The sequence below is a fragment of the Zootoca vivipara genome, chromosome 5 (assembly GCF_963506605.1).
Source record: "Zootoca vivipara chromosome 5, rZooViv1.1, whole genome shotgun sequence".
NCBI lineage: Eukaryota > Metazoa > Chordata > Lepidosauria > Squamata > Lacertidae > Zootoca > Zootoca vivipara.
The window spans coordinates 21565964-21682523 of record NC_083280.1 but is presented as its reverse complement, the minus strand read 5'-3'; the positions used below and the strand labels follow the sequence as shown (position 1 = coordinate 21682523).

Genomic DNA, 116560 nt, shown 5'->3' with positions numbered 1-116560 from the left:
TTTCCCACTTCCAGGTTGACTGCTATTCTGCCGTCACAGAAATTAGGGTGTAGGGGGAAGGAGAGTGTCATTTTGATGAAGAGGGAAATGATCCTTTAGAAGAGGCCCATTCCTTGGCTAACCAACTGATACCCTCTCACCAGAGAAATGTGGTAAGGATCTAGTTTGTGGTAGTCAGTAATTTGAGCATTAGGAATACGGGGAGATGGGTTTGGGGTCAGTGGGACAGGTGGAACATGGCAATGAGCGATTGTACATAAATGATTGCCAGTCAAAGATGTCAAAGGAATGTAGTGTACCATATAGGAGAAGGTCACAATGTAAAGGCATATGCTAATTTATCCAAGCCGAATAAAGGTAAGTTGGAGCAGCTACGGTTTTCCCTGGATAGAAACCCTGTGCAGACAAAAACAAAAAAAGTAAAAGGAGCAGCAGCCTTCTCTACAGAATTATCTCTACATAAATACCAGGCCTCAAAAGTAATTTAGTGATCAAGGTAAATTATAGCGCACCAGACCAAGACGCTGAGGTTGATGGATTATTTGTTTTAAAAAATTGTACACTGCCCTTTTCTCATAGTTCAAGGAAGCCATAAGCAATTAATAAGTCAATATCATCGAACCGCAAAGACAAGCCAGCAATAAAGCAAACAAACAGCAGGAGTGAAAACATCATAAAAACTAGATGGATTGCAAAACACTTTAGACAAAGCATCTTGAGGTCTGGCAAGTGTATTCGTGGATTGTCAAAAAGTTTTTGACAAAATGTCTCACCCATAAGGCTTCTAAGTGAACCTAGCAATCATAGGATATGCGGAAGCATTCATGAATCAGAGTCCATATGTGAAATGAACTTCCCCCAAGTGTGAACTCTTGAGGGTTACAACACAACTTGAGGGTTGATAACACAAATTTCTTTGGCTTTGTTACTGAAAGTAAAGATGATCAACCTCTGTATTGGAAGGCAGTCTGTTCTACAGGGATCCAGGAGCCAAAAAAATGCTCAATCCCATACTTCAGCCCCTCCCCAAAAAATTGAAATTTCTGTGGCCACACCTAAATTTTGGAACTCTTCATCCCAAGAGGCTTGGTTGGCTCCATCCATTATGATGTTTTGCTGCAGGGCAAGAATCTTGGAGTTTAGGCAGGTGGTTGACAGGTAAGTTTTTGACCAAGGCTTTTGTTTTAATCTGCTTTGTGTCTCTCTCTTTTTTTATTTTGTGTATGTGTGTGTGTGTGTGTGTGTAGGTTGGTTTTAATTGTTAGCCAGCCTGAATGGTGTGCAGGCACCAGAAAAAGTGGAGATACAAATTTGTATATACAGTATGAATAAATAAACCTGAGTAGTTACTAAGCAGAGCAACAACAACCAAAAGAAAGAGGTATACATTACTGTATAGGGTATTTAACTATCGCTGTCACAGTTTCTGAGTACAAGTTTATTTACAAAGAGAGAATGCTTGCCACACCTGTGATGTTTCTGAGGTCCATCGGTGGGTCATTATGCTGTCACCCTGTCGAGTGGAGGCATCGCTAGATTAGCCCCACTTTTTCTTTTTAATAATAATTTTTATTTATTTTATTTTATCATAACAACTATTCAGTATCATCATTTATCATCCATTTTCTAGTTTCCCCCTCCCTGTTGACTTCCCCAACTTCCATTTCTGGTTTCTTACGCCAAGTGTTACATTCCGCTGTTTATACATAATGTTCTGTTATCACTAATTATATTTCTTGTTCTCTGTAAATAAAGTTGTAAATGTTTATTTAAATCCTGCCACCGAGTCCATGTTTTTTTTTTGTTTCTGCAAGTATGTTGTAAAAGGTTCCCATTCTTTTCCAAAGTCGCTATTGTTTCTGCAAGTATGTTGTAAAAGGTTCCCATTCTTTTCCAAGTCGCTATTGTCCTTTTCATGCAGTTTATCCGTTAGCTTTGCCAATTCTGCATAGTTCATCAATTTTTCTTGCCATTGTTCTTTAGATGGTATTTCTCCAGTCTTCCAATTTTGTGCTATTAGAATTCTTGCTGCTGTAGTAGCGTACATAAATAATGTCTGATTTTTCTTCTGCATTTCTTGTCCTAAAATACATAACAAGAAGGCTTCTGTTTTTTCACAAAGGTTATTTTAAACATTTTTTTCCAATTCATATCCTTTCCCATTTTTTAAAATAATCTTACAATCCCACCACATATGATAAAATGTACCTTCCTCTTCTTTACATCTCCAACAATTCTTTTTTGTTTTGTACATTTTGTTCTGGGGGTGCGCCGTGCGCAGGGGCAGGACGTGCCTTTTGGGGTGGGGCAGGCAGTGGCAATGGCGCCCCTGGGATCGCGTCGCTCGGGGAGATCCGCCCCCACCGCCCCTATCTTCCTATGCCCCTGGGAACAGCATTTTTGGCAATTAGTCCCACTTTTTCCACTGGCATGCAGTTAATTAAATAAAATGTTAGTTAAGACTTGTAAGGCTTATGCTAACTACTGTAAGAGACAAAGAAGCCACATTACTGTGTACTGTAGAGAAGCAGGAGTTGGGGAACCAGTTGGAGTCCAGAATATTAGGTTGTGTTTTTTCACAGGACCTGTTTCTGAATATTTGGTAGTGGCCAAACCTGGATAAAACAATGAAAGGTCAGCTGCAGGTTTACAAATTGTCTAAAATGTCTACAGTTTTGGACCCCAACTTCTGTGACAATACATTATTTAAAATCCCATCGGGCCTCCAGGAACGGATAAACAAAAGTATCCACCAGGGATGGGAACCTGCAGTCCTCCTGGTATTGTTGGACCACAATTGCCATTATCCCTGACCATTGGCCATGCTTGCTGGGGAACACTTTGAGATGTAACTTCAAGAGACTCCCAGCAGAGGGAGCTGAGCTTTGAAGAATTACTACTCTAGCAACTCAGTATGTTGGCATCTGTCTGTGGGAGAGGCATGTTTTGTTGCAGCTGGGGCAGATGAAGGCATCCGGTTGTGCTGCTTCAGATGCACCATGGCATTTCTTCTCTCTGATCTCCCAGCAGTCATTTCTCCTCTGGTCACTGCTACAGATACACAGCTTGACTGCCTGTCTCCAGGCACTGTGGTCAACTGCAAGGGATTTCCATGTGACAACATTCTAACATGGCACCCCCAGAAGGCCAAAACAAGGACAAATCAGGAATAATTATTTTCTGGGTACAGACAGGCAGCAGAAAACAGAGCCCGTCCTTTGTAAATAAGTGTGAGAGTTTTACGCATATTCATTCATTTGCTTGCTGCTGCTGCAAATGAAGAATTTAGGCATTTTTTCAGGACACAGCAAGTTCACTTTTATGTCACCAGATGGGGCCAGAGCTACAGGTACAACTTCAATTATACTAGCAATTTTGCTTTCTTTTTCCTTATGTGGCTCTCAGTACAATGGTCAATAATCTCACCGCTTGGTTGCTATTGTGTAAGCAATGACTGGGAAGATGGCAATCTGGAGCATTGACATGACAGATCCAAGAGGCATTTCAAGAAACGCATCTAAAGGAAGGGAAATTCCAGAACCTGCTCATAAACTTTGCAGTGGTGTCTTAAGAACATAAGAGGAACTGCTGGATCAGGTAATGTCCCGTCTAGTCCAGCATCTTGTTTTCAAAGTGGCTGACCAGGTGCCTGTGGGAAACCTTCAAGCTGGAATTGAAAGCCGGGCAGCGTGTTTTCAACACTTGTCTCTTTACCCAGGAGCTGGCTTTGAGAAGGGGAAGGATCATTTCCACCAGGAGCAGAGACTGATCCCCTTATCTCAAACCAGTCCCTTACCCAGAATGCGGAGCTGCAGTGTTTAGTTCATTGTTTTTGGAGTGGGAGGAGAGGGGGGGGGAAGTAGAGCAGGGAAATAGGGAGGGGAGAAGGGAGAATAATGGTGAGTGATAAGGCAGTTGGAGGGTGAAGAAATGCATTTTCCCCAGATCAAATCTTGCATGACATTACCTAGCATATAAACGTAACAACTTCGCTATTGAAGTTGATGTTCCCTTCAAAGAAGCTGAGCAAACACCGCTCCTCTCACCAATTTCAAATACTGATGGACCTAATTGTTTGATGTCTGCATCGTTAACATTCCTTTACCCTAAGAATTTATATAGTTTCCCTAGTTCCTGGCACATATGTCACAGCTGGACAGATAAAAGCTTTGTAAAAGACACACGTATTTTAGATCTTCCTTACAGAATTTGTTTTTTAAGATTGTTACGGTTGCAATCCTATGTGCCTATTCAACCTGGGAATAAGCCCCACTGCAAACAGGACTTCCTTCTGAGTAGACACACAAAGGATTCTACTGTAAGGCCTCGATTCTGTAAACACTTTTCTGAGAGTTGGCCTCACTGAACACTCTTATTTGCTTCAGAATAAGCATGCATTGGATAGACTCAGAGGTTGCCAGCAGAAGGAGCAGCTGGAAGGTCTGGATTAACTGGTATGCTAAAAAAAATAGCTTCAGAGAGGGGATCCAGCCAGCTTCACAGCCATACCTTCCCATAATTATCTGGGAGTTTTGCAAAGTGAGGGAAATAGCCACCAATACCCTGTAAAAGCTTAGCATTTCCCGTGTTGCATGGAACGTACCCAGTTACAGGAAACGTGAGAGTTCTGGAAGCCTGGCCAGCATGAGGAATTAGCCTATTTCCTCCTTGAAATGGTGATTTGTACAAATAAATGTTGCATTGCACAACCAGACGTCTTCATCTGCCCCAGCTGCAACAAAACATGTCTCTCCCGCATCGGTCTCTACAGCCACAGCGGCAGGTGCTGCAACCTTCCAACCGTTTGACGCCTCACCCGAGACAGATGGATGCCAGCCAACAAAGAAGTAGGGTAGAAAAAACAAGGCTGGCTTTTGTAGAACTACATGGAGAAGAATTTCCAGTTCACACGTTGTAGTTCCTGCTTTTGCTTCATATGTTCCTTCGCAGCGCTAAACTGATTTCTTTTTGCTTTATATCAAGTCCAATTTGCAAGTCTTTTCTTGAGTTGTAGTTCCTCATTTGTTGTAAATGACCTTCCTTGCGGTGTTTTCCCTCTTAGATTTGGGTTCCCATGTGAAGATAATGCACTTTGCTTGCCTTAATTCAAAACCACCCTGTTTTGTACCTTTTTAGCAGATGATAAGGAGTCAATGCTGTGCAAAATGTGTCTCTACAAATGTAACAGGAACTTTATGGATATTTTGGGTGATACTGCATGTGGGTTTCCAGATGGGAACTTGTTGTGGAACACGTACTGTTCGTGCTCAGATGCTTTTCACATCGTCCACATTACGTCATCATCATCATCAAATTGCCCATACTTTTTTCTTCATTTAATCCAGATTTACTCACTTTGCAGACAATTCAATAAGTAAAAATAACTTGTTATACATCCACAAACACCACCAGTGTCTCATTATCACACAGAAATGGTTCTTGTGGGTGAGTAGAGCTGGTATATTAGCTTCCTGGCAGGTAGGTTTTACCAAGAGGGCAAGACAACATGGAGGTCAGCATGGTGCAGATGGACCAGCTAAGTGTAATGGAATGGCTGGACACAGATGAATGGTGGGAGAAAAGAGCTGGGGAACCCCCAAGGGAAGAATTTCGGGTTTTGAATAATAATAAAGGTGTGCATACACAGGTCCAGCAATCCCTGTGTGCATGCAAAGTACAGAAAAGGGTATCGGAGGAAGGAGGGGTGTGTGATAAAAAACAGGCCACATTCTGTCAAGTTTGCCCACCAGTGTGAACAGTAACAGCGATGACTATCGAAACAAAATGTGTGGAAGCTAACATGCCAACCATAGACACACATTAAAGCAGGGTCTGGACCAGGGTTTATTCTAAGTTTTTTCCTCTTCTGCATAAGCAGCCAGCCCCTTGACCACCCCTGGCAAGGGCGTACCCACCATTCGGCAAGTTAGGGCAGCTGCCCTACTCTAGAAGCAGGGCTGGTGGGCAGAGGCGGAGCACAGCCCGGCGGAGCGCGAGTTCGCCATTCCCGCCGCACCGCGCCGCACCCTCCCTCCAGCTCCCCGGCGCGCCCTCAGGCAAGGCCAAGCGCGGCGGGGAACCAGGGAGCGCGGCGCGGCGTGCGGGAACGCAGAACTCGCGCTCCGCTGGGCTGGGCTCCGCCTCCGCCCACCAGCCCTGCTTCTAGGGAGGGGCACAGCCCGGCGGAGCGCGAGTTCGCTGTTCCCGCCTACTTTGTGGCCCCTCCCCTTCCGTGCCTTGGCCCCTCCCCTTGCCCCCCCCTAGTTTTGATCCTGGGTACGCCCATGACCCCTGGACTTTTCGTAACTGAAAGGAAGAACTTAAATGAATGGAGAAGTAAGGGGGTGCCCCCCTCCCATTATTTGGGGGAAGAGATTATCTCCCTTTCTTAACCTACAGTTGGGTACCAGACTTCCTTCCTTCCCCAGGATGGGCCCCCATCCTGAAACAAAAGAAAAGTTAACACGCTCAGCATAATGTGAAAGGAATCACCGTGGCACAACTGTGTGGTCCTCTGTGTGTAAACGATTGTATAGTAAGTAGAGTTCAGTGTGAGTCAATGAATGCCTTTGACTGGTCAATTAATACACTATTCTCATAGTCTCATAATAAACTATTAATGTAAGGTTATGAAGATTTGTAAGGAACCAATATTAATCTTTATTTCCTAATTCTCTTTTCTCCACTATTTCTTTTTCAGAAACGACCTACCTCCTTGTTAAATAACATATGCCCAACCACACAAACACATAGATTTTTTTTGACAATGCAAAAAATTCATCATGTTTCATGTTAGACTAAACCCTGGTCTGAGCAACCCCTGGGTGATATAAAGTCCCCGTTTAAGGGGGGGAGGTATTTGGGAGAAACCTGTCCATTTCACAATTTAATACAGTACTAATCTGCCTAATTCGCAAACGGAAGGGCATCTGTCCTACTCCGCACATCATGTGCATGTGTGATCAATAATTGCTTGGAAAGGGGGAATTTGCAACTCTTAAAACACTAAAAATGGGATGGGACATGCTTTGAATTATCATGCCAAAAGGGCCTTTGTCTCATCTGGAGGTTTCCAGGGAGATGCAGGGTGATCAGAGCACAGTGTGACATCAGTGAGAGGGGGGAGGGCCTGGAGGGCTAATCTTGGGGGGGGGATTCCATGAGTTTGGAAGAGAACAAAGGAACTGCAGGAACTCCTTTGAGGCCAGCATGAGGGTGGGGAGTTATCCTTAGGGAAGCCCATAAAAAAAAAACGGGTAGCAATATTTTTTACTTTTGGCTTGGGGGAGAAAGTTTCACAGCTAAAGTTTGCACTTTTGATAAGGAGAGCCCAAGAGGCCATACTTCATGTCCTGGCTGCTTAACTGGAAAAGACTAAACGGCATAGGATATATATATTATGCTTTTAACTTGCATCAGTTTCGGTATCATGACTCCACAACACCACCACCACCAAGAAGCCTGGGAGCTGTAGAGTTCCCTAGAGGTGGCAAACGTAGTTGTGGTTAGAGCAAACACTTTCAGCAGGGGGCCAGTCCACTGTCCCTCAGACCTTGTGGGGGGCCGGACTATGTTTTTTTGGGGGGGGGTGAACTAATTCCTATGCCCCACAAATAACCCAGAGATGCATTTTAAATAAAAGGACACATTCTACTCATGTAAAAACACACTGATTCCCGGACCGTCACAGGCCAGATTTAGAAGGCAATTGGGCTGCATCCAGCCCCTGGGCCTTAGTTTGCCTATCCATGAGTTAGAGTGTCGGACTAGGACCTAGTGGTAAAGGTAAAGGACCCCTGACAGTTAAGTCCATTCGTGAATGACTCTGGGGTTGCGGCGCTCATCTTGCTTTACTGGCCAAGGGAGCCGACATTTGTCCGCAGACAGTTTTTCTGGGTCACGTGGCCAGCATGACTAAGCCGCTTCTGGCAAAACCAGAGCAGCGAATGGAAACACCTTTTACCTTCCTGCTGGAGTGGTACCTATTTATCTACTTGCACTTGGACATGCTTTCGAACTGCTAGGTTGGCAGGAGCTGGGACCAAGCAACGGGAGCTCACCCTGTTGCGGGGATTTGAACTGCCAACCTTCTGATCGGCAAACCCTAGGCTCAGTGGTTTAGACCCCAGCGCCACCCGCGTCCCCAGGACCTAGGGGACCAGAGTCCAAATCCCAACTCTCTGGGTGACCTTGGTCCAGCCACACACTCACTCAGCCTAGCCTATCTCGCAGGGTTGTTGTGGGAATAAAATCAAGAGGGTGAGAACCATTTGCACCACCTTGAGCTCCTTGGAGGAAATGTGAGATGTACACAATGAACAATGCTATATACACTTGAAACTGGAATTTTTCAAAAGCAGCAGTAGCATCATGCCCAGGCAAGCTGGGGTAGTTTATTTTTCTGGGTTCTAAAGTTTTAGAAAGTCAATTTCTTTTTTTGTGCAGTTGAGGATCATCTAGTCCAATCCCCTGCAGTTGTGGGGGGGGGGGGGTATTGTTGCAAGCCGGCTTGAGTGGTGTAAGAGCATTGGAGTAAGCCAAAAATTATGTCGAGCCATTAATTCTGTTGTTTACAGGACATCTGGGAGTGAGAGGATCCTGACTACAGTACTCTATCAAATGCCAATATTCTTTTATTCTCCCTTTGCTTATGACAAGTAAATGGAGTGCTTTGAATCTCTCCCAGGGTTAATAGGTGATGCAGTTTCACATCTGGACTGAGCCATTGTTACCATTGTTTGGGACAGAGTAGCCTACAAGAATAAAGAATGTAACAAACACCATGTGTCTACCTTCATGAAGTGTTGTCCCCATGGGCATAGCAAATAGTTGGAATCTTCTAGTCCCCGGTAGAACAAGGTGGTAGAATTATGAAATGGTAGAATCCACGGTACCAGTTATGGCTGCAGGAGAGGGAAGTAAAAGGAAGAAGTAAACCACAGAGAGAGGTTCTAGCCCAACTCGCTCTCTGTTGTGTACGTCTTCTACTTGTAGGAGTAGAGGAGCATTCATAAACATTGCAGAATCACAAGAATGCGAAGCAAACCTAGAGGTCATTGACTCCAGCCTCCTGACCAATGCAGGATGCAACTACAGCATCCTTAGTGTTAGGGAATTTTATAGGGGGAGGCACCCAAACGAGGCTTCATTTGGGAATCAAGATTGGCACAAATGCCCTCAAGGGGACCCCGTCTAATCCTACAACACCACTCTAGTATCGCACCAACACGAACCCCTCAAGATCAAGCCCTGTCTAATAAAGGCTCCCTTTCCTACCCTTTCTCTGTTGCCTGAGACTCTATGTAACCATATTTCTTTATGAATGAATACCGTGTATCTGTATTTCTAAATGAAACCCCCTTTTGCGACTCTGGCCAAGGGCTCTCAGGGATGCAGGGAACAGCCATAATCCTTTAAGCGAGAGGTCACGTAGCCAGGGTGGTGCTCCTCTGCATATCCATAATGCATTCAGGTACCATCTCCTGCCATTCCCGACCCTCCGAAGCCAGGGGCAAGACACACACCTGGACCCATTGTTTTTTCCCGCCAGGTACTCAAGGATCCCCTCCCAGATACTTACTGGTACTTGCTTATCATTGTCCTGGGACATCGTGCATTGTTACCTTATGTTAATCCTGTTTACCTGTATGCTAATGCCCCTTGCACCTTCCCCTTTTCTGACGTTTTACCCTGTCACAAGTGATGTATGTATGATGCTTCCGATGTGCATTGTGGGATGGTGGTGGGAACTTTTAAAAGTTCTTGCAGCCCTGTTCACGGGGTTCAGTCTGGCATTGAACCTGCTGTGCAGTAATAAACCTTGTTGTTTGCTCCGGATCGTGGCTGGACTCCTTCCTTTTATACTCCGCAACGAACACAGGCCCTTGCCTGATGAGCTGGGTGGCTGAGCATTCTCGCACCCAGAATTTTGCCCTAACACTTGGCAAGTGGTCATCCAACCTCTATTTCAATACCTTTGGCAAAGCAGAGCCCACGGTTCCCCAATGCAGTCGGTTCCACAGTCAAAAAGCTCTCCCCATCAGGTTTCTTCCAGTGTATCTGCTTCCTTGCAATGTCCACACATTGGTTCTAGTCCTGCCCTCAGAAACACAAAGAGCAAGTCTGCTCCATCTTTTCCAATGGAGGGATGCAAAAAGAAGAAGAGTTTGGATTTGATATCCTGCTTTATCACTACCTGAAGGAGTCTCAAAGCGGCTAACATTCTCCTTTCCCTTCCTCTCCCACAACAAACACTCTGTGAGGTGAATGGGGCTGAGAGACTTCAAAGAAGTGTGATTAGCCCAAGGTCACCAGCAGCTGCATGTGGAGGAGCGGAGACGCAAACCCAGTTACCCAGATTACAAGTCTACTGCTCTTAACCACTACACCATACTAAGGATTGGTATTGGAACCATGACTTGCCCATAAATGATCTAGAGTTAGGGGTGAGGAAGCCAAGTTTGCTGATGATACTAAATTATTTCAGGGTGGTTAAAACAAAAAGGGATTGTGAAGAGCTCCAAGAGGATATTTCCAAAGTGGCTGAACGGGCAGTAAAATGGAAGCAAGTGAGGTTCAATGCAAGCAAGTGAAAAACGATGCACATTGAGGCAGAAAGTCCAATTTTCACTTATATGCTCCTGGCGTCTGAACTGGCAGTGACTTACCAGGAAAGAGACCTTGGGGTCGCGGTGGGTAGCTTGGTGAAGATGTTGACCCAGTATGGAGCAGTTGCTAGGGATCACTAGGGAAGGAATTGAAAACAAAACTGCCAGTGCCATCATGGTGACGTACAAACCTATGTTGTGGCTGCACTTGATAAGAGGAAAGCTGCATAATATTATACAGTACATGGTGTGGATAAAATGGATAAGGATACATTTTAGTCCTGCTTTCCTACTGCAACCTCTTCATGTTCTGCATGTCAGCCCTTCAGATATTGGAAGACTGCTATCACATCTCGCCTTACTCTTTCCCAGGTTAGCTATTCCCAGCTCTTTCGACCATTCCTCATAGGGCATAATCTACTCTATATATTCTGAACTGGTACAGTCCATTTGGACAATCTCAATAACTCTACTGCTTCATTTTCCTGCATCAGATTTAGCAATAGAATGTAGGGACATAGGAATCACAAACTTTTTCTAATCTTTTCTGTTGTCCGACAGCAGAAATATGGGCGAGTTACATAACTGATATGCATCCAGGGACAACTGGCATTATCAGGTGTGCAACCCAACCTATGCCACATTGACTTGGAAGGAAATACCAAAGAGTTAAGTGAGACTTACACCCAAGTTAGTGCGAGTGCATAAGATTTCAGACATAATTCCACTTCTCTTCCTGGTTACCTCTGTGCTCCACAAACTAGGGCATATTTTGGGTTGGGCTTTTCAATCTTTATGTCTAGTGATTAAGGTTTCTAGTTCTCACCTGTTCAGGCCAAGTTTCATTCACAGTAAAGGAATTTACAATACCTTTGGGCAGTGGAGTCTGATTTCCATTGGGACAGGGTGCAAGGAGGCCAACGGTAAATGGAACCAGAGTCAATGAGAGGGGGAGCTCTCTAATATTCTGGTTTTGTCCCCATCCTTCTCCCTGCTGAATTGTACGACGGCAACACTGGCTTGAACAAAGGCAACATCCCTGTTGCTACTACCTATGTTTCTTGAGCTAGGAAGGCAAGCAGAGGCACCCCAGGTTCTGTGAGTACAGAGGGGGGTCTTGGCAATACAACTTGCGGAGGACTCCTTCCTTGACCCTGCTAGAGGCATCTACTTTGAGCTTCTTCTCCAGTCTGTTTCCTGGAATGAGAGAGCAGGTGACAGCTGCTCCTTGTACCTGGCAGCTGTCAAGCGGTAAGAGCAGCAAGCAGCCTGTTCTCCCCCTCTGGGCAGTGATGCAGATTTCCAATCCTCACCACTGCCCAGAGGGACAGGGCAGGTGTGAACAGCTTCTCCTGTTCCTTGTAGGCCCTCCCGGGGCCTTTTCACCCACAGACGCTGCCTTCCAACACCAACCCTAAAGGCAAGGGAATGGCTCCCGCTATCACTGCTCCCGCCCATCCTTTTTCTCTTGCAAAACAGGCAGCCATTGTGGCTAGTTTTCCTCCGGTTCCGATAACTAATCTCTCGAAGTAACTTAACAACTGTGCTTAGCCCCCTTTCCCAGTCACACCAAGGTTTCAGAAGGGGCGGTGGCCTTCCTGTACAAACTGGTTTGCAGAGTGGCGGCCGGGCTTTGCTGCACCTTTTATCTGAAAGAGGACCTGGCTCTGGAGACTTGCAAGCAAGATCTATACCACACAACGCCCTGAGTCATTCAGAGCCTTTCCTTTTAGTTGTCTCAAAGTTCAGCTATCTGTGTTTGAGAAAATGAAAATGCAAACACACTTAAGTTTCAGGCAGCTGACTACAGAGGCTGATGCAGCTGGACACAGCCTTGATTTCATTGGAATGTCCTCCTTTGTAAGTATGCTTATAAACACAGCCTTAATGAGAGAAGGGCCTCTTCACCTTCCAGAGTTATTTTTCTCTGAGCTGTTAAGAAACCAGAAGGTAGAAAACAAAGTTATTTCAAAGGCGCTGGTCCCACAATATCCCCCAAACTTGAATGGCTCATAGACAATTAAAAAAAAAACAACCCTACGAGCCAGGATAATTAAAATAGCGTTTAGAGACAGTATAGCTGTACTTACCACACCATTCAGTCCCATTTAGAGAATGTGCAAAGGCATGAGGTATTCAGGGCACATTTCCACGGGGCAGATTAAGAGGTCTGATGGGCTGTAGTTGGCCCCTCGGCTGGAGGCTCCCCCCTGCCACGATACCCTGCAGCTTGAAAGAAATGGTGATTTGACTCACCCCACCAGGCATCCCCAAACTGCGGCCCTCCAGATGTTTTGGCCTACAACTCCCATGATCCCTAGCTAACAGGACCAGTGGTCGGGGAAGGTGGGAATTGTAGTCCAAAACATCTGGAGGGCAGAAGTTTGGGGATGCCTCCCCTGGACTCACTTGTTCGAGCGTGGGACTGAATCAGCTTTGGTCATCTCAATGGATGGCCTTTATCGGGAATATATATGGGGCTGAAGTTGACCCAGAAAATGTCACTGGTGCAGAAAGGTGGCAGCCGAGCTGCTCGTTGGAAAGAATATCACCACTGTATTAAACCTTGGCTGAAAGAATTACAATGCCCTGTACAGCTTGGGAACTCAGATACTTAAAAAGAGCCTATCGTCCTTTATATTCCCAGCCAATCACTGTGCTCTGCCGGAGAGGGCATCCTGCAGATTCCATCTCACCAGGAAGTCATTTCCACACAATGTCAGAATCAGGCCTTTATAGTGGTAGAACCTACCCTTTAGAACTAGTCCCTCCTGTTACAGGTTAGACAATTGCCTTCTCTGCTGTTGTTCAGCATCTGCTGAAGACTTCTCTCTTTCAACAGCATTCTAAGAGGAGATTATTTTCTCCTAGCCAGTATCTGTATTGGTTTTGAAATGGGGTTTGTTTGTTTTTGATACTCGTGATTGTTTTATCTGTTTTTATGTATATACAATTGCTTTATACATGTTTTTATTGTATGATGAAATCCCTTTGAGAGGCTTCGTAAGTACCAATTCATAAATGAAATTATTGTTATTATTGTTATAATCATCACAGGGTTTGGCAGAAGATAGATCAGGATCTACTGGTAGATTTCTGAGTGGTTTGAAGTAGATCAGCAAGGTTTCTGGTTCCCGGTTGCATCACAACAAAAAGGGGTTTTCCCCTCTTCTAAATTTGGCTGCTGATATGAAGAAAACCTGGCAGGTGGGGGGAAGCAGATTCTAGTGTGACTGGAATCGGACTCTTTAATTAAGTTCTGGTACCGAAAATGAATTCCTGGGTTGAGCGTGTGCTCAGAGGCACGCTTTTTATTAAATCTAATTGTACAGTATACCCACCCACTTCCAGCCACATTTTTGCACCTGGCTCCAGGTCCTGGGTCCTAGAAGTCTTGCCATTTTTCTACATTCATTTTTTTAAAAAAATATTTTTTCCTAGCAAACTGTATTACAAAAATAATATTGATTAAAATATAAATATAAATTAAGCCCTCCTCCCCCACTAGGAGAGTGTATTTTTTTAGTCTTCAAATTACATTTCTTTAAAACACTATATAGTCTACAAGCAGGATTAAGAATCTTCTGTGTAATGTAATAATCGATCTATAATATATAACACTAATTTTTTCCCTTACAGCATTCATTTTTTATAACCTACAATCAAAACAAATGACTCCATTAATTAGATCCACATTTCATTTTTCTTAATTCCTGTAACCCTTCTTAAAATGATCCTATTTTTCCTTTTTTTAAAAACCCAAACCATTTCATATGCAGTTGGAACTGTTCTACCAGATTCCTGGCTATTTATAAAATCAATAAACAAAAACCAGTCTGCCAAAAACTTGTCCGTCTCTCTTTGACCTCTCATTACTTGAAGTTTGTGAGACAATCTTTCAGTCCAGCTAATTGCCAAACTTCTTGTAAAAACACCGAGCAGATCCCACAAACTCAGTGTTGCCCATCTGTCATTTATCACACATATAGGATTTATCCCCACCACCAAGATTCTCACAACAACCCCGTGAAGTAAGTTAGGATGAGAACTGGTCCAACACGATCTTCAAGGGTAAACAGAGATTTGTACCAAACCCTCTGTCCACTTCCCTGTACTGACTCTTAGTCAAAACCTCCCATGTGTTCATACATAATTAACTTCTCTCTTTCATTTCTATTGATTTACGTTCCATATAGCCATCATTCTGTAGCTTGGCAGAAGTAGTTTTCCATGTATACTAGTGGCCAAAATTGTAGAAACCTTTTTTTGGAAAAAGTGTATTTCTGAGGTTTGATGGCTCATAACACCACTTTTCTCTGGAGTAATACCATAAAATTATATATCAATGGAAAGATAACTTAATGAAGAATGTAATGCAGCAAAGTTTGTTCAATTATCCGTATTCTATCAAAAGTTATACTCAGGGTAACCAGAAAAAGGAAGGGACAACTTGCTTAGGTTGATATGCAGTAGCTTCCTTCATTTGAATGTAGCCAATGAGCACAAGTGTTTCGAGAGCCAGTCAGGTATTATGAGCCATCAAACCCACTAGTGTACCTGGCCCCTGCCCCCTGCTCTGGCTGTTTCAACAATTTTTAGCATCCAGCAGGGAGAATGAGAACAAGACCCCTTCCATTAACCCGTTTGTATCATCTGCCACATGGGGTCCTCCGTGTTGTTGTTGTTGTTGTTGTTGTTGTTGTTGTTGTTGTTGTTGTTGTTGTTGTTGTTTATCCACCCTTCACCCTAAGGTCCCAAGGCAAGTTACAATTAAGGCACAATCTTAATAACAGTTTAAGACAACTTGCATCCACAGAGGTAAGGCTGAAACCTAACAATATACATCTCAAGTGTCAAAGCCAAGATGTAAAGAAGTGTGCCTTCAGCACTTGCAGAAAGCTGTGTAGAGTGAAGGCGCCAGCCGTCAGGTGCAGCTCTGTGGGGAGAGAAATCCTCAGGTTAGGGGCCCATCAAAGAGTAGGCCCTCTCCTGGGCCGCCACAGAACCTCGGAGGGTGATGGAGTCATCAGGAGGGTCACCTCTGCACCTAAGAGGTTCTGTAGGGAAGGAGGCAGTCGTTTGCCTGTCTGTGAACCACCACTCTGCAGCTTCACAATAGAGAAGTGGCCATGTATGTCCTACTTTACAGATGATGGCCCTCTAGCTGAAGGAAGCTTCTGCTTGATGATGGGCTGCCTGGTCCAAGTCGGGCTTAAGGATGAAGATTTGACCATCAACACGCAGCAGGTAGGCAGCAGGCGTATTTCTATTAAATTTATCTGAATGTTTCAAAATTTGCACCTAAACATATCGTCGACAGTATATTTAAAATTATTTTAAATCATATTTAAAATAACAGAATCTCTACGGTTTGATGGTAGCATTTTTAATTTTCAATGAAAAAATAATGTATTTTTAAAAAGGTGGGCTTCCAATATAATGAATGAATAAACACAGTAAATTCATCTCCAATGACACGTTTTCTGGGTCAATAAATGTTGGGTGTTAATTCAAGAAGGAAGGAAGGAAGGAAGGAAGGAAGGAAGGAAGGAAGGAAGGAAGGAAGGAAACTCTATTACCGCAGCGGCAGGAATCCAGCAACCCAAAATACAAACAAGGCTGCAAGAGCTCTGGAATTTTTATTATCAGAATCTAAAGACTTCTGTGTTTTGAGCTGTATCTTGTCCTCAAGGGCCATTTCTGAAATAAATGTATAATATTTTACTCTCAAACCAATATAAAGACATCATGTACAATAATAGGAAAATAAAGTACAACTCCAACCCCCGCTCGCCCAACAATCCATTAGCAGAGCCATGAACTTTAAAAGAACAACACTTCTTTATCCGGAACTCTCTTCCGAAGGGAGAGAGCAAGAGAGAAATGTTTTAGAGGAAGAACTCACAAAATATCAAGTACCAGTATCATAAAAACAATGAACAAATCAATTTGTATTTAGTATACAGCCTCTTGTGTTTTGTACCACAGATAGGGAAGTTATGGCCCTCCAGATATTGTTGGACTCTAGCTTTCATCATAGAATTGTATAGTTGAAAGGGATCCCAAGTGGCATCTAGTCCAAACCTCTGCCATTCAGGAATCTCAACTAAAGCATCCATGACAGATGGTTATTCAACTTCTGCTTAAAAACCTCCAGTGAAGGAGAGTCCACAGTCTCCCGAAGGAGACTGTTTTACTGTTGAACAGCTCTTACTATGAGAAAGTTCTTCCGGATGTTTAGCCGAAATCTCCTTTTTTGTAATTTGAAGCCATTGGTTCAGGCCCTACCCTCCGGGGCAGGAGAAAACAAGCTTTCCCCATCCTCCATGTGACAGCCCTTGAGATGTGTGAAGATAGCTCAACCCCAGCCAACATGATGATTGGTTAGGAATTATGGGAAGTGGAGTCCAGCAAGGTCTGTAGAGCTACAGGTTCCTTATCCCTTGCTTTCGACATGTGTAGCTTGGCTTAATAAGCCAAAATATGAATGGGGCCTGCACATTGCTGCTTCCCTTCTTTCTTGGTGTAAGCGGATAACCAGTTTCTGGTTACAACCAAACTAGAAAACTATAGTTACTTGTTTTGGAATAATAATAATAATAATAATAATAATAATAATAATAATTTATTTATACCCCGCCCATCTGGCCGGGTTCCCCCAGCCACTCTGGGCGGCTTCCAACAAAAACATTAAAATACAGAAATCCATCAAACATTAAAAGCTTCCCTAAACAGGGCTGCCTTAAGATGCCTTCTAAAGATCTGGTAATTGTTATTCTCTTTGACCTCTGGTGGGAGGGCATTCCACAGGGTGGGCGCCACTACCGAGAAGGCCCTCTGCCTGGTTCCCTGTAACTTGGCTTCTTGTAGCGAGGGAACCGCCAGAAGGCCCTCAGCGCTAGATCTCAGTGTCCGGGCAGAACGATGGGGGAGGAGACGCTCCTTCAGGTATACTGGACCGAGGCCGTTTAGGGCTTTAAAGGTCAGCACCAACACTTTGAATTGTGCTCGGAAACATACTGGATCTTAAAAGAAGCCAGGATCTTAAAAGAATTTCAAAACGTATTGTGGATCCTGACTTGTTTCAATCCCAATAACCATAGTTTCCCATGATGGATCCCATAGATCCAGGAAACTATGGTTAATTGAAGACCCCCTATGTTAATCATACAATGCTGAGAATGTATGATCCAGACCAATGTAAAACTTGCTTTTTAGCGTAATTCAGTGGCCTTGGCTGTGTGCACAGCAGCGATTGTGGGCTGCACAGTTCCATGTTTTCTGTGTGTGCTTTTGTCCACTCATTAACGCTTTCAAATGAACTCTGCCTCAGTGTTCCCCGTCCAGAATAGAGGACACTGCTTAATGGGATGCATTCACACAGTGTGGTGTTTTCTCTTCTCCTCAGTTAGTACTACCCCACGTAACCTGAGTTCCAGAAACCTGAGGTCCATTTTGAGCATGTTCACGGTCACACACACACACAGCCTATTAAGGAGGCCTTGCCAATGGAAGTAGGGTGTGTGGTGAAAAATGGCACCCAGCAAAATATCAACACACACATCCAAAGAAACCCACATAATGCATTTTAGTATACCCACAATTGGACAACATGTGCTTTTATGTGATTTTCTTCCTTGTTCCATTATCCATGGATCAGGAAAATCCACATTAAAAGGGGGGAATGCGAGCTGTCACTTGGATCTGGACGTTTGTGTGGATAATGGGGGGGGGAGGGAAGCACACATGGGATGTTTTTTTAAATTGCGTGGAATCCCATTAAACAACCTTGGTTTGGGCATAATGCTAAGCCACAGTTTAGCATAATAAGCATGAGTTATTGCACTTGTCCTCCTCCAGCACATCTGCAAGGAGAGTTCAGAAACTTTCACTTCAGTTTTGGATTAACCGCAACTTGCCATGTCGTCTATACCCAGATGAACTGTGTTTAACCTGTTGAAACAGGCCAAATTCGTAGCACAGCTTGCAAAGCTTGTTTGTTTCAAGTAACTGTAGTTAAGATTAACCAGTGTTTATGATCCCTCTTGAGAGTCCCATGGACTGCAAGAAGATCAAACTTATCCATTCTACAGGAAATCAGCCCTGGGTGCTCACTGGAAGGACAGATCATGAAGCTGAGGCTCCAATACTTTGGCCACCTCATGAGAAGAGAAGACTCCCTGGAAAAGACCCTGATGTTGGGAAAGATTGAGGGCACTAGGAGAAGGGGACGACAGAGGATGAGATGGTTGGACAGTGTTCTCGAAGCTATGAACATGGGTTTGACCAAACTGTGGGAGGCAGTGCAAGACAGGAGTGCCTGGCGTGGTCCATGGGGTCACGAAGAGTTGGACACGACTAAATGACTAAACAACAACAACATGGTCTGAACAACATACCCTAAACTGCAGTTAATCTTCTGCCCCTTCTTGCAGAGGGAAACACACCAGCCCAAGCTCATGGAAGGTTATTCTGATAACTCTAAAATGGGATTTGGGTTTATTTTATTTTATTACGCTGACTTCATTTGGTGTGAAGCCTCACCAAGGTTTTCTGTTACATCTAAACACAGCTGGCATTTTAAAAATAGAACCTAGGTGTAAAAGGTGGCTCTCTTTGATTTTTGTCTAAGATCAGGAAATATGCTGGAGCCAGGATTTGTTTTTCTTAAAAAGTACAAAAAGCTCAGGGAGAAAACCACCTTGTGTGATCCATTATGGAAAGGAAGGGTACATACTGAGTAACTGCGTGGAAGTCTGAATTATAAACTAATGCACACATTCTGAGTGCAATTTGCCAGTGGAAAAGAATTAATTAAAGCTTGTGCTCTATTGCTGAGGGCAGAGAAACGTGTATTTAGAAATGAGATCATGCTTTCATGGTGGTCACTGCCGCTGCCTCTATGTGTGGCATAGCCTCAGAAATCACTTTGTAATCCTTCGGCTTGTGTCATGACATATCATCTTAAATTACATAGCTGCCTAATGAAAATACAAACACTCACATTTCGCATCTACACAACTACGGTATATATAGCCACTTTGAATTGGGTTTGTCTGCATGAGTGCAGTAATTTGGTGTAATTACCTCTGTCCTCAGAAGTGTTGGTTTCTTCGTAAGTAAGCCCCATTCTTTGCCCAAACAGAGTAGCTGAGGATCAGGCCTCTTTAGGTTTAATCACCTGCATGATATGTAAGTAATGTTAAAATTTAGACTGTGTGCCTTCTTCATAATTAACAATTAACATATACAGTTCATTCCCCGTTTGATTTTGCTGTGACTGCTAGATAGGATATTTAGGCTACAGTTCAATTTACACACACTTACTTGAGAGTAAGTCCCATTGAACTCAAATGGGGCTTACTTCTGAGTAGACATGGATAAGCTTGCGTTACTACCGGTATTTAGCTATAGCACAATCCTATGCAGAGGTTGCATCCAGTTAAGTCCTATCCACAGTGGAGCCATTGAAATTAATTGGACCAAAGTTAGCCATGCCCATTAATTTCAATGGGTCTACTGTGAGTAAGGTGTGGTACAACCCCATGTTTACACAGAAGCAACCCCCAGTGAATTAAATGGGACTTAATCCCAGATAAGCACACAATGGATTGTTACTCTAACATTTGCAGAAATTCTTGGAATGATTTATAGCACAGGTCATGGGTGTAGGCAGCTTGGGGGGCAGACCTTTTGTTGGGGGGGAGAACCTCAGTTTGCTATGTGTTTTTATTGATTTAGGGGGGCAGCTGTCCCTCCCTGCCCTCCCCTTGGTTGCGCCCATGGCACAGATTAAAAACACAGCAGTAAAATGAAAAACAAATGTAATATCAAGAAATCTGTGAGTAACATCTGCAGCTGCAAAATCAGATAAAAAGCAGCATTCAAAGTACCAAGCTAAATGGCCCGGGAAATAAAAAGGGGGTTAGCCTAGCACAAAAATGATAAAAAGTCAACTTTGTCATGGAGTTTGGAGCGCCACCGCAGAGAAGACTCTGTCCTCGGTTATCAGTCTCCACCCACCTCTCCTCCATTAGTGAGAGATCTGGAGAAGGTCCTCTGCAGAAGATCTTCTTGATTAACGTGGGAGAAGGCTGGTTTAGAACGTGGATTTACGTTCGTGCAGCAGGAGGCAGATAGGATCTGGCTAGATTTCAAGCAAGAATTAGGTGGCAACCTCTACATACACTCATCTGGGCATGTGTCCTGTTGAACTTAAAGGGCCTTCTTCCAAGTAGACACGTGTAGGATTGCCCTGGTAATGCAGCACTGTAGGCTAGAGACAGTTATGACTCAGGTAAGACCTGAGTCCTATTCTCATCTCTGCTATAACCTGTTCTGATGGCCTTAGGGAAGCCACAATCTGTCTCAAATCTCCCACTTGCAATGTGTGTGTGTGCGGGGTTCATGCATAATACTGCCCTATGTTATGGATTTAGCCCGATAATGTGTGTGAAGTAACCCTAAAAAATAAAAAGCACTGTGTGAAGTTTTTGTTTTTTAAAAAAGGAATTAGACAAATGGGGGAGGCAATATTTCAGTGATTTAGAGTGGAACCTCCAAGCTAAAGGGCAATATATCTAGAGGTATCAGAGACTGTGGAAGATCAGCTGCAGTTAGTTGTGTGAGTGATTCAGGGACATTTGACCAGCCATTGCTGGAGACTGGATTAGGTAAATTGGACTCCAGTTCCCATCAATTCCAGTTTGGCTGGTCAAGGGTCAATGATGATTGCAGTTGTTCCCAACCCACTGTACTCGATGAGCCTATGACCTTATCCAGGAAGGCCGTTCTGATGATCTAGTGAAGCAATGCTATGCATTTTTACCCAGGAGTAGGTTCCATTAAGCACAGTGAAACTTCTGAGTAGACTGCATCACATGCCACCTCTGTGCCCAGTACGATGTGTAACCCAGCATTAGCATTGAATGCAACTATTTTGAGATAACTAACTAGTAAGTCTAATCCTTTCTAACGTAACCCCATTCGTTTCAAAGTAGGCTGTACTGTATATTATTTCCATTGCCTGTGTGGAATGTCAGGGTTTGTTGTAGAACAATCCACACTCCTGTTTGCATTCTCACTGTTTGCATGTTTTAAAACAGGCATCCCCAAACTTTGGCCCTCCAGATGTTCTGGGACTACAATTCCCATCTTCCCCGACCACTGATCCTGTTAGCTAGGGATCATGGGAGTTGTAGGCCAAAACATCTGGAGGGCCGCCGTTTGGGGGTGCCTGTTTTAAAAGATCTTACACTGATTCAGGTTACAATCCTATTACATACACTTCCCTGTCGGAGTAGATCCCATTTAACTCAAGGGGGTTTCCCTTCCAAGTAGACATGGTTAAGTTTGCACTGTAAGTCTCGGAAGGCTTTTGTGGCGTGTTCAGTGCTGTGCATTTGTTCCCACTGCCTCAATTTCTGCAGCTCCTACCGGTAGTATTACTTACCAGCGCATGTCCTTGCAAATGTGGGGGCAGGAAAGGGAAAAGTGCAATCCCACCCATCTAATTCAAATGGCAACATGAAATATTTGGCTTCAGGCACTGGGGCAATCCAAGAGCAGGAAGAATTATGAAGCACCCGTGTGAAATTTTGCTGGGTTCAGACTTAAGGCTCCAATTAATAATTATGAAGAACATTTTGCTGCGATGTGATTTCGTAAATGTGCTTCTCGCCTCTCCTAGTTTTCATGTGGTTGTTTTGCACATTCAGACCTCATATTGCTCTAGGGAGATTCTTTTATAAAGTACGCTTCATACCATCACTGGAATTCCATTATCTTAGTCTTGCAAGGCAAGGAAGGAATCCAAGGATTCCGACGCCAGTATCAAACTCTCCTCATCTCATTCTGGAGGCACTGATGAGAGAGTGAACCATACAACTCCTTAATAAGTGATCCTTACAAAGTACAGTATGTCTGAATATACTTAACTGGGAATATACTTAATATGGAAAGGGATTGCTCCTTAGTTGGCTCATGCTCCTATTTCCCATGAGAATGTGTGCTCAGATTGTCTACTGGAACTGGCTATGTGTGCATGCCCATAGAATTAGCATCTCACAGCTGACCCCAGGCTGGTGCCTTCGATTATTCCAAGGCTGGGAGTTCCTAGGAGGCTTAATCAGCAAATGTTTCTTCTTCTCCCAGGCAGTCATCAGACAGAACGTCTCTGCACCTGCATCACCCCTTTTATCTGTGGTTTGGGGGCCTCCTTACACATTTCTAGGTGCACACCTAACTTGAAATGTATACTTAAAGATGCAAAGTGTGAACATCAATGAACAAAAGATTTTAGCAGCAGCCGTATGTTGGCTTTCTACTCCATGGCAAACCTGGATTCCTCCTGATAATAGCATAACCTTGAGCACACTTAGACTTAAGTTCCACTAATGTTCAATGGGGTGACTTTCAGATAAGCTGCAGTGACACCAGCAGCTCCATAACTCAGCCCCACCACACCTGCCATAGCTGTATGTTCATAGAATCATAGAACTGTAGAGTTGGAAGGGACCCCAAAGCATCATCTAGTCCAACCCCCTGCAATGCAGGAAACTCAACTAAAGCATCCACGACAGACGGCCATCCAACCTCTGCTTGGAAACCTCCAAGGAAGGAGAGCCTTCCCAGGGAGACCGTTCCACTGTTGAACAGCTCCATCAGAAAGTTCTTCCAGATGCTTCATCAGAATCTCCTTTCTTGTAACTTGAAGTCATTGGTATGGGTCTTACATTCCACAGCAGGAGAAAACAAGCTTGTTCCCTCTGCCATGTGACAGCCCTTGAGATATATCTCCTCTCATACCTCGGAACCTTTTTCAGCTCAAGGGTTCCCTTCTGGGCTCCCTTCCAAGGATCACATATCAGTGTTAAACAGGACCAGAGGCAAAAGAGAGCAAAGCAATGAATGTTAGTTTCTACAGAAGACTCGTTTCTGCGCACATTGCACATCCTCTCTGTATCTTCCATCCAGGCTAGCACAAGAGTCAGGGTTCAATTACAGATTCCAGCCTTGGGGGGGAAACACTTGGGGTGTGAGAAGCAGGTTTGGGGAGATGTGTGGCCGGGTGAGAGTTCTGAGGGCCAGATGGCTAGATCTGGAGGGCCACATGCCTGAAGTTCCCCACCTCTGATGTAACTGATAGCCAGTGTGTTACAGATCTCAGGGAAGGACGAGCCAGGTTGAAATCCCCACTCAGTCCTGAAGCTCCCTAACTTAGCGTAACTTGGGCCTGTCACTATCTCCCGATCTTAAAAACCTTACCAGGGTTGTTGTGAGCATAAAATCAGGCGGTGGAAACCCTGGAGGAAGGGTGGGATAAAATTGTAATAAATTTTAACAATAATCGTAAGGATTCAAGCTTCTTCTTTTTTTCCATTTCCATTTATTTCTCATCAGCACCCTCAGTTTTCTAGATCAGTGTTTCTCAACCTTTTTTGGGCCACGGCACACTTGTTCTATGAAAAAAAATCCCGCGGCACACCAACTCTGTGCCGCCCTATATTTAGTTTAGTTTAAAGGGGAGACGTAAAGCATGCCACTGAAGAACTGCTGCGCAGTAGCCAGGCGGACCCACCAGGCGCAGAGCCTGCGGAGCGAGCGGGGACACGTTAGACGGCACGCACAGACCCCAGGCGGACAGACACGGGCACGCAGCTGCCGCCGCCTCCCTCCCAGCCGCCCCAGGCAGCCGCCGCCGCTCTGGCCCGGCGAAGGGAAGCCCTGCGCAGCCTTCCCCGCCTGCCTCCTCCTCCCCAGGCGGCGGCGCCCTCTCTGGCCTCCGGCTGGATGCCGACTCTAAATTTTGCCGCGACGTGCAGCGACGAGAAGGGCGATTTGCAGTGTCAGATTTGCAGGGCTTCCTTTCCGGCGGGTCAGCGACGTGACAATGCAAATCGCCCTTCTCGTCGCGGCACACCAGCCAGCGTCTCGTGGCACAGTAGTGTGCCGCGGAACACCGGTTGAGAAACGCTGTTCTAGATGCCATCTTTCTAAGGTACGCAATGCCCGAAGTAATTCTCATAAACATCAAAGTAAAGCACAACAATAAGATAATCTTAAGGCTTCAAGTTTGTTTGCTTTGCTGCATAAGCAACACTTGTAACAGTCCTGTTTCAGTTTATTTAGTATCATCATATAAATATATATATTTGGGGGGGTGCCACCTTTCCAAAGTAAACCATGCCCAAATCACCTCTCATAAACATCAGAGTAAGGCCCAGTAATAAGATGATTATGCATTACAAAACATATTAGTAACCTTCCAAGCCAATTAATTAACAATTCCATCCAGATCTATCTGCAAAAAAAGGGGGGAATGTTGACTCAACATTTCAAATAGGCCCATCTCGTTCTAAGAGATTCAACATTATACAGTATATTAATTATATTCTGTTCTTACCCAGGGGCTGCATGTATCCTCTTATCCAAGGATCCAGCCCTGCTTTGCTTCAGCCTCAGAAACTTGCAGACGGTTCACCAGGCCCTAATGGTTCAAAGAATCTGTTGCTGTTTATAAACGGCCATATTTTATGTACAAGTTTTGCTATCTTAAGCATGCACGAGAACTTTTTGCATTTTGGTGCACAACCCCATATTTTCTTACATCCAAATTTCCTGCCAAAGGAACTGGCAAGCTGGGTGTGTCATGTGACCAATGGTCTTGACTTTATTAGTCAGCTCCGCACAATTGACTCATTCAAGGGTGTTAATTACCAAGATGTGCAGAATTATGCTAACTCTCGGCTCACTTAAAATTGACAGGACAAGGAACCTCACCTTCCGCTGAAGACTACTAATCAAATGCAAGTGTGTGACTCACACACAGAAGCATCTTTGCCAATGGCACCGCCATGTTTAATTAACCCACCATGTTCTGGCATGCACACGCAAAGCACACATGCACACACACAGCGTACTGAGGCAAAGATGACAGCGTGATTAGCAAGCAGCTGCTGTAGCAAAGCAAAATTAATAACAGTTTCTTTAAAAACCACACACATACACACAGATCTATGCACAGTCTGTGGGAAAAACCTCTGACTGAAACATGCCCAAAACAGAATAAATTGCCATGTGCACTGGAATAAATGCAACATTGCTTTGAGAGTACTTTACAGGCATGAGCCCATGTTCAAAGGCTGCATATTCCTTAGCAGCAAATAGTGGAGGCTGGTTGTTCGAAGTGCTACTCAGCTTGCACCGTAGGCTGGCATATTTTCAAGCGAAGGGTAGACAAAGAGGAACCTCTGATCTTCCCAGGCTGTCCTTGCGCTGACCTATTGATCTTCTTTCACTGTTGGGCTGATACTCTCATAAAAAGAGCCTGCTGAAATCAGGCCAGGGGTCCATCTAGTCCAGCATCCTGTTCTCACAACAGCCAAAGGAGATGCCTGTGGGAAACCTGCAAGCGAGACTCGAGTGTGAGAGCACTCTCCCCTCCTGCAGTTTCCAGCAACCGGTATTCACAAGCATATGGTCTCTTGACAGAAGATAGCCATCATGCCCAGTAGCCGTTGAGAAGCCTTATCCTCCAAGAATTTCCTCTTTTAAAGCCATTCAGGTTGCTGGCCATCACTGCCTCTTGTGGCAGGGAGTTCCATAGTTTAACCATTTTGCTTGCTCTTTTCCTGCCTCATTTTCTACTTCCTTCTTCTTCATCCTCACCTTGAGGGAGGAGACCTCTGTGTTGTCTGTAAGAGCAAGCATGTCTCAAATGCCTTAGTCAGATAGAACTAGGATCCTTTTTTCTATGAAAGATCTACTTCCTGCAGTAAACAAAAAGCTTTGTTAGTCTCCTAAACTTGGGAGCCTGAGTGAGATTATATGCAAGGTAAAAGGTGCTCCTTCAACAGAGATCCAGTGTGGACACACAGGGGAATGTTGCTCCAGCCAGGAGGACTTCCTGACACATCTGGTCTGGCGCATCCTCCCCCTGGATGTGACCAGGTAGATGGGTGTGACCCTGGCAGACCCTACAAAAGGGCCAGTCATGCAGCCATCTCTCTCTCTTGATCCCTTCTCTCCATTTTGCCTTTTGCTGTCTGCTGGCTCTCAGCCAGCAGCACATGGGCTCATCGCTCACAGGGGATGAACCCACACTTTTCTCTGTAACTATAACTCCAAGATAAAGTCTGCCTTCAGGATCATACGATGAATTGAATGTAAGTAAACCTTATCATTACTTTTAAAAGAAGACTGTTGTGTCATTGTTGTTTTTAAGAGGGAACTAAAGGGGATTTACCAGGAACAATCCAATCTGGACAAGCCAGACTAGATTGCTTAACAACTCAAATGATTCTCACGAATCCATCAACTAGCTTCCTGCAATGTACAAGGGAATGTGCTCTGCTACTAGCTCACTAGCTTGAGTGAGGAAGGATAGTATTTAATCAATATATCCTCTCCTACTATTGTTAACATTCCCACAGGCTGAATATGGGGTATGTCCCAGGTTTGATCTCCAGCATATCAGAAAGACCCCCTTCCAGAACTGTGGAGACCTAAGCCAGTGCAGATAATGCTGAACTATATGACCCAGTGGTCCGATTCAGTATCATTTCCTTTATTCTGTTTACAGGAGAGTACATCCCTGCATTTGGGCAGCACCTGCTCAGATCAGAAGGCTGAAAGGTATGGAAGCACTATATAGATGTTACCCTGCATGAATACTGTATTTAGATATGGGTGTCAGCTCAGCCCCAGGTTCCACCATAGCTGCCAAGTTATCCCCTTTTTTAAGGCAAATTCCCTTATGCTGAATAGGCTTCCTCGTGAGAAAAGGGAAAACTTGGCAGCTATGGGTTCCACCCTTGCGAGAATCTTGCAAGGATCTTGGAAGCCTCTCTCTGTTTCATTCTTCTCGTTAATTTTGTTTCTGTGCTTTGGTGGTAGAAAACCACATCAGTGCGCGGCACCTGCATGTTCTCAGGCAGACAGGAGCGGCTGCTAATGTTTTGCGGGGGAGGAGGAAGCTTGCTTTCTGATATACAGTTTGGATGACTGTCTCTTGTGAATCATGGCCGGTGTATTATTTTCCTTCTGAAGTCATTCCCTAGCTGAAGGTCGTCTCCAAGTGCACGTCTGCCCATACACAGAACCGCTGCCTTGCATGGCGGGAGAGACAGGCGGATCTTGAGGGCTGCAATACGAGGCCTCTACTGCAATGCAGGAACGGATGTGGGTCTTATCTCCCCGGTTCCATTTCCAGAGGCTTGCTCTGCCACCAAAGCTTCCAACTGATTAGGTCAAGATGATGAATAAGCCTGCAAAACATAACATTGAACTCCCCTGAGATGCCTCGCTGTTTCCAGCCAGGACAAAAGCATCTGTGTTTTTAAACAGTGAGACCGATGGTGCAGGAAGTTTTGAAACATGCTTCTTCCTCTTAGTGGTTCACAGGACATGCACACAGAAGCTTTCGCTCTCCCCCCTCCAGATATAAATTACACAGGTGATTTCCATCCCAAATGAGAGGCACTTCTAAAATACCTTTTGCAAATTCTGATATGTTAGCCAACTGCCACCAATCTCTCAGCTGATGGGTTTTTAATCTGCAGTGCATGGTTTTCCTTCTCATGCAGGTATTCTTCAAATGATATGTGCGTAGGAAGTTTCTCATGGTCTCCTATTAGATGTGGTCAGGACTGACCACACAAATGCTGTACCCATCGAGTTTCAGGTTGTTGGCTCTCATCCAGCCCTTTACCGAGGCAAGACAACAGTCCAGAACATCTGCTGCCACACCCGCAGGTATAAAGAAGCAGAGCTATGCCAAAAAGCAGTTTAAGACCCTAAGAGCAGCCTGCTGGATCAAGCCAATTGCACATCTAGTCAGGCATCATGTTCTCACAGAGGCTAACCAGATGCTTGTGGAAAACTCACAACCAGGACAGGAACACAGGAGACCTCTCTTGTGGTTTCCAGCAACTAGAATTCAGCAGCAGGTGGTTCTCTGGTGGTGGAGCACAGCCACCCAGCCAGTAATTGTTTGATGTTACCCTCCATGAATTTGACTACTCTTCTTTTACACCCATCCAAGTTGGTGCCTCTTGTGGGAGCGAGTTCCACAGTTTAACTATGGACTGTGTGAATACGGTAAGTACTTTCTCTTATCTGTCCCGAGTCTTCCAACGTTCAGCTTGGTTGGATGTCCACGAGTTCTGGCATTACAAGAGAGAGAAACATTTCCCTGTCTGCTTTCTCCACGGAGAATTGTAAACGCTTCTTTTGTGCCCCTCCTTTTCTCTAAACAGAAAATTCCAAAATGCTGCAACCTTTCCTCCAAGGGAAGTTGTTGGTCCATCCCCTGTATCAGTTTCCTGAACCTTTTCCCAGCTCTACAATATCCTTTCAAGAATACTTGGCTAAGTATTCTGCCTGTAAGTCATAGAGAGAGAGAGGGAGGGAGGGAGGGAGGGAGGGAGGGAGGGAGGGAGGGAGGGAGGGAGAGAATGGATAATAATAAGGCCACAAATTCTTAACAGCCCCCTTGACAGACAGTAGCAGAAATGTTTTTCCACCTCCCTCCCGCCCAGCTTGTAGCTGAATAGCTGCCTTTCCCCAGAAGCTTACAGGTGAATTGCCTTTTTTCAAAGCCTGACAGCTACCTTTCTGCCAAGTCCTCAGCAGCGTTCTTGACAGGGCCATGTGAACAAATGTGTCACATCTCTCCTTCCAGCCTGACAGTTCATAAGGGTAAAATGCCAGGTAGACCTGACATATTTGCTCAAATGTCACTGTTGAGCATAATGTTCAGTACAGAGGATGCTAGAAGCATGCAGGAGGGAGGGACAACAAGCTGGTCACAGCACGCAAAAGGAGCATGATGGAAAGGTGGCAGTTAAAGGGGAAAGAGAACACACCATTTGCCTTCCTCAGTCATAAAAGCAGGGGAAATATGTACACCGTGTGTGTGTGTGTGTGTGTGTGTTTTAAAAAAACCCAAAACTGAGGAAGGGCCTCATGGTGGCGAAAGCGAGCAAACACAAGTGTTGCATAGACTGGCATGGTAAAAATGCTAACTTCATTGTTCTTAATAAATGCAATCAAAATGTTGACTTCGAAATGTGGCCTCCCCCCCCCCCTTTTTTCATTTTACCACCCAGAATCAACAGACATTGTTTGCAGGTAAAAATTTAATGTGCAAATTAAATAGACAGTAGAGCAAAGCCTGTAAGGAATTGTAAAGGGGGCAGCAGAGGTATTCAACCTATTCAGTTGTAGGGTTGCCATTTTCCGTTTGTCTAGGGTGCCTTTGCCTTTAAAAGCTGCCTTAGGAGTAGCAGCAGGAGTCAGAGGCATAGCACCTCCACCAGCGCCCAGGGTGAGTGTGCGTGCATGTGCGCCAGGCAGGGGAGGAGCATGTTCGCCAGGCCCTCATCCCCAGGAGGGACATGAGCTTCACCCTCCACTAGCCCAGATCTCTGCAGGGGGGGCGCCTGTTTTACCCCCCCCCCCAAGTGCACCCAGGGCAACAGCCCACCTGACACCCCCACGCCGCATATGTTTGCAACAGGAGCGGGAAACCTGATTTTATGAAATTGTATTCAATTAAAGTAATTCGGTCGTGAAGCTGAGGCTCCAATACTTTGGCCACCTCATGAGAAGAGAATAATCCTTGGGAAAGACCCTGATGTTGGGAAAGATTGAGGGCACTAGGAGAAGGGGACGACAGAGGACGAGATGGTTGGACAGTGTTCTCGAAGCTACGAACATGAGTCTGACCAAACTGCGGGAGGCAGTGCAAGACAGGAGTGCCTGGCGTGCTATGGTCCATGGGGTCACGAAGAGTCGGACACGACTAAACGACTAAACAACAACAAAGTAATTCGGTTTGATCTGTAATAATTTGGAAAATTAATAAAAAATAATTTGGAAAATATAGTATTTTAAATAATATACTGTAGTGTATGTGTGTGATATTGGTTTGTGGGGGTTGTTCTCATTTTTATGAGGTATTTTGAACCATCCCGAGATCTACGGATGAATTTAATTCATACAAATTTGATTATTTATTTAATAATTAACAATAATTTATACTGTAACTCATGCAGAAGGCTATCCTCGAATGTTGGGTCTTACTCCCAAGTACTGTACTCCCTTACAGTGTAAACCTATATATATTTACTTGGAAGTAAACCCCACCGGGTCCAATAGAATTTACAGGAAAATACACCTGCAGACCTCTAGAGTTTCTCTTTCTGTAAAATGGGGATTCTATAATAGGCCACCAGCTCAGGGATTTTGCTGCGAGGGGAATTCAATAGCAGTCCGAGAGATACTTTGCCGATTAATGCAATAGCAACCCCGCAGCTTTCTCTATGCAAATAGTACGAGATGCATGAGACGGGAAGGTGCGTTGAGTAAATAGAGATTAAATAACCCCTTTCGTATTTGCACCTCGATACTTCCCAACAGGACAAGGCAACTAGTCATCAGTGCTCGGGGGGTTCTCGTGTGCGTTTGTGTGCCAAAAGCGAATATGAAATCTGCTCATTCATTTCTCACGAACAACTTTCCTTGCACGGAATCGCTCTTCTTGAAGCCGTTTCTCAGCTTCGACTTTCGTCCCCACCCTCTTTGGCCCGGCTCCTTGCTTTATTGGGATGACAATACAGTACAAATAAGATTTAACTTGGGGGGTGTGATTAGGTGGGGAGATAGCTTTCTGCTAAGCCAGCTCTCAATGTGACAGCAACAGCCCGTCGCTCCATTTCCCATTTCCCCCTCGCCAGCTCGAAGACAGAAACTAACGTACTTCACTCTCGTTTCCCCCGAAATCCGACCCGGGGCTGTTGCTCGGCAAGTTCAGATTGCCCAATCGCGGCGCAGGACGACGCGCCCTCCTCCCGTTCCCACGCCCCGTTTCCTCGCAGTGCTCGGTTAAAAGGCACCTCTCGGGTTACCGCAGGGTGTGTGTGTGCGGGGGGGGGGTTAGGAAGAAGAGGGGCGGGTGCTTGGGGGTGGGCGACGACGGGGTGTGTGTTTGCACGTGTCTGCGCAGCGCCTCTTGCCGTGCAACAACTTCGCTCTGCCTGGAACAAAGTGCCCCTTTTTGCAAAGCAAGCGGTCCGGGTGTGCCTGAGAGCGCGCACATGTGCACGCGCCTCGCTCGCTCGCTCGCTCGCTTCCTTCCCTCTCCCCACCCACAGAGTTTAGAATCCCAGCTATGCAAATGAGCGAACAGGGAAGCTTACACTGTCCCACCTCCGCGCCCGCCCTGATTGAGTGGGCTTGGCTTAGGCGAGGCAGCAGCGAAGGGAAAGAGGAGGAGGCGGAGCCCGGCTTGGAATGCGAGCCCGGACTGACGGCGCGGCTGGGCGAGTCAGAGAGAGCTTTGCAAATAAAAGCAGGGGGGAGGGGAAGGGGAAGGAAGAAGGCAGGCGAGGCTTCGCTTCGCATGCAAAGCTCCACCCCCCCCATGGTGCAGCTGCCCGGCCAGGGCTTTTCAGGAAGCGGTACTTAAAACGGCTCCAGAGGAACATGTGAGAAGCAGTCGCCGCTGGAATCAGAAGGGCGAGGAGGAGGAGAGGAGCTGCAAAAGGAATGGGCGCCGCTGGGTCACATGCGGGAAGAGGCAGATCGGGCTGAACGCGGGGAAGGAGAGAAGCCGGGGCTCCGGGCTTCTGCCGCCGCCGCCGCCGCCGCCGCCTCCTCCTCCTCCTCCTCTGTTCTTCTGCCGGCTTTCCTTGCTCCGTCGCCGCAGATCAGAGGACCAGCAGCAGCCCTTAGGCTCGGGCTGGGCTTCTTCGCCTTGGGGTCGCCTTTGCTGCAGTCGGCCCGCCGAGAGGTTAAGCGAAGCGTCGGTGGGCGCCGCGGTTGCCAGAACAGACTCCGGTAACTTCCCTCGAGGCTTTTGCTTGCTTGCTTGCTTGCTTTAAAAAAAATGAAATGAAGAGGCTACTTGTCGAGGGGCGCTGAATTAAAGAGAGGATTTGGTGCTCCTTCGCGTGTTAATTTTTTTTTTAAAAGGGGAAAAGTCCTTTCTTGCTGAGATGGTTTTTTTTTCCTGTTTATGCGCATTTAACTTGGAAGCGAGCGCTCTTGTATGAAAGTGCGGCTGAGCTTCAGAACAAGGACCGGGTTGCAGAGCAAACGGGGGAGCAAGGTGAAAAGTGCTCCCCCCAAAAAAGAAAAAAAGACCTCGCAAATTCCAAAATTAAGAACTGGGTTGCGATTGCTCGGCGCACCCACTCCTAAAAAAACACACACCAAAAAACCGGATACTGCGGGTCCTTCTTCCAAAGAAAGAGGGGCTTTTGGATTGCACCCTTGAAGGGCGATCCTAGACGTGTTTTTCCTCCGAAGTGGAAGTCCCGCGGACTTCCAAGGGACGTGCTTCGGCGTTGCTGTGCATTGCAGTCCCCTGGGGGCTTCTCTGTCCGGGGAGGTGGGGTGAGTGCATCGGGATGGGGGAGGGGAGGACTTAAAGGGCTTGGCCGAAGCAGACGGAGTGGGGGTGCGATCCTAGCCGTAGAGTCAACTCTTCAAAAAAAAAGAAGAGAAAGAACTGTCGACTCCCCCTCCGGGCTTCCCGGCCAGTGAATGAAACCAAAGCGCCTTGCGCAGGAATTGGAGCGGAGCCTTTGGCTCATTGCAGGCTTGCCAAGAGTTTTTCCACGCTTTCAGTAGTGTGCATTCATTAATCTGGAAGGGTCGCCCACTGCTCTGCTGCCAGGATTAGGCCCTCTACCACTGCCACATTGCAAAATCCAGATCGCCACTGTTGCACCACTCGGGGCAATTGTGTGCGGGGGTGACTAATCTGCGTCTAGTTTCTATCCTCTGCAAACAGTAAAGCTTCTCGGAAGGTGCCCCTCCTATCGCTTGGGCAAAAAACCTCTCGATGACCTTCCTCGATCCTGGTGTTGCAAAGCAGCTAAGGGAAGGGAAGTGAGTGACCGTTGAGCTCAAGGAACTGGTAGACAGCGTCTTTTCTGCACTTCCTTTTTTACTGGATTCATCCTTGGCTTTAAGCGCCACACGGACTGCCAGGCTGTGGGATTTGCATGGAAGGGGGATGGGGAGGTAGTCCTAATTTGAATTCAGTAGGACCTACTTCTGAGTAGACAAATAATGGAGAAAGATTTAACTTGGCCGTAAATGGCTTGAGAACATTCTTGTATGACAGACACATTTACCTAGCGCAGAGTAAGGTTCTCATGGAAAAAATGCTTGGCAGAATTTCAAGTAAATAAAGGCTGGCTTGTTCCACGATGAAAACGGAATAATAGACAGACCTTCACCCTGATGCTTAGGGAAGTTTTTAATGTTTGATATATTATTGTGCTTTTAATATATTGTTGGGGGCTGCTCAGAGTGGCAGGGGCAACCCAGTCAGAGGGGCGGCATATACCTAATAAAATCATTATTTATTATACAATTTTATTAGCTGTGTATAAAGCAAACCTTGGCTTCACGAGCAGTAAGAAGTCCCGATTCTGAATATTGCACCAGTTTAATAGATGTTCCTTTGTAGAAGCCAGAGTTTAAATCCAATACTGTAAATGTTTTAAATATATATCCACATACTTTTCTCTATCCCCCAACCCTCAGTGCACACATTATATAACGGTCCTTTCTAGCGGTGTAGATATCCCAAACCTGGAAATGCGGCTCTTGATCTTCTAATTAAAATATTCCCAGGCACTGGAGCATCGTGGCTTTTGTGTATGTATGCCTAACCCCATACAAAAAAACTTTTTTGCCTGCAATGCCGGAGAAAGTCCTGCAGGTGGCAGGGCAGCTTGTCCGCTCCGCCGCTGCTTAGTCAGAAGCGGCTGGTACGTGTGATTCAGGCAGGATGACTGGCTGTTTGTGGGAATGCGAAACTACCTCAAAGGCTCGGGAGAGGGAATGACGAGGCAGTTCTCGACCCGCAAGTGGGGCGGCGGCGCGCAGGGCCACCCGAGGGGGAGCTGCGTTCCTCCTGACGTCTCTCTCTCGAGCAACTCTCCCTTCTGGGGAGGAGCCGCTGCAAGGGCAGTTTCGCATTCTCACATGCTCTTCTTACCCATTCGGTTCCGAGCCGCACACGGAATCTGGGCAACTTCCAATGACTTGGCGTGCCGGGAGGGGGAGAGATCACCCTGCGTTTCCGTGAGGGAGAGTCTTTGTGTATGTATCTGTGGAAACAGGGTTTCGGAAGTCAGTTGGCATAGGTGTGGGTTGTGTGTATGTGTCATAGGAACCAAGTCCTAGGGGCAGAGGTCCCTTTGCCCCTGCCCCAGTAAAATATTTCAGGCGTCCAGCCTCCCCCCAAAAGTTGATGGGCATTGCCAGTCAAATGGTGTTCGTGGGTTGCATCTTGTGATCAATTATGTGGGGCAGAGCTTACCTGGGGACCCCTCCCCAATATTTTATTCCAAGTTTGCACTCCTGTGTGTGTGTAGATGGGTAGATAGATATAAAGATATAGAGAGAAGTCTGTCTGTGTGGGTCTTTGGGAGACAGAAAGGAGAGGCATGTTTTGCATCTGTGTGAATAGGAAGAAGCCACAGCCTTGTGCCAATAAACGAGAAAAGGTAGATCCCACCCTGTTCCAAGGATGTATGTGAGGGAGGGCGAAACAAATGTTTGTGTTTTTAGATAATGGCGTTTAGTTGGCTTCACTCTTTGTATTTGCTAAGGACTGCTCACATGCTGTAAATAGGTGTGTTGCGTTTTTTGGGGTGTGTGTGGGAGATGTGATTTTTGTGTCAACCCTGGAAGGGAAACGTTAACCCCTTTCTTTCCCACCCACCCTTCTTCTGCTCCAGGCGCCTGTGTGACTCGGAAGGAGACCCTACAAAGCGATGGAGACCGAACTGGGACCTCCCTGCGCAGTTCAGCCGGCCTGCTGCCAGGAGGTGCCGGGCTCCGCTCCTTCGGAGGCCTTTGCTCCGCCGGCGAGGATCTCTGGAAAGATGCCGCCGGTCAGGCCTTGCTTCAAGAAGAAGCAAGTGCAGAAGCTGCTGGGCCCAGGGACGCTGAGGGCTCTGCGGCCCATCTTCACCACCTTGCTGGGGTCTGGCGCCCTGGATGCCTTCTTCCTGCGCAGAGGGCAGAACGGCAACCGTAGCAACTTGTGCGAACCTGTCGCGAAGAAGGTCTTGGGGATCGCGGCTCCCTGCGCTCAGCCGGACAGCAGCATGGCGGTGCTGGTGGCAGGGACTTCGGACGTTCAAGGACAAATATCAGACGGGTCTCCTGACCAGGAGGCCCAGCCCGGGGAGCAGGGTTTCCCCTCCGTTACCTCTCCTGCAAGCGAGCCATTCCAGGACCACTCCTTGCATGCTGCCTCCAGCGATGCTGCTGCCTTTCTTTCCTGCCCTGACAAGATACTTGAAGGTTATCCTGGGGTGCTCCAGGACAACAGCAACAACAGCAACGGCTTCATGGTCCAGTGCCGCTTGAACCCGGCGGAGAAGTTTGGAGCTGGGCTTTTCCAGGACAAAAGCGAGGAGGCGTCCCTCGACCTTGTGTTTGAACTCTTGAACCAGCTGCAATATCACACCCACCAGAAGGACGGGGTGGACATCTGCGTGGATTTTCTACAGGGGGTCTGCCTCCTCGGCAGCGATTGTCCCAGGCACCACACGGTCTTGCCCTACCACTGGCAGGTCAGGAGGACAGCCACACAGGTGTGGCAGAGTGTGACCACTGACTCTCAGGAGCAAATGGAAAGGCTCTACTGCAACCCGGACAACGACAAAGTCAAAATGAGATACCGGTGAGTGATAAGATTCCCTCCTTGTCTTAACTGTCATTGTGTTAAACATAAAGGAATCTTAGCCAACTCTGGGGAACCCTTTTCTCAAAAGTGCATTCTTGCATATTACCTTGAATTATTGACCTACTAAAATTCCTTTGTCTGACTTTTAATCAGTAGCTGTTTAGGTGGCACGCCCTTAATCTCCTCAAAAGTATCCATGTAATCTCAGGTGAGCTGATAACTGAACAGCCCAATTTTAACAGGCTTTCATTTAAAACAGGGCTGGGGGGCCCTGTGGCCATCTATGTTTTGGGATCTCCAACTCTCAGCAGCCCTACCCAGCATGACCAAAGTTCAAGAATGCTTGGAGTTGTAGGCCAAACAGCATACGGTAGTTGGAGGGTTTTCATTGTGTCCAGCACCCAGCATTCATGGACTTCAATGGAAACTGCCCAGCTAGATTTGAAAGGGTGCATCTAAACCACAGCATGTGGAGGGTTATTGGCCTATGTGCTTGAACTGTAAGAAGGCTGACTAGACAGTAGGAAATAGAAGAACAAGTAAGTGGTGTGTTTTTTCTGCATTACGATCTTGCAAAAACTTAGGGGCAGTAGAAGTGAGCTTTTGATGCGTGTAAACAGCCATGGCATTTGGACTTTCATCTTGGGCATTAACTAATCCAGATTAACTACAGACCCTTGGTATCCACACTTGCCACAAGAGAAGTGGACTAAATTTAAGGCACTGGAAGAGTAGTCTACAGGGGAGGGGGAGAATGCACGCATTGCTCTTGAGTGAATCCTGTCCCGTATGAACAAAAGGGAGAGCCCACTGGATCGGCGAAGTGGCTCATCCCAATTCCAGTATCCCACTTTCACAATGGCCAAACAGATGTCTATGGTAAGCCCCAAAGCAGAAGCTGAAGCCAACAGCACTCTCTTTGCCTTTGATACCTGGAAACTTGGTGGAGATAGAACCTAGTCACCATCACTAGTAACTACTGAGAGTGTTATTCCTCATGAATTTCTCTAATCCTAATTCAAATTTGCTTTAAAGACAGTCGGTGGCTCTCATTGGGAGCAAATTCCATAGTTCATATGTTGTGTAAAAAGAAAAAAAAACAGGTATTTTGTCAGCTGTGCATCTTCCAACATTCAGCTTCATTGGGTGTTCCTGACTTCTAGTGTTAGGAGAGAAACTCAACGAGGCCGATTAAAGAGAGCTGGCCCATGTACATGTTTTTAAAAGAGTAGTGCATCTGTTCCCTTGATTCCAAAGGATATATGGCTATTTTCAAACCCAGCCGAGTTGGTGATTGACACAAAAAGCTCCATGTAAATGAAGGGCATCCTTGAGAGCCAAGTGGGAGGAGGTTGCACCATATTTTCAAGGTTGTCCCATAACATCTGTAAAGCGTGCTCAACCACCTCAGCCAACCCAACCCAAACGATGTGTGTTTGAAAAACCACCACCACCCCTAGGAGCACTCACTCCAACATTTGGGGCTGGCTGGCACGGTTGTGTTTTGGAAACAGAATAATAAACATTGCTTGGATTTCTTCCTTTTTTCGTGCCACTTGCTGCTGCACACAGGATGGAAGTAAATGTCAACAGAGCAGTTGTTCCTTTTATCTTGCACAGCTGAAAGAAATGTGGAATGTCTTCTTTTTAGCCAGCCTGCAAAGGAACAACTGTGGAAGCCCCCGGAAGCTAAACCTTTGCTTATGCCGTTTCTCTCTCCCTCTCCTGCTCCCTTTCTGTCAAGGTGGCATTGCTGCATCTCTTCGAGTATTGCACATGCCGGGGCTCTTGCGAAGGAAGACACAGTGTTCCGGATTCAGTCTGTGTACCTGCATTGTTCCAAAGGAACTGTGCCAATTAGGGTGTTCTGGCACTTTTGAAATATGAACCAATTCCTTGTCACGCAAATTAGTTGCAACTAGAGCAAATGGGTGGGGTGGAGGGGTAAGGCAGGTTCTACAAGCATTCAGCCCTAGCCCTGGGCTCCTTGCCATTCAAAGTAGCTCCACTGCCGTGACTCGAGAGCGGACGCCCTGGTATCCTTTGTGACATCACAAGGGCTCCTGGGGCATCCTGCTCGGATTGCCTCATCTGTAAAGAAACTACTGTTGCCCCAAGCAACTGGCTGAGTTGCTTGTGCTGTCAGGCTGGTCCTTCAGGCGCTGCCTGCAAATTCCAGACTCTGGCATGTGCGGCTGAACTGAGGCAGCAAGGGAACTCCTACAGGACTTGTGCTAACAAGGGAGGGAGGAAGCAGTGGGTTTTAAGTTGCAACCAGTGCAGAGTTTAGAATTGGGAGGTGAGTTGAGCAGGGAGGCCTGTCTAATAGCAGGAACAGCTGTGTGGTTGAACAGTTGCCTGAGGATGTTGTGGAATTTCTCAATCTGGCATCAAGGAGAAGCTGCATGATCTTCTGTTGGGGATGGCTTGGGTCTGAGGAATAATAATGTACATGTTGTAAATAATGAGCCTGATAATCTCCCCATCTCTCTTCAGACTGTGCAGTACTAAACCTGAATAAGTGGTTCAAGTAGCATTTTTGTTTGTGTGCCAAAAGCATTCTGAATGCTTCAGAGCTGTTTGTGTTTCATTGTGGTTATCCAGAGTTTGGAACTTTTGCTTTGAAATCTGGAAGGAGGAGGACGAGGAGTAGATCTAAAAACCTGCATTCTTGTTTTGTCACAACCTAGATAAAACGCTGCTCTTTCTTGCAAGTCAGCATCTGGTGCTAATCTTCCCTAGGCCCGTATCTGAACACAAGGGCTCGTTCTGCAGCAAAGTGGAGTCACTGTGGATTTATTACTTTTCCAAGTTGTGTAAATCATTACTTTTGCTATTGCTGAAATTGTAGCCAGAACATTGCTTCAACAGTTGCTGTTTCCCTATGTGGAAAGACCTTCCATGTAAAGACCATCATGAAAGCTACAGGCAGTGCCCAACATTAGTCATACAGTATTTGGAATGGGCTCATTGAAATCAGTGGACTGAAGTTCATTGATTGCGGCTTCCCATCCATCCATTCATTCATTCATTGATAGACACCCTCGGAGATCTGCCTCCAAAGAAAGAACTTGTGCCTGTGATGTTTTATATTCACAAGTTGCAAGTCAGCATCAAGGCCATGTGTGAGGTACTGTAGGAACACCCACATGATTTTACACTTAACTGTGGCAACGTCCTAATTAGCTTCTTTCCAGCCCAACATTTACCATCATTTGCAAGGAAGACAAAATGTCACAGAAGTTCCCTTTTAAGAAGATTCCATCATACCAATGAATATTGCATTGCATCAACAAATTTTCTTCTCAATTTCCTATGTGTAAGATGGCAAAGCTTCAGTGACTGTTTCTGCTGCTATGCTTTCTTTCAAGAAAAATCCCATTTCCTACATACTCCTTGCATTTGTAGTATTCGTCGTCATTAGGGATTTTTAAAACATAATTCGGACTTGGTGTTCAAGACTGCCTTTAACAGGCACAGGCAATCTCTGCCCTCCAGCTGTTTTGGGACTACAACTCCCATCATCCCTGACCACTGGTTCTGTTAGCTAGGGATGATGGGATGGCCAAGTTTGCCTATACCTGGCCTTTAACCTCTTTTACAGGGTTGTATGGTTTCCTGGGGTGAGGCAAAAGAACTTCAGCTCCTTAGGTGATTCTTTGGTATCTAGATCAAGGGTTGGGAACTTTATAATAAAGTTGTACATATACCCACAGATCCCAGGGTGGTTCACAACATAAAACTACAACACAAATAACTTTGGGTCTTTGGCTCCACCAGACTTTCCTGTTTGGAGCAAGTCAGTTACCCGTCCTACACCTGATGTCATACAGGTAATGTGTGGAGAGCATGATCAAAGGGATGGGCAGCAAGATTCGGCTTTAAAAGGATGCTAAGTAATGCAAGTAGATAAATAGGAACCGCTACAGCGGGAAGGTAAACGGCGTTTCCATGTGCTGCTCTGGTTTGCCAGAAGCGGCTTTGTCATGCTGGCCACATGACCTGGAAGCTGTACGCCGGCTCCCTCGGCCAATAATGCGAGATGAGCGTGCAACCCCAGAGTCGGTCACGACTGGACCTAATGGTCAGGGGTCCCTTTACCTTTACCTAAGTAATGCAAACCTGACCCAAGTGAGGCCGTTATGCACAATGGCTCACTAGTCATTAAAGCAAAACCTGAAAGGAGAGAACTATCAGCACTTAGGGGGAAAAACCAAATACTGTAATAAAAAACCACACCCTGGGTGATGAATCAGAATGGTTTTCTGTTTCTTCAGAGGGTAGTAGGTTGTGAATCAGTCAAATGAAAAAGGATGTAAGCTAAACATTAGGAGGAACAGTAGAGCAGACAAGTCTTTGGTTTGAGGTTGTTTAAGCAAAGTCTGTTGCAGATGTTTCATAATGCCCTGCTTTAGCAGATGCTTAGGCTGGGCTACTCCTGAGATCCTTTGCGAACTCTGGATGTTTGATCAATCCAGACAGCCCGGCTACTTCTGACTTAAAATGACTTGGGAATCTTGTAACTTTCAGAGGCCCCTGCAAGTCTTTGCCCTGTGGTCAATGCAACTTTTCTTTCCCTTCTCCTCCTCAGATGCTGTGTCTCCTGGCAACTGGGTGCAGATAGTGTGGCCTGTCGCACCTGGCCACCTTGAGCACCTGAGTTTGTTTTGCCAGAGCCTCCTGGTTCACATGGTTACCACCCCTGTTGTGCTAAAGCTATTAATCTCTCTTGGTCAGCCTAGCTTTAGAAGCTGAGCGATAAAGCTTGCATGCAACAAGGAAATGTCTGTTTCAGCAGTTCCAGGAGAGGACAAGCTGCAGCCAGTCTTGGATAGTAACCAGCAGGGGGGTAGGGGGGGTTCTTTCTTTTTTTTAAATCCCTTCCTTTGTTTTGAATACAGCTTACATGGCACAGTGACCCATCATTATGCTCTGTGTCCATAATATTGTCATTGTTTTGTGCTCCTAAGTAAGTTCGCAGTTCCTGAGCCATTGGCTCCCCTGAGGACTAAAGTACTTCTCTGTGGCTGGCAATTGCCCCCCTGCTTGTTTTAAAATGCGCATTTATTTATAAAGTGTTTGTGCCCTGCCCTTCAGCCAAAAAGGGCTCCCTTGAATAGCTTATGTACAGTCAGTTAAAAAGCGGGAGAGTCCCTTGCCCTGCTGCTTTACACTCTGGAAAACACGACACACAAGGTAAAAGGGAAAGGGAGGGGAGCAAACTCTTAAACTCTTAAACTCTTAAATACAGTAGTAGTTCTTAAAATGACCAATTGGCATAGAAACAGTTCAGGGTAGATTGTGTGATACCTGTGCCCCCTCCCCCTTAATTTCAGGATTCCATCCATGTTATTTTGCTGTCTTCTATGGCAGTGCTCCCCAACCTTTTTATCACCGCGGACCAGCCAACGTTTGATAATTTTACTGTGGCCCACTGAGGGGGGGGGGGTGCGTTTATTGTTTATATTTTATTTAGATTGTTTTGATTTAATAATTTTAATTTAATTGTATTTAATGATCCTTAGGCGGCCCGGTACCAATTGATCCACGGACCGCTACCGGTCCGTGGCCCGGGGGGTTGAAGACCACTGTTCTATGGGGTAAAGATGGAATACTGCGCTGTGGTGGAATGCAGGCATGTGGGCCCCTATTGCTACTTAGCACCTCGTTCATTTCCATGGGGCTCTTACAAAAGAAGTTCCTGTTTTGATAAATCTGTGTACTCTTATTATCCTGCTGCAGCATATTAAAACAGAAATGCCTTCCCATGGTGGCTTTTGACCAGATACGTTCTGACATTCTTTCATTTGTATCTCTGTAGCTCATTGCCAAACCCCAGGGTAAAGAACCTTCAGGCTGTAATCCACTTACCTGGACGTAAGACCCTGCAAACAAAGTGGGGCTTGCTTTTGCGTAAAACCCTTATAGTTTGCACTGTGATGGGGTTCTAAAACACCCGCCATATTGAAGGACCTGAGGAAAATACCTAGGGTAGATACTGTTCTTCAAATGCAGAGTGCCATTGTTCTATTTCTTCCTTTCTTTTCTTATAAATTTAGTTTTCAGAAATTCAGAGTTAATTTTTGGGGACCAACACTTGGCTGTAGTGCTGTTTGGTCCCCATGCTCATCTCAAGACAGATACTCATCTCATGCAGCAGAATGAGATTTCCTGAGTTGGTAGGACAGAAAGCTCTCGTCTGCAGGTAGAAAGTTAGCACATAGTGAACCCCCCTGTCCTTGCTGCACTAATTCTCTGCTTAACTGGACTTCTCATATTCTTATATTTATTCTGTTATAAACAAAATCTGCCCTTATTCCCTTAAGGGGGTATACAAGAGCCCTTGTAGAGTCCTTTGGAGGTTCTCCATCAGTAGGGTAAAATAACAGAGGCCAACCAAAGAATATTGAGAAGCAAAGCAGCTTAATAAGCTTGATCTTGACTGTTGCAACAGGGTGTTCTCTCTCACACCCAGGAGGAAAGAAAAGACGCAGAACAAAAGCACGCCTGCCCCTATATAGACATTTTAAATCCCCCCCTCCAATCAGAGCCACCCCTAGAAGCGTCATGCGTACATCACAGAAGGGGTGTAGCCCAAGACCACCACCCCCAGACACGTCACACCTACATCATAGAAAACGGGCATTCTATGACAGGAATAGAATAGAATAGATCTTGTCATTGTCCCCTTGCGGGAACAACAAAATTTCTCGATTGCTGTATCAACTCAATTAAAACACTCCACATGAATTAAAATACTAAGCACAATTCAATACAGAATGGAGCGCGGGTGGCGCTGTGGGTTAAACCACAGAGCCTAGGGCTTGCCGATCAGAAGGTTGTTGGTTTGAATCCCCGCGACGGGGTGAGCTCCCGTTGCTCACTCGCTGCTCCTGCCAAACAAGCAGTTTGAAAGCACGCCAAAGTGCAAGCAGATAAATAGGTACCGCTCCGGCGGGAAGGTAAACGGCAGTTCCATATGCTGGTCTGGTTCGCCAGAAGCGGCTTTGTCATGCTGGCCACATGACCTGGAAGCTTTACGCCGGCTCCCTCGGCCAATAAAGCGAGATGAGTGCCGCAACCCAGAGTCAGACACGACTGGACCTAATGGTCAGGGGTCCCTTTCCCCTTGTGACAGAAATCTGAGTCCTGCCAGCTCCCTGTTTAAAAAAAAACCCTCCCCATTTTCTGTGTTCACAAATCCTGCCTTGGGCACATTTGAGGTGTGAATAGGGTGAGCCTGTGGATAAATAAACACAGAAGAAAACAGGATTTCACACTAACACAGTAGCTTCCCAAGCAAACTAACAATGCATTATCTGCATATTGATAAGCCAGGAACTTCAAAGGTCCTTTCCTGCTGAGGAAGAGACATGGTCCAAAGTCTCAAACCTGGGAAACCACACCTTTTGTTATAATCAAAACCATACCTTTACAGGGAGGTGTAAGCCCCTACAGTCCAAAGACAATTGTAAGGATCTTCCCATTTCCTCCCTCTCTGCAGAGAAATATCTGAGGTCAATTTGGGAGAGTCAAAATGGCTACAGGACTGCCCTCCTGCACATGTTTGCTTGGCACATCTATGAACATTTAATAAGACCTTAAAATTCTTACAACAGTACAGAAGAACATTTTTTTAAAATGTGCCTGGAGTGATAGTCCATTTTCTACAACCTTAAGGTTTTTTCACCTGTAGGTCCACTTCCCTTCTTGGTTTCGTTTTCCTGCATTGGAAGAAGTTCAAACCGGTTTCGTTTTATTCCATTCTGCTAATCAGCTTTTCCAAACGGAATGCATTGCTGTTCTAGCAACATAAGGTACATATAACTGCTGTCGAGGTCATGAGTTTGAGGTGTCCTCAAAACTTCCATGAAAAGAAGTGGGTAATAATATTGCCCAATATTATCAAGTTCGTGCACTATGAATCTCTCCCCCCCACCCCACTTCCAACACAGAGTACATTCTACGTGGGAGGATTGCATTTTGCATTCTTTCTATTAAAAAGATTTCTTAAATCTAGCTTCTTGTTTTAAGTCTGCATGTTTTTCCGCTCCAAACACACTTCTTGGAGATGGGAGTTTGGCTTTGCTTTTGAAAGTTGTAACGGAGCGATCTGCACAGCTGTTGAAATGAAGGAGAATAAGCCCTTATGAATAAGAACAGATGAATTTTGTGGTGTTTTCTCTATCCTCTCAGCTGTGTACTTTTGCCGGGTGTGTGTATGTAGGGGGGTGGAAGCAAAATATCTAAACAAGAAAGAGGTGAATGACTGCTGATTTCCGGTGTTCAGAGTTCCAGCGAATTCTTGGTATCCTCCCCCCACCCCCCCTTTCAAAGCCTGTATTTACATATGAAGCAAATATCTTGTGTGGATCTGGGGAAGCTGGAAAAGGCACTTGTAGAAGAGGAGTTTCAGGGGAATTGTCAGCAGACTCCTGTTTACTCCTGTTACTATGCAGATAAGATTGAGGGGGGAAGCAGCTGTCACCTGGCTCCAGGTCTAGGTCATCCTGTTCCTTGGGCAACATACCGTGCCATGCTCACAGGAAAGGAAACTGCACATACCTGTAGGTAAAAACAGCAGCAGCAGCAGTCAATCAGGCTTATTAACCCTTGATTAATAATACTCTGAAGCAGTCTATGCAGTTTATGATAATTGCTGCCCCCCCCCAAAAGGTGGGATGGCAGGCAGTTTCCCCCCAGGTCTGTTTCTTTACACACAAATCTACCCCGGTTGCTGCAGAACCATCATCACCCCTTCCCACAACTGCTTCTCATCCAGGGCAAGTGTCTCCTTGCTACTGCTGTTGTTGAACAGGGGTCTGCAGCCTTTTTCAGCCGTGGGCCGGTCCACCGTCCCTCAGACCATGTGGTGGGCCAGACTATATTTTTCGGGGGGGGGGGGGGATGAATGAATTCCTATGCCCCACAAATATCCCAGAGATGCATTTTAAATAAAAGGACACATTCTACTCATGTAAAAACATGCTGATTCCCGGGCCGGATTGAGAAGGCGGTTGGGCCGCATCCGGCCCCCGGGCCTTAGTTTGCCTACCCCTGTTGTTGAAGCTTAGCTGTGAAGAAAAGTGCTTGGAAAAATAAGCAGTTCTGTGCTCCTCAACCTTTTGGGGGTAAAACGGGAGTTCCTGCCCGCTCCCTTTCTATGTGATCGGGGTGGTTTTCCATTGTGTTTATTTAAAGCACCTAGAGACTGTCATTGCAGCGAGTTCAGTGCAGAAGCAAGGGGTAGTTATGTTCAGATGCTTAAAAAAAAAACATACTTTCCATTATTGCAAGACTGTGTCCTTGTGGTAAATAGGTTTCCTAGGGTTGTTGTTATTAAATTTGTATACCACCCTATACCCGCAGGTCTCGGTACAGATGAGGTGAGATTAAGGGTGAGAAAAATCAGACAAGTATTTGCAAAGTTATTTGTGCTAACAGTTCTTGTCAGCCTCTGGTAGCTTTTGGATGGAAAGGTCAAAGGCACATGTGGACCAAGAATATACACATTCTGTGCCAGTTGCATTGAGGTTTCTGGAAATTGAGATGGTTAAGAGGGGTGACTGTGGAGAGCGGGCAAGGAGGAAGAAACTGGAAGAGTGCTCTGTAAGGCAGAGGAGTGCAGGCTTTTGATCCCCGAAAAAAGCCAAGTTTACACTGGCCATGGGTAAAAAGGTATGGCGCTTCTGCCTTTGCCGGAATGGCCAGCTGTGCCAAGTGACTTATTCAGTAGTCTGTCACCACTCCTCTTTCCCCTTAGGCTCTGGCTGGGAGGGAAAAGCTAGGGCTATGAAAATCCAGTTATTGAGAATAAGAAACCAAAGGGGAAAGATGGAACTGTACTTCAGGGATGGCCCTCCAGATGTTTTATGGGTCCAGCCAACAACGCCTATAAGCGCCAACCAACGTTGGAGTTGCAGTTCAATCATGTATGGAGTGTAGCCCACTGGCTACCTGTTTTAGGAAGCTGAGCGAGTGTTGAAAGATCCCACCCAGGCTAGGTAGGATCAGCTTGCTCAGGTTGTAGACTCAGCACGTAGCATTTGTCAATGGTCAAAGGTAAGGGACACAGCAATAAAGGCAGCACTGTTCTGTATTTATGGTATTTGCAGCCAGGTGGCTTTGACTGACAGGTTGGGTGCCTGGCACAGCTCAAGGGCTTGGCTGTGCACATGTGGGGAAGATAGACTAGACACAGTTTGAGAAGTTAAGAGATAAGTGACCAGCATGTTGATTAACACAGAAGTTGCCCAGCTTTGGCAATAGACATACCGTAATCTTAAAGAAGGTGTGGGAGGTTGTGGAATGGGGGAAGGCTGGATAATTTGTATGTCTTAGAACGCGATCCCCAAGCAGGACAAATCCAAGTCACCAGGGAGAGTTGGGAGCCTAGGGAAGGCTTCTCTTGCCTTCTGTATGAGGTTCTATAGCAGATCCTGCATCACACAAAAAGTGCATCGTTACTGATATGGTGATGTCTGTGAAGCTTGGGCAGAATTCTGTATCAAGATGCACATGAAGATCAACATAGCAGCCTAAATCTGGGCATGAGCTTGTAATGTGAGGAACCAGCTCCATCTTTATTCTAATACAAGTGTGTTCCTGCCATTATGAATTCCTTGGGCAGATAAATAGTTTGTATATTTCTTTCAGCTTGACTAACCAGCCTGTTGGATAATGCTTAGAATAAATCATTTTATTATTGGATTGGAGACTACTTGAAAAGTGACTTTATATTATAGAGAGGCTATAAAACCAAAGTTGTCAGTGTTTGCCAGATTCGGATTCGAACGAACGAAATGTATTAACACCTTCCTGTTCCTTTTGTGTTTCTGATTTGGGGAATCCTTCAATTCTTTAAAACAAAAGCTTTTTAGGCACACTCTTCATTTTGAAGAGCACAAGTTGGGTTTGGGAAGCCAGAAACTCTGGGAAACTGCCTTTTCAGTACCCTGTGATCAGGACTGCACTGTGGCTTAAATCTTATGCCAAGCAAAGATGGATTCTGTGTCCTATAGAAATACCGTAATGTACATTTCCACAAATGGAAGGCCTTCTCCTTTTGCTCAAAGGCAGCAAGCAATTCTGTGATCTTTGAGCAGAAACAAGCTCATGCCATTTGAAATCTTCCTGAGCTCTCCCCTGGATATGAAGCCATTGTCAGGTACTGCCCAGTCTCTCAAGTTTATCTGTGCAAATGCATACACCATGAAGACTAAAAAAGATAAAATTAAAGTGCTGTGCCTAGTATCATATTCTGTTTTTCTGTGGCTTTGTGTAAACTATGCTACCCTGCCCAATGAAGCATTCTTTTCTGGAAATCGCTGCATGACCATGAAAACCAACTTCGTTTCAGTTAGGCCCAACTCTCTTTTTGGAATGATGAGTATCGACGACAACCTATTATAGCAAAGAAGAGTTTTGACTTTGCTGTTATTCAAGGAACTCGGTTTTGTGCACTCTGGTTGTAAAACCTAGTTCTCCACTGGCCCACTCCTGCTGGAGCAGGAACTTTTATAGAAAGCTCATTTGCTAGCGCATTATTTCGACAGATAACGTTGAGCAACAAAGCATGCATGTCACTTCATGCAGAGAGGCGCTAGCCCCCTGCCCAGTGTTTGCCAGTGCCCTGGGAGCTAAAACTGACTCTAGCCTACGGGAGATGCTCACAGCCAGGAGTTGCACTAGAGGTGGGGGACTTCTTTGGCTTGTATTTTTGCTGCATATAAATAGTTACTGTTGCTAGGCGAAAAGGGGAACAAAGGGCTTTGTGAACCCTTTTCCAAGAGTGATTAAGCAAAACTTCACACTGTGTGTTGTGTATGGGGTGTTTTCTCCCCCCCCCCTTCCTTCGGAACTGCAGTGTGTTTACTCCAGGCACACAACCGCTTGACCAATGTTGATGAATCAATGCACAGTCACCAGAGTAAGGGAACAGTTGTTCGACTGCAGCTGATGAGGCATGGTGCCCTCTCGTCCCACGTCAGGAGCGTTCTGACCGGGAGACTGCAGTTAAACATTCTGTGCACCCAAGACATCCATGTGACGGTGGCCTGACTTTCTGTCTTCATTGACTTGGCAAAGCCTGTAATGAGTTCAAACTTTAATGAAAGTTCAAACACGCTTTCTCCTCCTCTGTTCCCCCCTCCCCGCCCAGAATTTGCAGATTAGGAGTCATCTTGGTCACATTCATACCACATTTTAAGCACTATGATTCCAGCAGCCATAACCCCCCCCCAATTAAATAATTCTGGGAGCTGTAGGGACTCCTCCCTGTTCACCCACCTCACAGTGATACAATTCTTCTTTCCCATGGAACTCTGGGAAAGATAGGTCTGCTAAGCGGAATGGGAGACTCCCGACAACTCTCAGCACCCATTGCAAACTGCAGCTCCCAGAATCCTTTGGGAGAAGCCATTGCTGTTTAAAGTGGAACCATAGTGCTTTAAAGGTATGCACCTTACTTAATGGGAGGTTCTGTATATGGAAAAGTCAGATAGATCCGGTCTTGTTGCAGGCAGGGGTCACAAATACAGTTGAATAAATGAATGGCGTAAGCAGACATACATGGCTAAAAGAACTTGGATGCCCCTCTATAAATCGGTTTATATTTTTATGACTCCTACGGCATTGAGCTCTTAGAATGCTGCCAAAAAAATGCCTTTTTTTCTTCCTTTCTGAAATCATTCTTCCCTCCCAGAAGCTGCTGATTGTTTCTCCATTAATTTTGATGTTGGCTGGCGAGCGTTTTTCGTTAACTGTATAATAACTGGCGATGAGCGCAAACTCTACATGCCATAATTCTATGGGGAAAATGGGATTGGTTGTTAAGGCACTCTAGGAAATGCAGCTGTGTGAGGCGAGGAGGTGGTCTCCCTAACAACTACCAGCACCAGGAACAAACTCCAGCTCCCAGGATTCTTTGTGGAGAAGCCATGACTGTTCAAAGTGGTATCGCAGTGCTTTGAATGTACAGTATAATGCAGATGAGGCCTTTGTTGACTTCCTCCAGCCCCTTGAGTTTGGGCTACTTGCTGGCAGAAAGGGAATTCCCTACCAGCTGGAGGAGTTACAGTGAAGGCATCTCTCGCCTGCCAACAACATTTCACAGCCCAGGTGAAACCAAGTGGGTGTTCTTGGTTGATCTTTGAAAATCGTGAGGCATGAGGAAGGAAGTAGCTTCCTTAAGTATGCTAGGTAGGGCTTCAGAAGCCAAAGCCACTTATTTCAAATGTGGCTACTCCCGGATGAGTTGTTTCTCGCTTCCCAGAACTTGCAGCCGTATTGAATATTTTCTGCTACGACACACTATGGCAGGGAGAACATTTCCCTCCACAGCCAACCTTGTTTCCAAGTGGGTTGAATCCCTCTTCTCTCCTGTTTTGCTTTTAATTTCCAGTTGGGAAGAAACAGGCTCTCCTGAGCACTAGTGTGCCTGCTGACTAACCTGTATTGACACAATGCTATTTCCTGACCTTAGTGTTTTCCATTTTTCGCTTGTTCCTCGGCTTCTATTTTCAACCCCCCCCCCCTTTCCCCATCCAAGCAAACATCCATAGTGTCAGCGGAAGCTCATTCCAAAACACTGGGGCAGCTTTGGCTATTTTAAAACAGCAAACTATGCTGGTAATATTTGTACCACAAATCTTAGCACCCCTTTGGTTCAAGTCAGGTACAGATATGTCATGGGATGGGGGCCAAGAGGAATGCATTTTTAGCACTGTGCCAGAGTTATTTACATGTGTCTAAAATTAGATGAGCATAAAACATGTGGCAACCTCTTCTGGAGGTTTTTTTTTTAAGTGAGTGGGTGAACTTCAGTACAAAATACAAGTACTGTAAGCAAAATTCTTTGCCAACAGCTAATGTGAGATTTTCTTGGGTGTCATTTCCTTACCGCAGCTGCTCTGACAAACCCATGGCTTTGTGACTCTTTCCAAACCAGATATTCAGTGGGGCACAGCACTGCTAGACTTCTGGGGCATTTCCGCCCCATAGCCCACTGCAGACCTTTGCACTTGTGGCGTTCAAGAGTTCTGACTAAAGCTATGCAAGCAAATGCTTAAGAACTGAGGTGGCAACACAAAGTTCATCTTCTCAACTAGTCAAGTTCATCCTGTCTACTAATCTCTTCTACTTAATAAGGCGTATGGAAACAGCCTTCCTTCAGAAGTGTTTGTGTGTCCTAGGTAGCACCACTGACAATTCCATTTTGTTAGGACAGGCATCCCTAAACTTGGCCCTCCAGTTGTTTTGGGACTACAATTCCCGTCATCCCTGACCACTGGTCCTGTTAGCTATGGATGGTGGGAGTTGTAGTCCCAAAACAGCTGGTGGGTCGAGTTTGGGGGTTCCTGTGTTAGGACATTTGAGGTGTATTCATGCAGCCCATGCCCCCAGCATGCCTCTGTGTGCTTCCCTCTCCACCTTACCCCGAACTTGCCCATGCTCCATATACACGTGTAGAAACTCCCATGACCAGGAAATTTGGGAAACCAATGTCAGCTTGCTCAGGATTCGCACAATGCACCTCCTTGAGAAGGCATCACATCATTGCAGTGTACTGAGGATGGGGGGTGGGGGGGTGGGATCCTTGCAGTCACACAAGGAACTTCCCGGGCAGAACGGCACCCCCATGGCAAGTCTTCTCCAGCTGATCTCAATTGTGCTGAAAGGTGAGCACACAATTTTAAATAAAGCTGACATCTACTCTCATGCAGTTAGGCTTCCTTGTTCATCCTCCTCTGTCTAAAACAAGTTCTTACTTGCAAAAGAAAAAGAAAAAGTCTTAATCTTACATGTTTCTGCTCTCTTCTAAAATCCCTTGCCTATCTAGAAAGTACTTAATAAATTTTGCTACGGGCACACATGAAAAACAACAGTCCGAGCTCCCAAAGGTTGGAATTGTAGGTGAGTTTCCAAAGAGGCTGTTGCGTAGGCTGTAATATTAAGAGATGATAAACCTGGACTCAAACCCCCTGAGGATCCGAAGCATAAATTGCAAGAGTACAATATAAACCTGAGTTGTTCCCTTGGAATGTGCAAGCAAATCAATATTTATCAAGTCTCACTAATGCACTTGTCAGATTAAATTCTCAAATATCCCATTGAACATGCAGTGGGCTTATAAAATATGTAGACTTCGGCTATTTCTCCATCTCAACCGGCTGCCAACAAATGAGACAATAACATCCCAGTATGCTTTCTGTTTTAATATTCCGAACAGCTTTATTGAGGTTGTGAGAGCTTCATATTGAAGCAAGCATAGGAATAATTTTATTACTGTAAATCAGAAATATAATACTCTAAGAGGAGCTGGTGGAATAGGCTCCTCCTGGTGATTTTCAATAATAATAATAAATTATTTATGAATTGGGTGGCTTGGTAATGTGGAGGTACCTCTGTAAAGTCACTAGGGAATTTATTAATCTTTGGCCCCAACCTTTCTTTGAAGGACCTTATATCATGACCCTTTTATCCATCCAACAACCCTATCTCTGCTGCCCTATCTCTTCTGGAACCTTTGGGGAATATTGATCTCCCATACCTGTATTTATTGAATAAAATCATGCAGGCTTGTAAATAACTACTCATCCGGCTGCCTACGATTAAGGGTGACCCTCGGGCAGAGAGGGTGGCATTGCTAATTGTTTTCATTCTGACACTCAAATGTTAGCTGTGTTCAAGTTTAAAACTTAAACTGCTGCTACTGGTTTTTAGGAGCACTTGAGCTTGTCTCACACTCACGACTCAAGGCAGTGTGAGTGGAAGAAAACTGCGGAGCAATTTTGCAGCACATTTGATGGGCACAGGTGTGCATGATGGAGGAACGTGATGCCAATTATACTTGGAGAATTCATTGTGGTGTAATCCTTAAGACATTGGTCTAGATTCCCACTTAGCCATGCAAGTTACCGGGTGACCTTTGGCCAATTACACCCTTCTAGCCTAACCTACATTGCAGGCTGATTTTTTAAGTGAGATGAAAAGATAAAATGGACAAGAAAGAACCATCTGTGCACTCTCTGGCGGTAGGATAGGATAGGATCAAAACGTAATCAAATAGCAGCGTGCAGGGCAAGCTGTCCGCAGAACACCAATGTGCTTGTTGCTTTTTAAACTCTCAGTAGCATTGTGTAAACAAATCGGGTTGTTGAGTAGCTAGCATGAACCCTGTACCGATCTACATTTTGTAGGTACAGATTTAATGATACACTTGCACGGTGCTTTGTTTATCAGAGCTGAGTAGAAATGCATGTTGCTGAAATATGTAAAGGCTCCCAGATCTATCCAGTGTCGACTGCTTCTAGCCACAAAGCTTTGCAACCGGTGCTTGTAAAAGAAGACATGGCACTTTCCATTCCCCTAGCGTGGGAACGGGATGCTCCCATAGGGTTAATACTCAGCAAGCCTAAACAGAGCAAAGGTTTTCTGCGAAGCTAAAATAAGGCTTGGAAATGTAGTAGTAGCCTGAAAATGGATAATGGGACCCTCACTTCTTAAAGGCCTTGTTTGTTTGCAAATTCTCAAAGGTGATTCCAACATGTTTTGTATCCTCGGGGGTGCTCTTTGAAACTGCATCTGTGTAAACGGGCACATGCAAAACTGCACTTGCTTATGTACATTTTTTGCCGAAAGCTTTTCTGTAACACGGACCTGGGTGCAGAAGGTTAAAGGTGAAAGAGGTCCGTTGCTGTTGGTTCCGTGTTTGTAGCTGACTTTCCATCGCCAGTGTTCTATGTGCCTTGGAAAAGTTTTGCTTGACTTTCCATACCGGTAGTTCCAGTGCAAAAAATCAGTGTGAAACTATTTATAACCAGTCAGGTGACATTTGTTCTGCGACCTGAATTTGGCCTGATTTGACTTGTGTTTCTCGACACTCGAGACTAAATGAAAACTATGTCGGGAATGCTGTTTTCACCTAAGCTATGCTGAACCCTGTTCCAAAACTTAACTACCAAGTAAGAACATAAAATGGAAGTTTCCGTAGTGTAGTGGTTATCACGTTCGCCTAACACGCGAAAGGTCCCCGGTTTGAAACCGGGCGGAAACATAAAAGTTTATGGGGACCCAGGTGGTGCTGTGGTTAAACCACTGAGCCTAGGGCTTGCTGATCAGAAGGTCGGCGGTTCGAATCCCTGTGACGGGGTGAGCTCCCGTTGCTTGGTCCCAGCTCCTGCCAACCTAGCAGTTCGAAAGCACGTCAAAATGCAAGTAGATAAATAGGAACCACTACAGCGGGAAGGTAAACGGCGTTTCTGTGTGCTGCTCTGGTTTGCCAGAAGCGGCTTTGTCATGCTGGCCACATGACCTGGAAGCTGTACGCCGGCTCCCTCGGCCAATAATGCGAGATGAGCGCGCAACCCCAGAGTCGGTCACGACTGGACCTAATGGTCAGGGGTCCCTTTACCTTTTAAGAACATAAAAGCACCTGTTGGATCAGGCCCATCTACTCCAGCATCTTGTTTTTCTCACTGAGGAACCATATGCCCCTGGAAAACCCACAAGCAGAACCTGAGCAATCTTAGCACTCTTCCCCATTTACATTTGCAGACATCAACAGCTAAGCTTTCTGCTCACCTGTGATTCCTAGCGACAGGTCTTCAGAGGCATCTTGCCTTAGACTGTGGTTGTGGTAGAAGAAAGCAACTGTGACTGACAGCCACTGATAACTGTTTGTCTAATACTCTTTCGAAGCCATCCAAGTTGGTGACCATCACTACCTCTTGTAGGAGCAAATTCCATAGTTTATTTTTGTTTTAATTAAGGATTTTCCCATAGTTAACTATGTGCCATGTGAAGAGATGCACTTCTTTTCCCATTCCTTGAATCTTCCAAAATTCAGCATCATTCATTTAAATTTATATACCGTCCTATACCTGGGGGTCTCAGAATAAAAGCAAGATATAAAACCACATCATGCCTAATAGAAATAAAAACAGTAACCCAATACCCCCCCCCCAAAAAAAAACCTTTTTTAAAAAAAGGACATAGGATGTAAATCGGATCAACCAAAGGCCTGGTTAAAGAGGAACGTTTTTGCCTGGCGCTTAAAGGTGTATAATGAAGGTGCCTGGCGAACTTCCCTGGGGAGAACATTCCACAGACTTGTTCTAGGATTATTGTGAGAGAGGTGTCTGCTCTTGTTGCACCGTGGCATCAAGAACTACGTACTTAATACCCATTCCAGCATATGATTCTGGACTTCTCTCTGCCACTGCCTCCCCATCAGCTGTAGGGCAGTTGTAAGTGCCCCCCATGGTGTGGCACCCAGTGTGCACCCCCCCCCAAACTACGCCTCTGACCCATTCAAAAACCCTACAAATAGCATCCCTAAAGTTGCATGCTTATAGGGAATGCAGCTGGGGAAGTTGTCTTGCCAAATCAACCGCAGTTTACATCTTGTAACTGGGGAAAAGTCAATAGCTTTTGCTTATCTCTTCATCTTATCTTTTCACCTCCCTTCTTCCTGCACAGGTGACTGAAAGAGAAGTATTAGCAGGTGACTTGGCAACAGGTGCGCGACACCTAATCGAGCTTGCACTTCCCCATTTGCAAAAAGGTTTCCTTGATAGCAGAGCTAAGTTGCCGCAAAGAAGTAAAGTCCACCAGTAATTGCGGGTTATACATTAACATGTGGGTGATCTGGAGCACGATGATCTCTGCTTGCCTGTGTGTGGAGTGCTCTCCCTCTCATTAAATCTCATGGCACAAATGGATCTGTTTTAACTTTAGGAAACTTTAGGAAAAGCAGCTTCTTTGCTGGTTTTTATGCATCTGATGACGTAGGCTGTTGAATAGAAAGGTTTGTGCCACAGCTAGCATGTTAATTACTCATAGGTGCCAGATCCCTTCTTCCTCCTCACATATTGTAAGCATTCCCCCTCTCCCCCCAATACAGCAGCCTGTCTCTCTTCTTCCAAAACGCAAACAATATTGGCTTTCTTCTCTGTCAGCAATTGAACACTTTTTCTTAATAGAGCTCCCCGCTGGGTTATTGCAGAAGGAAGTGCAGCAAGGAATGTGGCGCTCTGCCCTATTTGTCCTTTACAAACCACCTGCTTTTTTTTGGAGAAAATATGTAGCAGTTGAGGGGATGTGGCAATCTCATTTACTGCTGTTTCTGGTTTTTTTGAGGGGTGGGTATTGTTTTTATTGTTAAGCTTGGTGGTGCTTTTCTTCAGTTGCGTGTGCAAGTCACCTCGGGATGTCTTGCATCGGACGGCAAGCGTATGATCATAAATTTGGGGGGAGAGCGTTGGCTGCTGCCCTGATCTAGAGAACAACACTAGTGCAGTGCAAGGAACCTAGCATGCTTCCTTTGCCCCCGTTTCTCTTGCGCAACGGACCACATGCCCTGTTTAACTTTGGCAGCAGGGAAGAAGCACTAAATGGTGGTGTTGTGAATGAATTGGAGCATTTGACTCACAAGGGTTTTTGGTTGCACCTGGTTCCTGTCTGATTAGCATTTAGCATCCAACTGATAACTTGAGTAGGTGTGTAGCTTTCCAGCAAAAATTATGCATGATTGCAGAGTGAGGGGGAGGAAGGTGTTGTCCCAGAACTGATGCAAGGAAAATCCATCTTGCCCAAGAATGTTCTCCCTGATGTGTGGGGCAAGGGCATGCAAATTCTACAAAGTCTGCATCCTGTTTTGTATTCATTTTTCTGGCTTGTATTCCTTGCTCCTAATAGTTCGCTGCTACACACACACACACACACACACACACATATTTGTCTCTCTCCCTGCACAAAACCCAGTCGGTCAGTTCTGGGAGCCAAATGAAAGGATATGCAATTGACATACATGCTCTTAATGTAAATAACTGCTGCTATGGTGTGCAGGGAGGTGTTTGACCCCATTTCTACACACACACACACACACACACACACACACACACACACCGTGGTCCCAGATTTGAAACACCCGTCCTCCCAAAAAAGCAGCAGCAGCCGCTGCTGGAGGAGAGGGTAATTATTTGCGACGGTGCTGTGGAATGAAAGGATGGTGCCCAGCTGGTTTTGTCCTGATCTTCCACAAGGCACTTTAAAAAAGTGGACGATTAATTTATTAATAAATTGCTTATATGCCCCCGGCTTTTTGTATCATTCTCCTCTTCCTCCTATTACATCATCACAAGAACCCTGTGAGGTAAGTTAGGCTGAGAGGTTGGTTTTGCGGAACCGTGGGTCGCATTTGGTTTGCCTCCCAATCTGTAGAAGGAAGAATGGGCAAAGCTTTGCAACTGTTGAAATATCATAACTTCCAGTCGCTTCTTGAATGGATAGGGAATACTGAGTTGTTACCCTTTTCTCTTCTCCCTCCCCACAGGGGCCATGAGTTTTTAGTCGACTTGAATGGTTTGGCGCTCTATGACACGACTGAATTTGACCAGCTGAGGAGGCTGTCTACGCCTGTGTGTACAAGTTCCAGCTCCAACTACTACACCATCTGGAAGTATTTCTGCAGGGATCATTTTGGCTGGAGAGAATATTCAGAGGTATTTCCCCCCCACCGTTGCCCTTAAGTTTCAGGAATTATGTTGGGGTGTGTGGATGTGGGAAGCCTTGGTTCATGATGCCCCCCCACTGCGTGGTCTTGGTTATAAATCACCGTTAACAAGCCTAACCTGCTTTGCAAGATGCTCAAGGATAAACGAAAAAGGTTGTGCGTAAATTGGTAGCTTTTTCTGTATCCAGAAAAATAGCTACGTGTGGAAAGTTTTGGAAGCTCAGTGGGACTTCCCAAATCTGCTTAGCCCCCAAAACTGCTCTTGGGTTTTTCCAGACTTTCCGGGGCAGATTTGGCAGCAGGGCACAGGTGGGTGAGGAAGAGGAGAGGAAGTATCCATTGACTAGTTCAGGGCTCGTCAATGTTATGCACTCCAGATGTGGCTGGACTCCCAACTCGCACCAGCAGCTCCAACCAGTATAGCCAATGGTCAGGGATGATGGGAGTTGCAATCTAGCAACTGTCAGATCTTAAGGGAGTGCTGGGTCGATAGGAAAACACTTGTCATGTTCGCAGAAACAAGACCTTGTGCAACTGCTTACCATAGCTGCCAAGTTATCCCTTTTTTAAAGGGATTTTCCCTTATGCTGAATAGGCTTCCTCACGAGAAAAGGGAAAACTTGGCAGCTATGCTGCTTACCAGGGTCCCTTCAAGGAACACCCAATTGATGCTTAACACCCTTAACTTTCACAAGAGAGGTTTAAATACACATGTATCCTCTCCTTCCAGAAGTTCTCCAGAAGCTGGAAGGAGAAGCTGGAAGGAGTTTAAATATGCATGTGTCCTCTTCTTCTGGAAGGTCCCCACCTTCCAGAAGCTGAAGACTGGAAAGGCCATTCAATCTAATCAGCTTCTGCTCAGTTTTTCCAACTTCCATTTCAGTGTGGCGGGGAGGGGAGGGGGAGGGGGGTTGTCAACCGTAATCCTTCAGGATAATGCATATAGTCGTACCTAGCACTATCTTTAATGATAGCAGAACTGGAAAACCCTGCCAAAAAACAACAACAGTGGAGCGAAACCAAAAGTATTTGCACCGGTGGCGTGGGATTATTAAATTTTTACTTGGTTTTTTTTTTTAATCAAAACAAAACAGCCTGTCGTGCGATTGATAGAAGAAGCCAACTACCGAGGGCTGGCAGAGGTCCGGTTTGTTACATGGCACAACCGTTACGTCCTGAACATTAAAGATGGCTTCCAGCAGAATTCGTGCATTCGGAGAGAAATCAAGAAGAGACCTTTTTTCCGCTCCTGTGTGATCCTCATGCCATACTTGCAGTAAGTGATGGGAATCCTTTTCAGCAGTGACCATTATTTCGGGGCAAATGGACGTGGGTCAACCCCCCCCCAACCCCCTTGCTAACGCTGAAGTGCCCGTGTTTCTTTATTGAGAGCTCTTGACTTACTACCCAAATGTTAATGAATGGCCACCTTCTGATTTTTCCGGTGGGCTTAGCTGCATAGCATCATGCTTTAGATGCATCTGATTTATCCAACTTCTGTGTATGACCTCTGTGCTTACCATACTCTCTTCTGGGTCCCTCGGCTGTATTAAGGGAATTTCTGTTCTGATATTCCTTGCATTATTTCCCCGGCACTGTACAGGAGATGGGGAGCAGCTCTGGAAATTTTGCATCAGTGGGCAATTACAGCAGTTGCTGCCTGAACCAATCAATATGACAGGTCATCGGGCCTTTTGGGATTGGATAATAATTCCCAGGAGCTGGTGCCTGACCCTGCTGAAGCTCCTGTCCTTTTCAAAATCTGCTTGCTGATGCTCTGTGGGTCAGAGGAACGGCATTGGGTGGAGTTTTGCCTTCGCCCCACATTATAGAGGCTTAGGAGCCCTGTTGGTGGTGGGCTGGGCTATCTGGTCAGCAGCTATGTAAATTTGTTCTTAGGAATCACAAGGTCTTATAGCACCTTTAAGGACCAGCTGTTACTGCAGCCTTTTGGAATATAACCCTTGGTCATATGCATCCCTTGGGTTCTGCTCCACAAGACTTTTAGGTCACAAGAGTTGCATGTGGTTTGAAACTACCAGAAATTCAGCAGGGATAAAACTGATCTAGGGTGATTCCCCGCAGCTGGAAGTAGAATGGCAACTTGGCTTCAAGGCTTCTAACTATTCTGTAGCCAAGTGGGCATTGCCCCTTCCCCAAATATTGGAAGGAGGTGTAGTTCCCCCCCCCCCTCCATTGGGCCATTATGTGTTTGGGAGAGGATTAAATACTCCCATTCCCCTCACTGTACTTCTGGTTGTCCTCTGCGGTTTAGGGGAAACAGAATGGAAGGAGATGCTATAAAGGCAATGCCGTTTGGAAATTGAAAAAGTTAGTTGTGGACAGAGTTTCTTCCTAGAGAGGAGAGACAGACCACAGAGAGGAAAGTGGCTAAGATTGGTCAGAACATCAACACGGTGGGCCTTTTACACGTGGGGAAATTGTGCAGAAATTCCATTGAGCCCCAGTGTAGTATGTAGTAGCAGCCTTGATGAAGTCCATTGCTGCTGTTAGCCAACCAGCTTTGAACACCTGGTGTTCAGGTTTTAAATACACAGAAGTGTGTTCCGTGGTCTGTGCTCGTGGGACCTCCTTGACGGCAGGTTAATGTTCCGGGAACTGTGTCTCCTTGTAGGAGGGGTGGGATTCCTCACCTGGGACCAGCTTGAGCAGATGCAGGAGCAATCACTAGGACAGGCCATACGCATCGAAAACATGCTGTGTTTCTACAGCACGGCGTTGCAAGCCCAGTGAAAAATCCCAAGACGACTCTGTGTCCGTGGATCCCAGTAATATTATCATACGAGCTGCTGCTATTTATCCTGGTGGTCGGTCCTTTTTGCCCCTAGCTTTCTAAATTAAAAACTTAGGCTTGAAGGTATAATGGTATATCATGTGATTGTTCCCAAGTACAACCCACAACCTAGATAACTGACCATGATGTTCCTCCTCCAGTCTCAGAGGCTAAGCGATTTAGCGTATGATTAAGCCAATAAATTGTATCAAACGGCAGTAAACGCATCAATACTTTGAGACTAGACTACTGAAGAAGCCCTGAAAACATAGGGAGCGTGCTATCTGAATATCCATCGGCTGGAAACCACAGGAGGGGAGAGTGCTGTTGCTTTATTTATTTTATTTTTATTCGTTGAATTTATATCTCCCCTCACAGTGGGCACCTGGTTGGCCACTGAGAACAGGATGCTGAACTAGATGGGTCGTTGGGTCGATCCAGGAGGGTGGTTCTTATAGTGAACAGTTGCCCTGCTCCAAACAAAAGAAATCTTGTTTCCAAATACTTCTAAAAGTACATATTCAGATTACTGTTTTTTCGTTGTTGTTGTACTGATCCAATATCCAAATTTCTCCCCACGTCAGGACTCTCGGTGGCAGTCCCACAGTACCCGTGGTGCCGACAGCCGACTCGCAAGTCTTATCCCCGACTGCCGTTCCTTCTCCAAACTTCTACCCTGAAACGTGGGTCAGCATGGATCCAGCTCAGGACTTCGTCCAAGTGCCTGTGTCAAAGGAAGACAAAAGCTACAGAACCATTTACAATCTCTTTCATAAGACTGTGCCAGAGACCAAATACAAAATTTTGAAAATACTGCGAGTTCAGAACCAGTTTTTGTGGGAGAAGTATAAGAGGTGAGCCCAACGCATATATTAACAATTCTCCTCCTCCTTATTAATTGGGGGAAACCCTCCCCGCTTTCGTCGGGGGAGGATCGTTGAGTTGGAAGGGGGTCCTCAAACGTCGTCTGGTCCAACCAGCTGCATATTGCAGGAAATCCAGTACTGCAACTACCATGTAAAATGAATTGGCCCAGTTGTGAAGGGCAGTTTTATTGTTAATACAAAGTGTAAGCATTTTGTTAAAAATGAGTCGCTGTTTTGTGTACCCAGTCAAAAACACCAGAGTCGTGGGAGCGTGTTTGATTCTGGCTCTCATTGTTAGGAATGCTAGCAAAAGCCTAGAAATTGCTCTGAATTTTCTACCGTTGTCACTTCCTCTTCTACCATTTTTGGTTGGGGTTTTTTTGTTTAGTTTTTTTTTTTTAGAAATGAGAAGTCCTTTTGTTGAACCTGGCAGCTCAGGACTTTGAGGAGTAATTGTTCCTTTTGGAGAGGTCTTAAAAGTGAGCAGCTTGAATTAAAGTTTGCTGGCCTCTTTCTACATTTGCTAAACCGGGGACACATTTTGCTGCAAGGGACACTGAAGCAAAACTATGCAGGGTGGGGAGGTGACCCATTTTCCAGTCTAGGTGGAGGGTTTTTTACCTGTGCATCAGAAAACCAGAAATCCCTGTGGTCCTTGTTGCTGTAGCTGTGGGAGAATCAGAGCCCTGAATGCTCTCCCATGTAAAATACTGCTTGCTGGTAGATAGATAGATAGATAGATAGATAGATAGATAGATAGATAGATAGATAGATAGATAGCTTGCACAACAAGGAAGGGGAATGTGCATGTGTTCATGTTCTGGGCTAGCCTTTCCCTAACGCTACTAGTATAGTATGTGTAAGAAGGCACTCGCGTCTGTTTTAAAGGTGTGTTGTTATTTCAATGCAATGATACTTTCAGGTATTCCAGCTGTCAGTCTGGCATGTCCCAGAAGCTTGGCAATAAAGTCATTATGCTGGACTTCTGTCCTTTTTAGCTCTCTACTTCCAGTCTGAGGTAATATCCTCAGAGCTTTACTTAAGCTCCCCTTAAGAAGCGCAGAGAGGCAAGAGTTAGATAGACAAGGAGTATTTTGGAGCCGAAATTGTTGCACCCTGTGATTTAGATCCATACATTGAGTATCGGCAACACAAACCTTCAGGCATTAAACCCCACACACACAGCGCAAAGGAGGGTGTGCTTGTTTTGTTCCACATCAATTCGTGCATGGAGATTTTTGTAATTATATTTTTTTTTACCGCGTGCCTGTTGGAACTCACTGGTTCCTTTTGTTTTCCCGCTTCCAGGAAAAAGGAGTACATGTCTAAAAAGATGACAGGACTGGACAGGATTATGAACGAAAGACATTTGTTCCACGGCACCTCGCAGGATGTGGTCGACGGAATCTGCAAGCATAATTTTGACCCCCGGGTCTGTGGGAAGCATGCCACCATGTTTGGGCAAGGCAGCTACTTTGCCCGGAAAGCCAGCTACTCGCACAACTTCTCCAAGCGCTCTCCCAAAGGGATCCACTATATGTTCCTGGCTAAAGTACTGACAGGGAGGTACACGGTCGGCAACCACACCATGCGAAGGCCTCCGCCCATGAACCCCACCAGCATCACCAGCGACCTGTACGACTCCTGCGTGGACAACTACTTCGAGCCTCAGATCTTCGTCATTTTCAACGATGACCAGAGCTATCCCTATTTCGTAATCCAGTATGAAGAAGTTAGTAACGTCGTCGTGATCTGAGAACAAAATGGGGATGTGTGAGAGAGAATTGCTTCATGTTGATTTGTTGTTGTAACAACCTTTTTTTAACCTGATATTTGTAGAATTGGATCCCTTTTGCTGCGGAGGGGGGGGAAAAGAAACAATTGCGGAACTCTGAATAAAGATGCTAAGGGGTTAGGGAGGGAGGGGGGCAGGGGGAAAAAGACATTTTTAAAACTCCTGAAAAAGACCAATTGTGTACTTGCTATATTCTGTGCAAACTGTAAATATTTTTCCATTGTTTATAGTCGAGGGGAGAAAAGAAAAACCTGTGCCTTTTGTTATAAACACTATTTATGTTAGTAAACTTAATGTTTTAAAAAAAGAACCTTAACATGTGCGTCTCAAATGCTTATTTGTAGTCCGGCTTGCCTGGTTAAGCTTTGCGCCATTCTCAGGCTGCCAACGTTTGCTCCCGCAGCTCGATCTGCAGATACTTTGCTCCATGTTGCAGAATGTTCCGCCTGCTGATTTGTGCAAATTAAGCTGCTGTTCAAGGCACAGGGACAGCCTAGCTTAGCTTTCCTTCTTACTGGGCAGCTGACATTCCATGCAAGCCCAAAGAGCAGAATTCTCACCTTTAAAAACAAAACAAAATGCGCAGAGGCGTTTTCTTGGTTCAGATGCTGCTGCAAAACAGCCTCTCCTAGCAATCCAAGCTCAGATGTCGGTGTTAAACCTCTCGCTTATAAAGCATTGCTGCTTCTGTCTTCTGCTGCCTCCCAGCACAAAGATTTCTCAAACTTGAATTTAGGTTTGGCTGCAACTGTTGTGGTCACAGCAGTGAAATCCCATACAAGTCTCTGCAGGTAGCATCTGGGGAACCCATCTCCCCCTGGAGCAAGGGTGAGGAAACACTTTGCCTGCAAGGCCACTTTCCCCCCCAAAACCATGCTCACACACCCCCTAGCAACGTCAGCAGCAGCGTTCAGGCCTGCTGGGGGCTGCTTTGTGCACTCATGTTCCTTGCAGGGAATGTGTTGGTGAAGCAGAACTTGATCCCGTGCATCAACCTTTGACAGGCGGGCCAGCACTGAAGGCGATCTCGAAGTTGCATGAATGGGTGAGAGCTTGATTTTGGCCCCTTTAACCAGGACCTGTTAAAGCTGCTGAATTGCCAGCATGTAAAAAATGTGCACTAGGCTGGAAAAGTCCAGTTTCAGGGTTGGAGGGAAGCCTGCATGTGGGCAGCTGATGAGAATGAGAAGTGAGTCCAGAAATGAGGAAGTCGTCTCATAGCCCACTAGCATGAGGTTGGCATCTTGTTCATCGCCTGAGAGCAGCATAGAGAAGTGGGTGCCTGTTGGCTGTGAAAAAATAGGTGGAAGCGGTGCCCTCGTCAAGTTCATCGGAGACCCTGTGTGGTCTGCACTCGCTGTTTTTCGAAGGTTCTGCACCATTTTCCAGGATCAACAGTTTGCATGCAACTCCCATCCTAGATAATGAAGAGCTCATTTTGGTTTTTGACTGTTGGGTAACTTAGGAACAATATGCATTGCTCATAGCATGCAGAGAAATTTGTTACTAGCTGTGTGAAACGGGAGTGCAAATGAAATATGGCCTATGCCACTGATAATCTATATCAGGCATCCCCAAACTTCGGCCCTTCAGATGTTTTGGACTACAATTCCCATCATCCCCGAACACTGGTTCTGTTAGTTAGGGATCATGGGAGTTGTAGGCTAAAACATCTGGAGGGCCACAGTTTGGGGATGCCTGCCTTAAAGCTTAACCTCTTAAGGTGATGGTTTGGACCCAAATCTAATGCAATCCAACCAAGAAAAAGCACAGGGCAAGAAAAGAGAGGTTTTTCTTTTCGTGGCTTAATCTTGGAAAAGGAACTGCTTCGTTTTAAATGAATGATTTTAAAATTCATAAAGTGAAAACAATTGCTGCACCTTTAGTAAGTTTTTGATCAGGCTATTTATCATTCTGCCTAGTGTATAACATTAGGTTTTCTTTTGCGATAGGGGAGAAAGAGGAGATTGTGCTGCTCTTGGCATTGTGGAACCTGTTGTCTCCCTCAGCTGAGTAATGCATTTCCAACTGTGCATTAATTAGCACTGCTACACTGTCTGGCTGCTGCTTGGATCAATCCAATTTCAGCAATGCGGGTGCTGAGAGGATGGTTACACAAGAATGCACAAAAAGGGTTTCCGTCCTGCAGAAAAGCAGAGGTGGCCTGAAGCTGACCGAGAACAGAAAATGGTGTCCAAGGCCACCCACATTATTTTGGGACCAGATGCACAGAATCCCACAAGTTCTTTAGGGGGTTGGACTGGATGGCCCTTGTGGTCTCTTCCAACTCTATGATTCTATGATTCTTTCCCCACTTCTCCCCAGCAGGAAAAATACAATTTTCTGCTCTAATGATACCCAGAATCAGCCACCAAGGGTGGCAACTTCCACTTTTCCTCCATCAAAGGTCCTACACTTGCAGAAAAGTATGGAGTTGGTAAAGCAGTGGATTACACCCTACCTGAGGATGCAGATTTACATAAAATTTGCACGTTTTCATTGGCACGTGTATATGCAAAAGTAGAAATGATCACTACAACTTAAGTAAAAATCCAATGCATACAAGGGTGAAACTGTGAGCAAGTATACTAGCTGCCCAGGAGCTAACAAGCTGACAACTTTCAAGCACCTGTTTTCCCTCCCTGGAATTCTTTGTTTTTCAGCCATGCACAGAGAGGACTCCTTCAAAGAGAAAATTGTCCTCTATAAAGCAGGACACATGTCAGCTCCACGACTTGGTTGCATTTCAGACCATTTTGATACTCAGGCCTAATTTTCTAACCCATCTGTAGCAGGCGAAGATTATCTTCTGTCTTAAGAATCCAGAATTTGCATTGTAGTCGTTCAAAGTATGAGGTGAGGCATGAAGTGTTTGAAGCGAGCCGCTATCTCATTCTCTGCTCAATGTCTGCCCATAATCTTTGGTTGGGGAGTTTATGGGGCAAGTGCAAACTGTTAAAGAGCCAAGCAAATATCTTTAGAGCAGTGGAAAAATCACTTTGTTGTGGCTCTGGAAAAATGGCATGGTTGGGCATGTGCAGAGCAGAGGCCCTGCCACTTAAACCACAGCACCATTCTCAACTTTGCAAAGAGTACCCAGGAAGCAGTCCTCGAAACTCCCATTGTTCTTGGCGCATTTTGCGACAGAGAATTTCATTAGCTCGAGCAGTTTCTGAGCTCTGGGCACAGTACTGCACCTAAGATTTCAGATTAAAACTGCAGAGTGGAAGGAAAGGAGGACCTTTTTCTGCCTCCCCACTTCCAGCTACTCTCTGAAGGCTGGAGAAGTTCTTAAGAATATTAGGGGTTTGGGCCGGAGAAGGACTAGACCATGTGAAAAATGAACATAATACTTTAGCTGCCGTTCATTCATTTTCAGCTTTGTATTCTTGTTATAAAAAAGCGTGCCTGGACATTCCGTTGTTGCGCCCATAATCTAGGTATAAAGTGCCATTTAGCTCCTAGCTTTCATATATCAGTCTCTAACCCTGCTAGGAAGATCAGGTGCAAGAGAACCCTTCATTTTCATGTCCTGTCACTTCTTGTTTAAGGTAGGGTAACCATAGTTTAAGGAGACCAACTCTGGTGGGATGTATCCAAGCACCCTCAAAATCATGGAGCCAACAAAGCTTAGAGGTGATTGGGAGTGGGTTGGGTGGGAAGACACACCAAACAAGTATATTTATCTTGCCTTAGCAGTACCCTGCCACAGTTCTGTTTCTGAGCAGACCTGGCCTTAATCAATAGGCAATTCTGGGTAGCTTCCTACATCAGCACGTTTGGCAAAACGGCTATTCTCTCTGCAGCACTCTCCCGATGAGTGTACTTCAGTTGCTCAAGAACAGCAGAAGGACAAAGGGATTGACTCGAGAAGCTCCAGAAGCAAAATAAACGGCACGTCTGAGGAGTTGACTTGCACACTCTACACAGAAAGGGCGGACTGGGGAAGCTGTTCCAATCCATGGGCCGCCTTCCCTCCTGGGCAGCTTTATGGGGGACACATGCAAGCAAGGTGTGTGTCCTGAGTTAAAAGTGGGCCAGGCCAAAGGTAACAGTGGGCAAAGCAATCTATGTGACTAAGCTACATTCCGGCCACACAAGTCACACAAACACAGGCTCTTCATCACCAAGAGGCGTGATAGGAACATAGGATGGACACTTGGTTCTTCTAGCTTAGCACTGGCTGGCAGTGGCTCCTCAGACATTCAGGCTGGGGTCTTACCTAGAGATGCTGAACCCGGGATCTTTGCATGGAAAGCAGATGCTCTATCCACGAACTACAACCCTTCTTCCCCTGAATCTCAGTTCCAAGGATACATACAGTCAGAAGGACCCAAGGAACATGGGTGATGGACAAGATCTGGGGAGGGCTGGATAGAGACATCTGGAGGGCTGCATATCTCCACCACCACCACCCAGGCCTGAGATGCCCCACTCTTGCAGTAAGCAATAGGACAAAGCCTTCCCCATCCCCCCCAAAAGTATATCGGGAAGAAAAGGGGGCGTAAAGAGTCTTTCATAAAAGGGAGCATTCCAACTGCAAAGACTCCCATTCCACGAGCATTTTGAAGAGGTGCCATTGAGCAAAAAACTGACCACATGCTGCTGCTGATCACGTAGCTCGGCTCATAGGCGAACCAGCTAGAATGTACAGGCTCCCAAGGTGTGGTAGGAGAGACCGACCAAGCAGGACCATTGAGGAAATTAGCTTTAAAGAAAAGGGAAAGTGGGGGGGGGGGCAGCAACGAACAAACAAAAATCCAACACAAAATGATGTATTTGGGATACATTACACTTGTTCTTCATGTATTATACAAACGCACATCTGGAGCTACTAAACTTAATGGATACATCTGTTGATGCAGATGTGTGGCATATGAGGCCAGGGCTTAACTAGAGCAGGATCCGATCCCATTCCTACACATTTTTAAGATTCTTGCTTCCTCTCATGTGCACGCACACTTTTGCATGTTGCATTTCAAGCCGCTCTATTACCTTTACAGCGCTCCCTCCCAATACTTAGAATTATAGAGATGGAAGGTACCCCAAGGGTCATCCAGCCCAACCCCCTGCAATGCAGGAATCTCAGCTAAAGCATCCATGATATATGGCCATCCAACCTCTGTTTAAAAAACTCCCAAGGAAGGAGAGTCCACCACCTCTAGTGTGAGTCTGTTCCACTGCCGAACAGCTTACTGTTGGAATGTTTTAGTTGCAATCTCCTCTCTTGCAACTTGAAGCCATTGGTTTGAGTCCTACCCTCCAGAGCAGGAGAAAACAAGCTTGTTCCCTCTTCCATATGACAGCCCTTAAGATATCTGAAGATGGCTATCATATCCTCTCTCAGTCTCCTCTTTTCCAGGCTAAACATACCCAGCTCCTTCAAGCACTCCTCATAAGGCTTGGTTTCCAGACCCTTGATCATCTTGGTTGCCCTCCTCTGCCCACGTTCCAACTTGTCAGCATCCTTCTTAAATTGTGGTACCCAGAATTGGACACAGTATTGCAAGTAACACCTCCTCAAAGCCTTAAAGTCCAGGGTGTATGTCCAACTAAACTCCCTTTTTCCCTTGCCTCTGTATAATGAAGCCCAAGAGGACACAATCACTTCCTCCCAATAACTTAATAGCTATTGCCACATTTTGCTGAAGTTAATGAGGGTTGGGGTTGTTGTTTTAATCAGTGCTTTATCTCAAGATTGTGCTTGTTCCTTAAAATGGGGGAAACTGGTTTGCAATTAATCTTTCTTTGCTCCTGAGAACAGCATCAGACATGTGTAGCACTCGGCACAGAACACCTGGCTGGTATTTTATTGCATTTCTGTTCAGCTCACCGTTCTGTGCTTTACCCAAATGATAGGTCTCCATTTCCTCCTTACAGAAAACAGATTGTGTGATAGATGGGCAAACCACCATCTGCAATGATTCTTATCTTTATTTCCCGCACACGGAAGGCAGGCTCGACGCCTAGGAGAGGAAACATGTAACTTTCATCGCAAGAATAAGCCGTTTCTCAATGTTCACAGGACGTGATTTCTGCAAACGTCCAGAGATAAGAGGAGGGATCTGTACTTTTTGTGTGGAAAATATTTATTGTAACAAAGGTTGTTAAAAGTTTAAGGTAAATTTTAACCAGGTAGACTGTGAAAACTTTCTCTCTCTCTCTCTCTCTCTCTCTCTCTCTCTGTGTGTGTGTGTGTGTGTGTGTAATTGAATAACCAAAGCACAGAATTTGTTTGTGCAGTAAAATAACTCAGTCAGAACAAATCACAGAAGAATCTGTGCATTCCTTTGGAATACAGCTTGTCTCATAATGCTACATTTTTATTGAATCAATGTTGGGTATGGTGGGGGAAAGTACAGTAGTGGGTCTGTCAAATCCCTGCTCAACCATGATGTTTAGTGAGTGATCTTCGAAACACCACTAATTCTCAACCCAATCTACTTCAGAGATTTATTGTAAGTATAACATGGGGGGGGGACCCAGGGTGTGCCATCCTGAGCTCTTTGGTGGAAATCTCAAGCTAGATGCTTTCCAGGCGCGATCAAAGGTGTTGCTTTTAACCTTTAATCTGTCCAGTTATTAAAATCTGCAGGAGAGGCCCATTGAATGGTACCACCACTTGCAGAAGTCCGCTTGATGTCAGACATGAGAGGGCTTTGTCGGGGCTTCCGGGTTCAGCGCCAGCGTCGATCGGCGGGGTTTCGTCTCGTATCCGAGACGGCCCGTCTCTGCTAGGAGTGGGGAGGGCAGCGAGAGCAACGCTGCGCCCCTTAGAACCTCGGGAAGGGCGTCCCGAGGGCAATTTGCTCGGCACAGACCCAATCCGGACTCCCCAACTCTTCGGTTAGCTCTAATAAGAGCTCCGGAGCGAGGAGGGTAGAAGTCGCGGGGGCCATTTTGAGCGGCAACGTTATTCTAGCAGGGAGAAGCTTCAAGCCGAAGGCGGAGAGCGCTGGATTCTTCCGAAAATAAAACGATTGGAAAAGACTGTAAGTAACCTCACGATTTGGATTATAAAACAATTTGGTCTGGGAGAGAGGGGAGAAAAGAGGAAGCCACCCCCCCCCCCACGGCAACAAAGAGACAGTAAATAGAAACCCGAAGCCATAAACAGAAGATTTGTAATTCAAAAGGATCCCTCAAAGGCATCAAAGAGAATATCCCCTTTGATGCAGGGTGAAAAGGGGAGAGAGACTGTGGTTTATGACTGCCCTGCAGCAATGAGGTAAAGCCTAAGAAAAACCTTTCTTTCCCTCGGGAGCCGGCAGCCCAGGCAATCCAGTGAGTTGATCAGGATTTATAAGTCAATTTTTACTTCACTTTGTATTTCTGGACTTTGTGGAATTTCTTTTTTGGCTTAAGTGCTTGTGAAATGTGAGTTCGAACTTTATTGTTAACAAGACTTGAAGAATGCAGCCAGCTTGTTAAAATGGAGTCGAGAAAATAAACTGTGATCATATTCCACCCCACGTGATAAGTTTTGACCTTGGCAGGACTGAAATATGTCAACAAAAAAGTGTTCCCCTGAGTTCCAGCGGTCTGTTTTGACCTTAATGTGGGAAACAAGAATAGAGTTATGTCAAGAGGAGACACGACGACAGGAGTTACAGCAGAAATTTCAGGAGGTGATGGCGGAATATGATTTTCTAGGAGATGAAGCTTTTGACACTGAAAAAGAGCAATGTGAGAATGACAATGATGGGGAAGGAAAAGATGAAGATGAGGACTGTGATGATTCAACACAAAATGAAACACACCATGAAAAAAATGATGACTCTACTCTACAAAAAGTTGGATGGAGTGCCCTGCCTTTGAGGGGGGCACGATTGGTATTATTGGAACTCCAGAACGCCCACAGGGAAGAAGGAAAAAATATGCAGAGAAGAGAAGAAATTCAGGGGTCCTGTATGGTGACCTGGATGGCAAGAGACTGTAAACAGGGGGTGGGGTGAAGGGAAAGTGATGTTGTGATTATAAGGATGGATTAACAGGTTTATAACTGGTCTGCTGATTTTGGAATTTGCTGGATTGGGGGGGGTGGAGCCGGTAATCGGGGATGTAAGGTTAAATTGAGAATAGTTATAGTTTTAAAAGTGAATGGATTTTGGAAAATGTGAAAATATGGAGGCTTATAGAGGGAGAAAAAAAAATTAGGCACGGGAAGAGAAAATGGGAGTTTGAATTTTCAGTGATTTGAATATTAGATGAAAATGTTAACAATTGATTTATAAGTTGTATAAGATACAAAGGTGTATTTTTATAAAGTAAGAAACTGTTGCAGATGATAAAAAAGGGATGAAAACCGGGGAAGGGGGGGAGGGGAAGCCCATAAAATATGGTTTTTCAACTATGAATGCAAGAAAAATTTTTCTGTTTTGTATTGTTTTTTTCTTTTTCTTTTTTTTCTTCGCCCTTTCTTTTTCCCCTTTTTTTCCTATTTCTATTTTTCTCTTTTTTTGGTATAACAATAGATGGTTGGATGGATGTCCTCCTGCGTACTGCCCTGGTTTGCTGGAGCTCCCTGGTGGCAGGGGGGGGCTTTGGGGTCAGGGGAGGGGGAGGAGGACAGAAATCCAAGCATAAAATGGACCATTTCTGACTGTTCACAAACATGGGATACTTCTGTGGCAGGGGAGGACCCATGTGGGTGGGTAGGAAGGAGGTGGAAAAGGGGTTTAAGTATGTACCGTTTTTTTGTTTTTTTGTATTTTGTAAAATTAATAAAAAGTATGTTAAAAAAAAAAAGAGAGGGCTTTGTCCTGTGTCTCTCCCACACTGTGACATGTTACATTAGAGTTACAACAGGTCTCCCTCCCTCCCTCTGCATTAGGAAGAGGTGTCGAGAAGCATCCCTTTAATTTTACCTTTAGATTTGTTTTTAGTAATCATAGAATTGTAGAGCTGGAAGGGATCCCAAGCGTCTTCTACCGTAGTCCTACCCCCTGCAGGCAAGGAATCTCAGCTCAAGCATCCATGACAGATGGCCATCCAACCTCTGCTTAGAAACCTCCAAGGAAGGAGAGTCTACCACCTCTCGTGGGAGACTGTTCCACTTCTGAACAGCTCTTACTGTCAGAAAGTTCTCCGTGATGTTTAGTCTGAATCTCCTTTCTTGTAGCTTGTTGCTGGTTTAATTTTTTTATTTTTTAAAATGGTGTTTGCATTACTCTCTCTGATCTATTGTAGTGCACACCACCTTGGAGGTTTGCAGAAAGGCAGCGCAAACATATTGCAAATGAATAATTATCACCAAGCAATCTCTGGCCTGCATATACTCATTAGGAGATCTGCTGGCAGGGAGGATTCCAACCTGTCACCTAAATTGAAGCCTCCCCAGGCAGATATGCAGATTTGCATCCCGTGCAAAAATGTAGTCAGTGGGTGGGGTGGCATTTCAAGAAGACTCCTTTGCTAGGCCTGCGTCAGACCTGCCAGCTAGGGAGTGACAAGCTTGAGTTTTCCCAGACCGCATATTATCTGCTGTTCCTGACAGTGTCAATTTAGACATTGATCTCTGGGAAAGTTTGTTCCTCTACAAAGAGGAACAAACAGACTTACCCTGCCCTAATCCCAAAGAGGAGGCACCAGCAGCCATTCTGCTTGCTATCTGGTGTGAACAGTGTGAGCTGTTCCCGGAAAATTCTCCTGGGAAACAAACTAGTTTGCATGCAGCTCAAGTCACTGGGTGTTCGTTCCGGGGATCAAATGTCCCAGCCAGGGCATAGTCTGAGGACAAATGATGGAGCCGCCTTGCTGAAGCTAAGCAGGTCTGGGTCCATTCAGTGCTTGAACAGGCCCAGACCACGTAGGGTCCTCCATGTGCCGTGCCCTGAGTTTTACAGCAGAAGGAAATGTACTAACTAGAATAAATGCATGAAATCATTCTGCATGTTTGATCCTTCAAGCCACGTGCGCTGACACTCAGGGCTGATTCCATGGCAGATGGTGATGATAATATTGCAGGTGTGAGGCTCTCGCTTGCCTCACCGACAGTCGCATTTTGAGGGACCGTCTCCCATGCTTTCAATTTGGACACAGTCTTCCTCTTGGCAAAACTGAAAGGGTAACTCTAGAGGCTGCTGCCGGGTTATCTGGCACACAGACACGCCGTGGGTGGTTGCTAAGATGGACAGAGGAGGAAAGCTGACGAATAAGCTTTGCACAAGACTGCTATAACAGCATTGTATTTCCCGCATAAGCTATTTGGGGCATACCACATCCAGATAACGCACACACTGTAATCGCTATGCGGTGGTCAGCCCAGACAGTTTCTGGAGAGTGAATTCATTTACAGAGGAAACCTGTAGTCTTTCCCCAATCGCATCTTCGACTTCTCTAGAACTGCAGCCCAATTCAGCCCTGCCAACCAAGGTTAGACAAGGGACTTCAAATCCCTAGGTGCCAATGTCAAATGCATAGGTAGGAGAGCCCTCATGCCTTTGGAATTCCTACTGGGCTAAAAGCGAGCCTATAATTTTACCTGTCAGAAAGAAACATGCAAATACACACAATGCTTTGAACACATCTTATTGAATATATAGCTCTGAGCTTTCCACAAAGACTCCCCCCACCCCAGCTCTGGGGGTCTGCTTGACTCCCTACACATTGCCCACCAGCTATTGTGCAGCTTGATCTCATGTCCCTTATTTATCATCCTGAGCTGGGGAACTCTGAAAAAACTGTACTTTCTTTCCACTACTCTCTTAAGCACCCATCTTCAGGACCTTCCTGGGCCAAACAACTCATATAGGGACATGCTTCTCAAAATTCCAAGGTATTTCCCTGTGAGGATCTGTGTGTTAATCCGAATTTATGATATGGTTTATCTCTGTAGATCATGGCATAAGTGTAAGATTGGCGTAACTCTATTATTATGCCATGAGACCCTTCATGATGAGCTTTGGAACAAGCCAGATTCCAGCCCCCTGCTGAAAGGCATTCAGGAATATCCTGAGCTCACACCCAACTGATTTAAGGATTAACACATGCAAAATTAGTTGTCAAGTACAGGACACTCAACTCCTCAATGGGATCCACCCACACAATGGTAAGGTGGTTTGAAGGCACATCTCAGACAGAGATGACCCTAATGGCTCCCTATCTCAAGTCTGTTAAGCAAACAGGGTGGCCCCATCCTGTTTAAACATTTTAAACATTTCTCACTGTTTCTCACTATTCTGTAATGAATTGTGGAAACTGTAGGAACCACTCATTTCACAGCCCCCTCCCCTCTCCACTGGCAGACCTTGGCAGAAAGGTTTTATATACGGTATATATATATATATATATATATATATATATATATATATATATATATATATACCCATTACTGTAGATTCAAAGGCTAGTTATATAGTAGCTCCCATAGCTGCAACAGGCTAGAATTCAACCATCGCTCCCCAGGCTCAGCAAACTTCTGCTTCATTTTAAGGGCAGGTATACTTTCCTCTCTCCCCCCCCCCCCTTCTAGTGTGGGTTTATAGCTAAATTGCCATGCCCATGCTTCTGTAGGCCTTCTAGAATAGTTAGAGAATCTTTTACTCTTTAATCAAGGTATGTGTTGTAATTTGCTATCTGCTTAGATTGTAACTCTGGTGTCTAAAGCAGCATGTGTTTTTATAGATAGATGATAGATCTATTTTATATAATAAAGCTAGCTTTCCTTATATATTTGTGTGAGAGCTTCCTGTGGGCATCAGATTAAAGATTAACACACATCGATAACAACCGCACATCATAACTCCAGCAAAAGATCCTAAACCTTTCAGTGGTGTGCATATGAACCTACATGTGAGTTCAGGTACGCACTTGTATCATTCCTGCAGCTGTTAAGCTTCCAAGTTTAGCAATAAAGATGTGGTCTATCTTTCTCCCTCCCTCCCTTTCCCCTCCTCTCTCACTGGCAAATCTACAAGGGGAGTTTGCTGCACCTTGTAGATCAAACCCAAGGATATTTATATGGGGAGAGAGGGTCTCAGTGGGGAGGGGACTCTAGACTGCACTTTGATGTTGGCTGCAAAAAGAAAGGAAACTTGAAGGGCAAAGCAAATATTCCCTTTTGGAATATGCCTTAGGTCAGTTGATTGAGACAGAAGTGCAGGGAGGACTTGAGAAAGAACAGTGAAGTTGGGACAGGGTATTGCTGCTGCTCGAGCAATACAGTGTTTGGGCTTTAATAACCCCAACTCTTCAGAGCGATGGCACACAAAGAGGCTCTGAAAGGTCAGGGTTAAGTGGAGAGGGAAGGTAGAGGAAAGACTACAATCATTTGGCTGGAGTAGTAACTTGGCCATTATTGGAGGGACCAATGAATTCATGTGCTGTCTAGCTTCAGCTTTTTTGGGGAATGGAAAAGAAGGGGTTGGGGTGGGGAGTTAAATATCAGAGTTCTCAAGGCAACACTGTTGATAACTTCCTTATGCAAAATTCTTTGTTCCAGGCTGGGTCTATAGAAGCCTTAAAGTATGCAGACAATTTCTTAATATATTCTAAATCTCAGCTAATTTACAGTTCTCACCAATCTCCTGTGTGCCTGTGGTTTTCCCTATCTTTTTAGAATTCTCTTTTTAGCGAAGGTATCAGCAGGACCTGACGCAAAAGCCCTGCAAAATAGCAGCAGTGTTTGTGCTGTTTCCATACCAACGGCTTCGGAATGTACAGAGCATCTTGCAAAGTGTTATCAAATTAGCAGCTCCGTACCATATGGCGACCAAGTTCCACCCCTGCATCCAAACGGGGAGATGAAGTTTCCTCTTGAACAGATATATCTCGGCAGTAAGAGTTGCTGCAGTGTGAATTGGGGCCCTCACACAACTGCAGCCATGAATCTTTTGACGCTCCAAGCCTTTATGACTTCTTTGGGAAATCTGGTTTCAGGAAACATTTGCATGCGCCAAACTGTGGGAAATAGCTTGTTGACTCAGGAATGGATGTAAGGGATCGGCGCTTTGAGGAGGCAACATTCTATCACTGACCAAGTTGTATCTTTATGCTGCTCTAAGATGAGCTGTGGAACACGGGCAACACTCCAGATGTTGAGGGATGCTTTCCCATCAAGTTCCAGTGTGATCTGGAACATCCGCAGACAACCAAACGTCTATATGCACAGTTTGCAGAGGTTTCTGGCCAGCAGTCAATAACAGGGGATTCATACATGTCTAGAACATCCAAAGACCATAGCTTATTAGGCACATACTGTAGGGACTCGGGTGGCGCTGTGGTCTAAGTCACTGAGCCTCATTGGCTTGCCGATTAGATGGTCAGCAGTTTGAATCACTGCGACGGAGTGAGCTTCCATTGCTCTGTCCCAGCTCCTGCCAACCTAGCAGTTTGAAAGCACGCCACTGCAAGTGGATAAATAGGTACCGCTGCGGCGGGAAGGTAAACGGCATTTCCATGCACTCTGGTTTCTGTCACGGTGTTCCGTTGTGCCAGAAGCAGTTTAGTCATGCTGGCCACATGACCAGGAAAGTTGTCTGTGGACAAACACCGGCTCTCTCGGCCTGAAGCAAGATGAGCGCTGCAACCCCATAGTCGCCTTTGACAGGACTTAACCGTCCAGGGGTCCTTTACCTTTTTACATACTGTATATGCATACTGAAACTAAGCCACTACACACTATTACCTTGGATTCAATTGTCTTCCATAAAATACCCAGATTGACTCCTTTATGGATATGTCTGCATGCACTCTGGGTACATCGCAAATAAGAAAACCTGTGGGTTTCAGGACAGTGAATTCACCCTGAGACCCATTCAAAGGAATGGCTCTTCTTATTATTACAATAAACTTTAACTACTATGCAATCAACATGGGGATTTTTTCACAGCAGGGCAAGACTTGGTCCCAGTTAATCTTTATGATCACAGCAAATCTTCATATGAGAGCAGTGGAAAAGCTGGCTGTGGTAATACGGGTGAGAAAGGGGCAGGAGGAAGGGACAAGGAAGAATATTTAGAGATGTCGGACTGTGTTTCATCTGAGATAACAATAGCTGTAGAGTTTCTATGCTGCTTATCATTTTGTGTTTTGCAACTCAGCTCATACAGTATTTTCATTTTCATTTCTCTCTGAATTCAGGGAAAGAGAAACAAATGCTCACTCCCAAAGGAGACAAAGGGGAAATGAGTAGGAAGAAAGGGATGAGAAAATGCTTGTATATGGTGTAATTCTCTGTATGTGCAGAATAAGAAAGAGCACTTGTGCTTAAGAGCACTTGTGACGAAGCAGCAGCTGAGACCCGGCTCATTCCTTAATACGGTAGTTGTTTGCAGGTGGTGGGAGATCACCTACAGCATCTTCCTTCTAGATGGATGCAGCAATCTCTTTGGCTAGGGCAGGCATCCCCAAACTTCAGCCCTCCAGATGTTTTGGACTACAATCCCCATCATCCCTGACCACTGGTCCTGTTAGCTAGGGATCATGGGAGTTATAGAGCAAAACATCTGGAGGACCGCAGTTTAGGGATGCCTGGGCTAGGGCCTCGGTATTTGGCATTTGGCACTGGTGTTTGTGATTTAATATGCACATTTTGTGGTCCCAAAATTGTACTGACACAAAACCAACTCCTGGCCCTATTGATGTACATAAGATTGTGCAGAGTGCCCTTCTACCATACAACCCATCCTCCCTTTGCTGAGCCCATACTCCAGGCATCCCCAAACTGCGGCCCTCCAGATGTTTTGCCCTACAACTCCCATGATCTCTAGCTAACAGGACCAGTGGTCGGGGAAGATGGGAATTGTAGTCCAAAACATCTGGAGGGCCGAAGTTTGGGGATGCCTGTTCTAGAGGGACAGTGGACATGATTTTCACTGCTCATCAGCTTCAAGAAAAATGCAGAGCACAACCTCTGGTGGGAGACATGTCGTACTCCTTCTGGGGTAGCTTGTCCACTTTTGGTCCCCAGCCTGCACTCCAAGCTCTCACCTGTGGCCAACCCTCAGGAATGGCTTTGATTGGCTGGCCAAACCAGGTGAGGGTAGCCAAAGAGTATCGAACTCTTGGTGCGTTACAGACTTCCCCTGCATGTGAAGACAGGCTCTGGTGGATTGAGTGGACAAGACCAATAGTGGGTTCAATAGTCAAGAAGGCATTTTCTGCACCTGCTATAGAGGGAAGTGAGGGGCAGATGTAGGGTTGCCAGACTCAATAGAGGACAGGACTTCTGTGCCTTTAATTGCCCTGCTCTCTTTTGAGTCTGGAAACCTTAAAGAGAAACCAGCAGACCCTTTGTTTAATTTCCAAGCAAAGGGTCTTTCCAGACTCAAAAGAGAGCAGGGCAATTAAAGGCACAGAAGTCTTGTCCTCTATTGAGTCTGGCAACCCTAGGCAGATGGGGCTCATCAACCTAGAAAAGGTTGGAGAAGGAAAACTCTTATTCCAAACCTCAACTGCCTTGCAGGTTATCTTGAGGAGAAGAAAAAGTTGATCTTGGTAATGGTAATCTTTGCAGTATTAGAATTCATCACACCACACATATGCTAGGGCTCTTGTACCTGAGACGACCCACCTTTTGCCTTGCATGGTGGATAGGTTACAAGACCAAAACCACACACTCAAAAATCAGGAAGCACCCAAAGGAAATGACCCATAAAAGATGATACTCACTCTCAAAGGTACTAAGTAGTAATGCTTTTTATTAATGCCCAGTGCTATAGGACTTGGCTGCTAAGAAGAGACCTGGAAGTTGCAAAGGTGGAATTGGGTACAATTAAGTAAAGATAGCCATGATTGCTAGAAAGCTGTTAGCTTTATCAGCCCAGTTGATGTCTGGAAGATGCAATCATCGCAGGTTTCAGTAATAAGCATGTGCTCAAGGCATTCCAGGAAGATGGGGCTATAGGCTAGGCTTCAGTAGCTATTTATGGCCTTGTGGGAAACTTTGCAAAAACTGAAGAGCTCTGTGTACACTTGGCCGAGGGTTTGGTCCCCAGAGAATATGAATGAATTGCAGCTGACAGGGCCATACTGTGTATCCAGGAGCTGGGGATGATGCCATTGAGTCGGTTCTTTGGCATTCCTTTTTTGGAAACCAAAATTGAAAGCCTGATTTAAGGTCACAAGCAAAAACCCATCTGACAGTTGGAGCAACCACGTTTCCACAAACACCGCGAAATTGCTACTGCTTTCTCCATCATTTAAATGAAAGGCACGACCTGAATGTACAAACACAGAGCTATATTCTTGTGAGGACACAAAGATGATAAATATTAGGAATTCTCTCCACAACCTTGGATTAGGAAGCCTAGAGATGATGCCAGTCTAAAGCTGCAATCCAATATAAATTGAGTGGAATTTCGATTGAAATTGGTGGGACTTACTACTGAGTAGTGGGTTAAATCACAGAGCCTAGGGCTTGCTGCTCAGAAGGTCGGCGGTTTCAAATCCCTGCGACGGGGTGAGCTCCCGTTGTTCGGTCCCAGCTCCTGCCAACCTAGCAGTTCAAAAGCATGTCAAAGTGCAAGTAGATAAACAGGTACAACTACAGCGGGAAGGTAAATGGCGTTTCCATGTGCTGCTCTGGTTCACCAGAAGCGGCTTTGTCATGCTGGCCACATGACCTGGAAGCTGTATGCCAGGCTTCCTCGGCCAATAACGCGAGATGAGCACCGCAACCCCAGAGTCGGTCACAACTGGGCCTAGTGGTCAGGGGTCCCTTTACTTTTACCTTTACCAACCAAATTATGTTTCCCAGATGCTGATGGAGGGCTTGAGAAATAGCTTGCCTTAAAGCAACAAATTTTCTTGTCAGAGCGTAAAAAAATTAAATTGTTCTACTCAACTTCTTCCTTCGATTATGGGACTTCCATAGACTACCGGGGGGGGGGGATGATGGACAGAGTGAGACAAAGATAAAAGGAAAAGGAGACTGGATGCCAATGCTCTGCTAATCTTTTCTCCCCTGCTATTCTATCCTTGTGGCATTTTGGGAAGTTTATTTTGCTAAGGGTCCTGGGCGTTCTTCACTTAAGTGATTGTGTGATCTCTCCCAGTCCTAAAATTAATATTGTACAAGATTTTCTTTGCTTCTTTCCTTTCCTTTGAACTGGACCATAATTCTGAGTAGTGACAAGCAGGGCTAATGTTGTAAACCTGAACCAACCAGTACACACTATCCTATGCACATTTATATGGGAGTAAGCCCCATTGAAAGAAGAAAGCTTTGTTTCTGCTTAACACCCTTAGGGGGCCCAAATGCAAATCCATTTATTCCTATTGGTTGATACTAACACCCAATAAAGCAGCAATGATATCTAGAAGGGGAAATGGGAAGCTAACGGATACAAGGTCGAACTATTGATCCATCTCACTCAATATTATTGCCTATTCTCCAGGGTTTCAAATGGAATTCTTTTCAGCTCTGCAGGGAGATCAAACACAGGCAAAACATGTCCTTCCCCGCTGAGCTATGACACCTCCCTTATCCCTCTCTACTAGTATGAAAGTTATTGGCATCATCAAATAAAACTCATGCTAATATTTGGCTTTGTGTATGGGCCTGAAGAATAAAGTTGTGTTTCATGGGTAAGTGAAGGGAAAGAGATCTATTAATGGGGAATGGAACAATGACTCTGGCAGAAAAATGTGGAACTGAACAACCTGTGCTATTAAACGCACAGCTTAACACGACTCTTTGGTGTAAGTATTTTGACACTGTGTGGTCTCCATTATCTTGTCAGCAGAAAGAACTGAGCAGGCAGGATAGTTGAGAACAAAGAACACATAGATCCAATAAATACTGGGTTTTTAAACCTCCACCCACTGTTGCTAAGGTAACTTATAATTTCACGGAATGATGTCAGAGCAAAAGGTTATGACAAAACCACTTGCTGGTGTTTGTAGCAAAACTTGTAGGTTGCCAAGTCCTCTTTGTTTCTTTTATGCAAGGTCTTCACTGGAATTTCCAGAAGTATACTGTAGAAAAGAATCCAACAATGGCATCAAGCAACTTCTGATGCTCTCCAAGGACTTGATTCTCAAGTGGGATGAGGAACTCTCTCCAGTTCTGGCTGGCTCCAGCTGCTGCCATGTCTTAAGTCGTTTCTCTGTATAACAGGAACATGTGAAGCAGCATAGTGACAGGGGTTTATAATGACAGGGGTTTATAAAACAATGCACAGTGTAGAGACAGGGGTGGCCCAGGATATTTTGCTTCCAGAAACAATTTGGTGCCCTTTTCTATTCCACATGCAGAAGCCAACTATGAAAGGCTGGGTAGCATATACTGCTGTAATATACAATTGCCTACTCACACTTATATCCATGAAAGGGTTAACCTGAGCCTTGAGCTCAAGTTACCAGTGTGGGTGTGGCTTAGTAGGCTCTCAGCAGCCTCAACCCTCCATTTTCTTTTCTTTTCCTCCTTCATGCTTTCTGAAACAAGCAAAGAAGAAGCCATGCAGCTTTGGTTCCCAACTCAGCAAATACTGCACATGAATGAATATTCTCTCTAAAAGGAGATTTGACAGCCTGTATCTTTGCTAACCCAAAGACTGCATGATCTTTTTGTAAGGAACCCCAATACTTTTCTTTTAAAGTTGTTTGGAACTGTTTTTTTTCTTTGGCTGCGGACTTGTTTGCTGTGACTTCTGGAAACTCTGTGAGTAAAACAGCTAAGTGTCTGTGATTTAGTCTAGCCTAAGTGGAGAACAATTGATTAAAGATGGATCGTTGCAAATGGAAATCCAACCAAGTTTTATTGGGCTTGAAGCAGTTGCCATTCTGCTTAACTCTACTACAAGAGAGAAAGTATTTCTCTCACAACCCTCTCTCTCCAACATATACAACTCTGTCAGCCATGGGCATAGGCAAGGGGGGCAGGGAGGGGCATCTGCCCCCCCAATCGATCAAGTAAAACAACAGAAATACTTACCTAACTGATCACGGTTCTGTTACGTCGGTTCTGCCCCTCCCTAACAAAAATCCTTTCCCCCCCCCGAAAAATCCTGGCTACGCCCATGCTGTCAGCAGCTCTCCAAGGTCTTACACAGAGGTCTTTCCCAGTCTTCTCAATTGGTGATTCTGGGGATTGAATCTAGAACTTTTTTCTATGCAAAGCCTAGGCTCTTCCAGGAAGCTATGACCCTTTCTTGTTTGCCCTTGTATTTGCAGCAGAATTATGGATCAGACTGTACACCAGATTGCTGGTCCCGTACAACGAGAATTACAGACCAAAGCGAGGTGATGACTTTTATTGAATTTCATGTTACAGAGAGCTCTTCTTCAGAAGTGCTCAAAGGGAAAATAGGATAAATATAACTTCTTCCATATTGATCCTGGTCCCGAAGATTTCAAAAGTCTCTGACTTGGCAGTCTCACTTAAGATGGCAGGGTCACCTAGAAGAACGCTTGACGACCGCAGCACATTGCCAGCTTGATATGAGAACAGTCCTGACAACCTGGTCTTTATAACAAAGAATTATTTTTCAGAAAGGCAACTTTACTACGCATGAGGTGAGAGGACTGCTTTGCGGAAAAGCCACCCACTGTGACCCATCATTTGCAAGTCCAATGAGGAGTGGATACCTACTAATTACCACAGTCCTGGATGGGGTGCTTGTCTGTTTAGCTCTTTTGTCCAAAGCCCTTTTCATCAGCTAATGGACTCCTGAACAACAGAGAGAATCCTGCCAGTCTCCTTGCTAATCAGAAATCTGTGCTTGGTTAGACGAGGGCCAATTCACCAGAGCCCTTTTCAACTACTGATTACTTGGCTTTGTAGGTCCAGATTTCAAGTGGCCGGTGAGTCCATGTGAGTTACTGTTCTTGACGTCTATTGCAAAGCATGAGTCTGTAATCTTTGGCAATCAGTCGCAGCCGAGTAAGATTGTCTTCCATAAACATGGTTTTAACAATGAGTCCGTAAGTGACTGTGGAGGCCAATTCTGGATCCACACATCCTTCCACAGTGGGGACATTGGTTTCCGGGTGGAGCTGATCATGACAATTTGGGGTTGGGGTTTGAGATGGGTTTTTGGAAGACACCTGTGCATGAATTTGTTTTATGTGTGTAGATCAGTGCACGCCAGGCGTCCCCAAACTAAGGCCCAGGGGCCGGATGTGGCCCAATCGCCTTCTAAATCCGGCCCGCGGACGGTCCGGGAATCAGCATGTTTTTACATGAGTAGAATGTGTTCTTTTATTTAAAATGCATCTTTGGTTATTTGTGGGACCTCCCTGGTGTTTTTACATGAGTAGAATGTGTCCTTTTATTTAAAATGCATCTCTGGGTTATTTGTGTGGCATAGGAATTCATTCATATTTTTTTTCAAAATATAGTCTGGCCCCCCACAAGGTCTGAGGGACAGTGGACCGGCCCCCTGCTGAAAAAGTTTGCTGACCCCTGGTGCACGCTGACCAACACACAGGGGAAACTGATGAATGCAGCCATCCTGTACCTGCAGAGAGATCTCTAGTACCCTATAACAGGCATGATGTCATCAATTAATGCCTTGGACATCATGGGTATGCACCTATACATCCTGGTGGTTGCACTGCCCTTGTTACTACATCTGTGTACTGTGGTACCTCTACTTACGAATAACTCTACTTACGAATATTTCTACTTACGAATGAAGCTCCATCTACCCTCTTGGATGCGGTTTAGATAGGATTTTTTCTACTTACGAATTTTTAGATAGGGTTGCTTCGACTTACGTTTTTTTCTCTCCCGACGCATTCCTATGGGATTCGACTTACAATTTTTTTCTACTTACGAATGTGCGTTCGGAACGCATTAAATTCATAAGTAGAGGTACCACTGTATTTCCTTCAAATCAGTTTGATAGGAGTGTGTATGCCAGGGAAACAGTGCAAGTGGGAAAGTTTATGAAGCTCCTCCCTGCCTCCACCAGTCTTTGGGGAGGGACCATAACACAGTGCTCCTTTGCAGGCAGAAGGTTCCAGGCTTAATCCCTAGTACCGTACATATCTTCAGGTGGTGGAGCAGGGTAATGAGGAGGACATCCACCTGAGATCCTGGAGAAGGGCTGCCAGTCAGAGTAGGCAGAACTAGGCTAGATGGGTTAATAGTCTGACCTGGCATACAGCAGTTTCCTAAGCTGTCTGCAGTGACTGCAGAGATAGAGAGATATGAAACACAGAGCAGTATGCAACATGTAGTGTGCGCTGAGGACGAGGCAACATTCTGTCACAGGACCAAATGGTGATTTAGCACGTTGCCACAAACAAAAGTGTTTGCAGTGGTAGCTTGACAGCTTGCCATTTTGACACCTGACTGAGAAAAAACAAAGTGGTAGGCTACCATTGGGACTGGTCGGCAGAGGAGTGGTGAGAGGCACCAATTGAGGAACCCCCAAGGGAAGAAGGCTCAGAGCCCAGGGACTGGTGGTGGGATGACAATGAGGGGTTAGAGGGAGAAGCCTGGGGGTGGGGAGGAGGTGTTGGAAGCTGAAGATGGAACTGGATTTTGTGAATAGGGAGAGTCTGTGGCAGCGGGCAATCCAGAGTCAGAAGCGGAGGCAGGCCAAGAGGCAGAGTGGAGGCAGGCTGCAGAAGAAGCTAGGACCCATTATCCTGGTCCTGCTGGTCTCCCAGAACCCACAGAGATATGAAGAGGGTGGAGCTCTTTGCAGGAAATTGTGGTATGTAAATGTAATAAAATAAACAAGTGAAGGCAGCCACCTACCCAGTGGCCCGTTTTCCCTGGGAAACCCCCGTTTTTTCTTACCTTTTCCAGGCAGTCCCCCGTATCACTTCGTCTCCCGCTATTCTCCCTTATATTCTCCTGCCGGCGGCCATTCCCCCCCCCCGATTTGCCCATCTATGGGCACCGAAAATGGCCAGTGCCGGCTTTGAAAATCGCGTCTACGCATGTCCGGAAGTGCATAGACGTGACTTCCAGTGTCTGCAGCGGCCATTTTTGGTGCCCACAGATGGGCAGAGCGACACCGGAAGTTGCGTCTACGCACTTCCGGACATGCGTAGACCCAACTTTTGAAGCCAGCGGCGGCCATTTTTGGTGCCCATAAATGGGCAAAGCGACACCTGAAGTTGCATCTACCCAACTTCCGGTGTCATGCAGCTGCTGGTCCCGGATTCTGTAGTCCGGGACTTGGCAGGTATGCCCAGGGGCTGGCTGACAGGAGAACGAGGTTGGTGGGTGTTATGTACTGAGCTGAATCCTAGAACAATAGGATCCAGAATGCAGCAGTTTGATTGGTCTGCAGGAGCCACCCAATCCAGCTCCAGGATGGAGCAGCCAATCAGGCTCCTGGATAAAGCGAGTCAGCAACCTGATTGGCCTGCAGCAGCAGCCAATCAGGCTTCTGGTGGAAGTGAATCTGCAACCTGATTGGCCTACAGGAGCAGCCCTGAAGTAGCCAATCAAGCAAGGCCCATTGTGTAAATAATTTATATATAGCAGACGTTTTGGGGAAAGAGCCGTTCTTCTTTTGCTACTACAAGCTGAATAAAGAGCATGAAATTCACTCTCAACTCCGAGTGTACCCGTCACCCTAATAAACCACCCTCAATGAGCTTTTGAAGTGGTCTCAGGAGCCAGGATGACGAACAAGAAATGTCAGAGCAAGTCTCTCCCTTCCCCACTCACATCTCATGAAATGATAAGCTTGCTTAGGATGGCCAATGAGTCCTACAGGGTGGTTTTTGTGGGGGGGGGAGGGGGACAGGAATCCAGAACAATGCAAGTACTGCACTCATTAGATTTCAGCCCAGCCCAACCTTGGGAACTATCTCCATTCTGAAAGTTACAAAAGGGAGCTTGTCTTTTACATAATCAAAAGGAGTGCTCAGGCAGTCGAAATCAAACATTTAATATGCCAAGCTCTTGTTTGAGTCAGGCTTCAGATGATTTAAATAAGTGTCATGCCGTCCCAGCTCCCCAAAAACTGTGGGAATAGGTCAAGACGATCTGGACATACTTTTCTCCGTTGGCACAAATACCCTGACCACAAGGTAGCTTTGTTCCTGACAACTTCTCGGCAGTGACTCACTCAGCCACTGCCCTCCAGGCGAGGCTTCGGCAGGGTTATCCTTTCATCAAACAAGAGCTGGCAAGCAGCACTTCCTCACTTCCCCCTCTCCCCTCCTTCCTTTGCAGCGGCTCGGGATGCAACCAGCATCACCCATGATGAAACAGGTTCCTTCTGCCCAAGATTTTTCTATTTATTTATTTGTGTTGTGGTATTTACAAGGGAAAGCTGAATTTCCGGCTATGCTGAGCTCAAGTGTTATTCCCTGCAGGTATTTGGAAAGGTGCAAGCTTAAGGTCTGGCTTGCTCCTGCAATGCTCCTCATCTGCTTTTCGCCTAATTAAAAAGAACATAAAGTGTGGAGCCCATGGCCCTCCAGATGTTGTGGAACTCCATCTCCCATCAGCCCCTGCCAACTTTGGATGATGCTCAGGGATGGTGGAAGTTGGAGTCCTGCAACAGCTTTCCCATCCTTGTTAAAGAGAGCCTGTGTGGTGTATCAAGAGTGTTGGACTATGACCTGGGAGACAAGGGCTGGAAACCCCCCCCCACTCAGTCATGAAGTCCATTGGGTGACCATGGGCCAGCCACTGGCCCTCGGGGTTGCTGTGAGGATGAAATGGGGAAGGGAGAACCACGTACACCATCTCAAGCTCCTTGGAGGAAAAGAAAAAGAAAAACACATGTGGCTTCTACATATATTTGTAAATATATTTGTAAATACTGAATGTTTAACTGCACATGTAGACTTGCTTGTTTGTCTGTGAATTACTTATATACTGTACCATTACATGGACTAGAGCATGGGTAGGCAAACTAAGGCCCGGGGGCTGGATCCGGCCCAATCACCTTCTAAATCCGGCCCGCGGACGGTCCGGGAATCAGCATGTTTTTACATGAGTAGAATGTGTCCTTTTATTTAAAATGCATCTCTGGGTTATTTGTGGGGCCTGCCTGGTGTTTTTACATGAGTAGAATGTGTGCTTTTATTTAAAATGCATCTCCGGGTTATTTGTGGGGCATAGGAATTCGTTCATTTCCCCCCAAAAAATACAGTCCAGCCCCCCCCACGGGATCTGAGGGACAGTGGACCAGCCCCCTGCTGAAAAAGTTTGCTGACCCCTGGAATAGAGGATCCTCAGAGTCCCTTCCAACTCTACGATTCTATGATCTACTGTATATGTTGTTTTTGGAGATTCCTGTAGTTTTTCCGCATCTTTCTGGGCCTTTCCTTTGTTTTGGTTCTGACTTGGTATAAGGTTGTTTCTTTCCTATGTAGGAAGGGGCTTTTTCTATACATATACAGTGGTACCTTGGGTTAAGAGCTTAATTCGTTCCGGAGGTCTTAACCTGAAACTGTTCTTAACCTGAGGTACCACTTGAGCTAATGGGGCCTGCTGCTGCTGCCGCACCGCCACCACGCGATTTTTGTGCTCATCCTGAAGCAAAGTTCTTAACCTGAGGTTCAATTTCTGGGTTAGCAGAGTCTGTAACCTGAAGCGTCTGTAACCTGAAGCGTCTGTAACCCGAGGTACCACTGTATAGCTAAAGGTAGGGAGGGTGGAGTTGATGGTGACATGAAGGCTGGAGGCGGGACCAGCAAACACAGATCCTCTTTGGTATTTGCATGCTCAGTATATAAACAGAGGGGTGATGTGAGTGGGGCCTTTGTGCCATAGAATCACAGAAGAGTTGGAAGGGACCCCAAGGGTCATCTAGTTCAACGCCCTGCAATGCAGGAATCCTGCCTGCAGCCATCTCTGGGTGGGGTCAAACCACTAACCTTCTGGCTAAGAGCCAGACACACTGCCTCCTCTCGCCTGTGATAAGATTACGATAGGCATTTCTGAAAGTCTTGGCAGAACACATCTGTTTTTAATGGTTCCTGAGAAATCTGTATGTGGGACAAGAAGCTACAGTTAGGAATGGATATGGAACAACTGATTGGTTCAAAATTGGGAAAGGAGTACGACAAGGTTGTATATTGTCTCCCTGCTTATTTAACTTATATGCAGAATTCATCATGCGAAAGGCTGGACTAGATGAATCCCAAGCCGGAATTAAGACTGCCGGAAGAAATATCAACAACCTCAGATATGCAGATGACACAACCTTGATGGCAGAAAGTGAGGAGGAATTAAAGAACCTTTTAATGAGGGTGAAAGAGGAGAGCGCAAAATATGGTCTGAAGCTCAACATCAGAAAAACCAAGATCATGGCCACTGGTCCCATCACCTCCTGGCAAATAGAAGAGGAAGAAATGGAGGCAGTGAGAGATTTTACTTTCTTGGGCTCCTTGATCACTGCAAATGGTGACAGCAGTCACGAAATTAAAAGACACCTGCTTCTTGGGAGAAAAGCAATGACAAACCTAGACAGCATCTTAAAAAGCAGAGACATCACCTTGCCGACAAAGGTCCGTATAGTTAAAGCTATGGTTTTCCCAGTAGTGATGTATGGAAGTGAGAGCTGGACCATCAAGAAGGCTGATTGCCGAAGAATTGATGGTTTTGAATTATGGTGCTGGAGGAGACTCTTGAGAGTCCCATGGACTGCAAGAAGATCAAACCTATCCATTCTTAAGGAAATCAGCCCTGTGCTCACTGGAAGGACAGATCCTGAAGCTGAGGCTCCAATACTTTGGCCACCTCATGAGAAGAGAAGAATCCTTGGAAAAGACCCTGATGTTGGGAAAGATTGAGGGCACAAGGAGAAGGGGACGACAGAGGACGAGATGGTTGGACAGTGTTCTCAATGCTACCAACATGAGTTTGACCAAACTGTGGGAGGCAGTGCAAGACAGGAGTGCCTGGCATGCTATGGTCAATGGGGTCACGAAGAGTCGGACACGACTAAATGACTAAACAACAACAACAACAATGAAGTGAATGATGGGATCTGCTCCTTTTCGAGAAATTATGAGAAATAATGCTCCTTTCGCAGTTCACTTTTATTGCTGACACGCTCTTTGGGTGAGGCTTTGCACATACAGTATACACACCCACCCAAACACCCACCCACACTTTCTTAACTTTGATCTAAGTCATTAAACTACTGAGGCTAATAAAAGTCCCTTTACCACATTTGCTTTAGGAGGCAAAATTGTTCAAAATTTGAGGACCTCTGCGTGAATATATTGGCATTTGAAATACAGTAAATGTTGACCTTTGAATTATTATTATTTTCTTTAAGGAAACATCATAATAGACTGAGTTCTGTGTTTGCAGGTTTGTGTTTTGTCTCACCGTGGCAACACAACATGATAATAATTTTACAAGGGGCGGTTCTCCTTAAGGATCTCTTGCCTGGTGCGGGCTGCTTATCTCTGCAATGTCACAGAGCATACCAATGGGAAATGGAACCAAGGCTCTGCAGAAAGCAGTGGAAACACCTTGACAATAATGGAAATTCCCTTGGTTCAAATAGAGCTTTCTTTACAGTACAGGGTTTCTATGCTGAGCTATGCAATGGGCATGTGGACAGCACTTTGCCACAGTGCTAAGAACAGAAGAAGAACCTGCAGGATCAAGTTAACGGTCCATCTAGCCTAGGTTCCTTCTTTCCCAGTGGCCAACCACATGCTTCTGAGAAGGCCTCAAACAGGAACTGACTGCTCTTGCCAATTCCAAATCATAGCAACTAGCAGATAGAACATGGCCAATACATAGTCTTATCCTTCATGAATTTGTCTAATCCTCTTTTAAACCCATACCATACCTTTTAAAGCCGTAATAGGCTTTAGGGTCACATTCAAAATCTCTACACATGGGTTATCATGGATAATTAACCAGGGTGAACAGCATACAGAGGGTTTATTTGGGAAAGCCCAAGCCACAGTAAACCAAAATCTGGGATGAATGCAGTTAGCACTAGTCACCCACCTCAAGCCATTCTCACCCAGCCGATTCCTTTTACCCTCCAACCCCCTTCCAACTGACAAAACTCCCACAGCCATGGCATATTTCCTTCAACTTCCCCTTTCACATCCAGTGCTCCAAGCAATCTCCTTTCGCCCTCCCTCCACACACAAACGCCAACGTAGTTCATTACAAGTTTACACCAGAAGTCAGCGGACCGCTACACTTAACCTAGAAGCTTCTGCCTGCCATTCAAAGCACACCACCCAACCCTTTGTCTGTCTGCCTGGCTTCAGAATAAGCCATGTTTCCTCCCGTTTCTCAGAGCGAGACAAAATGGCTGCCGGTTTTACCTCAAGCCTTTGTAGAACCACAATGCCCACCTGAGGATGTGAAGGAGGACAAGCATGGGGAAGAACCACAGGGGCCCCCTTTAGCTTGGAAGAAAGGTGGGATATAAATGTAATAATAATAAATAAATGGCTGCTTCATCATATCTTTGGGGTCAGTGGCCTGGCACCTTGGAATACCATACACTGGGGAACATTGATGGAAGAGGAATACTGTGCTCCCGTTTTGCTTTGCATAAGCTTCTGGTTAGCCACATTAGTCTGACCTAACAAGGTCGTCTTATGTTACGTTCATTAAATGCCACATACTTTTTAAAAAAAAATACAATAAAATCTAATTTAAAGATTTATCCTGCTTCACTCTAGGTTTCTGTATTCAGGCCAGGAAATTTTGTCTCCAGCATTTATATTTGATCAGACCGTTTCAAGAATTCCGCTTCTGGCGTGCTCAAAAACGAGTTCAGCTTGTGCACAGCACCTAATTAGCCTATGAAATTAATTTTAATGGGATTCTGAGAAATGCATTAGCATGTGAAGCTTCTAAAAGGATTGGATTGTTTTTTAGAGGCTTGGTCTTTGGGGGACTTCTGGCGCAGATAGCAAAAGAAAAAAGGAAAAGGAACCTCTGTGTTCAGAGAGGTAGGGATATGCCGATATTAATATGAGATACTAACAACAAACCATGTGAGATTATGGATAATGTTGTCTTGCTTTGCTTCTGAAACCTCCCATGGTCATTTAGCAGGCCACTGTGGAGAGAGGATCTGCTACTCTCTAACTGGTGCTGAGAATTCCTGATCAGATCCTTAGACCCCACCAAATCAAAGCCCCTTTTAGCCATTTAATGTGTGCTTTCAATTAAAACGTATCATGTAAAAGGTGGGAGTGGCAAGCACCACCCTCCCTCAACTGCAGGTTCATTTGATCAAACAGAGAAGTGGTGGACCTACATTTCGGAGGGCCTGAAGCTTGAGCCGTTATGGGGGCCCCTTCTCAATCAGCAACGAGATCTGGGTAACCACTGTTATCTTCTTCAGGGGGTTGTTCCACAACAGATCACAACAACAACAGCAACAACAACCTACTACATTTCAGATTTTGCTTAAAATTGCTGCACTGGATTAACTCACATGTCCAAGTCACAGGTGTGAATAAAAATTTCCTGTGCCTTATAATTTTGGAGTTACCACAGCATTCCACCTTTGTAACATCTGCGCTACTGACTCTCAAACTTCAGGTTTTTTTGGGGGGGGGGATATACAACAAAAAAGTCATGTGACTCAAATTGGGTCTTCTAGACAGGGCCATCTCAAGCACCTTTGGCGCCCTGGCGCCGTGGTGCGACGGATCCCTCTGCCGCCCCCGCCCCCCCCCCGTTTTCCAGCGCGGTGGGTGGGCGGCCGGCCGTGCTCAGCGCACAGCGCGGGCGCCGAGGGCGCTGCTGCGCAACGGACAGGCGGGCGGGCTTGCTGCGTGGCGCCCCCCCTGGCGGGCCGGCACCGTGGCGCCCTGCGCCACCCAGCCTGGCTGTAGAGCCGGCCCTGCTTCTAGACCAGAGGTTTTCACCCTTTTGGGGTCCACAGCTCCCTTGACCAACTACATTATTTCTGTGGTGCCCCTGTGGGGCTCAAGAACCCAGTTACGTCACCCCTTGCCTGCAGAGCTGGCAGCCTCTCACCCTTTTTTGAACACCCTCCCTTGGGAGTCCTCTGGGCAGTTGCCGTCCTTTGGTCTCTGAGCTACCCCCCTAAAGAGAGGCTCTGAAGCTTAAAGTGCATTAGTTTCATAGTAGACCTGCACACACTGCACCATTATGGATTGGGGGGGGGGGTAATCAGTCTGAAGGATATCCATGAGTCCCTCCCAAAGCTATGAGCCTACATATATGGGGCTAGAGTCTGTAAGAGGAAACTTGCTGAACCAGTCAAACCAATACTTTGGCCAAAATAATGGCCAGTTAAGTACTTGTTATCCACATCTTAAATCGGGCATCCCCAAACTGCAGCCCTCCAGATGTTTTGGCCTGCAACTCCCATGATCCCTAGCTAACAGGACCAGTGGTTGGGGAAGATGGGAATTGTAGTCCAAAACATCTGGAGGACCGAAGTTTGGGGATGCCTGTCTTAAATCATAGAATCATAGAGTTGGAAGAGACCACAAGGGCCATCCAGTCCAACCCTCTGCCAAGCAGGAAACACCATCCAAGCATTCCTGACAGATGGCTGTCAAGCCTCCGCTTAAAGACCTCCAAAGAAGGAGACTCCACCACACTCCTTGGCAGCAAATTCCACTGTCAAACAACTCTTACTGTCAGGAAGTTCTTCCTAATGTTTAGGTGGAATCTTCTTTCTTGTAGCTTGAATCCATTGCTCCGTGTCCGCTTCTCTGGAGCAGCAGAAAACAACCTTTCACCCTCTTCTATATGGCATCCTTTTATATATTTGAACATGGCTATCATATCACCCCTTAACCTTCTCTTCTCCAGGCTAAACATACCCAGCTCCCTAAGCCGTTCCTCATAAGGCATCGTTTCCAGGCCTTTGACCATTTTGTTTGCCCTCCTCTGGACATGTTCCAGCTTGTCAGTATGCTTCTTGAACTGTGGTGCCCAGAACTGAACACAGTATTCCAGGTGAGGTCTGACCAGAGCAGAATACGGTGGTACTATTACTTCCCCTGATCTAGATGCTATACTCCTATTGATGCAGCCCAGAATTGCATTGGCTTTTTTAGCTGCTGCATCACACTGCTGACTCATGTCAAGTTTGTGGTCTACCAAGACTCCTAGATCATTTTCACATGTACTGCTCTCAAGCCAGGTGTCACCCATCCTGTATTTGTGCCTTTCATTTTTTATTTTTTTTGCCCAAGTGTAGTACTTTACATTTCTCCCTGTTAAAATTCATCTTGTTTGCTTTGGCCCAGTTGTCTAATCTGTTAAGGTCATTTTGAAGTGTGATCCTGTCCTCTGGGGTATTAGCCACCCCTCCCAATTTGGTGTCATCTGCAAACTTGATCAGGATGCCCTCAAGCCCATCATCCAAGTCATTGATAAAGATGTTGAATAAGACTGGGCCCAAGACAGAACCCTGTGACACCCCACTAATCACTTCTCTCCAGGATGAAGAGGACTGAGTTCTATTGCCCCAGAGACCAATGGATGAGGGAAATGGCATCCTGGGATGGGAGGAAATAGGCCAAGGCAAGGGCCTGTGTGTGTGTGACTTTGGCTGATGCTGGAGGCTGGAGACATAGAGCCATGCCTACTTTGTGCTGGACCCAAGAACCGGGACTTGGGGCTTCCCTGAAACCCTAATAGAGAAGCAAGACCTGTCGGTGTGTTAATGCCATTAGCCCCTTCATCCTATGCTCACATGCCCTAAAGATGCCACAGCCTCCACTGGTCTTCATTCAAAGGAAACTGGGCAAGGACTCCAGGACTCTTGTGCCACATGCAGATTGGGGTGCATGCAACAATGCATTTGAAGCCCATTCGATGCACATTTAAAGGACATGGCTCCCTCCAAAGAATCCTGAAAACTGCAGTTACCGGTAGGTAATTGTAGGCTCTGGCGTATAATACCAATGCAAGCATGTAATGTAGATATAAACCTGAGATTATTCATTGACCTGATCTTAATGGCAGTTGACACCAGGGGTGTGGGAATAATGTCGTTGTAAGGGGATGATTTATTCTCTTGGTTCTTTTATGGCGATGTTCACGTTTGAGCCATTTCCCCCTTCCCCCCTTGTACTGAAGGAGCCTGTTTGTACAATGCCGATTAATCTCCCCCGTGCAATGCATGCTCGGTTCATTTTTCAGTGACAGGCCTTCAGCAGATCCCATCACCAGGAGTGGAATTATCACGGAACTTCTTTTCCTATCTAAGTTCTCTCTGCACATCTGAGGGAATTAATGACCATTAATGTTGCATATCTTTTTTGGCAAGAACACGAAAGATTCCAGCAAGGAAGTGAGGCATGACATTCTTCTATGCAAATTTCATGAGTGACTCCCAACTGGAGTGCATTCGCCCCACGAGAAGCCAAGTTATATGGAGCCACTTTACTCAGCTGTTAACAAATTTGGAAATGGCTGGCTAGATGCTAGTCAATAAAGATTGGCTTCATAGGGGAAGAAAAGGAAATATTTGGAGATTTTAAATGCAGAATGTGAAGCAGAACATCCTTTGGACAAGCTCAATCTAATGGAGGCTCTATTTTTGTCTGCAAATGATGTACCTGGATGGACTAAGATGATCTACACACTTCTGTTTACATCCAGTGTGCTCTCACTACTTGTTTGGGAAGCAGTGTACACATGACATTACCCAGAATTCATATCTATCCTGTATCTGTCCTCTTGCCACATTTTTTGTTCCGAATTGAGAAGAAGAACCACCTAGCTGCATTATTTTAAGTTGGTAATGAGTACACAACCTCAATTTTGATGTGACAAAGCTAATAATGGTAGTGCAGCAATTAGTGAACACAGCGTTATGGTCCTCACATAAAGATACAAACTTTCCCACTAGGCTTTTATTAAGTTTAATACTTTCTCCCTGTCCCTTTAGCTAATTAGAAATGCAAACAACCATTCTGTTACCACGGAAACTGTTTGTTGTTGTTGTTTAGTCGTTAGTCGTGTCTGACTCTTCGTGACCCCATGGACCATAGCACGCCAGGCACTCCTGTCTTCCACTGCCTCCCGCAGTTTGGTCAAACTCATGTTCGTAACTTCAAGAACACTGTCCAACCATCTTGTTCTCTGTCGTCCCCTTCTCCAAGTGCCCTCAATCTTTCCCAACATCAGGGTCTTTTCCAGGGAGTCTTCTCTTCTCATGAGGTGGCCAAAGTATTGGAGCCTCAGCTTCAGGATCTGTCCTTCCAGTGAGCACACAGGGCTGATTTACTTCAGAATGGATAGGTTTGATCTTCTTGCAGTCCAAGGGACTCTCGAGAGTTTCCTCCAGCACCATAATTCAAAAGCATCAATTCTTCGGCGATCAGCCTTCTTTATGGTCCAGCTCTCGCTTCCATACATCACTACTGGGAAAACCATAACTATACGGACCTTTAACTATATGGACCTTCTTGGAATGTAAGAACCATGGATAAAGGTAAGCTGGATGTGGTCAAAAATGAGATGACAAGAATAAATACTGACGGAAACTGTTAGTGGTTGGCAAAGGCGCCAGATCCTAGGGGCCAAGGCAGTCCCCCCCCCACCAAAAAGGTGGGGTTTTTTTGATGGGGTCAGGGCCCCTCAATATTCAGAGGGTGTTCAGCTCCACCCCCTCACTTCTTGAGATGTCAGGACGTCACGTCAGGCCCCCTCAATCAACTTGGGAAGATGGCGCCCGTCGTGTTAGGTGTGAATGCCATCAATGGAGAGGAAAGAGGATACCAGTTTCTGGAAACTACAAGAGTAGAGAGTGCTGTTGTGCTCAGGTCCTGCTTGCAGGTTTCCCACAGGCATCTGGTTGGCCACTGTGAGAACAGGATGCTGGACTAGATGGGCCACTGGCCTGATCCAGCACCAAAGAGTGAAGCCCTGCCTGTGGACTTCCTGGCGTCATCTAATGCAGTGGTCCTCAACCTTGGGCCTCCAGATGTTTTTGGCCTACAACTCCCATGATCCCTAGCTAGCAGGACCAGTGGTCAGGGATTATGGGAACTGTAGTCTCAAAACATCTGGAGGCCCAAGGTTGAGGACCACTGAAATGGACCACTGGTGGGAACAGGAGACTGGATTAGATGGGCCATTGGCCTAATCTACCAGGGCCCTCTTATGTTCTTCAGTATCGAGCCTCTGCTTGCTTATTCTCCCCATACTCTGATTTTGTCTATGCTAATCGGTCCCAAACCAATTTGAAATGCTGCTGAAAGGAGGATCTGTCAGTCACCCTGGCTCTCCCACAGACTTCCTCTTCTGCCTTCTCCCTCCACTTCACCACGGTTGCCATGTAATGTGCAGCTGCCGCCATGCTAGTTCATTGGCACCTTTTACATTTTTTTAGGATGGAGGAGGGCAGCACGGCAGCACTTCTGAGTGTAGCTGGAGGTTCAAGCGACAGAGTGAGTGGGAGAAATCGCTGGTCAGTTGGAGAGGGAAGTGGTTTTCCTCAGCTTTAATGCTTGTTAATTGTCGCACCCACGGTGGGCTGTTGTGCAAAAGGCAACAACAGGGTGGGTTGTGCCGTGCCATGAGGCAACGGCAAGAGTAAGTGGAAGGTTTTCTGCCTCACTTACATGAGTTGCAAACGGCTGCTGGTGCTCTCTGACAGCGCCATTTGGGACGATGTGGCAGTAGAGATGGTGAAGTGGGAATCCTGCAGATTTTAAAAACTAGGTTATAGGTGAAAGGGACAAACCAGATAGGAAGAGGGAGGTCCATAAGTGGAATGCAGCCTAAAAGCAATCTTGGAAGAGAGGGGGAATTGAATCCAGCTTGTGGCACTGAATTTAACATATCCATCAATCTGCATATTGTTTCCTCAAACATCTGGGCTGTAATGTTCCTCCGTGTTGCAAAGTTTCTTAGTATCACTCAGGCTCTGTGCACACTATAGATTATCACTTATTCCAGCTCCGACACACTTCCATCACGGGTGTTTGAAGCAGCATGCAAACAACGTTAGCGACGATCCATAGGTATCCTGTGTCATGAACTGGCAGGACGGGGGGGGGGGAGGAAGAGGAGGAAGAAGGTCCTGGCGAGGGGTGAAGCTGGGACTGGGACACACTGGGTCAAGCAGGGGATAGGGAAGGAAGTACTCACAGGATGGCAGAGGATGGCAAGGGGATGGAGGTCAGTGCACAGGAACCAGAGCAGCAGGACCATCACCCGAACTTGGGAGACTCTGAAGTGTAGGGAGCAGTGGGCTCCAGGAGGCTGTGGTAGGCAAGGGCCCACAGTCCAGCTCACTAGCCAGCCAGGTGGAGCTCACTAGCTAGGGAGGAGGGGTGTAATTCCTCAGCTGGAGTAGGCTAACAGGTGAGGATCACCTGCTTCATCAAGCCCAGATCCTCCAATCAGCATGCAAAGTACAAAAGGGCAGCAGAGGTGACATGCTGTGTCTGCTCAACTGACCATGTTGAAGGACCTCAGCTTAGATGTTCCTGGACTGATCTTTGGGTTGGAGTCTAGACTTCTATCTTGGCTCCTAGACTTCAGACTTTGCATCGTTGGGTTGACCCTGAACTATGTTTCCTGGCCTTTGGACTTTGCTTGCGTGGATTGACCCCTGGAGTTTGAGCTTTGGACTTGACTTGCTGCCAGGTAAGCCCAGGGCATCGGGGCATCCTGTAGCTGCTTGAGAAACACTCCTGTTTGATGTGTTGTCCCTCAAACCAACTTCCATCAAATTGGAAAATGGAAGGCGAGGTTAAGCTGAGGTGTGTACAGTTCAGGGGGTCATTGCACATGCCAAGATGACAGCTTCAGTGAACTGGAGTTCTGCACATGGGAAATCAAATCACGTAATGGGTCTTGGGTGAAGACATCTCTGCCTCTCTCTGCTCTGTACAGCAATGTAAGAGTGTGACTTGAAACCTTGCAGAGGGGACAGGAGCTGGCTGCCTGCCTTTCTAGCCGCTAATGTGTACACAGTCTCCTTCCCTCCTCTTCCTCTTCTACTATTGATACCTCCTCATGCGAAGCAATTTGCTTTTTTTGCCAAGGCTGCTGCTAATTTCATCCCAGCAGACCCCATGTAACTTCACAGTGACAAATAACTCTGTATTTTAAAAAAAATTAAGTGCTGCAGAAATGGATGGCAAACAAGGGGAGGCACAGCTGGAAGCAGCACTCCCAGCAAGCTGCAAGTGGCCTGCCTGCTCAGATGTGTTTTGCTGGGAGACTCTCAGGATATTTTTTCCATCTGAAATGTGACCTGTAAAAAGCAGAAGCCGACAAGAGCTGCTCCCTGTTTACCATCAGAAGCAGGGACAAAAACACAGGGCTGGGTTTTTGTTTTTTGAACCTGGCAGGAGTGGGGGGAGGTAGGAGGCCGTGGTAGTTTGGGTCTCAAATTTCCAAGCCACCAGGATTAACCACAAGCTGTTCTCCGTAGCACAGCACTTTGCCTCTCCTTTGTAAACAGCAACAGCGTCCTGCCATTTGATAAAGGAAAAAATTATCCTTTGTTTTTATCTTAAGTGCACAGGGGTTGGGTGGGTGTCCGGCAGCATATAATGCCAGATAAATGTTAGCTTACAAATTACAATGCATGTTGTCACATCAATTCTGCATAAATTTGTACATCTTCGCAGTTATAGTAACATAGGGCCCCTCCAGACATCCTTTTCTTGTGCATTCATAATGATTTGTGTGCTCGTGATGCTATCAGCGTGGCAGACAAAATTCCCCTTTCAAGGCCATTTGTGCCTGCAATAGTTTTGGAGCAGTCCTGCGACTTTCATTTCCAGTCAGTGCGTATCCTGTAATTTCCTGCTGAAATTCCGTAACTTTTCACGCTACAAATGTGCCAGGGATAGTGTTGTTCTTTGTGCTGCTTTTGTTGCACTGCTACAGCAATTGTGAAAGAACCTCAGAGCAACCAATAAAGCAGAATAAACCTGCCACTAAGGGCTTGTCCACACTTCTGCCTGTCCCCATGCCTAGGAAGCACAGATGGTGAGATGTTTTCCACTTGTCCTGAGCCATCTTAGGCAGGGGCTGTTCTTAAGGCTCTTGGTTGAGGTAGCCCTTTCAAATGAGCAGAAGGCTGAGGGTCCTCTGTAAAGGAGGATACATGCCCCCCCCCCCAGGCAAAGCCTTCTCTGGTAGGCTCCTTCATCTGTCAGTGGGAACCAGCTACCTTACTTGTCTGCAGCAATGGCATCACTTCAAGCACTCGTGTGGGCTGGGCCTCCTCAATGCCCAGAGCAATGCTAGGTTGGCAGCTAGCTAGTGCTGTTTGAGATGCCGGGTCAGGTCCACCCCAATTAAAGGAGGCCTGGGTCAGGTCATATCAACAGTTTCTCCTGCCAAGCGCTGAGGCCCCGCCCTGCATTTTGGCTGCAATCCTGTACCCACTTACTTAAGAGCAAGCCCAGTTGAACATAATGAGCCTTCCTTCTGAGGAGACACAGGTAGGGTTGTGCTGTTGAAGAGGCTCCAGGGTAGCAGGGAAAGTGTCTTCCTGCATGTTAAGGCATGAAAGTGGTTGATATAAAGAGGGGAAGGCATGAGTCCATAGAATCGTAGAACTGTAGAGTTGGAAGGGACCCTGAGGATCATCTAGTCCAACCCCCAGCGGTGCAGGAATATGCAGCTGTCCCATACAGGGATTGAACCTGCAACCTTGGCATTATCAGCACCACACTCAGAAGAAGCAAAGCTTGAATGCAGTGCTGTTTTTCTAGGGAAAAGAGGTGCCAGAACCCAAGGGGTGGCCCTCCCCTTTTATAATGGCAAAGGCGCCCACCTGAGGGGGGGGGCCTGAGAGTTACAGCAAGCTCCAGCTGAAGGGGGGGGTGGAGTTCTGCTTAAATGTATACTGAAAGGGCTTTAAGATCCATTGGTTAATAACCACATTTTAAAGGTATTATTAACAACAGAAGGGAGGGGAAACATGGCTCTCGTAAAAACCCTGGAAGTTGCAAGCGCTTGGAAATAACTTCGCCATGCAAGTACATCCTCTCCCAAAGAAAACAGTTCTCTGGGCTTGGCATATCCTTGGGGGACTTTGCCACGATGCTCCCTCCCTGCTCAGCCTGGGTCAAGCTGACATGAGAAGCAGAGCAACCCACGCAGGAGTTGTTTACAGTGAGCTGCCTCAGATTTTGTGGAAAGGTTGTGCGTCTCCATCATAATCACAGCTCATTAGGCACATATGTTCCTGGTTATTAAATACCACTCCTTGAAAGGGTAGCCGAGACCCCGCATATCTGATAAGAGAACGTCCTAATTTTAAAGGCCTGTAAATATGAAGGCGTCGCCAGCTGTTTGCCCTTGAGAAAATAAATAAACCAAGAGCATATTTGATTTGTATATTTAACGCAGCACCAGCACAGTAGGCCCTTGTTTTCTGTGAGGGGAGCAGAAAGGGCACCCCTGATGTGGCAAGATGGCTGCCAGGACCGCTTAAATAGCTCGGAGGCAGGGGGTGGCCATCTTTCTGACAAACCCCACTTTTATGCTTTGTTTTAGTAGGCTGAGGGGAGCCAAATCACACTTCTACATGCTGTAGCTCATCGGGAAAGCATTTGCCTTGTAGGTCCCTGCTTCGATTCCCAGGTTCAGCTGGGGAAAGTTGCAGACCGAAACCCAGGTGAATGACTGCCAGTCAGAGTAGACAAATATTAAGGTACATGGAGCAATGGTCCCGACCTGCTTTGCTCTTATTAAATGCAAAATGCATAATTGCAATTTATGTATCTTTCCTCCCCATTTTTTTTAAAGTAGCAGGCATGTGGGGATCAGGATGAGGACCGCAGTGCATAGGGAAGAGAGGTTTAGCTCTTTCTTCCCATGCTGCAGTCCCAAGAAAAAGTGGGACTACTGTCACACTCCCATCTTGCAGGACCCCCCCCCCTTTTTCAACCTTTGTCTCCATTTCAAGAGGAGCTTTTGTCATGGACTGGCTGGCTGGAGATGAGCTGGGGAACCCCCTGGGGAAGAAGGATCAGAGCCAGGGGATTGGTGGTTGGACACTGATAAGAGGTCAGAGGGAGAAGAGGGAGCAGACTGGGGGTAGGAGGAAGCGTCAGAAGCTGAAGAGGCAACAGAGTTTAGTGAGCAGGAAGAGGCTGTGGCAGAGAGCGGTTCAGACTCAGAGGCAGGAGAGGAGGCAGGCCAGGAGACAGAGATGAGGCTGGCTGCTGAAGTGGTTGTCCCACCACCACTCCCCTGGCTCTGACCCTTCTTCCCTTGGTGGTTCCCCAGCTGATTCCTACCACTATTCCTCTGCTTCCAACCGGTCCATGACATCTGGGTTAGAAACTGATCCACCAGATCCTTTGAATAAAAGCACAGATCAGCTCTTCGACTGATGTCCTACCTGCGATGTCTGCCTAGTCGCAAGAGCCAAGCCATGGTTACAACCCTCAGGCCATGTATTCTCCCTTTCTTATTTTTACCGTATTTGGCTTCAGTGGAAGTGCTCCAGAGTTAGCTGTGTGAAGGCATTGCCACTCATGTCAAAGAGCAGCAAGATGCACGGTGTTTTCCCGGGCTCTTTGACAGCGGAAGCCACGGCAGCCAAACAGAGCATCAAGTATGCAGCGGGCGAATCGGAGGGAAATATATCAGGCCGTTTAAACCCAAAATTGCAGGTGTGCAGGGTATAATTTAATCAGGCTGAAGGCAGAAGTAATGCATATGCATGTCTCTCAACTTCAGAGCTGTTGTGACAGCTCTTTCCTCATACCGTATCCCATTTCACTTTTGCTGTGTGCGCAGTGTTCGTCAAACTATTTATAGCGCGGTAAACAATGCATCATATGCAGGGGAACAATTAGAGTGAAAAGTGGTTTGACTGGCTTCGTTGTAGATATTTAATTTTTTTATTTTGACCCTCATGGGCCTTTCCCTCCCCCGCCCCCACCCCCAGACCCAGATGAAGCTGGTTCCTCTAGCACAGCTAGAGGAGTGGAGTGGAAGGGTGGGCCTGTGGGTGTCAGCCTGGGAAAACGGAAAGCCATATATCATTTTTCTCTGCCACAGACTGTTAAATGATGAATGGTAACACTTCCGATCTCACATGGCCATTTGGCAACTAGGTTAGTTATCTGTTATCCCAGCCTTGGACTACAACTCCCCAATTATGAATAGCCCATGGACAGGAATGATGGGAGTTTTAGCCTGAAATGTGGCCTAGAGCTGTAGTACAAAACACCCAGAGGTCGCCAGGTTGGAGGAGGTTGATACCTACTAATAAGTTCTCTAGCCAGAGAGCCAGTGTGGTGTAGTGGTTAAGAGCAATAGACTCGTAATCTAGTCACACTTCTCTGAAGTCTCTCAGCCCCACTCACCTCAGAGTGTTTGTTGTGGGAGAGGAAGGGAAAGGAGAATGTTAGCTGCTTTGAGACTCCTTAGGGAGCGGGATATCAAATCCAAACTCTTCTCTAAGGCTTCATCTGCACGGCACATTTAAAGCAGCATCACGCCACTGTAAACAGTCATGGCTTCCCTCAATGAATCCTGGGAAGGGTAGTTTGGTAAGGGTGCTGAGAGTTGCTAGGAGACCCCTATTCCTCCCTCTGAGCTACAATTCCCAGGTAAGACAGGGATTGAGGGTTAAGCCACTTTGGGGGATAGTGGACCTCTCCATGCCCTTAAATTTTTTTGCCTCCCCGGATTCTTTCAGGTAAGCCACGACAGTTCAAGGTGGTATTGCAGTGTTTTAAATGTATAGCGCAGATGTTGGCCCTTATGCAGCCAAAACACTACTATTCATACTGTAGGTATCAGCATTCTTGAAAGTATCCTAAAGTTTGTAGGAGTATCTCCCTCGTGTCCGCACCCGCCGATAATCCCACACAGCCCAATGAAGGCTGAAAGAACTGTGGCCACGGAACGCTGCTTAACCTGGGAGCGAGGTAACAGAAGGGAGTAGAATGGAATTTATTTATGCATTTACAGTGGTACCTCGGTTTATGAACACAATTGGTTCCGGAAGTCTGTTCATAAACTGAAGCGTTCATAAACTGAAGCGAACTTTTCCATTGAAAGTAATGGAAAGTGGATTAATCCGTTCCAGAGTACTTAAACTGAAGCGTTCATAAACTGAAGCGAACTTTCCCATTGAAAGTAATGGAAAGTGGATTAATCCGTTCCAGGCGGGTCCGCGGAGTACTTAAACTGAAGCGTTCATAAACTGAAGCATGGGTGTAATTGGTTCTGGAAGTCTGTTCATAAACTGAAGCGTTCATAAACCGAAGCGAACTTTCCCATTGAAAGTAATGGAAAATGAATTAATCCGTTCCAGATGGGTCCACGGTGTTCATAAACCGAAAATTCATAAACCGAGGTGTTCATAAACCGAGGTTCCACTGTATTGCATTTAGTTCCTGCTTTTTTTCTCTCCAAAGAGCTCAAGGTGGTGTACGTGGTTCTCCACCCCCTCCTCATTTAATCCCTACAACAATCCTGCGAGGTAGGTTAGGCTGAGTAGCAGTGACTGGCCCAGGGTCACCCAGCGAGCTTTTTGCCCGAGTGGGGATTTGAACCCTGGTCTCCCAGGTCCTAGTCCAACATTCCAACCACTACTAGGATTGCCATATTACAAACAGTGAAAATCCAGACAGGAATCAGCACAACTGGGTATTTTCCCAGACATTTAGCCGCTTTTAGAAAATTCCGCACAGACGCCATTTTCCACGGAGGAATCCCAGCTATGTCTGGGAAATTTCAGATGTATGGCAGCCCTACACCAGTGTCAGTGGAGTACCTGGAATCCTGAAAAGCAGAATTCCACACTGCATCATTATTATTTTTTTGCAGCCTCCACTTGTGTTTTCCAAATAATCCATGGAGGAAGATGTAAAAGCTGCACCACCACCACCAATAATAATTTATTATTTATACCCCGCCCATCTGGCTGGGTTTCCCCAACCACTCTGGGCGGCTCCCAACCAAATATTAAAAACACAATACAGCATTAAACATTAAAAACTTCCCTAAACAGGCCTTCCTTCAAATGTCTTTTGAAAGTAAGATAGTTGCTTGTTGCCTTGACATCTGATGGGAGGGCATTCCACAGGGCGGGTGCCACTACAGTGGTACCTCGGTTTATGAACACAATTGGTTCCGGAAGTCTGTTCATAAACTGAAGCATTCATAAACTGAAGTGAACTTTCCCATTGAAAGTAATGGAAAGTAGATTAATCCGTTCCAGACGGTCCACAGAGTACTTAAACTGAAGCGTTCATAAACTGAAGCGAACTTTCCCATTGAAAGTAATGGAAAGTGGATTAATCCGTTCCAGACGGGTCCGCAGAGTACTCAACCTGAAGCGTACTTAACCCGAAGCATGGGTGTAATTGGTTCCGGAAGTCTGTTCATAAACTGAAGCGTTCAGAAACTGAAGCGAACTTTCCCATTGAAAGTAATGGAAAGTGAATTAATCCGTTCCAGATGGGTCCGCGGCGTTCATAAACTGAAAATTCATAAACCGATGTGTTCATAAACCGAGGTTCCACTGTAGCGAGAAGGCGCTCTGCCTGGTTCCCTGTAACCTTACTTCTCTCAGTGAGGGAACCTCTAGAAGACCCTCGGAGCTGGACTTCAGTGTCCGGGCTGAATGATGGGGGTGGAGACACTCCTTCAGGTATACTGGACCGAGGCCGTTTAGTGCTTTAAAGATCAGCACCAACACTTTGAATTGTGCTCAGAAACGTAATGCACAAATCTTTGAGCACAAAACTTGGACTTTTTTCAGTTGCTGTTTCAAGTGTCTGGTGAACACAGATGCCAGAACACTGGTGGAGTGATTAACTTTGGATCACTGGCCGGAGTTGCCAGCTTTATTTCTGGCAGCTCTGCTGCAGCTTCAACAGCTGCGTGACATGCAAAAATTCAGCAGGTGAAGCTGAATGTGTTGGTATGTGATTTTAATCCAACCCCCACAAGATAATCGCTGTCTGGAACTGCCCAAAAACAGAGTGAAAAGAGATCTAATGGCAGCAGTGAAACGGTTCCAGAACTGAAGGCTAGAATCGCAAAGTGGTTGCAAAACATGAGAATGTGTCTCTGTAGGGATATAAAGTTACAGGCAGCAGAATCACAAGCTGCAAGGAAGGAGAAATTGCTTGACACTGGGCTCTCCCACATTATTATGCAAAAAAATATATATGATTGGAGACTTTTCATGTGCCAAGTATCTTTATGCTGTGAATATATTAAAAGCCACAGGAATCATTTGGGTTTCCCTGAAACTGAAAACCTGAGCAACGAAACAACAACCCCAAACCATTGACTTGGGTTTCCACATTTTAACACATATCCTCATTTTGAGAGCTCTGTGCTGACTCTTATTTAATGGTTTGAGAAGTTTACAATGAAAACTGGCAAGGGCTGGCCAGAAGAACACTTTAAATGGATGAAACATGAGAAGGTTAGCATATGCAAGCTGGGTATAGCGTGACCTGCAGTAGCCCCGTGAGTGGTGGCACCCATTGCTGTTAATGTGCACATTTTTCACGAAGCTCCTCTCCGTGGGAAAAAATTGTAGGCATCCGTGCACTGCAAAGCAGATGTCATTGATTTCCTGAAGATCATACCAGCTCCTCTCTGCAGGAGATCTTTTTTCTTTCTCCATGCAGAGTCCCTTTCCTCTAAGATGTACCATACTGTATCTTATCACACCCTACAGCCAGTTTCTGACAGTACATGCCAGCATACTAACACTTTCTTCCTTGTAACACTTCCCAAAATCCTACAAGGAGGGGGGGAAGCCGGGTCTCAAAGCGGGCATGCTCCCTTACGCGGCAAAAATATTCCTTTTACTGCCACTGTTTCCTCATACATCTGACATGTATTGCAGCACGACTTAAAAGAATAAATAAATTCTGTGTCTTGAAAGTGCAGACAGTCGGTTCAAATAAATTAATTGATTAATTAATTAGAAAGGAAACCACTGTTCGGCAAACAGGCCCAGAACTGTGCGATAATGACAACTGCTGTGTCTGTTCAGTTTGCAGTTTCCAATTATTTGTTACTCAACTAGTCTGAAGGAGCAGATGGCATCCATGGAGGGATGCAGGGAGAGAGAATTTTAGTTTAGATTACTTTATTGGGTTGCTTTGGGGGAAGCCATGATAGTCGAAACCACTTTCAAACCAGTTTACATTTGTTGTGTGGGTGTTTCCTTGAGAAACTAAGTTTGGGGGAAGGGCCATAATCAGAGGCAGAGTGCCTGCTTTTCTGTGGAGAGGTTGTAGGCTCAATCCCTGTCCTCTCCAGTTAAAAGTATGGAGAGGTGCAAAATCGAACTTTTCTGCCTGAGACACCGGCAAACTGCTGCCAGTTAGAGTAGACCAGCGTTTCTCAACCGCTGTTCCGCGGCACACTAGTGTGCCGCGAGACGCTGGCTGGTGTGCCGCGACGTGCGGCGACGAGAAGGGCGATTTGCATTGTCACGTGCCTGGCGGCCGCCAATAACCTTCAATGACCCGCCGGAAAGGAAGCCGGCCGGGTCACGACACGTGGCGGGCGCAGCTCTCAACAGCCACCACCACGGGAGGGTGGTTTTAGACAAACTTAAAGAAGCTGGCTGGATGAGCTCAACCTGAAACTTGCTGAGCAAAGGATTGTGCTGGCAGAGAAATCAGCGGCTTGTGAAGCCTTATTACAGGAGATTGCAACCAACACAGCAATTGGCAAGTGTTTCTTACAGTCATAATTATATAGTCAATATAGGGCGGCACAGAGTTAAATTTTTTAACTTTTTTAATGGTGGTGTGATTTTTTTCATGGAACAAGTGTGCCTTGGCCCAAAAAAGGTTGAGAAACACTGGAGTAGACAATATTGGCTAGATGTAGCAATGGTCTGAATCTGTGCTCAAATTCATATGGATAGAGGCATAGAAATGTAGAGCCAAGTTGGTGAATGGAGAGAGGAACTGGACATATATATATAAAATTGTGTGTGTGTGTGTGTGTGTGCGCGCGTGTGTGTGCGCGTGTGTGTGTGTGTGTGTGCAGAAAATACAAGCTGGGGTGATTACTTCACTGCAGTTCCCTGCAATATTTGGAAAAAGAACTTGGAAGTAGCAGGCACACAGATATTGGGCTGCTCATTTCCCATACAATTTTTTTAGTTTTCCTTGCAACTCTATACGTATCGTCTTTAATAGGCCTAATAAGACTATCATTTCTACAGGGCTTCTATTATCAACAATGGCAGGAGTAGAACATCCATATATGTAGTGAAAACCTACAAGGTTGGGAAGGTGCCTTATACAGTGGTACCTCGGTTTATGAACACAATTGGTTCTGGAAGTCTGTTCATAAACTGAAGCGTTCATAAACGGAAATGAACTTTCCCATTGAAAGTAATGGAAAGTGAGTTAATCCATTACAGATGGGTCCGCTGCGTTCGTAAACCGAAAATTCGTAAACCGAGGTGTTCGTAAACCGAGGTTCCACTGTACAGAGACAGACCACTGGTCCACCTCCCTTGGCATCCATACATCTTTTCAGGGTTTTATACAGAGGAATGCTCTAAGGGACATTTGCTTACGCATTGCCCGTCTGAAAAAGGCTTAACTGCTGCCTTCCTTTCCTCTCCTCTCTCTGCCCTGGGTCATTTTAGACTTTCCCAAGAACTTTTATGAGTGGTTAGCTATTCATCCCTTTGGCTGCACGTTCTACCTGTGCAACCCGCGATTGATGAATTCCAATAATAATGCAGATGACAAAAGGAAATGCTTGCATTTTTTGACAAAAAGACGATAGGAAGCCATCGCCAGAACATAACTGGAGGCAATTACAGAAACTCCTGGTGATTTAGGAGCAAAAGGTACTACAAATTACATAAAAGTGGCAGGGACAAGTCCGTTCTTTCTTTCACGACTAATAAGAGCACTCCAAAGCTAAAAGGCCCTCATTGTCTGAAACAAGTCATACAGTTTTCATTAACCTTGCCAAATCCAGTAATTCTTCCATAAAAACGTGGAGTAATTTGCTGCTGGTAAGAATTGTTATCATGAGAAACTGTTGTATATGCATGTTTCAAAGAGGTGTCTGCCTTCTCTTATCGTGTCATCGCACCTGAACATTTCCAGTTTACTCCCTTTATTGTTCAGAGTTCTTTTTGCAGAAAGCTACCTGATAACTGCTTGCAGCTGAATTCTTTGATGCTAAGAGTCACGTACATAAAAGACAAGGATTGCTTTTTCCTGACAGTCTTCTTGGTACATTATTTAAGCAGCCAGCAGGTGCATCCTGTGCTAAGTGCTGATAATTTGCTAAGGGCACAAGAGCATTTTCAGTTCTTTACAGTGAATGTTTTATGTTTTGAACTGGGGCTTGTCAGCCCATTAAGCATATTTTGGTTGATTAACCATCAGTTTTAGTTGATTAACCGATTAAATATCTATGCTAAAATTTGCATGAGGGAAGCAGTTCTAAAAGGGGGAAATAATTTTTTTGAGGGTGCATTTGCTTACATCATCATCTGTGATGGCACATGATATTTGCAATTTTTATATTTTTAAAACAATGAGACATGAGTGGCGCTGTGGTCTAAACCACTGAGCCTAGGGCTTGCCGATCAGAAGGTCAGCGATTCGATACCCCCGCAACGGGGTGAGCTCCCATTGTTCGGTCCCAGCTCCTGCCCAGCTAGCAATTCGAAAGCACGCCAAAAAGTGCAAGTAGATAAATGGGTACTGCTCCGGCGGGAAGGTAAAGGGCGTTTCCGTGTGCTGCTCTGGTTCGCCAGAAGCGGCTTTGTCATGCTGGCCACATGACCCGGAAGCTGTACGCCGGCTCCCTCGGCCAATAAAGCGAGGTGACCGCTGCAACCCCAGAGTCGTTTGCGACTGGACTTTAACTGTTAGGGGTCCTTTACCTTTACCTTTTAATGGCTCATCACCCAGGCAATTACCTCATCAGGAAGCTAGCCTTGCTTATATTTTAACACTTGCTGGACCCAGGGATAAGAGGGTCTGGCAACCACTGACTCATAACATTAGATTATCCCCTGAGGGAATGTCAACTGAGGCCAGGGTGTGCTAGAAGACAAAGTTCCTTCTGATAGTCCTGTGCTGGCCTCTCTCTCAGCTGTTTTGAGACCCAAAGGTTCCTGGGAACTGTAATTTACACCTCACCGAACTATAATGCCCAGCATCCTTTAAAAAAAAACCTACAGTTCCAAGGATTATTGGGGGGTGGAAATGTGCTTTGAAAGTGTGGTGGTCTTCGCAACCAGGAATTGGCGGAAGGGAGGTGGTGACATGCCCTACTTCACAGAGGACACCTCCATAGCCCTGCATGTGTCTATACAGTATAGGCATTCCCTTGACCTTTTGATAGGAATATCCTAGGCCACATTCACACTGTGCATTTAAAGCACTATGATATCACTTTAAACACACACACCTTCCCTCGAAGAAATCTGGGAGCTGTAGTTTGTTGAGGGTACTGAGAGACCCCTATTCCCCTCCAATTGCCAGAGTGGTTTAACAATCAACCCCTGCTTCCCTCTGCAAATTGTAGCTCTGTGGGGGGGATAGGGAGTATTTCAGGACCCTTAAACTACAGCTCCCAGAATTCTTTGGGGGGAAGCCATGACTGTCTAAAGTGGCATCACAGTGCTTTAAATGTATGGTATGAGCAGCGACGGAGCTTCATGCTCCGCCACCGGGGGCAGAGAGCAGGCGCGCTGCCCCCAGTGATGTGGCGCACGTCATGCCATGCGCAGTGATGTGGCGCGCATTCTGGGGGGCAGGGCGCGCCGTGTGCAGTGACGTGGCGCATGTTTTGGGGTGGAGCGCGTGTTTTGGGAGCGGGGCAGGCAGCGACGATGGCGCTCCTGGGATTGCGTTGCTCGGTGCGCACCGCCCCCACCGCCCTTATCTTCCTACGCCCCTGGGTATGAGTGTGGCCCTGTTCTCCCAGGCCTTTGGTTTCTAGAAAAAGAGGTGCCGGAACTCACCATGAACTCTTATAATGGCAGTGGTGCCCACCTGAGTTCTGGCAGTTTCCATCTGGGAAAAAAGGAGCCCTGGTTTCATTATTCTGATGCTCTATTGTTCGTTTTTATCAAGTGTGTTGTTGTGCTTAAATAACTACGATACTTTATGTACTATTGTATTTTGTGCATTGTTGGAAGCTGCCCAGGGAGTCACACATTAACGTCATGAAGCTTGCTCTACAAGCCAGAGAAATAAAATGAATAACTAACATGGCAGCTGCTTCCTGTTGACATGACTTGGGATGGCCTGGCAGTAGCTTTGTGCTGCAAAATCCTGGTGAGTTGTGCAGTATACATCCATGTTTGTTTGTTTTTTGCTTTTTTTTGACCCCGTTTCTTATATGGGGGTCAGCAGGACAGAGGAAATGTGATCCCCTCTGCTGGCTTTTTGATACTACTACGAATAGGAATTGGTTTCAATGGAGGAGCGGGGAGCATTTTAATTTTAATTTTGGACCGAGGTCCACATTCCCTTCTCAACAACCCTCGAAGGGCCACATGCCAGTGATGGGCGGGGCCAGAGGCAAATGGGTGAAGCAGGAGGGGCAAATTTCACCTATCAGGCTGGTTTCTGTCCCTCACCCAGAGATATTAACACATTCCAGCTGGGCCAAACTACATGTGGGTGGAAGATAGATCATTGAGGGATGTTGGCTTGGGGACAGGCATGTGTGGCCTGAGGGGGCTGCATTTGGCAACCTGGGCCTGAGCCCCCACCCCCACCCCTGGGTTAATGGTCCCCAGTGAGGGAATCCAGGAAAGCATCTAACAACAGTTCCCAGGGTCCTGCAAACGTATACTTCCCAAGTTTCTATGTGAGGCACCATGACAATCAAATCCAGTGCTATTTTTCTAGGGGTGGGGGTGGGGTGGGGCTGTGCTGGAACTCACTGTGAATGCCTGTCTTGTTCTTATCATGGCAATGGCGCCCACTTGAGAGGTGCCAGACCTGAATTCCGGCAAGTTCAGTCGGAGGGGCTGGGGTGGGAACCCTCCATTTCAATCTAATGGGGAGGTGGCTCCTCACTAAGCTACCTGACTAGCTTCAGCGTGGCCTAGTGGTTAGAGGGTCAGGCTAGGAACTTGGGAGACCAGGGTTCAAATGTCTTAACTCAGCCATGAAACTCAGTGGGGTGGCCTTGGGCCACTCACACCCGTTCCGCTGCACCTACCTCACAGGGTTGTTCTGAGGATAAAATGGGGAGCGAGAGAACCATGTGTGTGTACTGCCTTGAGTTCCTTAAAGGAAAAAGAAGGGTATAAATGTAATATAAAATGAATGTACCTGGGTCAGGACAGCTATGAGAGAGAGAGAGAGAGAGAGAGAGAGAGAGAGAGAGAGAGAGAGAGAGAGAGAGAGAGAGAGAGAGATGCATATGGATCGTAGAAATGCCCTTTGCATCCACATATTGCTTTAATCCTGTGCTATTTCAATTAAAGCAGAGTGAATTGAAGACGGTTGTTCCAGCCAGGGAAGCTTTAAAATCTTCCACAGAACAAAGCACAGAAGGATGCTTGGAATTTATCGCTTCCCGAGATGTTGCTGCCAGACACCATTAATGCACACGCTGTTTGTTTTAACGTGATACACAATGGTTGCGTTTTGGCGAGGACTGCGTGTGAATTTGCAGGCCGTTCTTGTCTCTGTTCTGCATGCTTACTATCAAATTACCTCGTAATGTTACCTCTGTTATTTCGGACAGTTATTTCTTTGTGCTTAGGCAGCTGTGTTCGGAAAGACCTGCTGCTTGAACGCAACTGTTAGAAGGTGGGGTGGGGAGCGGCCCTTGATTCGTGAGTGAGGAAAATGCGCTCTGCACATTCTCTCTTGTTCATAACGACTTCCCATGTCAGGCCTATGCAGGCAATTCACAGTACATCCCCCACAATGGTCCATTGGTGTTTGTTTTTAATTTCTTCTTGTTGTTTTTTAAGTTTTGTGATTTTATCATTTGGTTTTATGTTTTTATATGGTTGTAAAACTGCTGTGATGTATGATAGTGATATATAAATAAATATATATATATTTAAAATTAAAATTAAATGTGCTTCCTAACTTTCAGAAACATCGAGATTTTAAAAAAAGCAACCCAAAACCTGTTCATTTTTTAAATAAATAAAAGCTGTTTTTTCTTGACTTCCAGGCACATCAACCATGGGTGCATGTGGTTTCTTGCCAATTACAAGCTCAATAATAGCAGGCCTGATCTGCGCTGGGATTAAAGGCATCTTGTGAAAAAGCAGCAAGACAGAGGAAGCGAAGTTGGCAGTTTTGTGGGATGTGATGGATTCTGTAAGTACAGAACAATCATTTTAGCACTGAACTAAAGGGCTGGGTACAAAGTGTAGCAGACGATGTAAAACCTAGCAGCTTATAAATACTCCTGATCATGGCAGGGTAGGAGCTGTTTCAAAGGAATGTCCTGGCTAATTCCACTTCTGATCCCTATATTCTGTTCCCTGCCTTCCTACCTCAAGCTCTTGCTGTTACTGGAAGACTTGGCATAGACCTGGGTGATAGCTGGGCTTCCCACTATTTAGGTATTCCTCTTTTCCTCCTTCTTTGGCGATCACTCGTAGCCGAGTAAGACTGTCTTCCATGAACACAATCTTAACAGTGAGTCCGTAAGTGACTGTGGAGGCCAATTCTGGATCCACATGTTCTTCCACAGTGGGGACATAGGTTTCTGGGCAGGAGTTGATCACGGTGAGGGTTTGCCAAGCGTGCCTTCCTCTTAGCACGTTTCTCCCTTTCGTCCTGACTTCAAGTGCCTTCAAAGTCCATGACACGTTTGGTAAAGGCTGTTCTCGCTCACAGCCCAGTGTTTCCCAGTTGTCAGTGTTTATACTACATTTTTTAAGATTTGCCTTGAGAGTCTTCAAATCTCTTTTGTTGACCACCAACATTACGCTTTCCATTTTTAAGTTCGGAATAGAATACTTGCTTTGGAAGACATCATCAGGCATCCAAACAACATGACAAGTCCAACGAAGTTGATGTTGAAGAATCATTGCTTCGACACTGGCGATCTTTGCCGGGCCACACCGGGTTCCTTCCCGCCAACAGGGCGCTGCGTTTCATTGGTAGAGGTGCTGCCATGTGGCGTCACCTCTACCAATGAAACGCAGTGCTGGGGTGAGGGATGACCCTGGCGCTGCAGAGCAGAACAGGGTCCTAGTGCCCCTGTTCCGCTCGCTTCCCTCCCTGCTCTTGCGGTGCAGCTGGTGGAGGGGAAAGGGTGGCTGCCGCAAAGCTCCCCCACTTGCTGGGGCGCCCCTCAGCGCCCCTGATCGCTCCCTGATCGCCCAGGCGCCGTGGTGCATTGCGCCACTAGAGTCAATGGGCGAGCCGGGCCTGCTTCCAGTACACCAGCATTAGTTCGCCTGCCTTTGCCTGTCTTACATCGGGGCCAGCTCCAGGTTTTGGATGGTCCTTGGGCAAGGAAACCTTCTCTGGGCCCCCCTCCCTCAGCAAATTTACCACCTCTCTGCCATTATGACCAGCTGCTGCTGCTGCATACCCTGAAACATTTCTCCGATGAAAGTAGGGACATGCTAAGGAAAAGCGGGACGGGATCAAATCAGAAACCGGGATGGCTTCTGTAAATCTGGGACTGTCCCTGGAGGGTCAGTCAGCACTGCTTATCTTCCAAAGCATTGCAGCCACTTACTTCCTTGCCAAGGAGAGAGCCATGGGGCAAGTAGTGCTGTGGCACCTACTCTTCCTCCTCACCACCACTGTTGTCTTCTGCCACAGCCAAGTCATACATTTAAAGTCCTATGATGCCACTTTAACCACTATGGCTTCCCCCAAAGAATTCTGGGAGATGTCGTTTGTTAAGGGTCCTGAGAGCTGGAATTCCCAGGGTGGCGTAACAATCAGTCCCTCTTCCCAGGGAAGGTCTTTTGCAGAAGGCTGTGGAAACAAATGGGAGTCACCCAAGAACACTTTTCATTCAAACTTTATTTGAAACCTTTCTTTGATGCGGGTGGCGCTGTGGTCTAAACCACTGAGAAGGTCGGCAGTTCGAATCCCCACAACAGAGTGAGCTCCTGTTGCTCAGTCCCAGCTCCTACCAACCTAGCAGTTCGAAAGCATGCCAAAAAGTGCAAGTAGATAAATAGGGACCGCTCTGGCGGGAAGGTAAACGGCGTTTCCGTGCACTGCGCTGCTCTGGTTTTGCCAGAAGCGGCTTAGTCATGCTGGCCACATGACCCGGAAAAATTGTCTGTGGACAAATGCCGGCTCCCTCAGCCTGTAAAGCGAGATGAGCGCCGCAACCCCAGAGTTGTTTGCAACTGGACTTAACTGTCAGGGGTCCTTTACCTTTACTAAATATTTATTAAGGCAATCATTTGTGCTTTGGGTTTCTTTTGAAGGCAGCTTTCAAATGTTTTCATATTTTTAATGGTGTTGGGGTTTATTGTTTTTGTTTTTGCCCACCCTAAATTCTTCGGAGACAGCAAATAAATAATACTTATGGTGTTGAAAACATGACTCTTTCACCACTCCCCTAAAAAAAATAGAAGTTTTTGCATTTTTCAGGAAGAAAAAATGTCAGAATATTTTTCCAACATTGCTAGAATATCCACAGCTCAGCAGTGCAGACAGCGTGTAAGGTTAGGAGGAAATTCCTGGTACTTGGGCCTGGAAACTTGTGAATAATAATAGAGACCATATGAGACATTCCATTCCAGACCTTAGTTCAGGCTTGTTTAAATGTGTTCTGGTGGGAGCTGCGGCTCAGATTGGTTTTCTTCCTTTTAAAAAGCTCCTTGTAGCCATATTTATCTGCTCATATTTCCTTAGCAGATTTCCAGCAGCTTAGTAGATGCAATCCAAATTCTGCAGAGCAGTGATATTCCCGAGGACACACATGTAAGCAGGGGTGGTTTAGAGCCAATGACAATATCTGGAATGCCTGGGCAGATGTCAAGGCACTCTGGAGAGGAGGCATTGCTGACACCTGCCCTTCCTGTCCTCTATTTTACTTTCTTTGTTTTTTAATGCATTGGTGTCTTCTTGGTGGTTTGCAGTTTATTCTCCCCCCCCCCACCTTCTCTGCTTTAAAACTCAGTATTGACAGTGGCACCTGTAAAGAGAAAACTCTTGTTTGGGTGGCTTCTACTCAGCACCAGGGGTGTCGCAACGGGGGCGGGCTGCCCCACGCTCCACTCTGCAGGGGGCAGCAAAAGGTACTACAAATTGCCCCTCCGCATCTCCACCAACAGTGGCCGGCGGGGGTGGGGTGGGGCGGCGCACGGAGGCGGAGCTTGCTGGGCTGGGGCTCCTGCCTCTGGCTCAAAGCTGGGTGGCCTTGCCGCTGCTGCTGCCGCACTGCTCCTGGCGGCGAAGCAAAGCAGCCGGAGAGCCGCTCCAGTGAAGAGCCTGACGGGGCAGCAGGAGCCGGAGAGTTTGTGTTGCCCGCGCGCCGTCGTTCCCAGCGAGGAGCCTGAGTGTGGGGCAGCAGGGCGCCTCACTTGTAGCTTCGCCTGGCAGCTCCAAGCCAGCGCGGAGCGCAGGAGCCCTTTTGCGTTCCCAACCCGCGCTTAGAAAAGGCCAAGCCTGTGGGAATGTTAGGGATGTGGAATAGGATATATTATTAGATAGATCCTATCCAAGCTTGTGTTATCAAGCTTCCAATATCAGCAGAGTGACATTCCCCTTTTTTGCGCAGCAAAGCGTGAGCGTTAGGTTTGTTAGAACCTCTGCAACAATATTATACTTCAATATTATACTTCCTGGCAAATCCCCTTTGTCCCTCTTAAAAGAAATACACAACACAGTGTTTATAAAATAAGATAGAGTTTACTTACAGGTTCATCCTGAGTTGACAGCATAATCTCAGAAAGGCAGGCTTACGTAGAAAAGTTACAAATATGTACATCTGGAGTCTACTTAGTAGAGTAAGGCTCCATCTGGTCTCTCTCTTGGCAGCAGGCCGAGAGGGAGAACCATCCTAACTGTAGATTCTCTGGAGTTGTGTTCCCATTGAAGAAGAGATGGCTAAGAGAGAGAATGGCTGCTGGCTAGGGGCTTTTATCTGCCAGCTAATCCATCTCATCTGCATGTTTGGAGGAACAGGAAACTGACCTGGTCAGGTGTTCCTCCAAGTGGACACTCTAGGAACTGTTGTGACTTGTCTGCTCCCAGTATTCCATCCCACAAAGCCAAGGAGAAGGCCTGAAGGACCGGGCAGCGGCGGGAAGGAATGCAATCCATCTCCTCCATCTCTGATCTACAATGAGTGCCAAATCCGCTATCGGCTGCTGGGCTGGGGAGGTAAAAGGACACAGGCTCCCACGTTGCCTTAAAAGGCTCCAACGTGGGAGCCTGTGTCACCTCCCCAGCCCAGCAAGCTCTGCCCGCGCACAGAGCTTGCTGGGCTGGGGAGGTGCGGACTCCGTACAGGGTGCTGTGTGGACTACGCATGCACCCCGCCCCCTGCAGAGTGCGCACACGGAGCCATGCAGGCGCCACCCCTGGTACCAGCTGGGGTAAGAAGTACGCCTCGGTTTTATTTTCAATTTAATTACTCCGCGTACCTGTCTGGAAAGGATTAATCCACTTTCCATTACTTTCAATGGGAAAGTTCGCTCAGGTTTAGTACGCTTCAGGTGAAGTACAGGCTTCCGGAACCAATTGTGTTTGTAAACCGAGGTACCACTGTAGTTAAATAATGGCAAGATCCCATACATTTTGGAAACATTTCTGGGTGCATCTGCATGTGAATTTTGCTTGGTCCAGTTCCTAAGAAGCCATGTCATAACTGCTATTTGAACTGCCCCATTTCTTAAAACTTTAAAAAAAAACACTTCGTGTGATGGAATGGTGAAATAATGAAATCTCAGCTTGAACTTTCCTTGAATGTAAGATTTTTAAGATACACACGAGTCTTGCACACAGGTGTTCTGCTGGATCCCTATCTCCCATCTTGGTGCACTGAAAATGAAGATTTCCTGGATGAACTGGTTGAGGACCAATAAACCTAAGCCGTATCCCTGCTGGATAAAGGGGTGATGGATGATTGACCTAGTTTCTGTCTCTGAAAATTAGGTGTTTAGCCTGTTCTGAACTCGGTTGCACTCCCACTGGAGGGATGGGTATGTTGCCTGAGGGTTTTGCTGGATCCATCATTGTTGCTAGAGGCCCATATGCCACCATTTGAGGGAAGCTTACCCATGTGGTGACACAGGATAGCCTTCTCAGGTGCTGCCTCATCTATGGAATGCACTCCACTTACAGGAATATTCTCTCCAACATAGTTATCATTTCAGCAACAAGTTGAGACATATATAAATATATAAACCACCACTGTTTCACTGTGAGATCTTGGCCGCCATCTTCACAACAGACCTGGAACTGAAACCACCTTCAAACCAAGGTTTCAAGTCCCCAATTGTTCCAAATCTGGTAAACCATAGTTTCCTGGTATGGACAGACTGGCGGTGAAA

The 116560-nt window shown here is 46.0% G+C and overlaps 1 protein-coding gene and 1 non-coding gene across 3 annotated transcripts; both read left to right on the top strand.

Annotated features, from left to right (window-relative positions):
• The first annotated feature begins 31983 nt into the window (after positions 1-31983).
• TIPARP (TCDD inducible poly(ADP-ribose) polymerase) lies at positions 31984-63920 on the top strand. Of its 2 annotated transcripts, none has more exons than XM_035133175.2 (6): positions 31984-32447; positions 35369-36321; positions 56660-56828; positions 57934-58115; positions 60218-60487; positions 61808-63920. In XM_035133175.2, exons 2-6 carry the CDS (start codon positions 35405-35407, stop codon positions 62253-62255), a joined length of 1986 nt encoding a protein of 661 aa, XP_034989066.1. In that variant the 5' UTR covers positions 31984-32447; positions 35369-35404; the 3' UTR covers positions 62256-63920. The 2 variants fall into 2 exon arrangements, with proteins under 2 accessions (XP_034989066.1, XP_060130441.1); XM_060274458.1 differs by lacking the exon at positions 31984-32447 and adding an exon at positions 33029-34727.
• TRNAV-AAC (transfer RNA valine (anticodon AAC)) lies at positions 53308-53380 on the top strand. The gene has a single exon. It is a non-coding gene; the product is annotated as a tRNA-Val (tRNA).
• Positions 63921-116560: the final 52640 nt, after the last annotated feature.

Excerpts from the sequence above, each read along its gene's own strand:
- TIPARP (XM_035133175.2), top strand. The coding sequence starts at position 35,405 with ATGGAGACCGAACTGGGACCTCCCTGCGCAGTTCAGCCGGCCTGCTGC. Across the intron at positions 36,322-56,659 it reads AAAGTCAAAATGAGATACCG|GGGCCATGAGTTTTTAGTCG; the intron begins GTGAGTGATAAG and ends CCCTCCCCACAG. Across the intron at positions 60,488-61,807 it reads TTGTGGGAGAAGTATAAGAG|GAAAAAGGAGTACATGTCTA; the intron begins GTGAGCCCAACG and ends TCCCGCTTCCAG.